A 110,978-nucleotide genomic window follows, 5' to 3' on the forward strand; every position below is an offset into this window, starting at 1 on the left:
AAAATGATTTTTAAAAACAACACACCCTGCAGGTCTCTGTCCTTGCCACTAGGAATATAAAATTTAAACTACGAAAAAAAAACCAAACCCTAAAAAAAGGGGAATGGATTCATATAAATAACGTAATTGGAGAACCTTGAAAGTAGCAAGAATGTGTGAGACTGTGATCCATTTTTATCCTTTTAAAATAAAACATATGCTGAGGGGAGATTATGAGAAGGCGTCTCAGAAAGGCTGGTGCAAAAACATTGAAAGAACTGAAAAACTTGCTTTTCCAGGAGAAGAAGGGAGGATGCAGTCCTACATAACTTGGATGTGGAAATATGTGTGATGAAAATGCCATGTTTTGGCATGATCTGGAACTGTGGACTGGGGAATGAAATGAGTGCATGGCGTGCTCTATATCATTACTCTGAATCTGAAAAAAAGTTTCAGATGACCTCAAAGGAATGATTTTCATATCTTCATGTTTACTTGGGAGATTATCTCCAAGCAGAAGAGCCCTTGTTTAAGTAAAAGTATTACCAGTCCACGGACATGATCCACTCATAAACCCTGCAAGTGTTTGTGTCCTTTTCATATGGCCTGTTCTCCCAGTGGGTCTATAACTCCATACTCTATCTATCCTTGATTTCTGTGGAAAGGAGTGTACAAACATTCATTGTAGAAAAAGAAGATGGGGGTAACTTCAGCCTTATTATTTACAAAAGGATTTTCTTAACACTGGTAGGTCTTTAAAGGAGCAATTGAGTTTCTTCTTTTTTTGTGTGTGTGGGTTGTAGCCTCAGTCAAAATCAGTCCCATATTAATTTTATAAGTCTTTGTACTTATTCAGCTGATTACCAGTTCATTTAAGATCATCACTAGATTAATTTAACAGCACTGTTTCTGTAGGTGCAGTTACTTCCTAAAAAGCAAGTAGCTGCAGTGGGATTGTACAACAGCAGTCTTTGGCAAGTCACAAGACAACATCTTTCAGGTTTTAGTGGTTTCATTCACAATGCCCTTGTGGGGTTAGTATCATCCTTATTTTAATGATGTGGCAATGGATACGTAAAAGCAATAAGATTTTACACACAATCACTCAGCCAGTCCCATCCTTTCTCACTTGACTGATGATGCCACATAAATTTGGTGATACACACTAGCAAACTGACTCTAATGTCCACCATCAATGATAACCAAGAGTAAAGTGTGAAGTAAAGCAAGAAATGATGAACAGAAAGCCTCATTAGAAATCAGGAAAAATTTCTTCATGGAAAGCGTTATCAGACACTGGAACAGGCTGCCCAGGGAAGTGGTTGAGTCACAATCCCTGGGGGTATTTAAAAGCTGAGTAGATGCGGCACTCAGGCATTTGATTTAGCAGGGGACAAGTACAGTTGGACTTGATGACCTCAAAAGCCTTTTCCAACCAAGCCATTCTATGATCCTATGATCGCTGTAAAGAAGGGACTTCCTCACAGGTGCACACCTGATTTGTCCCTCCCAGTTTTCACCATCAAATGCGCTTGCTCAAGTGCAGTGGGGAGTCCCAGTTGTGTGCCAGGCAGGGAGATCAAGATCTGGCTCCACAGTGAAGTTTTGCACTGTCCTATAAGCATAACTCAATCCTATGAGTGGATAAAAACCAATGCATTGAAAATAATGCAGTCTTGAGTTTCTGGCTCCTCTGACTCCATCTCTGTTTTGGACAAACTTCCTCTCATCTCCAAGGAGTAAGTTGAGTACAGATCTCAGTATTCTCCTCCCTGGGGCTTATTATGAATTTATTAAAAAAAAATCCAATGCCTTCAGCTATGAAAATTACCCTCATTTATCTATAAATAGGCTTAACCTCTTAAACTGTGTCAGGTGCTGCTGATTCACCAATCTGATCTAGATCTTGGGATAGTCCCTGCTCCTACAGCTCCAGGGCAAATGACTCATGCTGTTTTCAAGTGCCATATCCCTCTGAGCCTGGCAGTACCTCGATTCTACCAGCACCGTGTCTGCAGATTTCTACTAAAACCTGGGCAGAGATTTTCTCCTGATTAAGCTGAGTTCACCAACATCCCGCAGCCACAAAGCAATGTGTCCATGTATTTGCATGGGTCCAGCCACGAAATGTGTTCTATAATCAAATATGATGAAGGCAAAACCCTACTGATCCATGTAATCATTTTCCTAGCTGCATTTCCCTTTCCTAGGAAGGTCAGTCTGCACTTCTTATCACTGTGTCTTTGAAATTGCTTTAGAAATATGAAAGAAAAATGCCAAAGTATTTTCAGTCAACCTAAATGGGTTTTATAGTTTGTTCCTGGAAATCAGAGAGCCCTGAGCTGTCTGAATGTTCTCTCCTCACTCTATAAAACATTTGTTTTTAAAAGCAGAAGGGATCCACTTTGCCAGTAGTGTGCCGCTTCCTAGAATTGTCCCAAACCTTCTGCTGCTTTTCCTGGGGAAGGGGAAAATCTAGCTGTTGAAAACCAGGGGAAAACACCTCTTCTCCTAGGTATGTTTTAGGGTAATATTACTGTTCTGGCTATGGGGCTCCTGGAGACAGAAGAGATTGGTGTTAGGCAGCTAATGCCCATACACCATTTGTTGCCTGCATTTCCAGGAGGCTCTGGGCCTAGGGACTTGTTTGATTGCATTTATGTGCTGATCTGTGGGATGGGCTGTGGACCAATGAGCCAAAGTTATCCAGGTTATAGCATAACATGTTGCTTTTGCCTAACAAATGAACTGGATGCTTTGAAACTTTGGATGGTGATGCTCTGAGGGTCATCTGTGTCCTCTGCTTTGAATCTCTTGCAAGCTCTGTGGAGTAGGGATCTCTGTATTTTATGTTGCCATCACAAATAATAGATTCTCAGCTTGAAGACTATGATTGACTGTGCGTGTCACATCTCATGCCATTAAAAACATAAGCTCAGGCTTGGAAGGGTGAACATGCTTTTGGCTTCTCTGCCATTTGTGTTTCAGTTTGCAGGCACCCGTTCTTTCCCTGCGTGTTGCTGTTTTTCTCTTGAGAAAATTTCCCGAGACCCCTATGCCTGGAGAAGAAACAGATTCTACTTACTGACATTTGTTCCAAGTTATAATGAGCAGAAAGACAACTCTTATAGGCTCTAAACAAGGTCTCTCGGCTAGAAGACTTCAGGTCTTCAGCCAGCACCTCCCGAGCCCAAAGGCTACCTTCTTGTAAAAAGGTCTGAATTACCCATTAAATATCACAGTGCCTTGAAAATTGCCCATAGGACCTCTCTGCTTTCCTCTTTGGTCAAGACTTGAGCTGGCACCCAGTTAAGCTGCCAGGAATCGTCTTAGGATTCCATGGCTATGTGTGCGTTGCTTGCACAAGCATGGGTTAGTTTGTGCTGAAGGTAGGAGGAATTTGAGCTCCCATCAATGGCTAATTTAGGTGCAAGCTCCACTGCAAGGGTGTCCCAGGGCTGAAATGTGGCCTGAAGCACAGAGGGGCACCATTGACATTATGTGGGTGATGAGGAGCCTTTCTATGCTTTTGCATAGGATGAACCCCAGCTCAACATCTTGGGGAGGAATTGTCCTCTGCCATTGTCTTCCTATCTGTGAACCTCAGTGCATGGCCAGGGAATCTCCTCTGGTGGCTCATCCCTTTGCATGCCTCAAAGGGATGCCATTCTGCCAGGCGGCAGTGCAGAATAGCTCTTCACACTCTGACCCCCTGGGCTGGCTTCCCATGTCACGCTTAGCAACAGTCCCCATGCCAGAGGCAAAGTTTTCTTGACAGGGGCCATATTCTGCAGTGCTAGGCTGTCTCTAAGATGAAGAGCCCTACCCAGGGAACAGATAAACAGAACAATGTTTGAGCCTCTGGTACTCTTTAATGTCATTTTCAGGGAAGTAGATGTGTCATAACAATATAAAGCAGGCATAGTTCCCTTACTTTCAATCTGCCTGGTGCCAGGGTCTACGTCATTTCAGCATCAAAACAGATCCAGCAAGTTCATGGTGACTTTGCTCTCTTTTGGTCCCCTGGTTTGTACTTGTCTTCCAGCAGCCTTCCTCACCCCGTCAGGGGTTGTCACGTATTGTTATTTCACTGGAAGCCCTTGGGAGCTGGACCCTTATCTCCACATACCATGCACATCAAAATGGTTTAATCAACCCTATTAATTCCATGGCTTGCTGCTGATCTGGATAAAACACTGCGCTTTCCCAGCACTGAAGCTTTGTAGCTGAGTGTCATGTAGCAGCACCATCCATGCAGTCTGCTCTCTGCTCCTCAGGGCCGGACACATTCCAATGCAGTCCCTCAGCTCTCACAGAGAGGTGTCAGGCTCTGGTTTGAGGCTCAGAATGGATTTGGCTGATTTACCAGACCAGGAGCATCCCATGAGCTTGAAAATCTGGACTTGAGAGTACTTGGTGTCATTTCCCAGTGCTCTGGGCAGTCATTGCCAGCTCCAAACACGGGTGCAGGGCACCTGCAGAGCACATTTGCCCAGTTGCTCAGCTTGAGAAGGTGTCCAGAGCAGGCAGAAACCTCAGCGGCATGCCAAGACCAGGGCAAAACTCAGGGGATGTCATTACAGCTGTGGCACTGGGGTACTGAGGAAGGGGACTTGCCTTTGCTCTTGTCCCAGCATGCCTGCTTTCTGAAGGGGTGGTGGAGCACAGTTTATTCATCAGAAGATACAGCCTGATTGAGAAACAAACTTCAGAGGACCAGATATGGGAGGATTAGATATAGGAGAGTGGTTCATAGACATCTTTCTGACTAGGACGACCAGACCAGGTTCTGCCACCTTTTCCCAGCTCCAGCTGTATTTTGGCTCACCCCTAGCCTAAAGCCAAATCTCTCCAACAGCTGCAGAGACGCCTCCTGTTTGAAGCAGCCACAAGTCATCCGTCTGACCACTTGGAGCTGCATGAGACGTGCTGCTCCTTGCTTTTCTCAGAAAGAGTTCTTGCAACATGAAAGAAATGCAGGCAAACAAAGAGCCCAGGGGAGAGAAGTGACAAGCGGCAGCTGGAGTCAGCGGGTGGCTTACCGAGTGACAGAGCAGTTGGGCTCCTCGCTACTCTGCTACTATTTTGGAAACTTCAATAAACACAAGAGGCCGGATCAATCTCTCAGTGCTCCAGCACAAGCCCCGAGGAGCCCCCTTAACTTTGGTGGCAATAGCAACCTCCATATGCACTGTGCTTCATTTGGACCCTGGGCACATGCATCAGAAACAGCTGCTGAGAGCATTATTAGCACTCTACTAATTAGCAGGTCTTAACACTTTTGCTCATGCAAGCTTGCACCAAGGAATTCATGCTCATTTGTGCCATGGAGAATATGACTGTTCAACATTTGTGTGGGAGCACTCAAGGCACTGGAAAAAAAGTATGGATGTTTATATTTTTAAAAAGGGATTGTTTTTGCCGCTGTCAATTATTAATGGCTCTCAGGTCAGGCTAAGGAACAATGCCAGGGATAAATTACGCTGTACAGTATTCATATATGCTCTCCCCAGTTGTTTCCTTCTCAGCTAGAGGATTCACCTCACAGTGAACTCATTTGCTTTTGGAAAAAAAAGACCGATGAAGCGATGAACTCGGAGTGCCCATTTATTTATGCATCAACATCTTTCCTAGTTTGTCAGGTGTGTTTAATCAAAAAGAAGCAGGAAATGCATTATAATTATAAACATATTACTGCACAAGAAAAAAGGCTGTTCTTGGAAAGGATCGTATTGTTTGATAAATGCTTACGTTTTAAAAACATAGGCTTAACCTACGAAGCTCTTTGCCAAGATCAAAGCAAAGCTGCCTGCCACCACAGGCTGCCTGTGCAGCAGGATTCAGCTCTGAGTTTGCAGCAAGGGAAGTGGAAGAAAGTTAAAAAGAAAATGAAATCCTCTCCTTCCCTTTTTTTTTTTGCCTCAAACTTTTCCCCTAGGATAAAAAATGACTCAAACATTAAATATTTACTGCTAAAATTAATAGAATTAGAAATGAACCCAGCTGAAAACACAATAATTAGGGACTGGTCCAAAGCCCCTTGCTGAAGCCCCTGGAGAGACTCATTGTTTTCAATGGGATCTGGCTCAGGACACTGGTGAGCAAAGCAAAGATGGAGTTATGGCATAACCCTGGGAGATCCTGGATCTCCTGCAGTCTTTCCATGTGACCTTGCCCAAACTTGCAAGCATTCCTTAATCCCAAGCACAGATGAACCCGAGCCTATAATCTGCTGCTGCTGCAAAAAGTAAAATCATTCTGGGCTACAAGACTGGGAATGCTATAGGTAAGACACAGCAGGGTTTTATTGCCCTTCTCAGCCCTGAGGCTGAGCCATGGCCCTGCACTTAAATAAACAAAAATTACAGACAAACTGGAAATCGTCCAGAGGAAAGCAACAAAAATGATCAGTGGTCTAGAAAACATGACTTATGAGGAAAGATTGAAAGGGCTGGGTTTGTTTAGTCTACAGAATTGGAAACATCCTAATGAACTTTATAGATGTAAAAAAATATGTGATATCAAAAAGGGTAATCGATTGCCCTTTATCTCTGTGAGGACAGCAGAAGGTACAGCAAAGGAGATTTAGGATAGACAGTATTAAAAGCTGTGAGGTTAATAACACACTCAGGGAACTAGGGAGGGAACAGAATGTCTCTCACGGGAAATTTTCAATGTGTTGGAGAAGCACCTGCCATGAGGGACTGAGTAACTCGATGTCCCATGGAGCAGGCTGCTTTCAGCCATGTGGTCCTATGGTTTCCATGACTTAGTGACTGTCTCAGAACACCCAAGAAAGAGACCTTGGAGGTGATGGGCCTTCACACTCCATGATTTGAAAAAAAGCAACAGGTGCTCAGCTCTTATAAAAGTTGACCCCCATATCACTGACCCTTTCCTAAACCCCTCTTTTCCTTGGCTTTCATAGTTATTAAATGAAAAGCAACAAATTCCCACCACTTCATGGGGTCATCATTGTATTTGTGAAGTACCTTACTATTCTCCCATGCAGGACTCCCATCTAACCAAGTGCTCCAATGCTCAAATATTAGGATGATGAGACCTCTGGAAAAGCGTGTGGTGACTCAGAAGTGTTCCAAGTAGTGGTGGCCTTGGAGATCCTTCTTGGGAAAGTTTCCTCACCTCCCTGAGAAATGGGTACCTTGGTTAACCTTTGCTTTTGCCCATAGCACCACTTGACATGACTACTGCAAAGCACCTAGGACAGTACTGGCTATTGCTTTAGACAGGCCAGGTGGTGGCCAGCACCAGATTAGAAAGGTAGCATCCCTTTTCTCCATAGGATCTGCCCTGGGCTGGAGATCCACTGCCCAGAAGCTGCATGTGCTGCTGCCTCCATGTGAGTGACAGATTCTGCCAGATCTTGTCTGCCTTGGGAAGGCCCAACACTGTTCTCTGCTTTCAGCCCTTTTTGCAAAGGCCCCTAGAAGCTCTTGCCAGAGTTGGCCTCAAAGCCAATAAGACATAAGACGGAGGACTATTAGAAACCAGGCTTTGTATTTACTGCTCAGAAAACCCAAATTCCTTGAATTATGGGCATGAAGCGGTGAGTTTGTGAAGGGAAGGAGCACAGGGCTGTAGCCTGAGCAGAACTGGCCACAGTCCTTGGCATCTCCAGGGACTTGGGGGTGATGTGAGGGCTCCCCGAGGGCCAGGGCAAAGATGCTGTGCTCAGTACTGCTGTGACTATCCCTTTCCTTTACACTTCCCATTTCCTGCTCAGCTACAGCTATGCAAGATACTATTTGGTCCCTGCATGAATGCTAAGAAAATCACTAGTTACATGATACAGGAATTAAAAAAAATCTGTTTGCTTCCAAGCATAAACCAATAACTGTTGTGATGGTTTGCAAACAAGGGGTTGTGGACCCAAGTCAACTTTTTTTCCCTGGTTCTGGGCACAGTCAGAAGCCTGGCAGGAATCCTGGTCAGCTCAAATGCATGGCAGCAACTGGCATCTCCTGGAGTTTTGGAGCTGAGTGGGGTCACAACAGGAAGAACTTTGGGAAGGCAGCACTTCAGGGTTGGAATAAACATCTCCCTGGGGCAGAGTTTCCATAATTGGCCATGACAAGGCTTCTTTCTACAGAGATCTGGAGCTGGCCTACGAGGAAGCAGAATGAATCACTGCTCCAGTCCAATTTGGCAAGTCGTGTGATTTAGCCGTGCTTTGTGAAGGGAGAAGATGATGATATAGACTGAAAGAGAGAGGAGAAACACAGCCAAAGGCTTCTGAGCTGGGAGTTGAGTTTGGGTTCCCACTCATTTTTTGCAGGTTTACTCAGATCCTTAGAAGGAAGCCCTGGCAAAAACCACTGGTAGAAGAACAATTCCCTTTATCAACAATGCAGAGGAAACAATGGGGAATCCAGGACACAGAACTCATACAAACAATAATAACCAATTTATTTCACATTGTTAAAATAGCAGTTGCTATGCAATTCTTCCTTCCAGCCCCCCACTTTGTTAACTATTTCTGTCTCCTTTCTGCTCCCAGATACATATTTATGGGAGGGGATCTTTGTGGTTGGCGTTGGTGTCCTGCAGCATGGTGGTGACCACATGGCCATGCAGCCTTCTGTGAAAAGGAGGGTTGAGTTTCCTCGTGCCACTCTGTACCCTTGGAAGAGTCCCACTTTCCTTCAAATAAGAGAAAAAAGCATGTTGTTTCTGTCATCCTTTCTCTGGATGTTGGTCATCAGAGCTAGCTTTAAAACTTCTTGCTATCTCAGCAATCTTACCAAGCCTGGTGACCTGACAGCAGTTCACAGCCTGTTCAGTATCTGATGATTAATCCCCTCCCTTTCAAAATATGCACTTAGTGGCAGAACCCCACAGAAATATTGTGGAGCCAAAGCTGCTTTGCCAAGTGGCAAACTTAGACTTGCTCTTCTTGGAAAGCTGGTTTCCTGTCATTGGCTTTCTGTTGTTGCTCTTTTCCAGTGGTTTAGAGAGAGGAGAAAGAGAAAAAAAATGTTCCTTCCAAATATCTCTTCTCTTTTACATCCCATGTAAAAGACATCTCCATGTATCCTCTGTTATTCCAGATTTCAGGAGTTCTATCAGCCAGGGCTTTCTAACTAACCCTACTGCTAAAGATGCAATCTACCCAGGTGCAAAAGGAGAAGCAAGCTCCCTGCAAAACAAGATCCCTTGGAAAAGAAGATGCAGACAATTCTCCTTTCTATCCCACCTTCTCCCACTCCTTTGGAGAGCAGTCAGAAGGAACAAAAATCTTCTCTATGAAAGAGGAAAAAGTCAAATCTGCATCTTGTTGCAATGTGACAGTTCAAATCAAAGTATCAGCTTTTTTGTAATTTCTATTTTGCTGTTAGGAACATTAAAACTTTATTTCTTATGAGATGACTACCATAGCTAATGCAGGCAGATGCTGCTGGGCTGGCTACAAGAGTAGAGCTTGGGGCTTTCTATTCTAAATGCTCCCACCACCCCAAATAGAAATCTTGGTCAGCACTGAGCAGCAGAGGGCCACGGCATGCAACTGAGTTTGAACGCTAACAAATGCAGCTTACCTAGATCCTACTTTCCCTGGAGATACCACCATTCCTATTCACCTTAATTTTAAAGTCAGTAGTACAAGGCCAAATCCTGTGCCAGGTTCCTACACAGTATCTTTTTCCTATTTTCTGCTGAGACTCTGTGTAAGGCCAGGCAGGACTCAGCAGCACCACATGCAATACTGGTCAGGTGAACATGGCATGAGCACAAAACTCGTGACCTTTCTGGCACAGCTTTCAGGGAATGACAATGCCACTGGTGCCTTTATTTGTGGGAATTTCTGGGACCCCATAAGGATTCCTCTTCCCTTTTGGGAAGGAAATCAGAAGATGTCCTGCAAAGTACCAAAGGTCATTTAGAGAAGGTTAGAACAGGGGACACACTGCAGTGTAAGGCACCCGTGGTCAAAGAGTTTGTGTGGCAGTTTTCCCTTTGACGTCCACGTGTCAGTCTCTGGATCATAGCAGTCCAAGGAATCCAAGTCTTTGATGATGTTGTCCGCAGTGAGACATCGTCCTCCGGTGACATACAGCTTGTTCTTGATGACCGTGGCCCCATGATGCATTCGTCTGTCCTTCATGTCTGCGCATTTAACAAACTTGTTGCCTTTTGTATCATAAGCAATTATTCTCCGAGTGTACCCTAAATGCAAAGCCAGATGTGGAAGAGACAGGTGGCAATTAGAGCTTATGGCCAGCAAAAGGAATGAGAATATATTTCTTGCTAGCCTTCAATAAAACCTAGTACACTGATACATAATTTGACAGAATTAAGATATCTAAGCTGGGAAGTGATGATGTGTCACAAGAATGCCCGTCTGTCTATCTTCCCTTTCTGTTTGCCCTTACTCTGTTTCATAGCACCTTGGTATCCATGACTCAACAAAGAACATAAAGCCCATCAGATGAGGCAAGCAAACTGCCAAACACAAGATGGAGCTTGCAGTTTTCTGTATGTGTCTTTAAATGTTCTGAAGTATTTGTTTTTACCCAACAGAATCCTAGAGCTTCAAGTGGAAATACAGAAACCAATGACTTATGAGAACAAAGCAACAGTGCTTTGTTGAGTCATAGCTGTCTACTGAACAGAGCTGGGTAATCAACAGCATGGTGGTACCAGTGTTCACCCCACTTCCAAGGCCCTCGATGCCACATCTATGCTGGTCTGCTGGCCACCACACCACTGACCCAATGGACAGCTCTTCCACTGTGGGGTGGTGCAACCTCGCATCTTCTGAGAGGTCAGGGCTGGTACCAGGCCATTGCCCTGGAACAGTGGAGGTGTGGAAGCTTGGTACTCAGCAATACATTGCTTGTGTATCCCTGTGCATAATCTTGAGCGATAACCTACAGTGTCCATGGCAAACTGCTTTGTGCCATGTTCTGCAGGTCTTAAAGCTACTTTCCTTCTTGAAAATCAAGGCCTATCTTTCTTAGGTAAACCTACTCCCCTTTGTTACAATGTGATCAGTCATGCAAAGAGAACCTGAAATGTGATGAAAGCTTTTTTAAGAGAAACTGTTAGCTTTGTTTTACTGTTGTTGATAAACTAAGAGTGCTCGGCAAATGTTTTGGCATGGAAGCTGGTAAGTAAAACCTGACCATGGTGAATCTCTCTCTGCTTTCAACTGAAATGAAAGATGTTTAAAATTAACATGAATTTCTGTGGCTTTTGTTAGATAAATAAAACATAAATTGAGAACTTAAGCTCATCATCTTCAGACTTGAGTCAACATAGGCCCTTCAGATTAGTGCATTTGAAGATAAGAGACTTGAAAATACTATATTTTGGGCACTGTGGTCTGAGGTCAGGGTAATGTTCCACACAGAAGCCTGATAGTCTCAGGCCTTTTGACTCAGCTCTCCCTTGTTCTCACTGCAAAAGGTAGCAGTGGCCTCTTGCTGAGAGATGACTCCATATTTGAGTTCTAGGTGATCTGGGTTCAATCCTTGTCTCTGCTAAAGCTTCCCTAACACATGCGTCCTCATGCCAGCCTGTGGTCAGGGAAGCTGCACTAAGGACTGTAGGGCACCATATTACCAATGACACATGTTCCATCAAAATGCCATGGACAGAGGCTGATCCTCTGTTTGGAAAAGACATTGAGAAGTTTTCCCTCTCCAAGTGTTTCATGCCCCTCTCAGGACATTTCACAATTACCTGCAGGAGTAAGCTACAGAACTAATCAACACCTCATAGCCCTATAGTCCACCCATCCCAACAAGCCATCCACGGACTTGTGGTAACTGTGCTCTTCATCCTTCCTGGAGGTGTAGTCAAGGAAGGCCAGGCTGTGAGTCAGCAGGGGAGGAGTGGGACCAGCATGTCTTTGGTGTCTTCCTTTCTACTGCAGAGCAGTAACTTGCAGTGAGGTTTCCTCAGTTTCATCCCACCTAGGTCCTGCTACTTGGAGTAAGAAGGTGCCTCATGGAGAAATTATCCCCACTTCCATGGCCATGAGACCCCACAAGAGATGTTTATGGAGGGTGGCACACGCACTCCTCCTTTCCTTCCCAAGCTCCACTTGCTTTTTAAGGGAGTACCCCAAGCAGAAAGGCTGTGAAATCCCACAGGACCTGGGCAATGGAGGTGGGAGGGAGAACAAAACAGAGTTCTTACCACCTACGATGATAATCTGGTCTCCAATTGTGACAGCTGGTGCACAGACGTTCTTTACCACTCTGGTCTCCATCCGAAACCACATATTCCTGGAGACATGGTAAACCTGACAAATAAATAAAGATACACATGCGGCAGTTCATGTTGCATTTTAACTGGCAATAGTCATTACAGAGGAACTTTTTATTTTGTCCTAATGAATACAACCCTCTGGCTCGAACTGCTGGAAAGGTGAGAATTTACCCACTTCTTTTCCCAATATGTCCCCTTGGAAAGCGTTCTAATTCTCCAGACTTATCTGCTCAAGAGATGCTAGCATGTGCACTAAGGCAGAGTCTATCTGCCATATGCAAGATTCTTGACTAAATCTTTGCATGACCATCAAATCACTATATCTCCTGGATACTGCAAGCCATTTCTTTTCATTTTCCAGTTATTCTGTGTATTCCTGCCTCAGTCTTAACAATTTCCTGGGCAAACAAACCTGAACTTCACCTAGCTCTGCTGGCAGACACAGCGTTTGCCCAGCTGCTATTTTTGTGCTAGTGGCTGGTATGTGCTCAGTTTGGCGAAGGGACTTGTTGATGGGACTTAAGAATGGTATCTAAGTCATCAGTTGATGTGAGAAAAAGAGCTGTTGCCAGATGGTGATCATTCAGTCATCTGTATCTGGGCGATGCAATCTTCAATGTCACGTCATCCCCTTCTTAATATAGCAAATATCTCCAGGATAATTCTCCCCACTAACCAAGAGATTAATATCCTTCCCCCTGATAATCAAGTAGTGTTATCACCATAAAGAAGTATTGCTCATCTGCTGGATGCCACCTTAGCCTTTAATGATCTTTCTTAGATAAAACACTCAAACCAGTGAAAAACACTTATAGGGAAAGTAAAATTTCAATGTTGCTAAAGCTTGGAATCAGATAAGAAAGGATTTCTTCTATTTTTTCCTCCTAGTCGAGCGTAACTGCTGAAAGCAGGCAGAGAGCCAGCAACATGTGGCAGGAGCCACATCTTTAAGACAACTGTTGTTGCGAAATAACTGTCAGTTTAAGTTCTGGCACTTTGATAAGCAAGAAGCTAATCGCTCTAATGATCGCAAATCTTTGCTTTTGCTGCAAGCGAGCAGGTGTGCAGCTGAAACCCCAGCTCGGCTGCCAAGTGGAAGGCACTGATTTTAGTGAGATTGGCTACAGTCATGAAGCCAGGTATGGGGGTCAGCTGCTGCCTGCCACAGCATCACCTGCAGCAGCTGTGGCCCCAGTGCCCACCACCAGCAGAGCTGACTGACATCCAAGAAAGTACCTTGGGTCTTCTGCCTGAGAAACAATCAAAGAGGAAAACTGAAGAGTTGTAATGCTCTTTGCAGACAAGCTCTTTCCCTGAAGCCACGTGTCAACTATTCTGCCTCTTGCTGAAACTCACAATAAACCTCCTCAAGAAGGTAATGAACTGCTGAAAACCTTATATGAAAGTACCTACAAGGAGGACTGACCGTTACCTGGATCAGTCGGACAGGGTTTTGCATAATATCTTCTCCCCCAAAGAGGTAGACCCTCTGATCTTTGGCAGCAACAGCAGGGTGAAGAACCGCCACAGGCATGTTTGCCATGCTCTCACAGGTGTTGTAGACACTATCGTATCTTTCCACAGAATTCAAGATTTCCTGGTTTTCGCCAATTCCACCAAATGACAAAATATAATTTTTATATGCCAAGCTTCTCTGGGAGTAACGCGGAACTAACATGTGCTCAACCATCCTCCACTGATTGAGTTTGAGGGAATAAATGTAAATATTATCACTGACTGGACTTTTCTTATTGCTAATAGGCATCCCTCCAAGCACATAAATATTGCTGTGCAAGCTCACTGCAGAGGCTTTGTACAGGCGCACGGGAAGTTTGGCCAGGCTTAGCCATTGGTTTGTCTTGTCATCATAGAGCAGGACATCCCTTGTGGTCTGCTGGCTGTCCTTCCTGCCACCAATGATGATGAGAAACTCTTGGTTGGAGTATCTGCGAGGAACATGCAGCATGGGCTTGATGTCAGGTGCGCTGGTGCTGTGTAAGGAAAACATATGTCTCCGGGCTGACTCAAGGATGCTCCTGCAAGTGGCTGAGGACTGAATGAGGGAGTCATTGGCAATGAAGTGGAAGAGGAAAGTTGGATGGACATACTGAAGACGGACTTTCTTGAACAGCTCTTGGATGTAGTGTTGTCTTGCCTGGAGGTCATGCCGGATCCAGACCATCAGTGTCTCAAAGACCTGCTCCTCCTCCCCGCAAAGCTCATCATCCCCAAGGTAATCGATGAGCTCCAATGGACAAAGGTCCTTCAGGTCCTCCGAATAGGCCACCTCAGGAAAGCATTTCAAAGCCATAGCCTTGGCTTTCTTATTCAGGCTTTGGCAGTTCAAGATTTTTGCTAATCTGATCATGCTCAGACAGTTGTCAGGGGTCAGCTTGTCCTGGAGGTAGGCAGAGCAGGCCTCAAACAGCTTAGTATACTGCAGCATGGAGGCTGTCTCCAACAGGCACAGGACATTCTCAGTGGATATAAGAATCTCCCCTGTGTAAACGTAAAGGATAATCTGATCCAAAGTCTCAGCATCGATGCCGTTCAGGATGACTTTAGCCTGGCGACTCTCTCTGAAGTCATTACAGAACATTGCCTTGAAGTATGGACTGCTGGAAGCCAGAACATTTCGGTGGCAGGGGATTTCGAAGCCCCCAGAGCACAGGGTAACATCAGTCAGCATCCTGCTCTGCCGCAGAGCATTCAGCTGTCTCAGCAGTTCGGAGGAGAAGTCTTGGTCTTTGAAGAGAAGCTTCTCAGTGGATTCTTCCTCCATAGCAAAATAGGAGAGAGATGAATTCTGGACTTGGCAGAAAAAAATTAAGAAATCTTAGCAGCTTTTATTGAAATATCCAGCTCCAAGGGAACAAATCGGGACTTTGATGTTGCTCTAAATATCTATTCACTGTTACATGTAAAAATGGAACATGGGTTAAGCACAGTGGGAAAATAATAAAGAAGCTAAAATGTCACCAATACCCTTTAAAATTTTCATAAAGTTATCAGATAGGCTGCAGCTCTGAGGTCAGCACTGCCTGTGTCCCTGGCAAGAAGCAAAAGCACTGAAATTATCTCACTGATTTGGGATGAAAGCTGGATGGCTGAAGCAGTTGGTTTGTTCATTTTAATCACATTGAAGAAATGCGCTTAGACATTTATACACTGTTATAAAGTATTAGCATTTTAGTAGCTTGCGCCTCTTTCCCCTAGAGTTAGTCACTCCCAAAGAATGTAAATCTGGCAGAGCTGAACTCTGCAGCAGGGCAAACGAAACCCTAGAGACTGGGAATCTGCATTAAAGCAATTATTTATTAACTCTGCTTAGCTGTGGGGTTTTTATGTTAATCAGACACACAATGAGCAAATTAAATGCCAGGCAGAACAATACGATGAGTATCTATAGTCCTGGCTAACTGCTCAACCTGCAGTGAAACGGTAGGGAAGAAACATTTACCTTCTCTTGTCCTTCACTGCATGCACTTACTTTCTGTCGTTTATTCTCTGCTGAGATTTTCCATAGCTAGAGCCTGGATAAAAACCTATAAACCCACAGGACGTTTCTTTCAGTAGGTAAGTGATTCATAGAGGGTGATTTCTGGATGTGTTTATTCTGAAGTCACTTTTGCCGCACTCGGGAGCTGTGCGCAGGAGCGGGGAGGCAGTGGGGCATTGTATACATTCCAGTGCTAAGAATAGGCACACACGGTCTTCTCACTGTTATCACATGTGACGCCGCCGTTGCCTTTTGCAATGACCTGGCCAGTACCGAGCATGCCCAAGTGGTGTTTTTCTGGCAAATGTTTACATATAATAAATAGACACGAAGAGGAAAGTTCATTTATAAAAGTCCTGGCTGTCCATTTGGAAACAGCGGCAGGACCCTGTCCTAAAGTGCCTGGGAACTCTAGAAGCCTGTAAACAGTCTGTGTGCCTTACACTAGGTAATGCACTGTCACTGTAGTTTCATGGAGAAAGAGGGAGAGACAAGGGCTTCCAGGGACCCCAGTGGGACAGGCTGTGTCTCCACCTTATGGATAAACCTGGGGAGCATTGGCCTGCTGCAGCCTGATGGGAGCTGGGAACCCTGCACCCAGGGCTGCCCCAGGGTGGGAAAGGAGAACCCAGCTACTTCTGCCTAGAAGAGAGGACAATTCACTCTTGGAGCAATTTAGGTTTATGACACTGCTTGATATTTCACATAGAAAATATCAGGTTGTGGCCTTTTGTGTAAGGGCCTCAGGTCTCTGAAGCTCATAGCAAAGGACTTGAAGAGGTGGCTTGAGGAAGCTCAGTGTTCTGGGTGGGCTGACCAGAGCTGTTTGCCAAAGTAAGTGCAGGAACCTGGAAACCAAGGTTCCAGGGTGGCAGGTCCTAGGGTGGCACTTAGCTCCCCAGGGCAGACACCTCGATGGGGTCCCTAACCGCAGGTATCTGCACATGAACAAGGCTCCTTGTGCAGCCAGAGAGGTCTAGGCAATACAACCAAGTCTGCCGAGTTATTCAGGTCACCAGTAAGTATCACCTATATTTGGGCAGGTGAACAGTCCTCCAGTCACTGTTAGGTCTCCATGGGTGCTGAGCTGCTTTAGTCATAGAATCAGAGAATAGTTTGGATTGGAAGGAACCTTAAAGATTGTCTAGTTCCAACCCCCCTGCCATGGGCAGGGGCACGTCCCACTAGATCAAGGTGCCCAAGGCCCCATCTGACCTGGCCTTGAACACCTCCAGGGATGGGGCATCCACAACCATCCTGTTCCAGTGCTTCACCACTCTTGTCGTGAAGAAATTCCTCATTATGTCTAGTCACGTGCAGGTATCTGTGATGATGAACCTAAATCCATCCCCAAAGCTAGAATCAGTTGAAAAGCTCGTGCCAGTGAAGGATCCTCCACAACTCCAGCTGATCCCTGGCCTGGGTCTCCAGCAGGTTCAGTGTGATGTACAGCAGCCCCCTGCCAATTTTCTGGCCATTTCAGGAAAAAAATGGCAATGGTTGCCTGTGCCTGGGTAACTGGACTGGACCCCTCATCTGTGGTGGAATTCCTCTCTTTGTTCCAGGGTGGGACTGGATCCAAAATGCAGCTTGTAAGCATTGCTGCTACAGGGAAACACAAGGTTAAAGCAAACCTCCTTCTCTTATTTTCGAAGTCAAAGCTCATGGGTGAGTCATGTCTGTGTCTAGTCACAATGAGGCAGATGATCGAAAATCTTTGGGAACCACAATGCCCTTATGTTGACTCCCATGCCTCGCTGGTGTTTGCAGTTCCTGCAAACGTCCCGGCAGACTGCAGGGTTGGGGGCAGACTGTTCCTCTAAAAACAGCAGCTTTGTATCATGGGTTGTATCATACGTGGCCTTTCCCAGAGACTCTTCAATGCAACATAACAACATGATGAAATGCCTGAAGGCTAGACAAAACCCCAAAGGCACAGCCCTGTGTTAAAGACAGGGTGGAGGTGGGCTGGCACAGCGTTTTGGAGGCTATGGCACCTTTCCTTCCTGCACAATCTGTATGAGTACGTGCACAAGTGTGGATGGCCAAGCAAAGTGATGGTGGGAGAGGGAAGGAGCCATTGGACTTAACTCCTGCAGATGAGTCACTTTGAGGGTAAACATGGCAATATGCAGCCTTTTCCTTCTCCTTAACTAAAGAGACGACCCAGAGGATGATGTTGGAGCGCTGGGGAAAATGTGCCCTCCCCTCCCTTTTCCCCGCCGCCACTGCCTCACCAGCTGGCCATGATCTTGCTATAAATATTTAGAGTGGCATTAAAAACCCAAAGGAGAATTTCTCTTTCCTCGTCCAGAGAACATTAGCTACCCAAACAAAACGCCCTCTCGCTTTCTTTCTTGCTCTGTATGTATATGCTCTCATTGTGGTCTGTTTTGATGATTGATTTAGCTTTACGTCTCTGTTTTGGCTCTAACTCTTAGCTGCCTGTTTAATTCTGCCTTTTCTTGGCAATGACTGTACATTACTTTTTTTAACCCTTAAAGAAACAAATGATGCTATCTGGCTTCACTAATGAGGCTGTTTTATGTGGTCAGTGAAGGGTAGATGGGATGTTCTTCTGCCTTCAATACTGATAAATGTAGCATTAATTTAAAGATGCCAGGATCAAGTGCAAACTCCTGCTAACCCGGAGTACAGGGTGTGCTGTTTAAATAGCTTATTGCTCTCGAGAGGGTTGCTGTTCCCTCCTGAGTCCCCTCATAGGTCTCTGCCAATTTGGGGCCAAGGCTCCAGAGCAGTGAAGCTGCTGCTGCCTGCTTTACAACTCTCTCGTCTTTCTTTCACGGAGATTTTGGTGTCAGACACCTCTCCAACCAAGTGGGCACATCAGCACTGCTTAGTTAGTTCCTTTATAAATAAACTAGAAATCGTTCTTCATGGCATTTCTTAGAACAGTATGTCCTATATGGCCCTTACTGCTGCAGCATGACCCACGGTGAGAAGGACAAGCTGTTTTTTCTATGGGACAGTGTAACTTGTCCAGGAGAGTCTGTCTCTGAGCCAGTGCTTGAGGCTGGTTTCCTAGGCTGGCATGCTATTGACTCAACCAGGCCTGAGCAGTATTTTTGGGGAGGGCAGGATCCTTCATTAACTATAGTAGTGGGGCATGGTGCAAGTATAATGGGCTGGTCTGAACATCTTGTGCAAAGGGGAGAGAGGGCTCCTTCACTGGTTAGGTGACCCAGCAGCACTGCGCGATGTGATGCTGCAGGTTCCCCCTAGCTCTTGAGGGAGGCTAGAGCCATCGAGGCTGTTAGAAAAACAGTACCTGTGCCCTGCAGCTGCTGCTGTACGAACTGCATCAGTGGACAGTTTCTAGAAAATGGAATGTCTGCCAAAGGATGAACTTTCTGCAATGCTGTACACTTAGCCTGATCCTTCTGCTGTCTCTCCTTAGGTATTTGGGATTGCTTAGTTTTGGAATTAGCTTGACTGAACCTTTGATCTGACTCAGAGCAGCTCTTCTTATGTTTTAATGTAACGGGATGATGAAATGTCTATTAGCATGCACTAAGCAACAGAGCAGAAAAAATCTGTGATCTAATCGGCCAGCAGACAGGTGCACAGAGATAATTGGTGATGTCAGACAACTGATCCTATTACAATTCAGGTGAAAATGAACAAACACGGATAACGAAAAAGGCTTGTTCATGGCAAAGACCTCACTGAGCTTCTGTTATGTGTGTTGCCTTGATGACTACCAGTCCCACAGTTATCAAGTAAGAGATCATCCCTTTCCACAAATGTGCAGTCTGAATAGATGCAGGGACAAGAAAAAAAAATTTCCTTGTTATGGTCTCCATAAAACTGGGAGAGGGAAAAAAAATTCCGGGATTAACATTCCTCATTGCAAAAGGAGATAATTACATGGTTCATAATTAATCAGATACTGTGAGTTGGAGAGGATGGGAAGAGGTCCCAAGCAGCAGTGGTGACTGGCTGGGGTGATAACCTTCAGCCCAGGCTGGGAGAGCAGCCAGCACTGCCTGGGATGCTGCATGCAGTGGGCCTTGGCTAGGGTAAGATGGACTCCATTTTGTTTATTATAAGCTGGAGGGTAGAGAATTACGGGAGCAGAAAGGAAGACTAATGGGTTGGGGAATTATTAGATTTGTATTGCATATTTTCACATGCATGTAAACATGTATAAAAAAATATGTGCACTGAAAGAGCAAAGGTATGTCTGTACTAGCAAATTACTATCAAGAGGTAGCAAGGACATGGACCTTTCTACTCAACACGTATGACTGTATCTCCCCCAGCTGATAGCACCACCAGGAGATCTAACTCCATGTGTGATGTCTACGACAGACCTGTGAAGGAACTATTTCCCCACACCGAGCAGCCAGTTTTGGATGGATCCTGACACTCCCTACTGGAGCAGCCTCCCCAAGCCCTGTCTGTGCTCAGCCAGAGCCCAGCATAGATTTACTATTTGATTTGTTGGATTGGGAAAACAGCACTTTGACCCTGTCCTCTAGCTCTGTTGATGTCTCAGGTTCACTGCAGGCAATGAAGCTCCCCAAACTGCGAAGCAGTGCAGAAAACTTTGAAAAGTACGTGGAATCCATTGTGAATATGGGAATTGATGGACAATTTTATGTGGCAATATGATGAAGTCCTTCACATTATGTCAGGCAACAGGAATACAATGACTATTCCACACGACACTGCCAGCGTGGTCTCCTACACACAAGCTACCTGATTCTCCTAGAGTTATGAGAAGGCTGGGGTGGGGAGCCCCTGGGACGTCACCTAGTGCAACCTCCTGCTCACAGCAGGGCTAACCTCAGAGTCAGATCAGGTTGCTCAGTGACTGGTCCAGTTGAATTTTTGAAATCTTGAAAGACAGAGATTTCATAACCTCCCTGGGCAAACTGCTCCAGTCCTGAACCACTATCCTGCTGAAGATTTTTTCCGTATGTCTGATAGGAATTTCCTTTGTTGTAACTTGTGGATGCTGCCTCTTGCCCACAGAGAAATCTGCTAAATTCCTGCTGCTTCTTTTAGTTCTCGACTATCTGGTCTTCCTATTCTTTAGGCCCATATACCCTTATGATCCTTCCCCCTCATTCCTCTGTAGCTACATTTTCTATTTAGCTGCTCACCATCACGATTTTCCTGAGTTCTGTCACCATAGTTGTCATTCACATTTGTATGATTCTTAATTCTGAACTAAGACTTAGTTTAAGACTTGATAAAATCTGCATTTGTTTCTGATTTTGTGGATGAGAGAACAGACTACACCAGTAGCCACCAGTCTTGAAATCTGAACTTGAATTTTGAAACCTTAATCTAAACTTCAGTTATTGAGGCACAGAGACAAGTTTCACTCTTACAGCACTGGAGACACGGGGCAACTTCACAAGTGCTACTGCCATCACTGTATGTATTGGGTACAGATAGAGAGATATGGCATGTAATTCAATAATGACTTTGGCCCAGTATGTGTGGGTGTGAAGATGTGTGGGCTCCTGGCTTGGTTTCAGGCCAATCTCTAATTAAAGACTGAAAGATTAAGATGAAAGCAATTGTACTCTTCCTTCTTTAGTTAGAATGACCTACTAGCGTTAATTAAAACAGTCTTCAGGCAAAAATAAATTTGGCTGCCAAAGTTATGCGCTTCACATTAAATAAGTACATATCTGGGTTTGAAGTGTGCTGAGCTTCTAGAGGTTTCACAGAAACCACTCATATAGCTTTGGTCACTCTTGTTGGAATATTTTAAAACAAATCCTTTGCCCAAATCAGCTTCTTCGTGTGCATTTCAGACATCTGCTGGCTTTTTCTTCAAACTACATAATTTGAGAACAAGTACCTGCCAGCTTGTCTTGGACTGAACATACAGTGTGACCTCTGGAGGATAAAATATCACCAGGAACACTGGGCACCTAAGTAGATTATTCATCTATCCTTTCTATAGTCTCTGGTTACAAGAGCCCCATGGCAACAGCAACAAGAAGATAAGCAGTTGCAGATCCTGCACTGCTCTGCTCTTTCTGGGTCTGGACATTAAAATACCTTTGATAAAGGCAAATCCAGAATCAGGTGGTTCATTTCAGGTTCAGTACCTGCCTCTGGTGTTTTTACATTGCTAGAAACATTGCCAAAGGAGGATTAGGCCTCCGAAATACAGGAACATCCTGTTAGACCTGCATGTATCCTTCTTAAAAGTCCTCCATCCTTCCCGTCTCTCATTTATTTTGCCCCTTCTTTAGAGACGATAATTAGGCATTCAGATGCTAGTGCTGTGACATTGATACAAGCTGGGAGAAACAGCTCCAGTGCTTCAGAAAAACTATTTTCAATGGGAATTACATGCTATCAGCCATTATATCTCAGAGGAACTAGGTCTGAAAGACCCTTCCCCTTGGAGAGCAATACAAAGAAAAGTAGGATTGAGCCAGTCATAGAGAAATGTTCACAAGCCCACCTCCTTGAACCAGACTCCCCTCTCTCTTTTCTTATTTGTCAGGTCCTTTCATGTTATTTTTCATCTCCATCTTTTGTCATATGATTATAAGATCTTAGAGTAGTTCAGAGAGGAAGGAACCTCTGGCGTCCTCTAGTTCAACTATCTGCTCCAAGCAGCATGAGCCATGAGATCAGACCGGGTTGTGCAGGGTTTTATGAGCTGGGTCTTGGAAATCTCTAAGGCTGGAGACCATGCAGTTATCCTGAGGCCCACATCTGCCTCTGTGGGAACAGCATTTCCCTGCCTGACAGATCCATCTCATGAAGTTCTTTCTCTTTCCCAGCTTTGCTCCTGCACCATATTCCAAGAGATAGTGCCGATGGGGACTGCAAGTCCTTAAATCCTTTGTGGAATAACTTAGGAGGTGTCTATGCTGAGAAGGCAACTCACAGACTCACTGGGAAATCACTCCAACCTACTCTGCTGATAGTGGGGTTTTAAGCAGGGCCTGACTTAAATCATTAATTCGCAGTCCTCAGGTTGTTTAAAGAGCTGTGATAAGGAGCTGAGAGGAAATTACTATCCATTTTCTCTTAGTAGGACTGTAACAGCATGACATGGCACCCATCAAATTGGGGAAAGAACAGGAATAATCATCAGAACAAGAGAAAGACAGAAAATCTACCTGGAAGAAATAATGACAGAAGATTCCTCTGCATATGCAAACACAAAGAGGTCAATTTAGATTTAGGTTTTTTTAACATGATTTTATTGCTTAAGGACATTTGGCGAGATAGCCATAACATAAACCACACGTCCAGTACTACTTGGCAACACATTTCCCATCTGGAAAGAAAATAAACTGGATTTTTTTCTTTGTGCTAATGCCACATTTTTTGGATGCTATTTTGGAAACCAATCAAGAGGTGGCTGCTCAGCATGCCTTTTCGTTCTTGATGCTTTTTAGTGCAAAATAGCCAGCAGCAGCTTTCTGAAGTCCCCAGAGGTATCAGATCGGACAGCTTCAGCTAACGACTTCTTGTACATTTGCTGGAACTTCTCCTTTATTGCTGGCAGGTCACTCTGAGGAGACACCAAGAGCCTCTTTAGAAGAGTGGGATATGCTTTGACTAATATGCCCTGCTCCTACCAGGACTCCTGGGGTCTGATCCAAGGTCCACCGCACCCAGTGGGAGGAGGAAAGGAGAAAGTAGGAGGTCTAATTATTTTTGAGGACTTTCAGCTTAATATACAGATTTGAGGTAAGTCCATGTCAGATGTTGTGGTGAGGGAACACTGACTGTGAAGAGGGGTATGGACTTGTGTGGAGAGCTGTGCCAAGGCAGCCACTGGCATCTCTGATCAGTGCCCAGTAGTGCCATATGGGCACAGACTTGGTACCAGACAAACTCACACAGGTTGCTGTGAGCTCCTGAGGCCGCTCCATGGTGGCAAGCAGAGACAGAGGCACTTCTAGGAGTATGGCTAAAAAAGAATTTTTTTCCACCCACAAAAGTAATTTTCTGGTTGCTGCGTGGGGGAGAATTAAATGCCTTGTCTCAAGCTTTCTTGTGAAAAGGCATCCTAGCATGGTTCTGACCTTTATCACTGGGATCTGAAACATTATCATAATTGGACTGTGTCTTAACAGCAAGACTATCCTGGAGACTAGTTTCTCACACTGCTAATCATTGAGAAATATGCTCTCCTTTTCCCTGTGAATGACTTCTCCTCTATGTCAAGACTGAAACAGCCCTGTGGTTACAACCTACACAGCTTACAAGGAAGGAAGACTTAAAGACTGTGTTTAAGATATCAAATGTCTTGTGCAGTTCTGTGCTTTTTAAAATGACAATTATCTCTTTTGGCTCATTCTTTTTTCCTCCCTCCTCCCCATCTGTTTTTCCCAGTTGGAACCAGAGGGAATTGGCAACATATGTTTATAAGCAATTCTCAACTGGGGAACTGCTGCTTCATCATTACTTAACCAGGAATTTGCTTTTAACATCCTATTGGAGCCAGACCTCCTCATGGGCTTGTTTTAACCAGGTACAGTTGACTCCACTTGAAATTGCCTGCATGCTGTCTGGTTTAGTTCTTTGGCAAACAGAAATAAATGCAATATCAAAATTAGAGCTGCCTGGGTACAAAAGCAGAGTGTGACCACTGATGTAATCGGGCTGAAATAGGTTGACTGAGCACATGACTTACACAGGACTCACTCTATAACCTCTACATTTGTATTTCTCCCAGAGCTGATGTAAGGCACTACAAGTTGCAGAGTACACTACCTCAGCCCTGGTCACAAGGATGCGAATCAAGGTCTCCTCATCAGTCCCAGCTCCTTTCATTGACTTGTGCAGAAGTGTAGCGAAGTAACCTGGGCAGTCTTTGGCACAGCTGACTAGAGAAAAGAGTATGAGGCCTCGTTATACTTTCAATATTTACATTTTGTGATACATCTTCAATAAGAAGGAAATAAATAAAGAAGAAATAAAGGAAACTGTCTTGGGTTTGTACTCAGGTGAGCTGGCAGGGTTTTCATCCTGTGACTGGTCACCTATCAGTATGCGAGGGGAAGTCTTGGAGTCTGAATGAGAGAGATTTCTCCACAGAGAAATCATGTTGCACTATGAAATGATCAGCACTGAGAACTCTGCCATACCATAGTGAAAATGAAATGAATGAGAACAAGCATTTCCCCCTCTGGAGTTCTCTTGCCCATCTGTTCTTGGAGTAGCTGCTCACTTCACAGATCACAGGGGCAAGATTTGGGAAAGCCCAGATCCAGATGGATAACAGCAATACCAGTAAGCTAACCGGAGCCAGGGCACAGGCTTAGATACTGGTCAGAGTAATTTCCAGTGCTAAATTGCTGTCAAAGACCTTGTACATTTTTGTAGCAGCTGGCTAATACACTTCTGATGATGCCTGGGCATTCGCTGGAAGTTATCAACAGCCATGGCCTCAGGGGCACCTTGGAGGTGGACGCCCGGTGTTAGAAGGCAAATAACCTGGCTTCATGGAGAGGAGCTGTGTCTAGCAAGTTTTATTTCTAAAACCAAGGGGTCCAAATCACTATTGAAAACTGGCTTTTCTTTTCCTGCCAGATACATCTATGGCCTCAAGCTCCGCCAGGGGAGGTTTAGGCTAGACGTTAGGAAAAAATTCTTTAGAGAAAGGGTCGTTGGGCACTGGAACAGGCTGCCCAGGGAGGTGGTTGAGTCACCTTCCCTGGAGGTGTTTAAGGCACGGGTGGACGAGGTGCTGAGGGATATGGTTTAGTGTTTGGTAGGAACGGTTGGACTCGGTGATCCGGTGGGTCTCTTCCAACCTGGTTATTCTGTGATTCTGTGATTCTGTGATCTGCTCAGTTTAGAGCTATCTCGATGTCTGTCACCAGGCTGCGCACAGGCCCCCCAAAACCAATGTCAGATCATGGCAAGAATTAGAAAAGAAAGCTCTTGACACTTTTATTTTTTTACCAAGAGTGAGATAAGCCTTCTCCAAATCTCCAGATGTTTCGCTTTTAATGGATTCTTCTATCTCCTTCCCACACACCTACAAGGACAACAAAAAGAAGCCATCAGAGTGGTTGTCTGTACATGTCATCCTACTGCCATAAAACCAGCCTCAGATTTAGGATTCAATGGCAAAAGGCCAATTCAGATCCTTTAGAGCCTTTCCAAAGGACTAGTTCAAGGGCAAATGAAGTTCTCCTCTGGTGCAACTCCTCACAGATTTCACAGCACCAAGAGAAGAAGGTTATGTGGCCAGGTACAGCACAACAATTAAGAAATGGCCAGCATTAATCAAGCAGTGGCAGGTATCTGAGGGCTTCTAGGACAAAGAAACTGCAGTTTCTTCTTGAGTGATGCCTAGTCAGGAGAAATAGTTTGAGCTTCTTCTAACCCCTCTATCAAAGACTCTGGATAAGATAAATTTTGGAGCTTTACCAACTCTGTGATGTTTTGTCACTTATTTTCTTTGGCTTCCCAGGGAAAGTTTACAAGGACTGCAGTTGTTCCCTATTTTTTTTTAATTATTCTGGAGGATAGAAGGAAACCAGACTGCCACTTCAAAACAGAGTTTAACCTGAAATTCATGAATGGATTGGTTTGGGCACCCTGATCTGCTTGGCTTTAGGAATAAAAAAGCTAAGGTAGCTTGGCTATTGGAACATTTAACTGAACCCCCAGGGTTTAGGCCACTTTGAGGGAAGAGACTATCAGTTAGGGACGGGTTTTGTCCAAACCTTGGATTAGGCTGGATTAGCCTAATCCAAACCTTGGATTAGGCTGCAAACATTTTTCCAACTATGGGTTCCTTATTGTGCTGACACTGAAATACAGCCTTCATTGGAGTTTTTTAATCTTTAATACCTACTGTTACAGTTTTCTGATGAACTCCAAGTCACCTGAGGGAAAAACAGGACTATGAGCCAGAGGTGAAGGGGCCCCTTCTCCTGAGAATAAATGTCTCTGCTGAGCTTCCACCTTGCTGCCAGGAGAAGGGCCTTGGATCTCCCATTGTTTTGACTTTCACAGGTCATTTGGTCATTTCCAGGTGAGAGGTCTCAGCAGAGGTTGGTTCAGTTTCAGGCTTATGTCAAATGTCCCTCGTGGGTGACACAGGGAGAAGTGACAGACGACCAGGATCCTACTAACTAATTTGTCTTATGCTTGGAGATAGAGGAAGGCAAAGCAAAGTATCTGTACAGGCTATCTGCTCAGCGTGGAGAGAGAGGAAGATGCTGGAGATGTGTATCTGCCCAGCCAAAATGAGCGTGTGAAGCAGAGGGATTAGGATGAGAGACTGTCAGGCTCTGCTTTGGAAAAGGAGAGGAAAAGACCAGAAAAGCAAAACACAGCTGCACAGCAGGAGTTTGTGAACCTGTCCCTTTGCTGGTCCTCCTGCAGGAGGGGAGACACTCACGGCTGTGCAGCTGCAGGAGGGAAATGACATCACAACATTTGTTTGACTGGATGTGGTGTAGGTTGTGAAGGAGAATAGGTGCTTCAGCAGTGTAAGATACAGGCCTTAATCCCTATTTCTATAAGATTGGGATCCAGCTGTATAAAAACGTTTTCCAAGATTCTTAAAGCATTTAAGAAGTTTTAAAATGGTAAAGAAAGGACCGTAAGCTCTACATGTCGTTGTAGAGCCTGTAAACTATGCAACCCACATTGCAGAAGCAAATAACTCACCTTTTCATAGGCTTGAAAAGTAGCTCTCAGCTGACTGTAGCTTCGCTTTGCTAAGACCACATTGAAAGCCAGCTCATCTGTTCCCCAGCGGCCTTCTCCTGCCTTAAAGATTGCATGTTAGTTTTTTGAAGCGCTCATTTATTCACAGGAGAGACAAAAAGTCAGCGAGAGCCCTTGCTCTACCCAGCTGCAGCCTGTGCCCCGTTTGTTTCATCTCCTTATGCTGCCATCACCTAAGTGCTGCGTGTATTTAGTCCCTCCCAAGGCAGCCCTTGCTGCACTGCATGGGGCAAATGCAGATTTTTCCACGTTTGCACTTACTTTGTACAGATCTGTGGCATCTTGCTCAGCGAGCTCTTCATTGACCTGTTGGGTCTCATCGCGAGTTGCCTGCAGGAGAGTAAATGACAGTAAAAAACCCCTAGACCAGATGCTGGTGACATTTCATAGTGAAGGGAAGTGTCACCTCCAGGCCCTCACAAATATTTTGGTTATAGTTTTGCTGCCATCTGCTGACAATGCCTTATAATGGGGGTTGGTGGAACTTTGTGGAACAGTTTTGAACGGTCTGTTGACGTTTACCACAGCCTCTGGTTTTGCTGGCTAGGTAGCGTTTATCTCCCAGTCCAGCCTCTGGCCTGGACAAGCGCACACTCTCCTGGGTGGAACACTGGATGGCCAGGCCCAGAGAGTGGTGGGAAATGGCGTAAAATCCAGCTGGAGGCCAGTGACAAGTGGGGTTCCCCAGGGCTCAGTGCTGGGTCCAGCCCTGTTCAATGTCTTTATCAATGACCTGGATGAAGGCATCGAGTGCACCCTTAGCAAGTTTGCAGATGACACTAAGCTGGGTGGAAGTGTTGATCTGCTGGAGGGTAGGGAGGCTCTGCAAAGGGATCTGAACAGGCTGGACCGCTGGGCTGAGTTCAATGGGATGAAGTTTAACAAGACCAAGTGCTGGGTCCTGCACTTGGGGCACAACAACCCTGTGCAGTGCTACAGACTAGGAGAAGTCTGTCTAGAAAGCTGCCTGGAGGAGAGGGACCTGGGGGTGTTGGTTGACAGCCGACTGAACATGAGCCAGCAGTGTGCCCAGGTGGCCAAGAAGGCCAATGGCATCTTGGCTTGGATCAGAAACGTCGTGACCAGCAGGTCCAGGGAGGTTATCCTCCCCCTGTACTTGGCACTGGTGAGACCGCTCCTTGAATCCTGTGTTCAGTTCTGGGCCCCTCACCACAAGAAGGATGTTGAGGCTCTGGAGTGAGTCCAGAGAAGAGCAACAAAGCTGGCGAAGGGGCTGGAGAACAGGTCTTATGAGGAGCGGCTGAGAGAGCTGGGGTTGTTTAGCCTGGAGAAGAGGAGGCTGAGGGGAGACCTCATTGCTCTCTACAGCTACCTGAAAGGCCTCTTCTCCCAAGTGACAGGGGACAGGACAAGAGGCAATGGCCTCAAGCTCCACCAGGGGAGGTTTAGGCTGGACATTAGGAAAAAAATTTTCACAGAAAGCGTCATTGGGCACTGGAACAGGCTGCCCAGGGAGGTGGTTGATTGACCTTCCCTGGAGGTGTTTAAAGGATGGGTGGATGAGGTGCTAAGGGGCATGGTTTAGTGTTTGATAGGAATGGTCAGACTCGATGATCCAGTGGGTCTCTTCCAACCTGGTTATTCTATGATTCTATGATTCTATGATTCTATGATTCTGTGTTGGTGGTTTAAACTAAAGTGTGTTCTGATGGAAAATATGCTTTTTTTTCTGAATGGAAAATTAACATTGCAGCAATCTTTCTTTTTTGTTCTCTATCTATCTGAACAGTAAATTCCTCAGCTGAGGTGGAAATCATATTTTGCTGGCTTTGGGCAGAGTTCAGCATAATGTAGACATGACCTTGAGAGGGTATTCTAGCTATTACCCTGGTATAACTAATAATAAAACAATGCCATTGTCTCAAAGTATTTGCATTTATAAAATTACTCCTGATTTTATATGAGCCCTTTAGTTACATTAAGAAGCTATAGTTATAGAAGGCTCTTACCCTGAAGAATGCCTTTTACTTATTATATAATAATTATCTCATTATCACTTTACATATCATAATTGCATTATTATAAATATCAGCTAATACTTATTATGATTACCCAGGGTAGACAGGATAGTGAAAAGGGAATATCTCTATCAAAGAGATGTATGAAATGAAAATGCCCAGCCTTACCTCTAGCAGAGTGACTAATATCTTCCGTAGGGAGCCACTGGTGTCACTTTTAACATCAGACTCTAGATCCCTATCAAAGACTGTGGGGAAGAAAAATCTGTGAGTGTTCACTCAGGGATGAGGCTTTAAAAGAAGGTGTTTGAAAGACAACACTACTTACGCCGTTTGTATGCCTCCTTTATGTCTACAATTTCCTAAGGAAATAAATCAAACAAACAATAAGGAAATTAATAAATCCATAAGGATTTTTAAAAAAGAAATTAATTATTTAATACATGAAGAAGCAAACAGCCCCCCAGCAAGTCAGTACCACGCCCATGTTGCTTGAGATGTGGCAGACACGGAGGTAAGAGAAGCTGAATCCCCACTCCATACTCATGCTGGGATTCACCGTCACGCAGAGACATAGCTCAAATCCTGGTTCAGGAAGCATTTCAAGGGATGCCTGACTCATGCAGGCATCCATCTGGTTTCATTTGCAGTTTGGCATGAGCTGAAGGGCTTTTTGAAGAGGATCATGTTCCCGTGCCTGGCGGGAACCACCTTGGAGTGGTCAGAACAGTGCCAAAGCTGCCTTTAACAGGCACCTGAGGATTCCTCTGTTATCAGTGCTGCCTCTGTGCCACTTGTGGGAGATATGCATAGGACCAAGGAAGGAATTTGAGTAACATCGCTCTTAACCCCTGTTTCAGCCATGGTATGGCAACCTTACAGCTGCAACCGCTGACAACAGGCATTTCAGCTGAAGAAACTGTTGCCTCCTCCTCCTTCCAGTGGCATGGTCTTGGCAAGCTCTTTGCCCTGCTACCTAGGGGAGGTCACACACGGTGTCCCAACCTTATTGCTTCGTGTGCAGAGAATCTCAATCAGCAGGGCCTCATCTGTCCCAGTGCCCTTCATCGCCTTCCGAAGCTCTCGGGCCTCATACTCGCAGGGCAGGTCCAACAGAGCCAGTACAGCCTTTTCGAAATTCCCGCTAAGGTCTCCCTTCAGGACCTCTTCCATATCCTGTGGGGATACTTGGTAGAGTTAGTTCAAAGCTGAGGTGGAATTAGAGGGTTTTTTTAATTTATTTCAGGAAATGTCATTATTTCCAAGCTTCTTCTGTACCAAAACCAGACAAAATCATTAAAAAGGCTATACATATATGGGCTTTTTTTTTTTTTCCCCAAAATAAATTCCCTAAAAAAATTGTGTCAGATTGAATGAAATGTTTATCCCACCTTCAAATATCAGATGATACCAGTCACAGAATGGTTTGGGATGAAAAGGACTTTAAAGATCACCTGGTTTCAACCCCCACTGCCATGGGCAGGGTCACCTTCCACTGGATCAGGTCGCCCAAAGCCTCATCCAACCTGGCCTTTAACACTTTCAGGGATGGGACATCCACAACTTCTCTGGACAAGCTGTTCCTGTGCCTCACCACCCTTGCAGTAAAACGTTTCTTCCAAACATCTAATCTAGATCTATCCTCTTTCAGCTTAAATCCAGTTTTGACTCTTACTTGTTTAAATAAATGCAAACTAGAGTTTTTAAAAGCTTAACAGGTGACTTCACTCTGAAGCATAATGAAGAAACTTCCTGCTTTGAAAGAGCTGCAATGGAAGGGATCAAACTTACCAAATTTCTCTTCTAGTTTTGGTTAAAATTGACTTACTGGAAGAAGCAACAGATTTCTACAAAGTGTTTTGGTGCTATGCAGTCAGCATTTTTTTCCACCAAAAAAAGAAATCAACCTTATGTGATATGATTTACTTAACTCAAAATTTAATAAGACCCCAGTGAAGAGCTACATAGCGTATGTACACTGAGAAGGATGCCTGCTGATGATTTATTTGAAGCCCTATCTGCAGTTAATGTTTCCTGTAGTGTGGGAAGTACTTGACAAGTTCGGAACAAAGACCCAGAAGCCCAGCTCTAGATCTATTGTTCTTAAATACCCTCTTACACAATCACAAGTAACACTCAATCCATTCAAGCCAGAAGCTGACATCGGTGTTGGAGCAGTTTCAACACACACACCATAAACCTTGCTTCCCCGAGCAGCAGGAGAGCAAAATGATGCAACTTGAGGAACTTGAAGCTCCTTCATGAGAGATTTGAGCTGCCCAGGCAAGAAAGGTTGCTACATGCTGATGTACTTGTGATGTCTCATACCATTTTCTCATTTCTAATGCATATTTTTATTAATCTTCATTCATAGAACTAAATATATAGTATTTATGTAACTGAAATTGTATCATGCTTGCTCTAAGTCTTACATATAGAATGCTTTCAGGTTCAATGCTGCCTGTCCTATTAACATTCATCAATGACTAATGAGCAAGTAGATCTGAAGAAAACACCAATTTAATAATAAGCTCTGCAGGATTCAGCTGTTTAGCTAAATAATATGTTGGAAGTTTTATTTTTCTTACATGCAAAATCATTAAGGCAATCTACATTTCCTCCTCCAGCAATCAAGTGCCCAATGAGACTTCTTCATTTTACAATATGTATTCTACATTATCACTGGAAGATATTAACACTGTATATATTAAACTCAATAAAAATATAAGGGTGCAAGATCAAATAGTTCCCCCTGAATTTGCATCAGGTCTGAGAGAGGTTCTGACTTAAAATTTCCCTTTTGCTTTAATTCCTTCTTCTGAATGTGCTGAAAATGAACACAAGCTGAAATATTTTTATTTCAGTTACCAATTATTTTCTAACTTTGATTAAAATGCTCTGATCTGGTTGAGAATGACTTCAAGAAGACTCTGAGGCCTAGGATCAGAAATATAATTGGTGTTTTAGTAGATAAAATAAAATGCTGAATTTCAAACTAAGTAGTATCCTCCTAAATCCACTACAACCTTGGCATTTTCAAAAGCAGAGGCCTGTAGGCTATATTTTTCTGCGAATGGCATGCGGTTAGAAACAGAAAGGCCACTTATTTGGAAATACCTTGTTGTACAGAGCCTTGTACTTCTGTTTTATTTGTTGTCTCTGTGCCAATGTTCGACTTGACAAGACTTCGATAATTTTCTTTTCATCAGTTCCTGAAAAAGAAGTTGTACATAGGAGATATTTTTAATCAAGAATCTAATGCAGAAGAAAGAAAACATGATCTCTAAAGAGAAAAAAACCTGCTATACATATATCCCCACTGGTGCCAACTTTAGGATTTATAGCATCTAACAGTCTTTTGAGGACATATTTAGCTGTAGTCAGCTGTTATACAATGCTTAGACTATAAAATAAAAGTTAACCATCTCATCCAGGTCACATTTTATCAAGGAAACTGAGTCTTCTGTTTAAGAAGGTCAGACACTGCTCCTGAAGACATGGTTATGCCAGTGCCCATAGGCTGACATACACATTTTTGGTCGCAATACTTGTTTGAGCTGCTCTGAGGTATCAACCACCAGATCCAGTTCATAAAGTGTGCAAATCGTTGTGCTGACACAACAGAACAAAAGGCATGGGGTGAGAAGCCAGGATAAGTAAGGATGTTTAAACCAGCTTCATTAACCCACAGCCTGAATATACAGCCAGAAGAAAATGAGTTGTCCTTTGCACTAAATGGGTCTAGAAGAGGAGTAGGAACCAGCCTTCCTGGTCTGAGTCTCTTCTGATACTGTTTGATACTGTTTTGCTTGGCAAGTGAGAGAGAAGTGGGGGCATGAGGTGACCCAGTGATGGGCACCACAGCAGCTGCTTCTCCCAGAAACCTGTAGGCGAAATGAACACCCAGCACCCCTCCAGGAGAAAGCCCTTGGGCAGCTTTGAGCTGTAACTTATACAGCGAGGGGAAGCAACTTACTAAAGGCAATGACCTTGTTCTTGTACTTTTGCCCTCAGCTATATAAACAGATGTTTGCACTAAACAAAGCTGCTGGAAGGCATTCATTATGTTTGTGCCTAAAGGCACAGGAGTGCAGCAACGTTACTTTCGTGCTCAAAGGCCACGAAAGAGTAGCTATTGCATTAACACAGGTGCCCTGGTGCACTTCCTGGTGCCAGCAGCTTACCTCAGGCATTATTTCTTCAAGACAAGTACAGAAATGGAGAATGAGTATCAGGAGAGTCCTATGACCCTAGATGTGATGGACATTGCCAAAATGCCCATAGCATATAAAGGGGTTTCATGGCAGTTCAAAGGCATCAAGCCGTATGTCAGATCTGCTGATGATTCCATGTCATGCTGGTGGACACTGCCCCATAGTCTCCTTGTGCTCTTCCATCTGTGGCAACCACCCACTGGGCTTTGTGCCAAGCTTCATCTCAGGCTCTCGGGAGCACAGACCAACAAGGGTTTCTGAGAAGCTACCAATCCGAAGGATAAAAGTACAAATTATATTTGCATTCGGTAGCAGCTGGTGTGTTTTCATCCCTGCATATATCACCAACAGGTACATACAGGACAGGTTTAGGGCATTTTGTCTAGTTTTTTTCTGCTTAGAACCAAGGCAGAAGGCATGGTGCAGTTTTAGAAGGGAAAAGCACTTCTATCTGACTCTCAGTAGGAGAGTCCTCTGGGGACCTGTTTTGTGGGGCCTCACTTGATACAACAGGAACAATTCCTAAAATTCATCACTTAACTAGCTGAATGTGGAATATACCAGGATTATACACTTAAATACATGTTTACAGTGCAAATGCCTGAGTGAATGAATAATTTATTGTTCTCTGTGCTGCCTGGCTGTTCTTCCTCTGCTGGACATTGGCACCTCCATGGACATGAGGATCCCATGAACACTGTGCATTCCTCATTCACATCAGGGCACAGTCAGCCAGCTTACTTCAAACTACTTTAGGAGATGGGGAGGAGCCAGTATTTTTGGTTAAAAATCACTCATGGAGCTGCAGTGGGCTCTGATGAATATACGGAGGTGGTTTTTTACTGGTCCTTGAAGGACTGGGAGAGGACAGATAATCGTGACTTTAATCCAACCTGACTAACTGGACTCCATGACTGTAACATCAGTCTTGACAGCTTGATGTTTTTATTGCAGAAAGCAAATACCATGTCTATCCCAATTCCTTGGAGCAAAAAAATTAACAAACTAGATCCTACCAGTCTTTGAGGAACAAGCTGCTTTCTCTTCCTATTTATCTTAATTATATAAAACTTATTGGGTACGCATATTCTTTGAGTCAGCAAGTGACAAAAAGCGTAAAGATTACCTGAAACTAATTGGCACAGTTGTTTTGCCCTAAGTTTATGCATATGTTCTTTATAATATTGAATTGCCTCTAGTATAAAAAATAAAAGCTTTCTTACCTGCTCCTTTGCAGGCATTATGTATTTTCTTGGCATCTCGGTCTGCATCAAACCCATGATGATGGTGTTTATTGGTTGACTAGGAAAAAAGAGACACAACAGACACACAGGAAACAATTTTGCATTAGTTTTTCTGTATGAGAACAGTTTGGGCCGGGCTCTTGCTTGATCTTTGTTCATATAATCTAAACAATGAAGTTCATGCTGGGCTTTGCCAAAGTACTTTATCTGTCACTAGGGCTTCTAGAATCAGTACACAAATAGCTGTCACCACATGACTCATGGTGCTGATCCTGTATAATTTAGTTCTGCCAGTTCAGACTTATTCAAATAATTTAAAGGTAATAACTCCATACGAGTCACCTTCATGCCAATATAATGGGGCATCAGTGAAGGACGTCACTAGAAAACTTCCTTCCTTGGTGAAAGCTACAGATTATTACCCTCTGCTAGTATTTGGAATTGGCAACGATGACACACAGTGCAGGAAGCTGAGAGCAATTAAGAGGGACTTCAGGGCTCTGGGGAAAACGATGGAGGGCTCTGGGGCACAAGTAGCATTTAGCTCCATTCCAACACTAAGGAATGAAGAGCAAGAGATCAAAAAGAATCAGCTGATCAATACCTGGGTCCGAACCTGGTGTGAGGAGCAAAACTTTGGGTTTTTTGATCATGGCCTGGCCCCCAGGCTTCCTTACTTGGGATGGGGCACACTTGTCTCCTAGGGGTACTAGAGTCCTCACTAAAAATCTAGAAGGGCTCATAAATAGAGCTTTAAACTAGATGTGAAGGGGAAGGGGGACGAAGCCTTCCCTGGAGGTGTTTAAGATGGGTGGATGAGGTGCTGAGGGGCATGGTTTAGTGATTGGTAGGAATGGTTGGATTCGATGATGCTGTGGGTCTTTTCCAACCTAGTGATGCTGTGATTTTGTGATTCTGTGATTATCTGTTGGTACCACATTAACAATAGGCCAATATAAATGACTTACTCCATGCATGCAGAACCATGCGCCGCATCTGCAGCATGTTTTTAAGTACTAGGAGTTCATAATCCTAATCAGATGAATATAAACCAGTCCTGCAAACCCGTCTTGTGTTGATGCATTCATGCAAACAAGTAATTGGAGATGAATAACTTGATAAAGGTGGTGGTTTGGCATTTTTGGGGGGAGGGGGCAAAATATTACATCTGGTTACCTTGAGCTAAATTTATCCAGGATAATAACTCAAAGTCCACACCCGCAGCAGCAGTTTACAGCCTGACATATCAATGTAAACAGAAACCCACCCTCTGCCTACTAAGCTGACAAGCTGTGAATTACAAGGGCTGAAATGCTGGTACAGTCTCTATTCTTCTATTCTGCTGTTTCTCAGACAAGGGTGGAAGTATCTGAGATCAGGTCAGCGATGTTTTAACCCTGTAATATTGTGAATCAGATCTTTTACATGCCTAAACTCTAAAATAATACTGGCAGATAGGTCCTAGGCTCCTAAATCAATTAGAACTATATGCACACCATATTCTCAGGGGGATGGTGGGGATCTAAGTGGGCATTGCAAGCACTTTGACATTTCAATTCAAACAGCAACATGTGGATCAGGCTACTTGTTTTGCAGGACTGCCAGGCACTGGCACCACTACTGTTAATTAGCAGTTATGATATTCTAGGGCATGGCACTCTCCTCTCCACTGAATTAAGGGTTATGGCATCCCAGGGCATGGCAGTCTGCTTTGAAGCCGTTCTGAAAATACCGCCATCCTACTGAAGAGCAGGAGAGGCTAAATGGGTGATTAGCCTCCTTTATCTTTTGGGACAGTACAGGGCAGAGACAATTCCTGAAAGAAATTAGGCACAAGATCATTCTGACTCTGGGATGAAAAGAAATTAGCCATGTGGCTGTGGGCCATGTTTTGCCATGTACCCACCTGGCTAGGGAACAAACTGATTTATTTATAAGTACAGATATAGCCTGAAAGTCTATTAGTTGGTATTTTTCAAAAGTTTCATGCTGTGATCTACCAGATCTGATGCTAGAGCTACAGCCCTGGATAAAGAAGTCCTTTGTCAAATGACAAAGAGTCTTTTCTCAAGGAGAAACCCCAAATCTAGTCCCTATACTGCTTTGCCAATGTACTACTGTGATAGACTAAAGACATCTGGGTACCTGATTTTTTTAAGGCAATTAGCAGCTAGGATGGTGGCTGCTCAAAGAGTGGTGAAGCACTAGGACAGGCTGCCCAGAGAAGTGGTGGAGTCACTATCCCTGCAGTTGTTCAAAAAGCGTGTACATGTGGCACTTCGGGACATGGTTTAGTTGGCATGGTGCTATTGTGCTGATGGCTGGACTTGATCTTAGAGTTCTTTTCCAATCTTAATGATTCTATGGTTCTATGATAAAAATTAGTGCTGATGGTTGCTGCTGTAGTGCATCCATCTCACTGAAATTGTAAGTAATTTTTACAACAATAGCAATTAGTAAGGTATAATAACGATGCAAAAATTTCTTTTGGTCTTTACAGCATAAGGTAACACTTTCATTGCATTATCACAAGTTTTGCTTGTAAATATGTATCCTACTGTATGCTCTGACACACATGCTTCTATGAAGTTTTCAAAGTGGAAATAGATGTGTGTAAGGAACTAATATGTTTTAGTGGGAGAGTTTATTTAACGATCTTCAAATTTCTCAGGAAAATCACTGTCTTTATCCAGAATGAATGTAACTCACATTTTTCTATTATGATAGGGTGTACATGCTTCTCCTTTGATGGAATCATGTACAAATGATACCCTTTTGCACAATATGCTTGAAATTAAAGCAGTTCTAATTTCTTTCTTCTCTTCTGATTGCTACACTCTCATTTCTGTGAGAATAAAATTCACCTTTGTTCTCTGTAATACAAAACCATAAAAAGACAGCTAACCAGACTCAGCAGGTGATGAAGCTGAGGGAAGAGGATAATGGCATCCCACAATACAGTGAAAGCCTATTCTGGATATAGAGCCCCAGGATGCAAATGCTGCACGTACAAGAGGCCTCTTCACTGGACAGTTGCACAGGCATGGTGTTGAGGCAAGGATTGTGGTGCGGGTGCTCCTCAACATGTGTTGGGTTCATTGAGCACCAAGGCATAGCGTTCAGGAGGATGCTTTTCTGTTTATTCAATTGAGTGCATCCCACACACCACAGTCTATGGTGCAGGTATAATTTCCCCCTCTCCATAATACCAAGTTAAACATGCAAAAGGTTTTCAGCATTTCAGTTCATACTTTAGCATATGATTGTTAGTATTGTTGGTTAATGCACTTCTAGTTACTTCTTGCATCTGTATCATGTATCCAAAGGACACTGAACTGGACAGACAGTATCCCTGCCCCTCCTCTGTGCCATGTGAAAGCAGCTGTTTGTAGAAACAGGGTGCGATGTCTGAAAGGACTAAATGATGGTGACACTAAGCTATCATTAGTTTGGCTCTTCAGTGTTTGCATGCTTTTCAGATGATGTTCATGCCACTCATATGGTTGATCCTACTGTCTGTGTCAGGCAGCCAGTACTGATGTTATTCTAATATTGTTTGCAGAGTATTTATTTGTGACAGTAAGAACCAGGGAAGCAGCTAAAAAATAAAAAAAAAAAAAAAAAGGACAATTCTGGAGTACAAAGTACAAAAAAAAGTGCTAACAGACAAATGCCAAGATTTGACTACTTCGTAGTATCCAAGTGCCATTCTAATTTGAAGACCTCCAAATTCACTCCAGCGATATGAGCTGAGAACTGTTGTTCTCAGCTTTGTCCTGACCTGGGACAGAAGATGAAATGGTGAGAAGTGAGAGAAAAAAGGCTTCATCTGGCATTTGGTCCCACTTTTCAGTCATTCAGCCTGCACAGAAACATCTACCCAAACACCCAAAGGCAGGAACCTGGTTTGTACTTTGCTTAGCTTTACCCACCAGCAGTGCTGGGTGTGGGTATTGCACTTACCAGGCTGATGCTGCTGTCTCCGCAGCTCCCACTGCCCCAACCCTATCACAGATGCACCTGGTCAATGTTATTACACTGGCTCGGGAGAATGATTTGTTCTCTTATGCTTTGGTGGCTGGTCAGTCGTGCTCAGGCTTCAGCGAGTTCCTAACTCATAGGTGCAACAGGTAAGAAAATTGTAACACCAGCAACTGAAATAACATGGTGGGTTTATAAAGACATTAATAAAGAAAAGTATTTCTTTTCAAGGGAAAAATCATGAAGAAGGTAAGGAAGGTCTGTTTCTTAATGATGTTTGAGACATGTTTGTAAAGCTCCAGAGCAACCTGTTGAGTCAGCTCCACTAAAACCTCCGTCTTTAAATAACTTGCTGTAAAACATTAAATGATGTGCCTGGGAGATATCATTCTTGGAGTACTAGCATCAGCTTTACAGATAGGAAATCTGATACTCTGGTAAGTGACTGTCAAGGCCGACTCCTGAGTCATCTGCAAAGCCCTCCTTAAAAATCACTACCTGCTAGGTCCCAGACTTGTTCTTGCCCACTGACACAGCTTTCTCACGCAGGAGAGGGGGAGCTGTTTCACAGGATCATAGAATCATTAAGATTGAAAAAGACCTCTAAGATCATCAAGTCCAATCATCATCCCAACACCACTATGCCTACAAAACAATGTCCCAAAATGCCACATCTACATGTTTTTTTCTAACACCTCCAAGGATTGTGACTCCACCACTGCCCTGGGTAGCCTGTTCTGATATTTGACCACTCTTCCAGCAGAGAAAATTTTCTTTATGTCCTTTATAAAGCTCCCCTGGTGCAACTTTGTGGCTGTTTCCTTTTGTCCTGTCACTTGTTACTTGAACTGTAATGCTTCCTACCCTGTGGATTTTTGAGAGGTGGCTTTTCCTGCAAGGGACAAATAATAAAAGAAATTGATTTTTAATACCATTTGTAACATTTGTAATACGGGCAGAGCCACTTTAATATATTCTTGTTCTAGAGTTAGGATCTTAGATTAGATTTGAGTAGTTAATGACTTACAAGTGTTACAGCAGTTTTGGTGGTAGCATGATGTAGAGTCTGAATTATCAGGTGGAGGGATTGCATACAACCCTTGCAGCTGCACATAGGATATAAGGGAACTGGCTCTCATAAACTTGTCCAGCTCCATCTGCTCTGTTCTTTCATTTTCTTCCACATTTCTCTGCAACACTGTTATATTAATTAATGTAACCAGAATTCTAGAGTTAATAAACCCTCTTTTCACTTCCAGCCTAGCTGTATTCATGGCCTGTTTTTTCTGCCAACAGCGTTCCTTAGCTTAAACAGGTTTTGCCTCACTAAAGCATATTTTAAGGTAACAATCATTTTCCCTTGCAGCTTTAGCTAGAATTGCCACTGATTTACTTCTATTAACTGTAAAAATTGTAACTGATTTAAAACTAACACTTCTACCTTGTTGTAAAGCACACCAAATAGTTTTTCCTGCTGTAACTTACATTTGACTTTAAGGAGATGTTAAGATGAGTTTATAGTTGAAGATGGACTGTAATGCTTAGAAAAGCATCTGGAAACTGTTCTTTGATATTTCAGCATGTGGAGCCCTTATGGTGCCCCAATAAACAGTTTAACAAAAAGGTCAGCAAGGCCAAGAAAGACATGGAGGCAGAATAAGAGCTCTGGTGGATCCAAGGCATCATTAGTTAGAATTGGTGTGATGTTGCAATACATTGCAGACATTTCTGATGACAAAATCTAATATCTTTCTTGAGATAATATATAGTTAATCTTTCAGTAGAAACAAAGTGCTCATCTATCAATAGATGAGAACAGAAGAAACACTACCACGAGCATGCCAGGTAGCTGCTTGCATTGCAAAACATAAACAATGTACCCTACCTGAAAATAGCTGATAATACAGCTGAGCTATTTTTTAATTTCCACCATCTCAAACAGATGCCACAAGCATGCTCAAGAACAGCAGTTTATAGAGGAGTACCATTAAATAACCCTCTGGATGCTCCTGACAGTGCTCACCTGCTGCAGCTCTAACATAGATCGATGCTGATAATGTGCATGAATAAATACAGATGCAAACCCTTACAATCAAAGCACTAGGAAAAGTCAGGAGAAATGTGGCTGCTGACCAAAGCAGCTGAGATGCAGGCTTGGTAGTGATGGGCAGAGCTCTAAAAAGGGCTAGATTAATCTAGAGATATTGAGTGCTTAGTGCAGCCTTCATTTTTACCAGCTTCATTTTATGTGTATGTTTAATTTCAAGTTTCTCTTGGGCTGCTGTTTTCATTTTTCTTTGGCTCAACAGAAATAAAAATAAAATCTCAAAAAGGCAGCACGTAGAAAGGGCAGACAGACCCAACTATGCTTTTTAGACCATTGACTACTGCACACGAGTGAGGTCTGGCATAAAATTTAGAGCAGTATTCAATTGTCTAGATGTAGGTATCTGAAGCCTTAAGAGATGACCCAGGGAAAGCTGCCTGCTGCCTGTCAGAAATGTGTGGTCTCTTGTGAGACCTGCATCTGTCAGCTCAGTGTGGATGTCTCAAGTGCTTGAGGGCATCTCCAGTGGTTATTGGAGGTGAGCAACAGGATCAAGCCCCAGCTATTTCACCAATTTTGTTATTCTTCATACACATTTAATTGTGATCTAATGATGCATTGGAGAAAACCAACATTTTGAAAAATTGTATAAACCAGTTCTGTATGCAACAACCTGAGCTTTCATTTCTACCAAGCAGGTGAGCACCAGAACCCCCTCCACTTGGTTTATAAGAGATTTATCTCTTGCATGGCTGATTTAGGTGCTTCTAGTGCTTGCTGGGGCTGAAGTGACTCCTGTGATGGGCACAGGCATCAGTGTGTGGATTCTCTGGTGTCTAATAACGGTTGAGCTTCTGCCTCAGTCTTTTGTTCAGGAAATATCTAATACTCTTCTCAAGATTTTCAAGAAACAAAAAAAGGCACCTAACAGTTTTGAGACTTAACAACCTACTGCCAAGCCAAGCCAAACCAAGCCCCAAACAATCTATAATGTCCTAAAAGTGAGCACAGGAATGCCAGGAAAAACAAGTTGACAAGTAAAAAATATTGCAAACCTGTCACAAATGAGAAACTGTGGGACCTGTTGAGATTTCTTGGTTCACCCCATGCAGAGTCACCAAATCATCACATGAAAGGCCTTCAGGGAGCCTTGTCTCCAACTAGCAAACCTGGTCTCCTCCAGCTCAACACTGCTAGAGCTGTCAGGTCTGGTTTGGGCAGGGCTGATCTTGCTGTGGGCAATGGATAAGTGAGCTGACACCTCAAGGTGCCTTCCAATTCTATGATTTTCTGTATCCCTCTGTTGTGTGGAGAGCAAAATGTGTTTTGTCTCTCTACCAAGAAATATCCTAAACCATCTAATCACTTCATTAGCATAATAATGACAGGATTGGGTGTTCATCACATTAGTTAAATTGTACCTAATACGTTATGATTGTGGAAGAAAGCTTTTCGGCAAATCAGCATCTACATGATTAATTTTTTATCAACATGTATATACACAAGATTAATTATTTATCCTGGCAGAAACCTTTAATCAGCTATAATGCAGCTGGAATCCAAGGTTAACTAGACTAACAGTAATGAATAGAAAAAAAAAGGTCATGTTGTCTTAGACCTTGTGGTTTTAGTCTTCTAGCATATCATACATCTTGTTCGCAGAATAAACTCCGAGCTCCCTCCCAAAGAGGCAGTCTTAGTGACAAACAGCCCAAATCTCATCACTCATTTTTAAGCATTTCTTTGTGTTAAGAATAAGACTCGAGAACAAACACGGAAGTAGGCTGCTGTATTTTGATTCTGATCTATTATACTTCCAAAGGCAGAGTGAAAACCTGATGATACCTTTGTACTTCAACAATAGTTTGATTTATTAAAACAGAAATTTCTGGTCATAAAAGTTTTTTTCAACATGTTGTAACGCTACCTTAGGGCCCTTTGAACTGGGTCAATTTTTGGATCTTAGTGGAAGGAAGGTATAGGCATAATAAGAATAGTCATAGTTTCCTACCACGATATAAGGTATATTATTCTTATATAATAATGTCACTCTATCTTAAACCTATGTATCCCTAATGTAAAATATATCTTCCTGCTTATGTTAGTTAAAAATGCAGTTGAGAGTGGAATGAACATCAACAAGAGGAGGAAAAGCCATTTCAGCAGTAGCATCCAACCTGCTTAGCAAGTGACATACATCCCTCACCCATGGCAAAGAGCTCGGAGGCATGGATCACACACCTCGGAGCTGCGGGTGTGAGAGCTCTTGGAACCAGAAGGCAGAGGATCGCCCCTCCACCAGGAGCATCTGGCTTTGCTGTGGGATGTATGAGGGCCCTAGGGCAAACTGGCAATGGGGTCCAGCAACCTGACGCTTCTTTCTGCAACGGTGTAGCCCTGGGACACTGTCACAGCCCTAATCCCAAACGTGTCAGCCAGGCTTGCATGAGGCTGCATGTACTTCTGAGGGATAACAAGGTGTCTCACTCAGAAAGCTCTAGACCGTCAATCAGGAAGGTCAGAAAAGCAGATGAAGCCCATTTCATTTCTGTGCATAGGCACTTCCATGAGAAAAGCTTTCAAATATTAGACATCTATGGTGGAGAAGCAAAAGAAGCAAAGATCAATTACTGGTAGGTGAGGTGAGGTCTTATCTAACTGGTAAAGGCTGTTTATGGGTGAGGATATCTGGTTATTAGCAGATGGTGGGTTCATCATCTCCTGTCACCCTTGCATCAAAAAAAGATGTCCTGCAAGCTCTCCTTCACTGAAATTCAAATAATTGGTCTCAATCATTTAGGTAGGAATTTATGAGAAATGTAAAGGCTTTTCGCACACAGGTGACAGTAGATGGGTGCTAACATTTAAAAATAAACAGAAATTAATGGCTGCAGCATGTTGGCAGTGGGACAGCATCAGCAAGCACAAGGGTTTGTGCTTTGGTAATAAAAGGATGGGGTTGATAAACACCTTTTTGACATACGTCAATTGGCAAGAGCTATCTTAATGACTACGTGTGTCCTGTCATTTTTGTTTGTTTGAATAATTTTTTCAGTCAACCACAACATGTAGCTGGAAAATTGCCATCTGCCTCCTTGGCTGTTCAGAAAATGGTACCAGCATCTCCAAATGCCATTTGCCATCTGCCAGGCAGGCCCTCACTCTCCTAAGTCCTTATGGCTATTTTAGGTCTAACAGCTGTACAACAGCAACATGCACTGCCAGGCTAGCTTGTTGCTGACAGTTTATTGCTATCAAGAACAAAATTTCTATATGAAGAACATATGTTAATCATGCAGGTTGAACTTCTTTACTCAACAGACTTTGCAATAATTTATTGACTCTTTACAAACAGGTGCCAAGAATCTTATTTTCTACAGCTGAGTGTAAAACTACAGTGACCAGATCCTAATAGGACGTTGCACCTACTTTTTTCTTATGTTGAACAAGTGGCAACTGTGAAGCAAATTGCTCTGCCAGCTACTTAAACTGCAAAATTAAAATCAACTCTCTCCTGCAACGTCCCTCCCGTTTCTGAGTATCTGTTAATATATCATCTCATAATAGCTTATGGTTAATTTTTCATCCACTCAATTTATTCCTGCTCATCACCATGATATAGAAGTCCACAATGAAGAGAAGAAAGTGTTTGGAGAGATGTCTCATGGCTGAATTTTACCTTATCTGGTTTCAATGTGTCCAAACTCTCTGGTGGCTGGTAGAACTTCTTAATGCAGATTATATTTGCAAGATGCATAATTATATTATATTGCATTATATATGCAAGATGCATAATGTACACACCATTTATATTTTCATGCACACATAGAATGGCTGTTACTGTACAGACACTGCATGTTTACTGTCTGACAAACTAACTGTGTCCACTGAATTTGGAGGTTTCTCTGTGTAACTCCTTTCCACCTCATAGGGTGAAGGAAATCTCAAGATACTCTCAGTGCCTCCAAGTCGCTCAGAGCAGAAATCATCAGTCCATTGATTCAGTCAGTAGCCATAGTTAAAAATAAAGGCAGAGTCATTCTTTCTAGATAGTAACAAGAGATCTTAGTAGAATATACAAAAATGTTGTATACATAGAACATCAGAGTCTAGATATATTGGAATTTTTAATGTTTTTGTAAAACATACTTGCTTGACCTGTTTACCTTATATAAAATGTAAATCTAATGACCCTTTGATATTTCATATGGGTTTGGTTTTTATTTTGGTTTTTTTTTCATGGCAGATGCTTCTTAACACCTACCACAGCTGCACCCACAGGACAGCCTCAGCCTCTCAAAAGGAGTAGCAAATATCCTGGATAAAAGGGGACCATGGAAACCAAAAGAAACTGCCACAGCTCTTCCCCATTGCTGGGTGGCTGAACAAGAAGATATTTCTGCCTTCTGCTGATCATAGGCTTATGGCCAGGGACTGAACAAGAATTGACTGTCACTGAATATTGGTCTGCCAGGGGAAGAAACAAATAGCAATTGTTGAGCTTTGTGATGAAGCAATAAAATCACACTGTGGTAACACTTGTACCAAGGAAACATTTCTACGAAGACAGAAATGTCCATAGGCAACAAAGAGGCCCTTGTGATGTTTGTGAGCTCCAAGAGGAGTCCTAAGGCAGGTATGTTCTCCAGGTTATACTTACTTCTTCACCTTCAGGTTCTCAAAGCATCTAGCCCATGATAACTTGCCTTCTCTTACATTATAGAGTCCTCATTGGCAGAAGGTTTGGGCTGCTTTACAATGAGAAGATGAAACTCAAGGGCATCACAGAGTATCTCAAAAAGTGGTTTAAATTAGAACTAAAGAATTTGCCCACTGCCCAGATTAATTCAAGTCACAAATGGCACAGAGAACAACAGAATGATGTATGAAGAGTCTTCTTGGATTCTTGAGAGACAGAAGGTCAAAAACCAAGTACACAATTTCACAACAGACAAAATCCATTAAGCTTTTCAAACCATCATATCATCAAAACCATTCCTGCTATTCCCAAAACGTACCCAAAGCACCTTGCTTACAGCAGAGCAACTACCCAGATACTCAGGTAGATTGATTGTATTTATGGTAATTTTGAAAACAGCAGAAGCGTAGGTAAGCTTGATGCAAGACTGCAAACAGACAAAATAAAGACTTTGAGGACGTACATTCAAAAACTTTGATTGTAGAAGAAGGGACCAGATCAAGTTCAGAGAGCAAACGGCATGTGGAAATATGCAGATTTGGATCTGTAATGTTGCATCAGATGCAACTCTTAATCAAGCTCAGTTTCCAAGAGAAAGATACACTTTAGAGCTGGTTAGAATTTTTTTGTTGAAAGCATTTTTTCCATTAAAATTTTTTAGTTTTGCTTAAATTAACGTGTTCAGGAAGAAATCAATTTTAATTATAGTTTTAAAATGAGACATTTTGATAGAGCTGAAAAGTTCCATTTAACATCCATGTAACAGAACCTTTTCTTTGAAGAATGTTTAGCTCTCAGTGAAAACTTCATTTAATAATGACATTTTTGAAAAAAAATTAAAATCTAAATCCGTTTCACCAAATCAAAGACCTAATTTGTCACATTAGTAATTTGATATTTCTACCAGCAGAATTTGGGCTATTTATAATAATTTCACTTCTGAAATTTCAAAGCAGACAAAATTTTGGAAAGATGCAGTATTCAACAGAATAAAACAATCCAGTTTTACCCAGCTTTCTAGTGTCAATGTTGACCACGAAAGAGGAATTGCCTTTGCGCACTGCAGTGCCTCCCAAAGCCACCATAAACCACAGCAATGTGTGCTGCAACACCACTTTGCCCCTTTCATCCTTCATTAAAAAAGCGCTTACTGGCTCATCTGCTGACAAACTGGTAGTCCCTACCGTTGATTTCCGTATGTCTTCTGCGAGTCTGTAAGACTTGCTCTGGAGGTTTAAAAAACACAATACATGAGACAGCGATGAACCCATGGCCACAAAACACGTGAATAGGAGAAAGAACAAACTGCAGCTGAAAAGCTCTGTTAAGAATATTTTCAGGCTGTTCCAGAAGCGGTCTTCTGACAAAGATGCAGGCATTTTTCCAAGCTTACCTGTCGTTTCCTAGGGACAAACACAGAATGATGCAATTCCCAGGTGAGTAATGGGTTGCCTCATGGAATTCCATTCCAAGACAGGCTCACATCTCTTTGTGCTGAAGCCTACAATACAAATCCGGTGCACTGCACCTACATCCAGGCTGCCTAGTACAGCATTGATCTAGTACAACTGTTACACCTGCCTGAAGTGCAGTGCTGTTATCTTTCTTGCCATAGACAGACCTCAACTGCTAAGTTTAAGCCTTCATTGAATATGAGTGTTCTACACTGCTTTCAGCGCACTGTCCACTGAAAGGCTCTCCAGGGTTAGGACTCTCAGGAGATGCCTGCAAACAACCCTATGATACGTGCAGGAGCCTTGTTGGACTTCTTTCCTGTGCAAAGACAGGTTGCTAAACTGCTCATTTCTTCCCCCTTCCTCAAGCAGCCAGGCCACAAAAGGATGGGGTGGAGATAGGACCATCCAGCCTTTCACAGGGAGACAAAAACCTCCTCTGCTTAGCAGCTGGATCTTTGCGTGAAAGGTACAGGCTCTCTGGCTCGGTCTGGCCAAGAAAATGTCCTGGAGAGATGGTTCAAAAGCAGCAAACACTCAGCATCTCAGCCTTGCTGAATTTGAATGAAAAAAATAGTCATGTACTGTAAGAATATAAATCTCAGAGAAAATAATGTAACATTAGCCTGTATCAGAACATAGGTTGTCTAATATTGATACATTTTGTAAAACTGAAGGTTTTCAGCATTCAAGGAGAAAATGTGCTGCTGAATTAATATTGTCTTTTATCCATTAATTTTAAAATCGGAGCTAAAACCCCACAACTTCTTCAGCACAAGCTACTTAACTCTCAGAAGTACTGATCACAGATACCACACAAACTTCTAACAATCAGATTGTTTTGAAGTTAAATATCTTTATGCAGATTCAGCTATTGATTATTAAAGACCCAAATGTTAGCCACAATTGTTTCAGTCAAAACTCAGATGGTAATCTGATGAAGTAAATCCTGACATCTGAATTTTAATCAGATCTTTCTATGAGCACCAGACTTTGAGATTACTCCTATCCCTACAATTCAGTGACAAATGCAGCCAAATTTTGAAAGCGTTGGCCTTTGGGACAGCAGCATTTTCTTACATCTTTAGGGAATCATTTCACAGAATCACAGAATCACTAGGTTGGAAAAGACCCACAGGATCATCGAGTCCAACCATTCCTATCAAATACTAAACCATGCCCCTCAGCACCTCATCCACCCGTCCTTTAAACATCTCCAGGGAAGGTGACTCAACCACCGCCCTGAGCAGCCTGTTCCAGTGCCAAACGACCCTTTCCATGAAAAATATTTTCCTAATGTCCAGCCTGAACCTCCCCTGGTGAAGCTTAAGGCCATTCCCTCTCGTCCTGTCCCCTGTCACTTGGGAGAAGAGGCCAGCTCCCTCCTCTCCACAACCTCCCTTCAGGTAGTTGTAGAGAGCAATGAGATCTCCCCTCAGCCTCCTCTTCTCCAGGTTAAACAGCCCCAGCTCTCTCAGTCATTCCTCATAAGACCTGTTCTCCAGTCCTCCTCACCAACTTTGTTGCTCTTCTCTGGACTCTCTCCAGAGCCTCAACATCCTTCTTGTGGTGAGGGGCCCAGAACTGAACACAGTGTTCGAGGAGTGGTCTCACCAGTGCTGAGTACAGAGGGAGGATAACCTCCCTGGACCTGCTGGTCACGCCATTTCTGACATAAGCCAAGATGCCATTGGCCTTCTTGGCCACCTGGGCACACTGCTGGCTCATGTTCAGTCGCTGTCAAACAACACCCTCAGGTCCCTCTCCTCCAGGCAGCTTTCTAGACAGACTTCTCCTAGTCTGTAGCACTGCACAGGGTTGTTGTGCCCCAGGTGCAGGACCCGGCATTTGGCCTTGGTAAACCTCATGCCATTGGACTCTGCCCAGCGGTCCAGCCTGTTCAGATCCCTTTGCAGAGCCTCCCTACCCTCCAGCAGATCCACGCTTCCACCCAGCTTAGTATCACCCGCACCCTTGCTAAGGGTGCACTCAATGCCTTCATCCAGGTCATTGATAAAGACATTGAACAGGGCTGGACCCAGCACTGAGCCCTGGGGAACCCCACTTGTAACTGGCCTCCAGCTGGAGTTAACTCCATTTACCACCGCTCTCTGGGCCCGGTGTTCAGAATGTTCCAACACAGATTTGGTAAACTGACTAAATTAGTTTTCCTGTGACAGTCTACACATAATTTCTCTTTCTCAGAATTAAAATGCTGCCTTTTTTAACTTAAGCCATCAGAAGTGTTAAAACACTCAGAATCTGTGTGTTACAATTATAATTTCATTAGTCATGTATTGCACTTAAATGATGTTACCTTTTACATACAAGTTTCTCACCCACACTTAAAGCAGACTTTGAGGTTAAATCTTCATTTGCAACTATAATAACATTATTTAAAGTGAAAATGGGTGAAACTAAAACCAGGAAATTCTTACATTCTTGAAAATCCAAATTAAATAGCTACTTACATGTGAACTGCCCATTTTTGCTTAGCCCAAGTGTGGAAGATGCAACACTTCTGCTCTTCAACAAAACATGCATTCAGATGGAATAGCCAACTTTTCTACAGCAGCGAAACCCTACCCAACCCTGAGTTAATCAATAACTTCTGACATTATTCAAATTCTAGTCATTTCAAGGTGGGGTGCATTCATCACTTGGCTTTATTATCCCTACTATCTAATATCACACATCCTGTTGGGTCATGGAGCTGGCTGGCTTCTCCAAGGAAAATCAGGGCTTCACAATTTAATCTAGAGGTTAAACTAATTATAATAATTTATCTAATTGTTAATACAATGATTTAAAACATACAGCTATGGTAGTCCCCAATATGAGCTTTCCAAACTTGTTAGAAGGAAGGATACCTCCTCTGAAGAGTTTATATCAGATCTTATGGGATTTAGTAGTATTTAATGCATCACTGAGGACACCCAGCTCCTACAAAATATTTCAAACAGAATCTCATTTCTTCTATTGTGTTTATGTGACAAGGTTTTTGTAGCGAGGGTGTTGCAGAGGTGGCCTCAGTGAGATGAGACCAGGGGTTGCTCCCGTGCTGGACAGATCCAGTGCCAGCTGACTCCAAAATAGACCCACCACCGGACAAATCTGAACCCCATCAGTGGTACTGGTGATGCCTCGGTGATAAAATGTTTAAGGAAGGGTGAAAAATACTGCACAGCAGCTGTGAGAGAGGAATGGAAAAAATGTGAGAGAAATACCCCTGCAGAGACCAAGGTCAGTAAAGAAGGCGGCAGGGGGAGGTGCTCCAGGCACCGGAACAGAGATTCTCCTGCAGCCTGTGGTGAGGCCGGCTGCTCACCTGCAGCCCGAGGAGAACCCCACACCGGAGCAGGTGCATGTGCCATGAGAAAAGCTGCAGCCTGTGAAGAGCACACACTGGAGCAGGCTCCTGGGAGGAACAGTGGTCCTGGAGAGATGCTCATGCAGGATCAGGTTTACTGGAAGAACCTGTGGCGCTATGGGGGACCCACGCTGGAGCAGGAGAAGATAAGGAAGAAGAAGCAGTAGAGGCAAAGTATTATGGACTGACTGTAACCCCCATTCCTGGTCCCCTGTGCTGCTTGGGGGAAGGAGGTAGAAAAGTTGTGAATAAAGGAATTAAGTTGAGCCTGGGAAGAAGTTAGGGGAGGAAGGTGTTTTTAGTTTTTTGTTTCTCACTATCCTACTCTATTTTTAATTTGCAATAAAGTAAATTAATTTCCCTAAACTAAGCCTGTTTTGCCCATGACAGTAATTGGTGAACAATCTCCCTTATCTCAACCCACAAGCTGTTTCATCTTATTTTCTCCCCTTGTCCTTTTGAGGTGGACAGTGAAAGAGCAACTTGGTAGGCACCTGATGGCCACACAAGGTCCTGCTGTACACTTTAGGTAGCACACCCAAAGAAAAATAAGAGAAGAAAACAAGCACACTTGAATTTTTAGCAGGTCAGGGGGAAAAAGAATCTATGTGATTATCTAAGCAGTAAGCAAATAAAAATCACTGCGTTACTGAAAATGCACCAATAATGCTAGGTTTTAAATGATTTGATAGACAATACTTTCCTGCAAATACCTTGCTACCCGTCAAACACACTTAAAATAATCATTAAGATTTTATTATGGTGTTTGGATACACACAATAAAAAAAATCAAATGTGAGGATGAATAATTTTATCTAGAATTCAATGTTATGCAGTAAGATATTGTCTCAAAGGCATCTTCAAAGTCTTTACTGAGTTGGGAACTACTCACTTCTTTCATAATATTTTGGAGAATAAAGCCGTCCCAATGGACTTTAAAGGAAATACTAAACCTAGAAAGAAAGCAACTGCAGGGTTTCTCTGGAGCCTGTCAGGTCAGAAGGCACTCATAAACTCAAAGACAGACTAGTAATCCAATTGCTTTTACTGGCTGTGAGTGAAATACAGCAGCCCAGAATGTGCAACTCATTAAGGATTTAAAACAAATAAAAGATTGAATCATACTATATCGTGTTGTGTATGTGAATGGTCTACCTAAGCACACAAATAGTTTATCAGTAGGAAAAGTATGTGCTATGTGCACTGGTCAGTTTGGTTGACTTAGCCTGTGTACTGGGAGTTTTAAAGTTTGTATAATTAACAAAAAATAACAATTTTATGGCACTTCTTGGCTTTGTAAATAATAGGACTGATTCCCTGCAGCAGACCTGAGGACCATATTCCTGTGGGTGACATACCCCAGGCAATGAGATAGGGGCATCTCAAATGGAGTCTGTTTTCATCTATTTCTTCCTTCTTTTGCCAGCAGGATGGAAAACTGAGTCATGGTTATTATGCCACTGCATGATCAAGCAGGCTGGATGCAGAGAAGGCACAAGGGCCAAAAGAGTGCCTCTAAACAGACATTCTCTTCTGAAGGGTGGAGTGGAGAGAACTAAAAAGGTGAAAAGGAGATGAAACATTATATCAGGTAAAAAACACCGCACACTGCAAAGCGCAACTGTAGACTGATACCAATGCTACTCTGGAGATTATTGCTGGCTGCCAGCAAGTGAGGCTTTGCTCTAAAGCTAACCTCAAAATTGATTAAAGCCAATGGGCCTTAAATGAGGCTAAACGGAGGAGGCAATTACAATTTTTAGCCTCATGAAGTAAGTGAAAAAATAAAGGACCAATGTGGTAACAGGTAAAAACTAAGTGAAGCTGAGCTTTGCAGTGAAGATGGCTTGCACATTTTTTCAGAGGATATCTATGGTAGCATCATGGCCACAAGGCTGGTGCTTTGTTTGTATGTGAGAAGAGGCAGAACTTTCCCCTGGGCAGGCAGACACCTGGATTTCTGAGCAACAGAGAAATATTGCTTGTGGATCACACCTGAGTTTACAGAATTAATGCCTTCACCATCCTTGACTGTAACATTGACATAAGCCATGAAACAGCTCTTATAGTGGTAGTGATGGCTACTCTGTTGAACCTTGGTGATCCTGTGCGAGACTGAGAATTTGCAGAAAAGAAAGACAACCACAAGAAATCAGAACAGTATTCAGAGATTTATCCAGACCAGACAGAAAGAGCAGCGGGTTGGGGGACTGGTTGGCCAGGCCCCCACCAGTCCATTAGCTTGTTGAGCACACTGGAACCCACTTCTGTTTCAGGAAAGAGAGGAATTCACTAGAGGAAGCCAAGCTGCTACTTCTGGTTTTAAATAAGGAGGAACTGGTTGAAAATCCAGGAGGCGAAGGTAGTTTGTTTGAAAGTGGTAATGACACATGCAGTGAACTTGTTGCAAGGAAAAATCACAAAAGACTTGGAATATGGAAAAAAAGCAGACTTTTGAAAAGTCAGTGAACCAAAAGGTAATGTCTTTTGAGAAGATGGTATCAGGAATGAAGGATGCTGAGAATAACGGGAAGAGAATATATTAAAACCCAGTTGGCAATTTTTTTTTCCATAGAAAGGAAAGATAGGAAGTGTAGTAAGAAAAAATGTGTACCGATAAGTCTGCAACTTTAAGTTGCTCTTTAAGAAAATGAAACTTGAAAAGACAATAAATGGTAACTGAGGCTGTATGTAGATGCAGAGAACAAGAACATGGTATTAATTTTAGAGAAACCAATGGGAAGAATAAGTTATGAACAGCAAGAGGCATCGAAGGCAAAAAGATGATGATATAAAACTATCTCAGAAGTAAGGAATAAACGAAGGTAAGTGGAAATACACTATGGATCATTGAAGGAGAGCAGTGAATGGATGATGCACAGTAGGCTAAAGTGTTCAATGCTTGTTTTGCCTTTCCTCACAAAGGAAGATTATTCCTCCTAGAAAGGAATGCATTTAAGTAAGCAGACAAGTGTACTAACCAAAATAGAAAAATTAATGAATATTAATTATATGTAGCCAGCAGCACAGGTCTGCTGAGAGCCAAACTGGGGGCAGCAATCTCTGAAACAGGGCTGATCCCCTGTGAGCACTAAGAGAGGCAAGGAAAAGTCATAAAGGACTGGAGAAGGCGACACATAGTGCCCATATTCCAGGATAAATCTGTTCATTGCTGCAACTGCCTGGAGGGTCATATTGAGAAACTGTAAACTGCACAACAGTCCTACACATTCATATTCATCCTGAGGAGTCAAGCTAGGAGGGAGTGGGTGTGGTTTTAATGATACCTTAAGTCTTGGGAAAAAGTCAGTGCTCACTGTATGTAACATACATGATTTAAACCAATGTGATAATAACTTCAGAGTTCAATGATCTCAGTTGAAAGTGTGGGAGTTAGAGTGTTTTTTCCATGACCTTCACTGAGAAAGTGAATTTGAACCTGTTGTCTGCAAATTATCAAACTCATTATAAAACACAGAACAATTTTGTTGTATGGTACCCTTTCTTAATAAATTAAAATCCTTTTAAAAATCAAGTACTTCCTCTATTGGCTTCTCTGAAGACCCACCCAACATCAATAGTTTCTTTCTAATTGTCTTGTTTTTTCTTTCCTTTTGCCGATGCTGTCACTGAAAAGTCTGAGGCAATGGCAGGAATATAATGGAATAAGAATACTGTACACATTTCTGTTATTCTGAACATGTGAATACTTAGCTTCTGTATTCTCATATTTGTGTCTTATTAAAAGTATTATTCAGGTGCTGGTGTCACTACCAAGGTAATTTACCTCAGAACCAGTCAAGAACAAAATTGTCCTGCCCTATCAAGAGGTGTGCCTAATCACTGATAGCAAAAGCAAACAGACAGTACCAGCCAAAGACCTGCACCATCCGGCTTATGTGGCAATAGGCAAGGCAAAAAGGGTTTCTCATTAATGCCTTTTCATAGCTAATTTATAAACCACTGTAGGGTGTGACAGAGAAAAGCTCATGAGAAACCTGACAATTGGGGTTCCAAGAATTAGAGATGAGGCTAGGTTTGCAGGCTGTAGCTGTGTTTCTGGACTGATTCCTGTCAGGGATATGAGCAGAGATGCCATATCTGAGACTCTCGAGATAGTGTGAGATGGTTACCATGTTTTCAGCTGCAGAGATCTGTGTGTGTTAGCCCCATGGTGCACATCTGCTGACCGAGGCTTTGTGCCTCTGCAGTTATACAGAAATGGGATCCTGAAGATACTGGTGAGACCGAAGAAAGAGAACTGGGTCTGCAGTTCTCTGAGGACTTACTCAAAGATAACTGAGAACTGAGTTTCTTTCTATTGCTGATGGTCCCTTTTCACCTCTGTCACCACTACTCCAAGGTCATTACTGAGTATGAAGGATAACAGCCTTAAAATGAAATGGCATAAGTTATTAGAGGATCACTTGCTTCCAGTTCATTCTACTTGAATATCAAGTCATTCATTAAAATGTGTAGTGCTGAAAATATAAAGCCCCTTTTCCCTGTCTGTAATTCCCTGATTCCTTAACAATAAAGAAAGGCTTCTGTGGGTTAAATTGGCACTGATTTTGACACAGGTAAGATTTTAAATGACTCACAAGAACCTAGACAAGGAGTGACACCTGATGCTATTTTATTTGAAGCAAACGTTTATTTGATGAGATTAATAAACTTGCTCAAGACCTTGTACAAATAGGATGAGCTGCTGTTGGTGTTCAGGTCTGCAAGTTTTCAGTCCCCACACTATGCAGACCACATACTGGGGGCACTCCCAGCTGGCACTGCCCAGGGCCACTGCTAAACGAAATGACTGCTTGTTCCTTGTTGTAAAATATGTATTAGTGTTCCTGCAGCTGCCCTTGCTTTGCGCAGTCACTAGCACTTGTCCAGGTGTATCGTGAATTGCGTAAAGAAATGAAGGTCAACACTAACCCAATAGGTAACAGAGGTAATTTAATCTTGGATCCATTACCAACAAGTATCAGCCTGTGGATAGTTGTGCTATTGGATAGGCGAAGCAGCCAAGGTGAGGTATAACTTTCTGAGGCACAAGCACCTGCATCTTAAAGTGCATGAGGAAGTACAGCATGCGTGGAAGTACAGTGTACATGGAAGAACAGCACGTGTGGAAGCACACAGTGCACGGGAAGTACATAGTGTATGGGGAAGTGCAGTGCATGTGGATAGAGAGTGCATGGGGAAGTATGGCATGTGTAGAAGTACAGCATGCAAAGAGAGTACAGCATGTGTGGAAGCACAGCGTGTGTGGAAGTACAGTGCTTCAGGAGCGTGTGTGGGGATGCAGCGTGTGCATGGCAGTGAAGCATGTGTGGAAGTACAGTGTCCAAAGGACATACAGTGTGTGTGGAAGTGCAGCACACGTGGAAGCAACAGTGCGCAAAGCAAGAACAGCATGTGTGGAAGTGCAGAATCCGTAGAGGTGTGATGTGTGTGGAAGTGCAGTATGCATGGAAGCGTAGTGCATGTGGAAGTGTGATGTGTGTGGAGAAGTGTGATGTGTGTGGAAGTGTGAATGGAAGTGAGGTGTCCATGGAAGTGTGGTGTCTGTGGAAGTGTGGTGCATGGGGAATTGCTGTGTCCGTGGAAGCACAGCGTCTGTGGAATTGCAGTGTATGTGGAAGTGTGGAGTCTGTGGAAGCACGGTGTGCGTGGAAGCACAGTCTGTGCAAGGCAGTGCTGCTGCGGGGATGCAGTGATCTGGCTGCAGAGCAGAGCTGTGCCCTGTGCTTGTAGCAACACGTTGAAACAGACCAACAGCACCTGCCACGCTGTGTGGGAAGGCAGTGACACAAAAACTCTTAACAGGCATCATCCTCTCAGTAATGTAAAATGCATCGTTTTGAAAAGGATCATATTTCACGAATAGAAGTATTTAAACAATGTTGGTGTTATTTTGCCTTGCTTGTTATCCAGCAGGAATAAGGGTGATTTGGACATTTGGATGGGAGTCAAAGGTCCTAAAAGAAAAGGAGGGATTTGATAAAAAAAGCATCAAAATACAAAAGCCGAACATTTTGACTTGATCTATTACAAAAAGTGGAATATTTTAATTTAAACTAGAGTTAAGTTCATGCAAGTAACTGTGTTTTTCGAAAGTTAGACAGAATGTCCCTCTGATAGCATGTTTTTTCAAACAGTGTTTTCCAGGGACAGTTACTTCTTGTGTTAAATATCACCTGTTCTGAACAGACATCTTCTGTAATCACCTCTGTTTGAAGTCTTTCTTTTCTTACAGCAACCTGCCAGTACTTGAAGGGGGCCTACAAGAAAGCTGGGGAGGGACTTTTTACAAAGGCATGTAGTGATAGGACTAGGGGCAATGGCTATAAATCAGAGAAGGGAAGACTTAGACTAGACATAAGGAAGAGTTTCTTCACCATGAGAGTGATGAGGCACTGGCACAGGTTGCCCAGGGAAGTTGTGGCTGCCCGACCCCAGGAAATGTTCAAGGCCAGGTCGGATGGGGCCTTGGGCAGCCTGATCTAGCGGGAGGTGTCCCTACCCATGGCTGGGGGGTTGGAATTGGGTGATTTTTAAGGTCCTTTCCAACCCAAACGGAAAGGATATTGTAGAGAGGAGGGAGCTGGCCTCTTCTCCCAAGTGACAGGTGACAAGACAAGGACGAATGACCTCAAGCTCCGCCAGGGGAGGTTCAGATAGGATATCAGGAAAAAGTCTTTCACAGAAAGGGTCATCGGGTGCTGGAACAGGCTGCCCAGGGAGGTAGTGGAGTCACCATCCCTGGAGGTGTTTGGGAGATGGACAGATGAGTTGCATAGGGACATGGTTTAGTGGCAGATAGGAATGGCTGGACTTGGTGATCCAAGAGGTCTTTTCCAAACTGGTCAGTCTATTATTTTACGATTCTATCTCAAGTGCAATGTCAGACAAGAGCTTGAGCCAGCTCCAAATTAGTAAGAGATTTGAGTGTTGTGAAATTCATCACGTCATTAAAATTTGTCCTTGGAAAGTCACAGATTTCAGGGAAAAGGTATATGTATACAAGTAAATGGGAAACACATTCTGTCCCCAGCTCTTGTCTGGCTGCACAGGATCGCCGGAGACCACTCCAACTCGCTGCCCAGCCCTGATAAAGGATGCTCGCCTTCTAAACCTCCCACACGACTCTATTCGCCGTCACTCCCGCAGCCCTCGCTCCGCCAAGCCCCCTGCTCCATCCCCGGAGCGCCCCCGCCCCGCCGGAAGTGACGGGAACGGGCACTTCCGGGTCGGCACCGCGGAAGCAGCGGCGGGCGGGAGCGCCTCCCTGCGGCGGGGCCTCCGTCCTCGCCATGAACATCGACGTGGAGTTCCATATCCGCCACAACTACCCCTGGGGCCGGCTGCCCGCCAGCGTCAAGCAGGTACCGGCGAGCGAGGGTGGGGACTCGGAGCCGGGGGAGGGCGGGCGGGCGGCCCGCGGCGGGGAGGTTGTGGGGCTTTCTGTGGGGAGGGGGGAGGTTGTGCGGCTTTCTGTGGGGACTCTCAGTGGGGAGAGGGGGGATATGGGGTGAGTGTAGCGCATGCAGTGGTGGGGGGGAGTGTGGAGGGCCTGGGGTCTGCATGTGGAGAGGGGTATGGGGGTGCCGACCCTTAGTGGGGAGAGGGGTGTGTTTGAGGGGTGTTTCTGGGGAGAATGGTGTATGGGGGGGGCGAGGTCTGCATGTGAAAAGAGAAGGAGCAGGGAGTGTGGGCCCTCCATATGGAGATGGGGCATACGGGGCAGTGCTGGGCTTGGGATAGAAGGGGGGTATGAGGGGGATGCGGGGTCTGCATGTGAAGAGAGAGAGGTATGGGGGGTTGCAGGCCCTCTGTGGGGAGAGAGAGGGATGTATGAAGGACGTGGGGTGTGCATGTAGAAAAAGGGGGTATGGGGTGTGTGGGCCCGCTGTGAAGGGAGGGTGGATGTTTGAGGGGTGTTTCTGAGGAGAATGAGGTATGGGGGCAGTGTGGGGTCTGCATGTGAACAGAGGGGGGCAGGGAGAAATGTGGGCCTTCTGTGGGAAGAGGAGGGATACAAGAGGATGTAGGGTCTGCATGTGGAATATGAGAGGCGTGGGGGATACAGTCCATCTCTGGGGAGATGGGATGTGTGTAGGGAGTGTCTCTAGGGAGAATGGGGTATGGAGGTGGTGTGGGGTCTGTGTGTGAAGAGAGGGGCATAGGAGGTGCAGGCCCTCTGGGGAGAGGGTGTGTGTGTTTGGAGTTTTTTTGGGGAAGAACGAGGTGCGGGAGTGGTGTTGAGTCTGCATGTGAAGAATGGGGGACGTGAAGGTGTGTAGGTCCTCTGTGGGGAGAGGGGGATGTGTTTGGGGGGTGTCTCTGTGGAGAATGGGGCATAGGGGTGGTGTGCGTCTATATATGAGGTGTGGGGAATACGTGTGTCTGCAGGGGCCTCTGTGAGGAGAGTGGGATGTGAGGGTAGTCTGGGGTCTCTGTGGGCAGAGGGCACTCTCAGCTTGTGCAGGGTCAAGGGTAGCTGAAGCTGGTATCCCTCAGGCAACTCCAAACAGGGTGAGCTGAACCAGGACAGGTGGTGTTGAACAGCACTGTGTTTTGGTAGCCAGGGAATTGTTGCAGTGAGTGGCTCTGGGAAAAAAAAAAAACCTCATGAAATTTTGATTTGCCAGGTTTAATGGGCCTCTGACAGCAGAGGGGAGGTGTTGTGTCAAGTCAAGGGGATGCTCTTGTCTCTAAAGTCTTATGCTGCTTATACTTGAAAGCTGATATTGAAAAACAATTCCTGCTCTTGTGCAAAGGAAGGCTGGAGAGGATGAGTAGTGCCTGCAGGCCCTGAGTAATTGAATTCCTCGAGTTTGAGATTGTCAGTCTGTAAGACAGGCGTGAATGATGTTTTCTCTTTACCTGCTCAGCTGTACTGTTGGCTGCGTGTTTCAGCATAGAAGACATACTAGTATTTAATGCATTATTTACTTTAATTCCTGGAATACTGTTTTGTTTACTTTAGGGTTAGAATGGTCCTTAGTTTTGTATTTGGAGTAAATACTTGTATCCCTCTTTGGATATTTAATCAATTATGTAAAAATCTTCTTTAATATCAGTGAGACAACGAGGAGAGGAAAAAAACAAACCAGGTCACTTGTTGCAAATGTAGAGTAGAAGAGTAATATGAAGAATTTTGAAGGAGTAGTTCTTGAAATAAGGCATTTAAAGCATCAACCAAAGCTATCTTTTTCCTCTTCTTTCATAATAGCCAAATAATGTGCTGTGCTTATGCCTTAATCTTGTGACCTCAGATCACTTGATTGCCTTATGTGAAGCTACAGCTTGAGCTGTTTCATTATTTTTTTGCATGATAAGCTTCTGGAGTGCAGGAGTTGAAGCTTCACATGCTTGGTTTATGCTAGGCTTCTAGGCTAGCTGAATTCTTCAAGGTGGTAAGATGCTGAATGCTTGGTATGTTGTCTAAAAGAAGGTTTAAAACCTTGGATTTGAGAATTAGGTGCTCCTTTTTTATGAGCATGGTACTAGGAAAACAAAATTGAAAGATTATTCCTTAAATCTGCGTTCAATGTATAGAGGCCCTTTTGACTAAAAATTCTTTTGACTTTGTTCAGAGACTGAAGATACTGTCAGTATTGGATGGGGGGAATCCCTGAGTAATGACTACTGCCTGCATATGTTTCCTTGTAAGACACTTTGCAGGGATTTAAGTAAAAGGGGTTTGGTGCATCTCAGGTAAAAAGCCTTTATGTTTTCAAGGGTCTTGGGAACTCTCAGAAGGAATATGAAAGGCAGGTCGTGCTCTATAGCATCCGCAATCAGTTACGGTACCGGAATAACTTAGGTAAGTAAAGAACCAAAGTAACTTCTAGTTGCTACCTAATTCTTCTGTGTGGAAGCCTGCGTTTACTGTAAAACTGCAAGAACCAGCCCTGTTCAAAAGTCCCTTCTTCCCAGAAAATAAATACTTCTAAATGATAAAACATCAAGGAGAGTCTCGGCTTTTGAGTCTTTTTGGCAGCTTTTCTAGCAAAGCACTTCTTAAGGTTATGGAGTTGGTAGGTGGAAATTAATTCCTGATGTAGCTGTGCCACCCTTTTCAAAGAAATTAAGAGATGCTTAGAGAGGATATGACTAGTGAAATAAAGCCTATCACTAGATGAGATGTTGACAGTGGCCCTGACTCTCATGAGCCACTGGCTGTGACTTGTTTGCAGACTTCCGATGTTTTTTGCATTGTCTGCATCTTTTAGTCTTCCCAAAGTAGACAGTAGTTTCACGAATTAAAAGATAGTTTTCTACAGCCCACATCAGTTGAGTTATGAACCACTTCCCGGTAACCCGTAAAAGAAGTCTACTCTGTTCTAAAGTCAGAGTACTCCGAGAGTACTTGTATCATATGTAGAAATCTTTGAATGCTGAATGCCCTGCACCACTCCTTTGTTATTTTTTAGTTTTCTGTCGGTTGTCATTACACTGTTTTTAATCATTTTGTTGTAACTTTTTTTAAAAAATTGAACATCACAGAACAGTGTAATTTCTTTTCTGCCCTTGTAGTTAAGCATGTCAAGAAAGATGAACGTAAATATTATGAGGATCTGTTAAAATACAGTCGAGATCATCTCATGTTGTACCCTTACCATTTGTCTGACATCATGGTAAAAGGTCTGAGGGTAACACCATTTTCCTATTACACGGGCATAATGGAGGTGAGTAAAAACTGGTGAGAATGTCATTTTCTGTCCTAGGAGTGTTGGTGATGGCCCTGTAATGTGTAGGAGGCGGTATCGTGTAGTTTGCTTATTTTTTGGGAAGGGTATGCTGACAAGTAAGGAAGCTTTCTAGAGAACTGCTTGTGCCTGCAGTGTTTTCCGTTCTGCTTCCCATGAGCCTTTCAAGGGCTGGACTTAGTTATATGAAGCCGGGGTGGGACTCACTCTGAGGCCAGTCTTTCTCTTTTGATGTTTGAGATTTGTGACTCTTCACTTCAAACTGTAAAAGAAATACATTATTCTGTTACATTAATAAGCCAGAGAAGATTAACTTTTTACAAACCAGCATACTTGAGTGGATATTCTCTTTTTTTATTCTTTTTCGAAAAGGACACTTAACCATATTAGAAGCTTTTTCAGAAGCTTGATGCAGATCCTTTTCTATGAGAACAAAGATGGTTCTGTCTTCTGTCAGCCCTCTGGCAATTTTCTTTTCTTTACACTGGATACCAGAAGTGCTTTTCCTGTTTGTGTATAGTGATTGCACACATAATGGATTACTTGTTAGCTTATTCTGTTACAACAGTTAGCAATTCCATGTGCTGTTTTTTTGTGAAGACAGATAGCGGATTTTCTTTATTCTTTCAGTCAATGTTTTTCTTGGTAAAGCTTACATTAAACAGAAGTCTTATGTTTTTATGTATTTATTATGTAATGATTGATCCTTTGCAAGTTTGACAAGGTAACTGACTTTTATTACCTAAAAAGTTTGGACCAGGTCATCCTTGAGGTCCCTTCCAACCTGGCAGGCAGAATTTTGGACTTACTTCTCTGAAGCAATGGCTTTCTTGTTGCAACTAAGTTTTCTTGTCTTTTTAAGGATATAATGAACAGCGAAAAAAGCTATGATTCATTACCCAACTTCACTGCTGCTGACTGTAAGTATTATCTAGTTGCATTGCTGCTTGCAGCTCTCAATGAGCTGGAAATAAGAAGCTGCTGAAAACAGATTGGCAGGCATCTCTTTGCTTGAACATTAGTGTGTGAATGAAGGTGTAGAAGCATTTAAATAGGGATTGCGCTGGTTTGAGTACAGGTAGGCACGTGCATACCCTTGTGCAGCTTTGGTCCTGGCTTATTTTGCATTCCTGTTTGCTTGGACTTTCTACTGTCTTACTGGGTACTGTGCATCAACAATCTGAACTGTTGGTTCTTTCCTAGTGTATTATTTGGCAAGTGTTTGGCAGAAAGCCAAAAGAGAATTATGACACTCCTGGATGTGCCAGATGTTTTATCCTGCTTTCTATTATACTGTTGTGGATGTGTAATGGGGAGATTAGGAATGTGAAAATGTTGGACCTAGTAGAAGGGAACAGACTAAGAACAATAGGTGACTGATGAGTTCTCTAGAGCAAAATGCAAGCTGCTGGCATAGGGAAGTGTTAATCAAACCTGCCATGGAAGTTATTTATAGCTAAAGACTTCATTCCTCAGATTTGATATGTATTTAATACAGTTCTCTTTAAGAATAGTGTGTAGTCAGGTGAGGAGTAGCCTGCAGCTTTTGGTAACTGTACTAATTTGACTCTATGTAGTGTTCTTGTTGTCAAAAAAGGTAAGGAAAAACTTTTTTCCTCATTGCTGCATAGCTTGTTGGAAATGATGTTGCTAAGAGTATGCAGAGAGGAAAGGCTTTCCTGTTTTGGATTTTTTGGTAGCAGTTCTGAATGTGGGTTGAAACTAATAAGTAACATTCCAATATCCATTCATTGTTCCTTAATGGTCGAAGGCTAGAGATTATAAAATTCAATTTTGATTTGGCTCAACTGAACTAGATGTTAATCATCTTTCTTAGAGGCTTATGTGGCTGTTTGTACTCCAATTCTTAAGACTTCTAATCCAGTGCATGGTGTGGGATTTATCTGGGGGAAAAAACCTATTAATCAAAATGTGGAATGATTTTATGCTTCAAATTAACAGAACTAGTTATTATCTGTTGATGTGAGTGTAGGAGAGAAAAGTATTAGATTATTCCCTGCTGCTCTAACATGAATGATAATAGATTATTTTTTTCTGTCTCTACAGAGTAAATGAATGGGGATGGATTCTGGTTTTAGATGCACGTGGTTCTCTGTCAAGTTCAGTTAAAACTGAATTTAGCTCCTATATATGACTTTTTATTCTGGGAAGGAGGAGTAGCTAAAAATATTATTACAGAAGTAGGTCTGATTCTTTGAAGAATGTTTTCTATATCTTCAGCTTAAACCTGTCTTAAGAGAAATAAAACATTACTTATTTTTCAGGTCTAAGACTTCTTGGTATAGGAAGAAACCAGTATATAGATCTAATGAACCAATGTAGGTCTTCAAAAGTAAGTTTGTCTTTAGTTTCCCCTCCCTTTCTTTCACCCTTTCCTCATCCCACGTTATTTCATAGGAAAAGAAGAATGGAATCATTTCATGAGCCTGTTTAGTTTGTAGGTGTGGCTAATTGAGTGTGACAAAGTGTATTGCTAATTATATTGTGTTTCCTGAAGTTAATAAAGAGCTTTTTAATTTTAAATCAAAATATACTAAAGAAAAAATCTTCAGTGCTATTTTAAAAAAAAAAAAAATCTTATTTTCAGAGCTATATTTACTCTCTGACACTTGATGTCTCTGAGCCAGTATAAACATGCAAGAACGATACTGGTTCTGGAAGAGTTTATTCTGGGACAACCACCCCATCTAGGTGTCAACTTTTGTAGTATGTGTGTTTTCCTTTGAGATGATGGTTAAGAGTCTGAACAGTCGTCCTTGCACGTGAACAGCATGTGTGGAAAACATAATAACTGTTGATTGAAGTAGGAGCTTTGGTTCCCAATGATTCCTTTCTTTCTTCAGGAAACTCATAAGTGCTCTTGCAGTAGCTTCGTAGTGCGCCCTCAACCAAAAACGTGCTTACCAAGAAATGGAATTGCTAGAATGAACCAACAAGTAATGGCTCTGCAATGGAAGAGAAATTATTTAGGTCTATAAACAAATAGTACGATCCCGTTTCTCTTTCTTGGACTGAAATTCAGCATACCTTTTTAGCGCCATGCTTATTGAGAATGTGGGGTGCTTTGTTGTTTAAAGTAAATGAAATGTCCCTAATTTTTTAAATTAAATAATTAATTAAATATCTAAATAATTTCTTTAAAATCCCTATTTATGTACTTTGTTTGCTGTGCTCTCCTACCTGTTCATATCAGAAAATGTCATGAATAGTTTAAATTTGGTCTTGATATTAATGTGTTGGAATAGTGTGGTTTTTAGTGATACATAGCATAGGGGCTTAGGTGCAGATTTAACAATTGGATGTAATTTTTTTTTCCTCCCCATTTTTATGTGTTTCAAGGGATGAAAGAAGCATTTTTTCTTTCTGAACAAGGATATGCTTTTACTAAATGGCAAGGCTAATAGACTATATACACAAATACTATGAATATAATGTATTTAAAAATGGATCATTATAAAAATCAGCTTATATAAAGGTAAATGTTTGTCTGCACGTGCAAAATGCTCTTGATTACTATCTCAAATGGACTGTACCACTACAGAAATTTTTCAGAAGGAAAACTGCTCATGATCTCTTACCCATGAAACCTGTGGAGATTGCTATAGAAGCATGGTGGGTTGTACAGTCCGGCTACATCACTGAGGATGACATAAAGGTATTTTAGTAGGGATAGCATCTCTAATTTTGGTTTAATATTGATAGTCCCTGAAAACAGCAGCTTCCCTTCTGTGCTATCTATGGTGCTGAGGTGGTTTTGTGTCAACCAATCTATGGTAACTAATGTGTGTGATGATGTACTTTGTAGGGAACAAGCAACAAAATATACTTTCTTAAACTTCATAGTTGAGCCCTGACAGCTCAGTTTTGACTGAATCTTCACCTTCAGAATAATTAGAATCGGTGTCAGTAGACTTTATTTTATATATATTGTCATTGTTTCTGCTCCTTGTATGTTCTTATTCTTCTGCATTGTTTGCATGTGAAAGATTTGTGAGCTGACTTAATTCTACTTCCAATCTCAGTTTCTTCTGGCAGTCACCTAGTCATTTGATCTGGATTTAATTCCTTCTAAGGAAGTTATTTGTTTAGATTATAACATATTTAAAGCAGTGGTGGATTTTGCTTTTTTGGCTATTATTTGGAATACCTTGGGCAGTGGCTGCCTATATTCTGTTGCCACCGACCCAGAGTAGTTATCCTGTCCGTTACAATATCGAAGTAATGGATGTCTTTCTAGAATGGTTCTGCTTGTGAGGTTGAACACTTAGTTTGGAAGTTTTAAAGAGCAAAAATGCTGTGGGCTTCACTTGCCAAATAGCTGTGCAGTTAAGTACCATTCCTAGAGCATGTGTCATTTTGTGCAGGGACAAGAGTAAAAAATTTTAAGACTTTAACAGCAACTGTCTTGAGGCTGGAGTGTTTTTGGTTATTTTTGAGCGATATTAAATAAATTGCATAGGCTCAGTTCTACGAAAGACTAATATGATTTCATTTACCTAGATTTGTACTACGTCGGAGAAGTCTGCTATTGATAAGATAATTGATTCAGGTCCTCAACTTGCTGGTTCATTAGACTTCAATGTAGTTCACAGTAAGTGTTTAATCGGCATTCCTTTTTCTGTTTGTAGATCTTGCTCAGTAAATTCAGAGGCTGGGAATAAAAGGGGATGTAGAGCTGAAGCATAAGAGGAGGTGGAGGAAAATACTGAAGAACTTGTACATACTGCGGTCTAGAACTTGTAAATGGTTTAACTGTGAGCCATTAGCAGCTGTTGCTCTATTATTGTCTGATTCAACAAATTCTTTAATTTAGAAACTGTCAGTCAAGATTGTAGGGTAGGGGATGTAGATACGGACAAGAGAAACTAAGATTAAAAATGTCAGTTAGTATTCCTGGGTGGTAGAACTTCACTCCTTGCTTTTCAAAGAAGAGGTTTTGTAGTTTTGTACTGTTTAAACACCATGAAAATGGGGCTTAGATCTAAGACTGTCTTGTTTCTAAAAAGCTCTGAAGCTGTTACTGAATGGTGTGCACATCTCCCCATTTCAGTGTAACAGGTATTAGATACAGACAAATCATTAGGCAGGGGAGCACAAGTTCACTGAATAACTCTTCATTGAGACGTCTGTGAATCTGTGTACTGTACTTTTGTTGAGAAATTGAGACAGAATTGCACTCCCTGTTACTGAAGCGGAACAATGCAGTAAAGCCAAAAGTGAGGTAGGTGAAATTCAAGCTCTGGAGTGGATATGAAGCAGTATAGAGCTTAAGGAAATTTGAATTAGGAAAACATTTGCTGATCTTTCTCTCTAGGGGGCCTTGTGTTGCTTGTGGAGGGGGTTACGCTGAGTAGGTTTAGAAGGATCTAACATACCTTTCTACCCTAACAAAAAGCAAAACAATGTACAGACAGTTAATACCATTGGGAGTCCAGGGTGGGATTTTATCGGGAAAGAGGTCTGTTCAAACTATGATGCCATCAATACATTTCACATATAGTAAATATGGATGTATCAGCTGTGAGACCCGAACATGAAGGAGAGGAAACATGAGCATGAGGAAAACCTTCTTAGAGTGACAGAGCACTGGAACAGGCTGCCCAGGGAGGTCATGGAGTCTCTTTCTTTGGAGATGTTCAAAACCTATCTGGGTGTGCTCCTGTGCATCCTGTTGTAGGTGAACCCGCTTTAGCAGGAGGTTGGGCGTGAGATCTCCAGAGGTCCCTTCCAACCCCTCCTGTTCAGTGAAAAACAGTGAAAAGCACCCTTAGCCTGTTGATGGCTTGTCATGTCATCCTGATTCATTAAAGGTAGTTAGATATGCATTGGTTTGCTGCTGCCTTGTGCTGAAGTGCCCCAGTATTAATTTTTGAAGTTGTATAAAAAAGACTTTCCATGAAGATTTGTGGGAAGGACACATGAGGACCATAAGAACTGATGTGATTAGGTTTGTAGCCTTGCTATAAAGTATTAGAGTTCCGGTCTGAGTTAGAGAAGAACCAAAATGCAGCCAACATCCTCAGGTGACAAAACTAAGAAAAATCCCCCACTTCCTGTCAGTATAGTGTTGGTGGTGAAAACTAAGTTAACATTTAGACAGGGATACACTCATCTTTGTAAAATGTAGCTGCTTCAGTCTGTGGTCATTCTACTGGGCTTATTTTTCCTGAAAACACTTGTAGAGCTCCAAGCATACTGCCTCAGCCTGCAAGTAAAGAGCTCTGGTTTAGGGTGACACCTATTTAATAGTAGATGTGGTTTATTGATCCATGCATTGCAAAGTAATGTTCTACTGGGGAGACTATTAGGAAAAATTACTTTAAATTCTGAATTGGCTCATGGGGAAGTTTACTTTGTATCATTAGTACTCTGGAAAATGCTTTTTTTCTAAAATGATGTGCTTTTATTTCTAAAGGTTTATATAACAAGGGATTTATTTACCTTGATGTACCAATATCTGATGACAGCTGTATAGCAGGTAAGTAAATATTTAATAGCACTGTACTTGTGTTTTCTTGGTTTCATTTCAACTATCCAGTAGTTCTGTCTTGGAAGCTGCCTGTCTGCATGCATAGGTTTGCTTAAATGAAACATTTGAGCTATGAAATTTCTTCTTGACTGAATGTTTGCAACCCTACAACATTGTTTTTACGTGGGATTTATTTAAACTTGAATTTTTACTGGTTTTTGTATAGATATTTAGATAAGATGAGATTCTTTTTTAAAGAGTCATGGGTTGAATTAGTAAGTTCCCTCCCATAAGCCTGTAATGAAAAGGAAAAACAGCATAGAGAAACATAGTTGCCTTACCAAAAGGACATGGGTATTTGACTCTGATTTTCTACACAAACACAACTTTTTTTATAGATATTGATTCCATCTTTCGTGGACTTGTCACCTCAGTTATAGTCATGTGCTGTGTCTGAAGACTATGCAGGAGCTTAAGCTAGCACAACATGTGGCTCTCCTTTGAACAACTCATTATGCCGTGCTAGGTCTCAGCGGGGGATGGTTCTGAATTCAGTGTAATTTGTAAAGACGTAAATTGTTCAGAACCATAGAGATCGGTTAAGTGAAAGTACTCTAAATACAAGAGACGTACTGCTTAGATAATAGCTTTGGGACTCTCGGCTCTATTTTTTTGTGTGATTTTTGTGTCCCAGTCCAGTCAGAGCCATGATTTAAACTCCATTCACATTACAAAATCATTTTATGGGCTGGATGACTCGAAATTCTCTGTAGTGGATGAGCTGGAGACTGCAAAGCTGTGATGCAAGGCAGAGTGGCTTTAGTTTTTATAAGAAAACACATTGACAACTGTTACTTTTCTTAAGGAGTGGGAGAATTTTAAATGCTCTCTTCAGGCTTTTATTCTTTGTGACTTTGTGGGAAATCCTAGAAGTTACAGGTATCTTGATGACTAAACAAGTGTAAATTTATTTTTCCACTTTTATGCAGTTTCAGTTCTATAAAGTAAGTTACAAACTGTAATTTTGCAAGTAATTCTTCTTTTTAGTGCCGCCGCTTGAAGGTTTTGTGATGAACAGAGTGCAAGGTGACTATTTTGAAACACTTCTGTACAAGATATTTGTTTCAATAGATGAACACACTAATGTGGCAGAGGTGAGTAAAACTTACCCTGTGTCAGGGAGATGGCAAAAATTGAAAGAGGCCCAAAGCTTAATGGGATTTTTATTTAGAGGCATTGCCAGACTTAAGATCCAACTTGTTTCTTTTATCTTGAATATAACTTTTACAGTCCTTCAGGCTTGGAGGAATGCCTTCAATTCAGTGAAACAACTCCATTGGCTGGAATAAGTTTATACAGGGGTGACTAATGTAGACTGTTTTATATGAGCTAGAACTGGAACAGTCTGTATTGCTAGTGTGAATTAATCGTATTTTAATTTTTTTCTTTGGCAGTGAAAATGTGCAACTTGTTGGCTTAAAGCAGGAATGTAATTTTTGAATAAGTATTTGTAATTTTAATATGAGAAATATGTTGTCATAATGTCATTCTCAAAACTTGGTGATTAAGCATCTGAAAAATACTCATTAAATATATCCAGGATTTATTTTGTTCTCTGCATGTCTTCTGATATATGTGATTAACCTAAAAATTACACAGTGGAGGGTAATCTCGTATTTCTTTTGCACGCTTTCAAGTGGGACAATTCTGAGACTTCACCCTCTTTTATCATCACTTTTGACAAAGAAAAAATTGCTTGTGCCAGTACAGGCTGGGTTTAAAAATAAAGAAAAACAACAAAAAGATGCTGAAGCCTGCAGTTGGTGAATTATCCTGCATTGTTAATAATGTGCTGTTTCTTTTTTTTTTTTCAGCTTGCAAATGTCCTAGAGATAGACTTATCTTTAGTAAAGGTATGTGTCTATGATACATCTGTTGAACTTGATGTGGAAATTTCACTGTCTTGCAACCTGGTTTCATATGGCAGTTGCTTATTATGTCTATGTGTTTCTTCAGAATGCTGTGTCCATGTATTGTCGGTTAGGCTTTGCTCATAAAAAAGGCCAAGTAATAAACCTGGATAATCTTCATCCATCGTGGAAGAATGTTCCTTCGGTAAACAGACTGAAGTAAGTGTCTCTGTTCTTTCACAAGGCACATTTTGCTTACTGAGGAGAAAGCTAGAACCAAAATCTGATTGTAGAGCTATTGGTTGCTTTCTTTGAGTTGTGTAACAACAAATGTCCCTTGGCTTTCTAATGTTGATCCTCTTTTTAATCTGAGGATAAGGGGTAGTAATTTAGCCTGTAAGTTCAACGTAATACTTTTGTTGCTGTTACTTAATGCTGGCTTTTTCACCTTTAAATGCCTAGTTTGAAGCACACAAGCGTACAGTTTAAGCTTCTGTGGCCAGAAATAACAGCTGTAACTGTGCTAGTACAGAGACAGTGTCTTTTGCAGTGCTGTCAGGGAATATTTATGTGAAGATAACTTGCTTTTGCTGTCAGCTACCATTGCAGTTCTGTCACTGATGCTCACATATATGAATGTCGCATCCTGGGCAAGCGATGTTAATACTGGTCAACAATGGGTTCTCCAAGGTGGAGTGCTAAGTTGCATTGATTAAGAATTGTCAGGCACTTCTAGTTCACTGTTTATTAAGCCATTTAAAACTACCGATGTGCATGAGTTTTCTTTAATGCTAACCGGTCTGTGAAAACAGAGTTAGATTTTTTTCCGTTGGATTCTTCAACGATGGTGGTTTGATTTCTCAGATCTCTTTAAAAATCTGCTATTTTCAAACCCCCAAATCAACTTCTCTGCTGAAGCTAAAGCAGGACTCTGAGGGATGTCAAGTTTGATTGGCTTAGGGCTTAGAAGTTTTGAAAGGCATGTATTGGGTATGCCTGTGCATGGGCTACTAGCACTGGAAGGCAGAGATAGTTCTCTGGTGCTACAGTGACCGATAGATGTGGATTTTAATTCACATTAATAGGAGTACTTTGGACCCTCAAAAGATGCTGCTTTCATGGGACAGTGGGGAAAACAGAAGTCCTATTCAGGAAGCTGGGTCATCAGCCACAGATACAGATACCAACAGTCAAGATGATCCAGGTTAGCACTAACAGTAAATTTTAATACATTAGGATCGATTACATCTGTGTTTCTAGAGTGCCATAGGCTGTAAAGGTGTCTAGAAACAAGTAAAACACAGATTATGTAGATCCTTTTTCATGTGGAATATACATACAGTGGGGGAGGTGGTATCTACTTCTTGGTTTAAAATTTCTCAGCCAGATAGCTTTTTTTCTGAAGAGGAGGCTGATCTGTATTATGGATATCAGTTGATGAAATGATACCAACCTCTGAGTTTATTCAGTAATGTAGTAGTGATAAGGAATTTCTGTTCTGTTCTATTCTGCATGACAGTAACTAAATAACTGATTGGTAATAGTTTTGACTTAAACTTTGATCTTGTTTTTAAATAAAAAAAAAGTGATCATATATTTTCCTTTTGTTTTCTATTAGCTGAAATAGCCAGTGTGAGCAGCCTGAATCTGTCCAGTGGACACACAAAGCGTATTGCCTTCCTGTTTGATTCTACTCTCACTGCCTTTTTAATGATGGGAAACCTTTCACCAGTATGTCAAAATTGTTCGGTGTATTATGCCAAGAATTAATATGTAGAGTTTTAAAATACTTTGACTTCAATATAATACAGCTATAATTATTTTTAAAAAAAAGTTGGGTTGTTTGTTAAGAATTTTTGTGTTTAATAAAACTTTTACTTGCCTGTTCTGTTATCGAAGAATTAAGACAGTTATGTTTCCTTGTTGCAGAACTTGAAAAGTCATGCAGTCACTATGTTTGAAGTTGGGAAACTGTCAGATGAGAGTCTTGACAGCTTTTTGGTGGAGCTGGAAAAGGTAATCTCTTACATGTTTGGCCAAGTGCTTTTGCAGCACTTGAAGTGTTAAAGAGGCAACCCCCCCCAGTATTATCATTGTGGGAAACTGCTTATTTAGCAATACACTGAAAAGAACAAGCATCATATCATATCAAACCTAAGTGGATCAGTTGCAGTGTTTCTTATTTGCAGCATTTATACCTCTAATGACTTTCAAGAGTGCACTGTGCACGTATATTACTATGGTAAATCTAGTGAGCAATGTTGAGTTCATGAGCTGTCTGCTCACCTACATTAGTGCTTGCTCAATGGAAATATTTTTCCTTTAAGTGAGATGTCTATTTCTGAAAGTCTGCACATCATTTTTGTAGGCAAACTGGACCATTATGTGCTGGAATGTTTAACCTGTCCACCTTTTAAAGATAATTCTTTCTACAGTTGTCCTTCTGGCATTGCCTAAAACAAGTTGTACTTCTGGTTTGTACATGTCCTCTTTGCATACTTTTTGATGTTTGACTACTATGGCTAACACTCACTTTTCATTTAATGGTCTCTGTATATAAGCTGCAGGCTTGTTAACTCAGTTACAAAGTTCTAAATTGCTGATTTGTTGATCTTTCCTTTTATATAACTGATGCTTGTGGAAGCAACCTGCCACTTGTGGGCATTTATTTTATTTCTTATTTAGGTTCAAAGCACAGGTGAAGGAGAAGCACAGCGGTACTTTGATCATGCACTTACGCTGAGAAACACGATACTGTTTTTGCGGCATAATAAAAACCTAGGGGCGCAAGCTGTACAGCCTGATCAACCAAATAATGGTACTGTGAACACTTCTGAGGAAATCCTTCTAAGTTGGTTTACTTCTCTGCTGTGGACTCAGCTTTCTCATTAATCTGCTATTTCAAAAAACAATCTCTATCCTACTTGCTTAAAAATATTTTGAAACCAAAACATCATATTTCATCTTCCTTTGAGCCTTCATTACTGGATCTGTCTGTTGAATGACAGATTTGGTGGTGAAAGCTTGGACTTAACATCTAAAACAACAGATTGAAGCATCATGATGGCAAGACAAGCTGAACTTAAGAGATTGGTTTTGAATCATGTGCTTCTGAGAGCCATAAGAAAGGAGTCATTGTTTGTTCAGAGTTTTTCTGTCAAATAAACATTTTTCAAGGCATGACAGTGAGTGTATTCTTCTAATCACTGTAGATTTATTTTTTTTTAAACTCTCACCTAGCTTCTTCAGGATCTCTGTTTCCTGGGACTGGTAAGTTGGTGAGGAGCAAGCTGTAGTTCTGTGCCCGACAACCTTCTATGACTGGAATTACTCAAATTATGTACAGATTTATTAAAATTCCCACCAATACGTTAAAACTTAGTTGTGGTATTCATGACTTAGCAGGGGAGAGTGAAAATCTGAAATAATATTTTGGGTTGTACACTCCATCTTAATGTATAATTTAAGAATCGTACATTTTCAACATAGGATTTCCCTTGGACCTCTTACGATGTGAGAGTTTGCTTGGCTTGGATCCAGCTACCTGCAGCAGAGTTCTTAACAAAAATTACACTCTACTGGTTTCCATGGCACCGCTCACGAATGAAATTCGACCTATTAGCAGCTGTACACCGCAGGTGAAAAAATACTGGTGTTTTCTCCCCAGTTTCTAGTAGTATAATATCTCGGTAGCTGTGTTTTGGATACATCTGGTAGATGTTCCCTTTAAAGTGACTCAGTTGTTGGCATGTAGAATTGTATTGGAGTTAATCTAAAATAAAAATAGGTTCGTGAGGAAAAATGTGAACACTTAATAAATTAGTTTAATTTATTAACAGTTTATCTGCTCAAGTAGAGTCAATGACAGATTTTGTTCTTGAATTCGTATTCATGGAAAATACTTGACTATCACCTTTCTGTAAAGAGTCTTGCAGTAGTGGATGAAGTACCTACAATGTCATCAGTAGCAGAGTAATGCATTTGAACTGTTGTGGTGCAAAACTATGTTTATATTTGTTTAATATCGTTGATTCTTAGATCATATCTGTACAAATAATAGTTGCAATATTAAGTTCTTTCTAATTTCTTGAATAATTTCTTCAGCATATTGGACCTGCGATACCAGAAGTCAGTTCAGTTTGGTTCAAACTGTATATTTACCATATAACTGGACAAGGACCACCATCTCTGTTACTCTCTAAAGGAACTCGTCTTCGAAAACTTCCAGACATTTTTCAGGTAGTGTATACCTGGGTTTATTCTCCCAAACGTTTCAAAGATATGCTATGCACTATTTAGGGATAAGGTTGAAGTCAGAGTTACAATTCATTAGAGATGCACCTTTTTAGAAGGAAATTTTATGTAGCATCTTGGTTTATTTCCTTTCTAGGTTGTGGAAAAGGAATGCTACTTCTGTCTCTCTTCTTGTCACAATGCGACTCCAGTGTATTTGATCCCACCCCTTTCAACTTCAGTGTAAAATGTGGTACTGCAGTCATTGTGAGTTTAAGTTTGTAAGCCCATCCCTAGAATGTGTTACAAAGACGTGGAAGGGCTATATCGAAACACAGAGACCTGCTGTGCGTTTTCTAGTATCACATAAGAGAAGACCTCTCTATGTATGACTTTGCCTGGTTTAGAAGACAGTTAAGATGATCTGTGATGTCTGTGGTAGAAATTTGTCATGGAGACTGAAGTTCTAGGCAGTAATTCTCCCTGCAGTTTAAATGACAGAATAATTTAATAAAGGTTGTGCTAGGCTGGATGAAAGGTCTCTTGGCCCTGTAGTGTGTTTCTAGCAGTGACTGGAAGTAGAATATGTAATAATTCCTCTTAAGACCTTTCCAGCCCTCCCTGTATTCTGGTCTGAAGCTTCCTGAGCTATATGTGATTTTATATATATAGAGGTTGTCTTGTCTCTGCAGTGATTAGTTGTTCTTCTGAATTCCTTCCAGCCTTCAATTTACCTGACTTCTTAGCATCCATACAGTACTTGGGCAAGGAGTCCCACAAAACAGTACAGGTGATCAACTCGTGCCTGAAAGAGTTAACATGCTGCCTTCTCCCATTCTGTCTCCTAGACGCTGATAAGAATCATAGAATAATTTTGTTGGAAGGGACCTTAAGGATCATCTTGTTCTCCCTCCCCTACTATGGGCCAGGGGTACTTCCCACTAGATCAGGCTGCTCAAGGCCCCATCCAATCTGGCCCTTAATACTTCCAGAGAGGGGGCACCCACCATTTCCCTGGGCAGCCTGTTCCAATGCCTCACCCCCCTCATTGTGAAGAATTTCTTCCTTATGTCTAATCTAAATTTTCCTCCTTCCAATTTAAAGCCATTCGCCCTCGTCCTATCACTACATGTCCTTGTAAAAAGCTCATCCCTGGCTTTCTTGTCGGCTTCCTTCAGGTATTGGAAGGTTGCTATAAAGTCTCCCTGCAGCCTTTTCTTCTCCAGGCTGAACAACCCCAGCTCTGTCATCCTGTCCTCATAGCAGAGGTTCTCCAGTCCTCTGATCATCTTTGCGGCTCTCCTCTGGACCCATTCCAACAGATCCATATGCTTCTTATGTTGAGGGTTCCAGAACCAGACACAGCACTCCAGGTTAGGATAAGGACAAACGTGCCCCAAAGGAACATGTTGTATATTCTTTATACAATGCAAACCTAGGTGGAAGCGGCCATGGCAACTTCTAAACTTGTCCTAGTCAAAAATCATTGTATCTATTGACTTTGATTTGAAGTGCAGCAGACACTTAGCAGCATTTAGGTCTTGCTGCTTACAATAGAATTTGTAAAATAAAGTCGTTCAAATTTATAATTGCAAAGAGGCCTCTGCAGTTTTCATGTCATCATTTGCTGTATATACTTGAGGAGCTAAATACATTCCAATTACATGGAGATTTTCAGAGAGGGATGTGTATTCTTAGGTGTACCTGCACCAGCAGTCATCTCTGGCTCTAGGATTTGCATATCTATTTTCCATTCATCAAACCTCTTTCATGTTTCCCTTCCTTTTCTGATGTAAAAGATTTTGTAGATACTTGTATTTCCAAGACTTACTTTAACATAAGGTTAAATCCGTGCTTCTAGTGCAGAAGGCATTTTCTTAGGCCATTGGTGACGAGCTTGATTCAAACCTTAGTCTGTCATTAGCTTCAGCTACTAGTAACTGTATGATTGTGCACTTCTACTAGTAAAAGGCATTCATTGTTGTAGCCTTGAAAAAATTCAATACTGCTTAAGTCTGTGTGACAGTAGGTCAGGTTTTCTTGTACTAAATGATCTCATGTTCTACACTATCACAAACTTACTGGAGCTTTTATCCACTCTGCATGCGAATGGGAATGCTGCTGCTGCTGTTTGGGAGTGTAATTTTCTTAGGGAACTGTCAAGAAATTTCTAGAATTGTATGAAGATGCAGAGGAAGTCAATCTTGAACTGGGAAAGTAGGAAATTACTTCCTATTCAATATTCTTGTCTTTCTGTCCCCCCCAGCTTTGGATAGGTATTTTGGTGGTTGATATATCTTTTGTTTTTTTCTGTTGATGGTATTAGTTTATCTGGCTTATATTTTGCTTTTAAATTTATGTGGGATTGTATTCATCTATTTACTGGGAGGCTGCTGCAGTGGCCACATGTTTCTACAGAAATTGGTTACAGGCACCTCCTGTTCAAAATAGCATCTTAATTTAGAGGTTGACAAACTTCTGTCTTTACCAGGAATATGAATATGAGTGATCTTTGGTACAAACTATAACACTATAGAGTTTTAGTTACCTGTGGTAACTTCCAACATAATAATAAGCTAATGCCTAACTCTAGTAATTTGCATTGTGCACTTGTATAGTCCATTACCACTCTAAATACTCTTAATTTCTCTTTTCTAGGGTTATGATCGCTTACTAATAACATCTTGGGGTCACGACCCAGGAGTAGTTCCTACTTCAAATGTACTCACAATGTTGAATGATGCTTTAACACATTCTGCTGTTCTAATTCAGGTACAAAGTACTTTTTTTTTTTTTTTAGTTAAGCTTTCACGTGATAGAGGAGATTAATAATGTATGAGAGTCACACTTTTGCCAAGAGCAGAAAAATATGTTTATTTTCTGTACTGAGTGCTGCTATGATCAGCGCTGGTCAAGATGGGTTTATAATTGAATGTATGTTACGTATGCCTTACTGTATTATAAGCAGACATAATAGAGTTCTGCTAGCTAAAAATGAGGTGTGCGTTTATGAGAGTGTTAAGGATATAGGAAACTGGAATGGAAGTGAAGAGCTCACAAACTTTTCAGACAGTGAGGTAGCTGGGAGCATGAACTGTCATTCAAGAAAAGCACTTTTTCAGGGTGCTTGGTATTCAACTCTTACAATAAATTATAGCAAAACATGCTCTTTACTACGAACATCAGAAATGGAATTGATTTGTCTATTTTGGAGAAGTAAAATAGCTCAGTCTTCTGTTTTATCAGTTCAGCTGAACTCTCAGAATTAAACATCTATTTATTTGAAAGGTTAATATTGTAACAAATATAAAATTAAACATACACAAAGGCCCATGTGTGACAGCCTTGAGTGCTCAAAAATATTCTGTACTTAGAGGTGGAAACTTCATTTTGCTCCAGAAGTGCTCAATGATTACAAAACCTACATATAGCAAATAATTGGAGAGAAAAATTGCTCCTTTTTACTGAAGTTTAACTTGTGTTAACTCATGTGCGTGTTAGGGGGGAGGGTAGGATATTTTATTTATTTCATCTAAGCGAGAGCTTTAATTATCTGCTTATTTGTTTCATCAGCTTGACTTGTACTTCTTAAAAGGGAGCATAAGTAGGACTAAGCTAAGCTGAGGAGTATATTTTTCTGTTGCTAATGTAATTTCTCAATGTTCAGGGGCATGGCATGCATGGAATGGGAGAAACAATGCACATACCTTTCCCATTTGATGAAGCTGAGCAGCAGGGAGGTAACTGTCTTCAATGTAATATCTACACCACTATATTTAATTTTCTTGCACGTTACCTTGTGCAGTAAGGTTGCAAGTTGTGCTGACGAGTCAGGTTAGATGAGAAAATTGAAAGAATGTTTAAATGGTTGACAAATCTGTTTTGAGCTCAGATTTCTCAAAGGTCTCTTCCAACCTAATGATTCTATGTGGTCTTCTCCTTGTTATTGTTTCTGCATTAATTGGAATATGTTTTCTGGCCTCTCTTCTCTCCTAAGCACAGATATAAAGAAGTAACTTCCACAAAACCCTCCGAATCTTTCTTTGTGCGCACTTGCTTATTAACTACCATGTTTATTAACTGCATAAATAAATCTTCTGTATATTCTATTCAGAATTCTATTCTGTTCTTAACTGTAAGACAGGCAAAATCAAACCTGAACAAACTTATCTTAACTAGTAGCACTAGGAATTGTTATTGAGTTTTTTTCCCCAGGAAAAGCTTTGCTACTGAAATTTCCTGTTTCTTCAAAGTTTGCCTAGCTCAACTGATTTTGAAAGGCAAGAATTAACATGTTCTGAAATGCTGCCTGATGAGTAGGACAAAGTTTTTGGGTAGTTGAGGCCATAGCCTTCTCAATTTAGTACTGTTATACAAGTATGTATTCTCAGATATGAATCTAAAATTATTTAAGCTACCATTTAGAAGGATCTGGGCAAACTAAAGCTAATTATCCAATTTAGTTTTTTTTTTTAGCTCAAAAGGAGGTACTTTCATATTCACTCTCTGTGGGATGTCTGTCTTCTTCTAACTTGGTACTAGGTGAAAAATATTGAAGGCAGAATCTCTCAAGTTATAGCATGAACAACTCTATGTTGAAAGTCCTTGTTAACTGCTAATACTGTATCCTAATTCTTCAGAATTTCAGATACCTGGAACATGTATCTGGTATTGAGTTTGCTATAAAAGTCTTTGGCACGGAAACAGCTGGGCACCTGATTCCTAGCTGAATATTGCATTCTCTGCTGCCTGTATGTGTCTGTGTGTGTGAGAGCGCCATCTTCTGTTTGTATTTTATTTTTCCATCAGCTCTTTTACCATACTGTAAAATCCCAGTTAGTGCCTGGTGTGGGAAGGCTGTGTTCACTTCTGTATTGTCAGATCTACCAATGTGATCAGTAAGCTGGAGCATTATATGAGAAAAAAATTCAGATAAAAAAACTTAGGCTGACCTAGGTACGAACTATAGGGTTACAGAAGAAGCTTCTTTTAAACTAAGCTTGAATCTGTGTTGTTTTCTACTAGACTTCTCCCGTGTGAACATGGGTATTCATACAGCTTTAAAAATACTGAGAAACAAAGTAGACTTGCAGCATTTTTGTGGCTATGTCACTATGTTGAATCCTTCAAGTCAGCATGCTAACAGGAAGCTGAGTGATGCTTCTGATGGAAGAGGTTAGTTACTACTAATTGTCTGTCTTGGCTGTGTTCCTGTTATTTTGTAGAGTCACTTTAGCAAAGGTGAACAAAGGGTTATGTTTCTTTGATTTGAAGCAGTTCAAAATACTATCCAACACAGATAGTAACCCAATTCTGAATGTAAATCTTTGTGATTCTTCTTTGTGATGAACTCAGAAATAGCAAATACAGACTGAAAAATCACTAGACTAGTGCAATCAACAAGGAGGGGAAAAAGAGGATAATTTCAAAATAATAAATTTTTTGCTTTTTATATGCCAGAACTTAATCTTTCATAAACTTACTGAGGATCCCTGAGAAGCTCTTTAATCCTAAAATGAGTCAGGCCCTATGTTTCTCCGTATTTCTTCCTCCAGTTTTATAGCTACACCATCTTTGGGAAAGCTTATGTTGTGTTCATCACATCAGGCAGTAACTAGACTTTATATTGACTGGCGTGTTCATGTAAGAATTACTTTATCTTTAGGAGAGGCTGATCTGGCATCAGGATCTGATGTAAATGGGAGCACAGAATCATTTGAGATGGTAATAGAGGAAACCCCAATGGATCCTGCAGTCAAGCAAAGCCTTGAAGGTAAAAACGTGATGAATGGCTTGTACTTAACTTTTTCAGTCCAATGAGATATCTTGTTTTTAAGGATCTGAACATGTTGTTCTTTAATTATTGTCTGGGACAGTGAGTGCTACGATAACTGTTGTTCCTCCTTAAAGTTCAGAATCCATTAAGTCTTTGAGTGGTTCAGTAAATGAACTGTCTTAAATGTCTTCTATCCAATGGATCCTGATCTGAGATAAATACTGCTTTGTCTTTTCTTAAAACTTAGTTGACACGTTTTTCTTTCTGTAGTGCCCACAACAGAACAGGAGTGGGTTCCGCTGGAATTATGTTTTGGCATTCCGCTCTTCAGCTCCGAGTTGAATCAGAAAGTCTGCAGAAAAATTGCCACTCATGGATTATGTAGAACAGAAAGGTGAGCTGTAATTTACCAGGTACAGGTTAACAGGTTGTATATTTTGAAGATCTTCTGCAAAAATGATGCCTACAACTTGATGACTATAGAAGCAGAACTGAGCTAAGTTTTATACAGTACCTAATTCTAGTGTGTAAGGTAGTCACTTTTTGGCTCATAGATACCAACTGTAAAGTACAATCTAGTAGTCCTTAGTTGTGGTAAGAGTAAGATTAGACTGTTTTTGTATTTTCTGCAAGGTGAAAATTAATCGTAGCAAACTGTCCATGAATAGATCAGGAAAAAAAGTAAGTTTGGGTGTCTTCCTACTCACTTCCACTTCCTCGCCTGGCAGTCTGTCTTTCCTCCTCCTAATCATCCTACCCCCTGTTCTTGTTCCAGGGGAAGTTTACTGGTAATGCTTTGATGTAAAATGCATTTAGCTCTTATGGAAATTTTCTTTGCTGTTTGTGTCTTATTTACTAAGCTTAGTCATGGCTTATGATCAAGCTATCTTCTGATTTTTAGTATAGCTTTGCTTTATGAAAGATTACTCTTTCAACAATGGGATTTTTGGATTTGTGTTTTTTCTGTGGTTGTTGTTTAGGGTTTGGTTTTTTTTTCCCCCTAGCTATGGTTCTGGAGACCAAAAATAAGCCATGTTTTCAAGCAGCCTTAAGGATTTTATTATAGTAGTTGACCTGCTTTTTAACAGTGTGTCACTAATCTGTGTCTTAGAAGTCATGTTACCAGACTGTCCTTGATAAGAATGAGGCATGATTAAGTCTAAAATATTAATATTTTCGGTAAAATATCATTTTTCAATTGCAATAGTTTCACTTCAGCATTGTAGGAGTGCTAGGGAAAATAGCATGTAGCTGACTAGACTAAAGAGAAGAAGAGCTGAGTCAAGCACTTCTTCAGTCATAATAGTAACAACTTTGTGTGAAAGCTTTTAATGTCACATGATGTTAGATACCACTGGAGTGACTTGTGAGCAAGTTGCTGTGGTGATACTGTACTAGTAAAAATCTCTGCATGCTGGACATTGCTTCTTCTCTTTGTTTTTGACAGCCTTCAAAAACTTTTACATTCCAGTAGAAAGCTGTCTCTTCAGGTCCTTGATTTTGTTCATTCATTCCAGGTAAGGAGCAATAATCCAGATGTAAATAATTCTGTATGATCTGTCATTCCTTTTTTGCCCTTCCACTTGCTATTCTTGGCTGTATAGAAACATGCATGGTTTGTTTTATTTGCTTTTTCTTTAAATGATAACTGTAGTAAGAGCAGTATCAACCTCAAATTCTCCAGATAGCAAGAAGTGAGTACTTCCCTATCTGCTTTCTAGCCTTATCCATACTTGGCTTTTGACTTCTGTGGTTACGTTTTGTGTAATTAATTTCATGTTTTTTGTGGGACTTGCACAGCAAAATTGTTCTTCGCTCCTGCTATGACCCAGCCTATTCTGCAGGTGGCTTGGGTGCTTCCTAGGTATGTTAGGGAGATTTACAGCAAAACATGCATCTGCTCATCTTTTGAGCTTTTATCTGCATCTGTCAACTGTGTTCCTTTGGGAAAAAATAAAACACACTTAAGTATTTCATACTAGTGTACTTTCTGCACTTGTCCTAAGATCCTCTAGAACTTTTTGTTGAATGGGTATGGGTATGTAGAACTGCATACCCTGGGAGGATTTTTAAGAGCACAGACAGAGAATAGGCTTCTTGAGTGACCAGCAAGGAGGAACGCAAGGTCCACAGTCTGCTACAGTTCTGCATGGAGGTATATTCTAGCAAGGTGTGTCCACATGTAATGTGGAAACTGCTTAGCTGCTTTTGCCTTATAATAGTTTTATCTAAGGTTCTATCTTTCCAATAAGGTAGGGAACTTGTAGTATACTTAACCAGGCTGTGTCGTGGGTCCTCTGACCCTGAAACCGCCTCCTTATAAGAATATTGGAGATTACTGGTAGGTTAGCCTTGAAATCATCTATCAGTCTCAAATGACTCCTACCCTCATATTTTAAGTATCTGAGATACATTTTTCTTGATGATGATCTGTATAGAGAGGTGAAAAAGGTCCTGAAATGATTTTTTTTTTCAAGCTCAGAAAACCAAATTTGTGGGAAATAAAACTACTGAAAATACGGTCATCAGTGCCTCAAATGTATGTTAACCTTTCAGCATAATATGGGATAAATAGGAATGTGATAGCCTTCATTTTGCTAGGTATTCCCTTCATTTTGCTAGGTATTCCCTTCATTTTGCTAGGTATTCCCTTCATTTTGCTAGGTATTCCCTTCATTTTGCTAGGTATTCCCTTCATTTTGCTAGGTATTCCCTTCATTTTGCTAGGTATTCCCTTCATTTTGCTAGGTATTCCCTTCATTTTGCTAGGTATTCCCTTCATTTTGCTAGGTATTCCCTTCATTCTTACTACTTAGATTTCCTGAAGGTGTCTTGGAATCCAAGTAATGCATGCACAGATCCATCTGAGGCAACTGTGTGGTCATTTCATGCTTTCCCCTTTGTTTATTCTGTTTTTACTTCCATGATTATTTGGTATTTATGTGATTAAATTAACAGACTTCAGAAACACTAAGACTATTTGCAGATTAGATTAGCCTGTCTCATTCTACCTGTTAAATCCTTCACTGTTTGTCTTGTTTCTAAGATACAATTTTTTTCTTCCTTGTGCTTTCAGGAAGGTATTTCAACACTGGATCAGCTCCATGATGCTGGTTCTTCAGGTTCGCCTTTGCAGCCTATTTCTGCAGATATGGGTGTTCCACTTCCTGCCAAGAATCTCATGTTCAAAGAAGGTGTATTATCTGAATGGAACGGATGGTCCCCTTCCTCGGTTTTTTTCAACCCTGCTTAAGGAACAGGTCAAATAGGGATTGTCATGCATCGATCACTAAATGCCTTTCTTCAGTTATGGTTGATTCTTAGTGCCAACCACTAAGAAGTGTACTGCTGCTGCAGCATAACCCCGTATAAAAGTAGTGTTGCAAAAATGTGTTGTGTTGCAGTATTGGGGAAATGCTTAAACCATCTAGAACTTGTTACTCATTACTGCATATCTTGCTGCAACAGAGAGCTTTTTAGCTGTCAGCACTATTTTTATCTTGAGACAATCTTTCTTTTATAACTAAAACTGGCCTTTCTAGGCTTTCTGATGATTGTTAAATTTCTATGGTGTCACCACAAAATTGCAATAGTAGTTTTCTATGTTAGTTACTCAGACATAAATTCTGTTTAGTTTTGTACTGTATTACTGGAAATCTTTCTGTATAAAGGTAAGAGATTTGTCTCTTCCTCTGAAAGCTCAATGATACCAACTGTTCAAAAAAAAAAAAGTATCATGGTGATACGGGGCATTAAGAATTGTTGAATTCTGTAGTTCACCTTAACACTGAGGCCTTGGCAAATCAGTACAATTGAAAGATTTGATGCTTACGGAAGGCTTAGTTCGCACAGGCTCAAAGGGCTGCTGGTGACTTAAGGCCACTTTGACAATGAGTGGTGCATTTCATCTCTGGCAGAATTTGATGGAGATGCAAAATTGTGGAAGCACTGAAGTGATCGTCTCAGTTCATGGGGTTCCTCACGATAATGGATTCATCTTGCTCTTCATATGAAATCACGAGTGTTTGAGATTTGATTGCACTGGGAGTTAGTCCCTCATTGTTGTTTGAAGCTGGTGAGGATTGCTGTGGGAAAACTCCTGAAGTTGTAAGTTGAGCTGAAGGTAGATAACTATATCTGTCCTGTTGATAAATGTGTGAAAGAACAGAGCTCTTCGGTTTTCATGACAGTCGTCATCAAAGGAAGATAACAGCAGAAGATGTACAGGCAGAGATTTCTCTGGATCTGTTCTCCTTGAACCATTAGCTGCTAATTATGACAAACATTAATAGTGAGCTGTTTAATCTAAAATCATGTTCTGGCTTTACTTGTTGGGGATGATTTTATGTAGTGTAATTTCACTCTGTTTATATTAGGCATTAATAACTTATTGTCTGCTTAAAGAAGTCTGTCCCATTTAGCACACGAGGAGAACAAAAGATGTAATTTGTGAAGACTTTTAACTCAGCTGTCTAAAGTGCTCTGCCAACTCTTATTTGCTGGAACTGCCTTGTTTTAAATAGACATAATTAAAAATGAGACTTAACCATCCTGTCATTAATCGCCTACAATATGTAATAGACCAAGCATCAGTGGCATAGGTAATGCTGAACCATAGCAAGGAGAAAAATGGCAACATTTTGTTTTGTATCCTGTTCTGTATGTCTGTAAGAAAAAAGATAGAAGTTTGAAAAATACAAACATACTGCGATAGGGTAATGCAGTAGTTTCAGTTACAACTGTGAAAATACTATTCCCCCCTTCCCCGCCCCCCATGCTTTATATTACATTCCTGAAGTGTAAGTTTGGGACTTGTGCTCTTAAGAAACTGTAAGTGTGTAATACTTCAGTTTGCTCACTGCTGCCTTTCTACTGATCTGTTTTGATTTTGTAAATTACCAACAGCAGCTGAATTTAGTATTCTGTGTATATTACAGAGCTGAACTATATATATAAAATTGATCATTTACACATTGGTGACTTTTGTACTGGATATATATACTCTCCATAGCATTTTTTTTTAAATTTGCTTAATTTCTGTTGAAAGAAATTACAGAGGAATTGGGGGTCAATCATTTTGAAATGCCAGAGGAAACATTTACTCTGAGAATTTTTATGTGGAGAGTAAGCTGAAATGTAGCACTGTAGAGGATCTAAGCAGTAGATGACGGCTTACACTTTAAGTACTATAGGTATTAAGTGCTACAGTGAGATGTAGTAGATGAACTAGTTTGGTGTCTTGTATTGAATTTTGCCATTCACTGTCCATATGAGTATGTAAAGTGATGATAGCACAAGTTGTATGGAAATTTTGAAAATGGTTGATAATTTCTTGTTCTTGCTGATACTCTTCAGTGTCACTAAATGAAGGATACACTTTGTTATTAGGTTGTCTACAGTAAAGTTTCTGAGTAGCCGTAGTCTGTTCTTAAGAGTTTAATATCCGTAAATCTCTCGGTCAGTGGTGAGAATTACTGACACACTGCATTTTTTATAGAACTCAGGCCACTCTAGTTTAGATTAGTTTAGGAGCTTAAGTGTTCAAGTGTGCATATCTGAAGTTACTGAACAGATTGCAACCAAAGAAGTCCATAAAATACCTGAAACTTGACTACAGCTCCAGTGCTTGCGATGGTCCAGAGGCTTTACTCATAAAGTATGTGACTTTTGTTTTAAATGTGGTGTAAAAATAAGATCTCGAAGATCTTCATGCTGAAAGAATCTATTTTATATAGTATTGCAAATAAAGACAAGTTACATTTCTTTTCTTCAAGTAGTTTTATTGACAGTGGGGAAAATTCGCATGCATTACACTCTATAAACTATCTTAAGTTTTTGTTGTCAGCAAGATTTTTGAGTTGTAGAAGAAAGGTTGACTTTCTGCCCTGGTGCAACTCAAGCAGTAGGTGGATGTACCTGAATATGTTCAGGAGCCAGTGAGAATGCTATACTTTTCTCTCTTTTTTTGGAGCCACGATTACCTCTTCCACAATTCTTTTTTCCTTTCTATGGTTCTTATCAAATTTTCCTTTCTTATTCAGTGTTCCCAACAGTTTGTGTTTTGAAGGTTTTAAAGTGTGACTATAACTGAATACAGTTGCACTCTTTAGTGTGACATTGTTAATAGTATAAATGGAATTATACAGAGTCTGTGTTCAATTAAATTATTGGCACATGTAACAATTGTTTACAAATAAACTGTGGCGTAGGTCAAACCATGTGCAGAAACCTTTGCATGCAGCAGTAGTTTTCTTCTCGGGCACGGCACTAAAATGTTGCTCTGTCACTGTCGTGCTCAAGATTACTAGATGTCATCAAAGTATCTTTTTCCCGGAGGCATACAATTCTGCCGAGATGCCATTTTGTCAATGGAAGCCTCTTATTTTTTTGTAGTCCTATCCACACAATGTGCTTGACGTCTAAGAAGGGAAAGCACCAGGGGATAATGTGTGCTCATTCATTCAGCCACAATCTAAACCTGTAGAGTTTGATATGGGATATTTGAAGACACTTGTGCATGTGATGTCTTATCCATTTCATTGGACTGAACACATTTTTGACTGTAAGCTTGGAAGAAATGAGACCAAAATTGTCATGTTTGTGTCTTTGAAGTAACCCAGGATTCATCTTGGTAGTATAACTGCAGAGAGAATAACTGATAGCAATAGAAAGAAATCATGCAGACCTCGGTGATGACAAAAACCTAGTAACCTCCCCGTGGACCATAGATGAAATGTATCTGTTTTTATTGTTCAGCTCGTAAAGCTAATCTTAATTCCACCCTTCCCCCCCTCCATCCCCTGAAACAAAGCTAAGCATTTTTAGTACTTCTTTAAGAAGGCTTTTGGTGACTTTGATACTGAGATCACTTGATTAGAAACTATTTGGTGCAATATGCCTTTTGGAAATGGGCCTCCTGGTAAGCTGGGACTGGGCAGGCTTCAGGAACTGATCTTGGCTTGAAGACATCAAGTACTTTTGGGGATGCAATGAGGTACTCGGCTCATGGTTCAGTCTTGTATGTGAAGAGCTAAATGGTCTTGCATGGTGTGCTGGGGTCATGCAAACTTGCACTGCTGTTTTCAGTAAAGCAGGCTTTAGGGGTGCAGGTAGCTGCTTGTTTCCTTAGTTCTGATCTAGTTGAAGCTGTCCCTGCATATTGTGGGGAGGGTTGGACTTGACAAACTTTAAAGATCCCTTCCAGCCTAAACTACTCTATAATTCTTTTGCTAGGTGATTCTGCACAGCTTTGCAACAGTGAATCGGAAGTATCACTACACAAATAAGATGGTGGAGGCATTGGTTTATGACATAATTTGTTTAATTGTTGTCTCTTTTCATTATTGATCTATGTCCTGTATCTTAAAGCTTTTACTTCCCTCCAAGCCCCCAGCCATGTTGTAAGTCCAAACAGAACTGTGAGAGAACCTCAAAATAGATGCACAGGTGACCTGTGACTTGTGGGTGCTGGTCGATGAGAAGCTTGACAGGAGCTGGCAATGTGCGGTTGCAGCTCAGAAGGCCAACTCTGTGCTGGACTGCATCAGAAGAAGCGTGGCCAGCAGGCTGAGGGAGATGATTCTGCCCCTCTATTCCTCTCTTGTGAGACCTTATCTGGAGTATTGTGTCCGGTTCTGGAATCCTCAACATAAGAAGGATATGGAGCTGTTGGAACGGGTCCAGAGGAGGGCTGCAAGGATGATCAGAGGGCTGAGCACCTCCTATACGAGGACAGGCTGAGAGAGTTGGGCTTGTTCAGCCTGGAGAAGAGAAGGCTCCAAGGAGACCTTATAGCAGCCTTCCAATACCTGAAGGGGGCCCACAAGAAAGCTGGGGAGGGACTGTTTACAAAGGCTTGAGGTGATAGGACTAGAGGCAATGGGTATAAACTGGAGAGGGGCAGATTTAGACTAGGTTTAAGGAGGAATTCCTTCACTATGTGAGTGATGAGGCCCTGGCACAGGTTGCCCAGGGAAGTTGTGGATGTCCCATCCCTGGACATGTTCAAGGCCAAGTTGGATGGAGCCTTGGGCAGCCTGATCTAGCGGGATGTCCCTGATCATGGCAGGGGGATTGGAACTGGATGGTCTTTAAGGTCCCTTCCAACCCAAGTTATTCTATGATTCTATGAAGGATTTAAGTATAAGGTCTTTTTGCAATTAAGATGGTTAATTACTGGAGCAGACTGCCCGGAGTTGGTGCGCAGCCTCTATCTGTGGAGGTTTTCAAAAGCAGACGGGATAAAGCCCTAAGCAGCTTTGTGATCTCATGGCTGACCTTGCTGTGAGCAGGAGTGTGTATTACAGACCACCTGAGGTCCCTTTCAACCTCCATTAGTGAGTGTTTCTCATTGCAGAAAATCACTTCATGTATTTTATAACTTGTTTTTAAGTAGAGCAGGGTTGAACGCAAGACGAAATTGATATTGTAGGTTTGGAGAACACTATCATAGGAGAACATTCAGTTGTAAAGCTTGCATAGGTTGTTCTGTTGTGTCTTCTGAACTGCTTCTGTGTATTATGAATCAATGATAATGCCACTTGAGAACAATGGTTTCTGTGTTTGTCTTTTTTTTTTTACTTGTCTGCTACTTTCTTTGTAATTGGCAAGCGTTTAATTATTCTATGGTTTCACTGTCACAGGACTTCAACTTGTCATTCATGGCCTGTGGCTTTTGCTTGCTTTCCTTCTATAGAAAGCACATCTGTCATGTCTTCCGTAATGCCCATTTTCTTCTTGGCGTTCTGTTTCTTGTGGGTTTTTGTGCTGCAGCCTCAGCTTTTTACCTGCAGCTAGCCTACACGGCCCTCTTTGTCACCATATGCAGTGCTTGTCACACTCATGCAGAATGTAACCTTGAATCTCTGCTTGTCTTTCCTCTTATTTATAATGTTCATGTAAGTTTTTCCTTTTCTAAAGTCTTTGGCAAGCTGAAAGCTTTCTTTCCTTGCAGTTATTGCTTAAAACCCCACATGGAGGTAGGAAAAATTCTGTCATTCTGTTTTCCATTGCAGTACACGGTATATTCCATTGCTGGCCATGAGTCTGCTTCTTAAGTCTTCTTATTTGAAGGATAGCAATGCATACATTGATAGCTCTAAATTTCTGTGAGTCATCTGGCTCTGCTTTCAAGAAACTGCTGAATTCAGACACGGGTTCAGATCGAATAATTTGGTTTGGCACAACATTTCTTGGTTGTTTCTTCAATTTTAAGTGTGCTTCTTCAAAAGCTGCAGGAAAGTCCCTGGTCCTGGGAAGAGAGGTATTTAGAAACAATGGAAATAATTAAGTCAGTCATCAGGAATGAGATGTTCTGTGTGGCATCAATGCTGAACTTGCAGCAATTTGTAAGCTATTCTGTAATGTATGTAGCCCATGACATGTAGAGCATACAAATTAGCCCTGAGGTTTAGTGAATAGTCTTGGCCTAGAGCTGTTCACTGAAAATAGTTGTTGTGATAGAGTATATTCAGTTGGGGAACGGAAATGGAAGTGATAAGCTAATGATGAGAAGGGAGAAATGTAGAAAAAGTGCTGGGAGAAAAGGCGAAGCATGTGTCTGGCCTGTTATTTCCTAGAGAAATGGAAAGACATCTCTTAATTACAAGTCCCAGAAAACTGGAAAAGAAGTTAAGCACAGCAATGAGAGGTGCCAGGGGTGTGAGCAGGCTGGGAAGAAGGGAGCAGAACTAAAATTCAGCCCTCTGAACTTCCAACAATGAACGTGAATTGGTCTGTATTGTATTTTCAGCTGATGTATAAAAGCAAAACAAGCTTTGAAAATGAGTGAAGTATTATTCCAATATTTTTTAAAATTAAATCAGATCAGTTGCTGTCAGACTGAAATCCTATGCTTGTTTAACTGGACTGCGCGTTGTGAATGACGTATTAGTATTTACCAGACTGAGCCTTTTAGACACACAAATGTCTTGCCCTGTAGGTGTCAGCACTTCCCTTGTTGTGTTGACTTCCAGCAACAGGCAACACCAGGGAAAAATAGTGGATTTGTTTTGGTTGAGTTTTTTTATTTATTATTAAAAGCATCACAAAATAACAGAATGGTTGGGGATGGAAGGGACCTCTGGAGATCTAGTCTAGTCTCCTACCCCTGCTAAAGCAGGCCCACCAGGGACAGGTTGCACAGCAGTGCACCCACACAAGTTACACCTACTTATTTGAGTAGATTTTCTTTGCTAGTGAACGCTACTGAAGTCAAGCACTTTTATATAATTAACAAGAAGAGCTTCCCTTACTGGATAGAGAAGCTTCAGAAAATAGACTTGTTTAAAGGATTACTTGCAGAATATCACATATCTGTTTATAAAACTATCTAAATAATAGGACTAAGCCTTTGGCAAATATTGATGCAATGAATGACATCTGTCAGCTGTAATGAACTTGTTGATTCCAAAAGAGATGCTGTCATATACGGCAATGCTTAGATTAAGCATTAGCTCCAGGTTCACCAAGTTCTGGCTTTTGGAGCAGAGCCAGGAACTTCTGAGAGAGGGATGGAGCGTAGGACTTTGTTACTCCTTATGTGCACCTGCTTCATGTTGATGTTTGTTTGTCTGCTGTAAACCCAGCCAGGCAGATTTATTCTAAGCCAGATTTCCTGGAGGATGGGAGTCTGACTCTGGAAAGGTGGATCTGAGCTGAGTAATTGTGTGGGTCTCAAGTGTCTGAGCACCCTGGGGAATCTGGGTGTGGGACACCTTGGAAACAAAAGGAGAAACATGGTTTTAGCCTAACTCTGTTTATGTAAGATTTCTTTTTATAATCATAGTTGAAAGAGTGAGTTTGAAATGGTTTTTAATGCATAGGTAGAAAATCAGAATGGAGCATCCTTTCTTTTGGACGTGGTACAACCTGAAGTGCCTGGAAAATCTGACAGTGTTACTGCAGCCATTTGATTTAGAAAGAAATTGAGATTAGTACTTGGAAGGCACCTAGAGCTCAGTTTTGCAGCATTCCTTTTAGTTTGGAGAAAAGGAGGATGATGGGGAACCTTATTGCTCTCTGCAGCTATCTGAAAGGAGGTTGTAAGGAGATGGGTTTTGTTCTCTTCTCCCAAGTAACTAGCAATAGGATGATAGGAAATGAACTCAAGTTGTGCTGGGGAGGTTTAGATTGGATATTAAGAAAAAATTCTTCACCAGAATGGTTGTTGAGCACTGGAACAGGCTGCCCGGAGAAGTGGTGGAGTCACCATCCCTGGAGATATTTAAAAGATATGTAGATGTGGTGCTTAGGGACGTGGTTTAGTGTTGAACTTGGCAGTGTTGGGTTTACATTTGGATTTGATGTTCTTGAAGGTCTTTTCCAACCAAACAATTCTGGGATCTGTTCTATGATCTTGCACTTCTTGCTCTACATTGAACCTTGATGGCAATTTGTCTAGGCTGTCTCTCTATTTCTGATCTTGTGAATTGCTAAAGAGCGCGCTTTTCCTTGGCACTCAGTCTGGTAAAATATTATTAGCTGAATGACAGTTTCTAAAATACTAATTTCTTTGGCTAGCAAATCTGATTATGTTGACTCATGTTCTTTATGGGATCAACATTTCTTCTTCTCTTCCTATGAGCAGATTTTATAGATGGGCAGAATATGTCCTGGGGGGACTGAATAGATGTCAGTGATGAAACAGTTTTATCCATGGTAACACACATGCAATAATATTTCGAAGGAGGTAGGAGATCCTGGATTTTCATTTCTACTCTTTGGAGTGGATGCATCTCAAATCCAATATCAAACAGATGGCAGGATCTATAATTGATGAGCTCTTTATATTTGTATTCAGGCTACCTGAACAGGAGGTGAAAGTACCATGGAGCACAATTGAAACAAGATAAAATAAAACAGAGCCATTTCCTCCGGACAAGGGTGTCTGGAGATTGTGTTTTGGCTTGAGTTCATGCAATGAAATAATGATTTTGTCAAGCCTGCAGACTGAGTTGATGGAGCCAGTAGCTCCTGGGGACATTGCTGAGCTTGTTTTAAGTGAGGTGAGATGGGTGAAGGCAGCTGGCACTGTGCGAAGCCAGCACCAGCGGAAAGCTTGGCCTTGGCTACCAAATGTGCCCATGAGGGTGCATAGATATGCAGAACGTGTGAGTCGGCCTCTGCTTATGGAACTGATGGAGGGCAGCGAGTGGCTGATCAGCTTGTGCCACAGGAGGCATCTGTGTGAAGCTGCACACGGACACTTTTTCTGCACTCTAGACCAGCAAAATCGGAACTGATTGGGAACATTTATGAGCCATCCTGGTGCAGAAAGTGCTGATTTGCTGAAGGTAAACTTCATGATTCTGAGATATCTGTGTGTGATGGATCTATTCTGCCTGCAGCAGAGAGTCGTCTGCAAGTGTGTAATCCCTGTTCTGAACCAGGTGTGCCGTTATTCCAAAGCAGTATGCTCTTCTTTGCTGGAACTAGTATAGTTCATATAAATAGCTGCATATTATGGAAAGAAACTCTGTAGGCCACTGTAAGAAAAAAAAAATCAATGTCCTATGTAGATAAACTGTTTATAGTCTTTGCTCGGAGATGTGCAGCTGCTTTGTTTATCAAGGGAAAAATGTAGGTACTGCTTTCTTAGGATGCAGAACACACCATTACTTTTTACATAAACTGTTTTTTAACTCCTAGCGAGTGGTACCACTGTCCTGCTGATACTGAAAAGGTACCAATTGCTGCTTGACAGGTTTTTAAGAGGATGTAAACAGAAAGCAGTGCTTCTTCAATCCAACAGAGAGCAGTCTTGCATTTAAAAAAAGAGACTATTGCAGAAAAGTGCTGTTGTCTACTGCTCCTAGGTTAGGAGTGAGAGCAGCTACCCAGAAGCTCTTGATTTTAGAAAACATTCTTTTGTTTTTCAAAGTAGTCGCTCTCCCCCTCCTATCCCTATTCCTGGCTGCATCTCCATCTGCAGGGAGTGGATGAGCTTGTTGTGAAGATGTTAAGTTTCTGACAGCAGCTTGTACTTGGCTTCTTAATTTTACTTTGTCTTTGCAAGTACTACACTGCAGAAGGGGCTTCTCCCTGTGTGCCAGTGCTGTGCCTGCAGCAGTGGTCCCTGGCTGTCCACTGAGGAGCACGGGGAGGTATCAGTGTGGTGTTCCTGGCAGCCTGCAAGCTGCATCCCCACCTGGCAGATTGCCTTTTCTCTGAAAGGGTGGTTTGTACTGCTCAAATCACCCCACCTGACAGCCTCTGTATGTGCTTGCTTGCAGCCAGTATGCACACATCCACACGGCAAAGATCATCGCTCCCTTTGGGCATAAAAGGGATCCCCCAACCACTTCAGCAGCGTGGCCCAAAAAGACAACCCCAAAAGCAGCTTCGTCCCTGTGTCCTACCCCTTTGGACCATCTCATGCTAGCACAACAAGACAGGATTCTCTGCTCCTTTCTCATTGGGCTGGCTTGTTGCAAACGCAAGCTGGTGGCTTGGTATGATGAATTATCTTAATTGTAGGCAGGTACCCCTTGGGGTCTGGGTTATGCTTTGTTTTTTTCTGGGCTAAGTGTCAGATGGACAGTCAGGCAGAGTTTTGTGGGAGGAGGTAAGGGGAGAGAGGAATAAATGGTTCTTAGCGTGTAGATCTTAGACCTTAAGAAAAAACCACTCTAAGTATTTTTAATGCTCTTAATAGATTTCCATTTGCTTGAGTACAAAGGAGCTCAGGTGGATTTCTTAAAATATTTAGATGATCAGTTTAGTTTGATTATACACAATGTGGTCTACAATGGAAAAATTCTCCCCTTCTGACATCAATTAGTCTGTGCTGAGATCAATTAGCAGCCCTGGTGAGGTGATCCAAGGGAAGAGTCTGATGTCTGGGTACCTTTGAGCTCCTAGCAGGACTGCAGAAGAAGAGTAGAAATAGATGGTATCATAGACGGTATCAGGAAACTGAGAGGGCTCACAAGAATTTTATCGTTATTGCTGCTGCGTTCCCATGCTGGGACTGCTGGGCCAGGATTGCTTTTGCAGATCTCTCCACTCCATTTCGTCTGGCTGCTGTCAAACCCATGGCTTGCTCCGTGTTGCAGTTCTGGCATAGGGCAGTCTTTGGAAAGGGTTTTACCCGTGACAGAACCACACTGTCCATCACCCGTATCTTGCTGTACACCTCCCATTCCCACCCACAGCGTCTTTAACCATGCTGGATGAAAACAGACAAAACACACCTCAAACTGCTCCTGAACATCTCGTATTGCTTCAGAAAGGTCTGTGCAGGGACCTGAGGGTGAATGGGAGCACCTGGGCCACTGAGCAACCACGGCCACTGGGTGTTTTAATAACCAGCAGAGAGGTCTCTAGTAGAGCTGTACTGCCTCTCTAAGAAGAAATGGTGTCTCCTGAAGGTATACGCTGATAACTGAGTCTGAAATGTGACCATTGCATTTGGAAGGATTGCTCTGTGTATGAGAAAAATTAAGAAGCAGAAGCCTTGCAAAGTTTTAGAAGACCTGGAGGGTTACACGTGGAGAAAAAACGCCCCAAGGGTTTTTAATGCTGTGGACTCCTTTTAACTGTTATGTTGTGTTTATGTCACTGAAATAAATCTTTCCAATCATAATTATTATGATTTTCTTTTTTTTCCCTAGAGAAGGGAATTGAATGGTGTCTTTGGCAGAGGGTAATTAACACTTCAAAGCTGAGTCATTGTTCTAGAATGAGAATTGTTTTTAATCTGGGATTAGGTGTCCCCAAAGAGGAGTTACACTGGCATACCTGAACTGCTCAATCACTGCTGGAATATTGTTTGGCCCTTCATCTGTTCTTGTCTGTTTTTAGCGGTTTCACCTGCTTAAAGTTTGCTTTGTCCTACATTATGGTCCCCGAGGTCTAAAAATAGGAGCTAGTTTAATAGGAACCTTCAAACTGCCAAACCAACTAACAAACTTTAACTGTGCATGAAGGCAAAAAGGGCAGAAAACCTTCAAATGCTTTAAAGAAATCATCAGGGGAGTCTGCCTGTCAAATAAAGGATTTTAAATTTCTGTCTTATTTCCAGCACCTCTCAGTGTTACATTCAACCCATAAAAGGGTGCAAACAACTCTTCTACCTGCTAATATATTCTTATTTGTGACTATAGCTACCCTCCTGGGCCAGGCTCAGCTTGAGAAAAAGCTTTTTTGCAGAACTGGGCTCCTACCTCCAAAGTAGTTTTGACTTTTGCGGATAAATTTATTGACAGATGGGAAGCAGCCATCCCCTCCTGCCTCCCACCCCCTGTTCCCTGGTGACTTTCTGCCCCGGGGAGCTTTACACAGGTTGGACCCTCCACAGAGTTTTCCTGCTGTGCAAAGCTGCTCCACAGCAGTCTCTGCAGAGAATGGTCCAGCCTGGCCATTTCAGTGTATTATTTCAGTGGATTATTCAGATTTATTATAGAAGTCTGCTCCAGCTCCTGAGCTCACCTGGATGTAAGTCAAAGCAGTGGTCTGGCTGAAACGGGGCCCAGCTGGGGCTTGGCTGCAGTGGCTTTGTGTGCGATGCTGCCTTAGGTGGCTGCTGTGGTTGAGATGTGCATGGACTGAGTGTGTTTGTGTTCACCTTCTTCTGGTTTTTATAGTCCTTTTATAGTCTTTTCTTTTAAAGTGTTTGAAGGAGGAGGGCATGGTATGGCTATGACACTGGAGTGTCCCTGGATATCACTTCCCATCTGGAAATATTTTATGCAGGGGTCTGGCTTTTTATGGAAGCTCCAGTCCAGCCACTTGGCTTTCTTCACTTTATAAACACCTGATGTGTGTACAGTGGTGGGATGAGAAGATTTCCTCTTGGGTTTAACAGAAATCCTGGCAGAAATTGTAAATGCCCACTATGAGCATTTTGTTTTATATGTGTAAAATGTTTTTTATGAGGATGTATACCTCCCATCTGCTTGCTGTGTTCCTGTTCCAGATACCTAATTGTCCCCTGGCTTCAAAGGCTGGTCCAAGGAAAGTGCTTTCTCAAATTGTCTGGGGCCACAGAGCATTTACAGCCTTGTTTCATTTTACACTGATAAAATGGTCAAAATCTGCAGTTGGGAAGCACTGTGCAATTCTTTTCTGCCCGGTTGTGAATGATTGGCACTGGCATTTTGTACTGGGGATGAATTACATTCATTTGCTGACTTACTGCTTTGCAGAATGATGAAAGAATAGTCCCTGGAGGGGGTTTACATTTTCATGTGGCAGATGCCAGAAGAGCTCTTCTGCTTGATGTCTTTGGACATGTCCTGCTTTGGGGCAACTATGGGAAACAATAAAAAACAAATTTCCTTGCAGCAGAGCAGTTTGAAAAGGCTATGGAAACTGTTGCCTGTTCTTTTCAGGAAGAAAGGTGTTATCACCAAATGTAGTATGAATTTCTTTGTTCTGGTCTTGCTGAAGGAGCTCTGCCAAAGTACATAAGGGTATAAGCAACATGGATGTAAAGAGGAGAGCTCATACATATGACATGAGCTTGGATGGCTTGTATGAGTGTGGAACTTCTCCCCTGTGGCCCTGAGACCTTGTAGTGATTTGTTTTATCTCAGCAGAATCCTTCCCTTGGAAGGACGCTTCTGTTTGTTGTCAAGGGGGTCAAACCTGGCTCCTGAGTGAGAGGCAGAGCTGAGCACTGTGTCTCTGGGCTGGGACCCCAGTGTGCTGAGGGAGAGGTGGTGGCATTCTTCACAGCCCCTCTTTGCTGTGTTTGCAGGTGAAGAAACAAGAGGTTAAATGGGATGCAGGACCTCAACTTTCGCAGTTAGCCCTTTTGCTGTCTCCTGTGGGGCTCTTGCAAGTTGCTTCTCTGCCTCTTTTCTTGTCTACGAGATGCAAATACATCACTGGCCTTGCTGAGATCACCTCTGCAAAGCCTCTCACAGAGGAGACAGGTTGTATAAGAGCATTTCTGTTGCTGCAAATGCAGCAGAGGCAGCCCAGCGGAATTAGCTGCATGCTTGCTCTCTTGGAGACACTTCGGCACGGCCAGTGCTTTCTGGGTCCTTGGGCCAGCTGTGCTGATCAGATTTATCGTGGGTCTTTGATTTCCTCTGTAGGTTCAATTTCCTTCCTTCCTTCAGAGTTCAGTGAGGCAGTGCATGGGGAGGCTGGGCTAGAAGGCTTAGCAGCAAACCTGAGCGCTCTGACCTATTTAATATGCCAGTCTAACACGCTTACATGCAGTTCATCAAGACGAGCTGTGGTTAGGTACGTCAGCCTGAGGTCAACTGGCAGGTGTCTTGCACCGTTGTTCAGCTGCTCTTGCATTGCCTGACTGAGAACAAATCACAGTGTTTTGGAAGTGGCAAACGCTGCCCCTTGTAGGCGCTTTCTCACCCCCCTGCCCCGAGCTGCGCTGCATTTCAGTGTAACCACTCACTCAGTTATGATTGTGGAAGGCTGTGCAGAGGTCTGGATGCTCAAGATATAGCTCATTACCCTAACCTTGCTGCATCTCTGTCACATTAACTGTGAACTACAGGGGGGTGAAAGAAATGAACTGCAGAATGATTGGCTTTGGATATTTAGAAATTGAAAAGGTTTGTGGGCTCTGAAGGGGGCAGGTTTAGTGGCTGTCCCTGGGATGCCCCTGGTCCTGCAAATACAGACCTGCAGGAGAAACCACCTATAGCTGTCTGTGTCTAACCTTGATCTGGATGCTGACATTCCTTTAGTTAGTGGATATAGTCACGGTAGCCTTTTTCTCTCCTACTCCAAACAAATCTAAATTTCCATGTAATGATGAATCTGTCATGCTAATTACAGCTCTGGGGAAAGGTTAGTCCTGTGTGCCAACAACTCTGCTGCATTGCTGAAGCACAGGTCAGAGCCAGGAAGAATTTTTTGCTGCTGCAGATCTGTTTTAATCACAGAAGCAGTTCTAGGTTTTGTTTTTATAACAGCGCAGTCATCCTTTGTTAATTCACATTGTATTGCTGTGCCTGTCACACAAGAGCTTGAGTCTTCAGTGCTCACTGGGGGGTGTGGGGAGTGGGCTCAGGGCAGAGATTGCAGTTTTTGGGGAAGGAAAGAATGCTGATGCCGAATGAAAATGAATGAAGGCCTTCTGAGGTTTGGGACATCTTATTAATACTTAAAAACAGAGCTCCTAGCTCTGAAAATTACAGAATTGTGCCGTGTATCAAGTCATTTTGCTGCAGGCTTATTTCTGCTGTAAGTGGGACAGAAAAGAAAGACTCTGACTGCATTGTGGCATTTTATTAGTGAATAAAAATAGGTAGACTACCAGGGACTTGGCTATAAGAAGTATAATAAAATATTATATAGTAAAATTTTATATAATAATAATGGTAATAATAATAATAATAATAATAATATACTTCATGCCTGAAAGCTGCATTTCTAAGGCATTACAACAAGGTCAGAAAGATCTTGCAGCTGGTACTGTGATGTTTGTATGGTACTTGCAGAAATATAGTGTTGATGCTCTAGAAGTGATGGAGACCTCTTCTCCTCAACTTACGCCTTCCCTTGGTTACTGCTAGCGTTCTTGCCAGTGCTCGAGTCAGCAGAAGGACAAATGTGGGTGAGTGGACAAAGATGCCTCCAGAGATATTCCAGCTTTGTACTGCCTGTGCTGGGCTGTGTCTAAAAGGCACAGAGCCCTGAAGGAATGAATTTGCTGTAGATTTGCAAACTTGTGACTTCAATTGCCCAGAAAGCTACCAGAACGTTGTTCTGCGCCCTGTACAGTAGGGACAACAACATTTCTCTTGTTAAGAGCTCAATGCGAAGTTGCCTCTGCTGAAATCTAGGGGTCTAATAGATAATTTTGTACGAAGCTTGTAGGAAAGCTGTGTGTTTGTAGTGCCACATGTGCTCCTTTCTTCTGTATAGTGTTTTCCCACTCTGAAACATGCTCCCTGTCAAATATTTCTGGAGGAAATGTTCTCAGGCTGGTGAGTCTGTACCTGTGAAATGCTTAAAAGCCTTCTATCTTATTACCCTGTCAGAGACCCTCCCTGGTGGAACCACATCATCCATTTCTGTCAGATACTTTTAAGAGACAGACACTAAATCTATAAATTCATAGCAAAAAAAAAATAAAATCTTTGTTCCATTGGTGAATTGACCAAGACTCCTATATTGAAGTGCTGAACAGCAAAGAAGAAACTAGAAATATTACTGAATAGCTTGGAGCTAATTAACATTTAAATCAGGTAGTCCTATGAAAACAGATCAACTTTCAGTTTTAGGCGCTGCCTCATTTTAAGGCAGATGATTCCAGATTGTTGAGAAATGACTAAAGCTGGGGAAAGTGTTCATTGTTCTATATGCTATCAGAGATGCAGCATTCAGCTGTCCAGCCAGCATGAGCCTTCCCAGGATAAAAAAAGTCACAAAATATAAGAAAATCTTTGATTTTTATTGTAAATTTGCTGGTTTATGCTCAGATCATGGTGCAAGACGATGTTTTCTAAATCATGAATGTGATAATTGAGTGCAGACATACAGCTTCAGGAGGAAACCCTGAAGTTTGTGTTACCTGTGGCACCAATCATACAGTGAGACAACTTTCTGAATCTGTGCCACTTTCAGCAATAACAAATGGTTATTTGTATCACAAGTAACAAAGAATCATTAATCAACTCACAGCCCAGACCCTCCTTTTAACTTTAAAAGACAAAATGCATAAAGCAGGTCTGAAGCATTCATCTGAAGATGGGACTGAGGATGCACGATTTATGAACCATATTTTGTCATTGTAGTTTGTAAGTTTACCGTAGTCTTTGCAAAACCTTCAGCTGAACTTCATGACATTTTGCTGTCATATTTAATATCTGGATTTTTTTTTTTACTGTAACTGTTTATCTTCCCAGTATGTTTTCGTGAACCGGCTACCCTGAACTCAAGTTGGTATTTTTATTAGATGATTCTGACCTGGGAATGAAATGCTAATGAGAATTAAAACCCAAACCAAATATACGGTGAATAGTCCTACTGTAACAATTTATATCTTTAAAGCCTACGAGACTGTTGCAGACAGAGAGATTTAGCATGGTTTGTATGTTGACATTATGCACAGGAATATCGACTGGTATTATCTGCATTAGCAGCTTCTGGGGAGTTGTACTTCTGAGAATGGGAATAGTAAAGCAGCAAGGATGGAAGGTTTACTATGTGCCTGCAAAAAGAGCAATATTGAAGTGACTGTCTTCCCCATGGTGTTTAGTCCCTGCCTCAAACTTGCTGTCTATAAAGCTTTGGCTCTGATGCTGGTTCCATAGTTCTCTACAAAGTATTCAAGAGCTGTACAGGGTGCCGGCACTTCTGAAAATGCGTTTTAGTTATCTGCTTGGAAGAGATTGAAAAGTCACTGAATTAGACTCTGGAGGAGCTGTTGCTAGTGTTGCAGATCACTTAAGCGTGACACTCGCTTTTCCCAAAAAGACTGCTACCGGAGATGAATAGTTTAAGAATAATGCAGTTATTATATTTTGAACAACAACAAATCCAAATAATGCTTTTAAGTTAGACACAAAACTTTTCAACATTTAGAAATTTATTGAGTTGCAATTGCAAATCATGCTGGCAGCTTTCTTGTGTGGTTGAAAGAGATATTCAGGGCCAAAACCCCAGAAATGTGGTTTGGAACCTGAGTTCCAGTTAAAGGCATATTGGCAATAGTGATAGTACTGGGTTTGATTCCACTGAGTGCTGAGATGAGAAAGGCCTTTTTCAGCACAGAGGTTTTCTGAAGTGTATTTGCCTGCCTGAATGTCACATCTTGAGCCATGATGTGGGAAAGAAAAGCTGGCACGACATCTCTGTTAAGCCCTGCTTACCCACTGGGACGTCAGCCCTGGGAAGTGGTAACTAGAACATCCCCGCACAGGGCTGCCTGTTTGAGGTAGAGTGTTTCAGCTCCAGTGTTGTCTGGGCCAGAGAGGAAAGCACACAGACCCGTTTGCATCTGAACTGTCACATGCAGGCAGAGGCGAGGTGTAGGGGCACCCTTAGCAAGTTTGCGGACGACACTAAGCTGGGTGGAAGTGTCGATCTGCTGGAAGGTCGGGAGACTCTGCAAAGGGATCTGAACAGGCTGGACCGCTGGGCTGAGTCCAATGGCATGAGGTTTAACAAGGCCAAATGCCAGGTCCTGCACTTGGGGCACAACAACCCTGTGCAGTGCTACAGACTGGGAGAAGTCTGTCTAGAAAGCTGCCTGGAGGAGAGGGACCTGGGGGTGTTGGTTGACAGTGACTGAACATGAGCCAGCAGTGTGCCCAGGTGGCCAAGAAGGCCAATGGCATCTTGGCTTGTGTCAGAAACGGCGTGACCAGCAGGTCCAGGGAGGTTATTCTCCCTCTGTACTCGGCACTGGTGAGACCGCTCCTCCAATACTGCGTTCAGTTCTGGGCCCCTCACCATAGGAAGGATGTTGAGGCTCTGGAGCGAGTCCAGAGAACAGCGACAAAGTTGGCGAGGGGGCTGGAGAACAGACCTTATGAGGAACGGCTGAGAGAGCTGGGGTTGTTTAGCCTTGAGAAGAGAAGACTGAAGGGAGACCTCATTGCTCTCTGTAACTACCTGAAAGGATGTTGTCGAGAGGAGGGAGCTGGGCTCTTCTCCCAAGTGACAGGGGACAGGACAAGAGGGAATGGCCTCAAGCTCCACCAGGGGAGGTTTAGGCTGAACATTAGGAAAAAATTTTTCACAGAAAGGGTCATTGGGCACTGGAACAGGCTGCCCAAGGAGGTGGTTGAGTCACCTTCCCTGGAGGTGTTTAAGGCACGGGTGGACGAGGTGCTGAGGGGCATGGTTTAGTGTTTGATAGGAATGGTTGGACTCGATGATCCGGTGGGTCTCTTCCAACCTGGTTATTCTATGATTCTATGATTCTATGACAGGGTGTCTGGCAATGGATGGACAGGGCAGCTGGCAGGGTTTCCCGCAGGCATCGGGCTATTTGTATGCTTGTCCAGTACAGGTAGAGGCTGAGATTGCACATCTGTAAGAAATAATATTTTGTGTTTTGTGATCCCCCCGAGGGGAGTGCCACGTGCTGTACCTTGGCTCTTGTTTTGATCTCAATTTCAGGCTGCACATGCCACAGACCACAGGGTAATCGGCAGTGAGCCTGGACTGCTGCCTGCCTTGAATAAAGCCAAGGAGAAATCACTTTCTCTGGTGAGTTTTGGAGCAAAACACACAAATGTTTTACTGGCCAAGAAATGCGTGTTCTCTTGCTGCTCTTATGTGTTAGATGCCCTTTGGATGTTTTCAGTGTCCTCATGTAGGAAAAAAACTACATCACCGCATCACATCTAGTCTGTGTTTTAATGGTGCAAGGAATTTATAATTCCTTGCTATGGAAATTAGGACTGAAAAGGTGTTGTAAGAGAAATGAAGTTGAAACAATTTGTGCCTCAGAGTATCAGATGTTTCATTTCAGGGTGTTGTGAGCCCTTCTTCAGAAACAAGTATCACTTGAAAGTCTTCCTTTGATCATATTTTATTTATTCTGAAATAGGTAGAATTTCTATTCCATAGCCTTTCATCACGAACTCTGAAAACTGGAATAGTTTTTTTCACCTGCATAGCCAGCTACAGAGAATGAGATTCAGCTGCTGTGCCGTGTATCTCTTGCAGATGTGCTCCGCAGGCTCTGCTTTTGTCAGCTCTTCCTTGTGGTGAATGCAGGCAGCAGGAAAATATGAAATGTCTGCTGTGTTCTGCCACTCAGATTTTTCTAGAGATTTCACTCTCACTTGATTAAAAAAATTGCAAACCTATCTGCAGTCCTGTGCAAGGAGTAAGGTGGGAAAAAGATTAATGCCTGCACCAAGATCTAATTTGTTTTTATTTATCAAAGAATACAGATCAGTGATATTTTCTGGAGAAATGGAGTTAATCTTTTTCAACACAAGGCATAAACAAAAATTAAACAGAAAATTGTTAAGGTGATTTCATCCATGGAAGGAAAAAATATTGCTTGCACTAATAGCAAAGTGCTTATTTACAGGGATTTGTTGTGGTTTATGGTCGTCCCTGAAATAATCATCATAATATCTTTAAAAAAATTCAGGCTGAAGCATCACCTCATTTTCTTCCCTATGAAAGACTGCTGAAGCCAGTCAGAGTGTCTAGAGACAAGACACTCTGAATTACATAATTTGGACCAACAGTTTACCTGTTGAAAAAATGCGAATTAAGTAGGCTTTATTTTTCTGGACTATTCTGATTTCATAAATATATTCCATTGTGAGAAATTTTGCCTGCATTTAAATTTGAAAACTAAAAACAAATTAAAACAATACCTTGCTAAAATAGGGATTTAATTCAATCCTGAACTGATCAAGGTTATATTCCTCACTTCATCAGCAGAACTGAACTGGTCTTCTCCTTTTGGTCAGTGATACAACATGCGAGACAGCTGCAAGGCTGCCGTGTGGTCCCCAACATCTGGTGGAGATCAGTGCTGGCTGCTCCTCCATGGAGAGTCCTGACATGTCTGGAGGTACAAGCACATTTATGCATGGATTTATAGAAGCTGTTGCTCTACCTTTATAGGTAGAGGGTTGTCTGGCTGGGACTGCTGCCGTGCCCCATCCCACCGGCAACCTGAGCGTGATGGAGCAGCAGTTGGTCAGGAGCAGCACCTTGATCAGCTGGTGTGAGCTGGTCAGGGAGGCATAGTGTGAAAGTTAGATTGCAACCATCAGTGTCAATTGGTTTTTATATTGGAGAGATATTAAGGGCAAAAAGGTTTTAACTCTAATCATTTTATTTTCTTCGCTTGCTGAGTAGCCGTGTGTCATTTGGCTGACACCTGGAACAATGATACTTTGGAATAAGGAGTAAAAGTCCTGGATGAAAATAGAAGGACAGAAGTGAAGGAATGTCCTAGTTACAGTGGTCCCTACCAATCTGTTAGGATTGACTCATTCATCAGCTTCATCATGATGTTAATTTTATGTATGATGATGTGTTGGTTAAATAATTCCTTTTATTTTTGAGAAGAAGAGCAGAGATCTGTATCATCACACTGATGTGAAGAAGTGTTTTTTTCCTAATTGTGCTGAAGACAATTTGAAATTGGAATTTAAAATTCCAAATTGTGCTGAAAATCTTCAAAGCTAGCACAGTAACCACAATAGTGAGTTCACTAGGAGCAGCACATATGATGTGATCTGTAACAATAAAAGAGGCAAAATGTCTTCTCTTTCAATGAACCAGATTAGTTCCAAAAATAGCTTGTAGATTCCTGTATCTAGTATTTTCAAATACAGCTGTGTTTGCATAGCATGGTTTGAAATGGCTTTTTGGCAGAGAGTAAGTGTATTTCTAAATAGACGCAAAAAATCCACCGTGGCGTGCCTTTCTGGCAAATATTTGGTTGAATGGATGTTGTTGGGACTGTGCCTGCTCTGCTGTTGTTGACACTAACGATTTGGCATTGCAAGTTAGAGGACAAAATGGTTTGAAGTTTCCAATGAGGGAGGGGAAAATCCACAGGTTTCCCTGCTGGTTGCAGGGGAAGTTTATCCCACTGTCAGGGAAAATGGGGGTTTTATTCCTGCTGTATACTTGAATCAGGTTAAAAAGCCATGACTGTTATTTAACTTGCTGCTGCAGTCATTGCAGTATAATGGAACATACAACAGGAATAATAAGAATAGCTTTGGCTGCACTTACCTATGTCTCTAGGGACCCTTTCAGGCCTGAGTTATTCAGGCAGCTGCTGGCAAGATTCAAGGTGGATTTTATCTCAATATCTTAAATCCACTGGAGCTTTTAAAAATAACGAGGAACCGGGTAACACTAGTCTCCAAACAGACGTGTCATCTCTGCTCTGCCGAGGAGACTGCTAACTTTTTTTCTGTTTTTGAAGGTAGAGGTTGCAGTTATTCTGGAAAGAGAGATGTGGGCAAGCAACGGTTCAAGGTTTCCCAAGCCATTTATTAGCTTTACGGGAACAACCAGCAGCTAAATAAATCTGGAGAACTGTGCTGACAAAGGTGCCCTTAAGAACAAGCCTAAGAGAAAATAAAGTGCAACAGGAAAGCTCCAGCATCCTAAGAATTGCCATCAGAAGAAATAAAGATGGTTGTATCTTTCTTGCAGGCAATCTGGTTTTGGAAGTTTCTGCGTTAGAAATAAAACAAAAAACATTAACACCACCTTTCAAAGTCTTCCAGGGTGCGTTTGCTCTGTGTTCAGCACCTGACTGCTGGTTCATGTGCTCTGCAGCCTTCCCCAGCCACCCCAGGTCTTGTCCCAGGGCAGGCCAACGCCTGAGGAGAGTTTGTTGACAGTAAGTTTGTTTTGTGTTTTTATCTATTTGGAAAACATATTTGTCTGCCAGCTCTAAGACACAGCCTCATCTCAGCCCAGCCAAGGGCAGTGCCTGTGACTGCTGCAGCTGCAGGCTTCAAGTTGCACACGCTGGTTCAGGGAGCCCAGCGCTGGCTGCACTATGAATGTACTATTACTCATACAAAGCAGAAGAACAAGTTCAGAAGGGACTGGAAGGGACTTATATTTGCTTTATTTCTTTTTTTATTTCTTTTCCCCTAAATGCATTACTGTCATGATTAAGGCATCCCATGCAGGATGCAGAACACTCACCTCTGGACTTGGTTTCTAGCAGACAACAGCTTGACCTGGCATTTTCCACATTTTTATAGAAATACCTTAGCAGGTGGTGAGTGGTAAGAGTTTATCATGGAAAGCTTCAACTGCAGTACAGACACTTTAGGAAAAATGCTGGGAGTTTTTGGAAATAAACGTCATTTCAGATTAGCAACTGGCTTTACTCAGCCTCTGATAAGTGGATATTTGTCTCCTGGGTATATATATAATGCTCCACTATATGGCATTATTTGCAGCATGTGTTTGGAGCTCTGTGTGTGTTCTGGCTGCTGCAGTTGAGTTAATGTGGTGGAAATGGATCTCCAAGAAATGGGATGAGGGCTCTGCTGCTGCAGCTTTTAGGGGAGAGGGAGAGAGCTAGCAGGCTCTGGGTTTTGCTAGCAAACGGTTCCTTACTCAGAAAAAATCAATTAAGTGACAAAGGATTTTGGTTACCCTTTTCAAAAAAGCACTAAGCTTTCTTTCCCTTGATTTCCATTCTGTGTTTGTGTGAAAACATAATGACAGTTAAATGAGCTTTGTTAAATCTTTCATAAAACATATTAGCTGCGAAGAAGGCAGAGGACTTAAAATAGAGTCAGGCATTTTCCCTGCAGACTTTCTTGCATAGTTTCCTACAAATACTGAGGTCTGTAGATCTATGCTTCCTACATCCAGTTGCTCAGTTTTTCACACAGAAATATCTGTGGGTGGCTGTTGTGAGAGAGATCCTGAATTTTTTTCTTTTCCATCTAAAGCAGTTTTTTTCCTCATTTCTAAGTGGGAGAAAATTTTTGTGTAAATTTGACAGTGTATTTAAATCCACTCTTTTTTTTTTTTATCATGAAGCATCAGCTGATTATTTTAAAAGGACCTCTCTAGAGAAGAGGCGGGCTTTTGGGTACACCTATACATTTCTTAGACCATCCCGTTTTCTGGATATAAGTGGTTTGGTAAACTATCCCAGGATATAAACCACTATGTGAGAGCAATCTAGGTTTGCATTTTACAGAGATTTTGGGAAAAGTAAAGGATATAGGAGCTCAAATGCTGGTGTAAGGAAGTTATATCACAGCTGACTAACAACAGCTTATCAAATTTCAATGATTATCACAGGGCTGCTTGGGTTTGTTTTGCACTAATTTAGTTTTAAACATGCCTCAACTTGTGTTAGTATCATTTTATGATATTAATATCTCAATTAAAATCGAAAAGCATGGCTAGCAGTGTACTCAGTACCTTTTGCAAAACTAATCTAAATGTCTTGAAAAAAGATATTAATTCTCATTTGTTGAGATACCTATTTTATCAGCCTTTCAAGTCCTCAATGCATTGGACTTTGCTGCTTAAAACAAAGCACTTCCTTTGTAGGTGAACAAGTGTGTTTCCACATCGGGAGCTTCTCTAACCTCTGTTGATGCTCTGAGAAGGTGGTTTCTTTCTGTGTTGATCCTGGCAGTGTTGGTGTGTTCAATAAATATGCATCTCCACTGTGGCTCCTGGTAATTCAGAATAGCAAGTATTGTTACCAATTTCACTTTGTGTAGAATAATTGATGTGAAGCAAAGCAGTTTTTTATGCGGCTCCTTGTTTAACAAGGGCTATAATTTGTGCAGCTTGGTTTGATGTGGAAAGACAATTTAATGGAGGCATATTACCTCCCATGTACAAATCAAATCCTCCTAATAAACAATGAGTCAAATCACAGGGAGCCTAGGGAGAAGCTTCGTCTCTTATGTGCTCTTCTCTTTCCTGGATAGTGGGTGCTTTGAGACAGCAGTGACATTTTCCTGTCTCTCTCTGACAGGCCAAACAGAGTTCAATGGACTGTTGGCTTTAATGTCTCACAGAATATTATAAAAGGAGTGTAGATGTGGCTTGTATAAAAAGAATCATCTCTTCTTTTTTTGCCTTTGCCTTTTGCAGCTATTGTATTTTTCGTACATTTTGAGGCAATGATCAGAATGAAGAAATCAAACTCACACTGTGAAACCAGTTTGTCCTGCAACTGGACTGCATATTTGGTGTTTGGAGAGGGATGGATTAGTGTATGCCATATGCTCCTTTCAGCCCTTGGCTTGGATTTAAAACTCTGGATTAAAGCTCTAGGGCTAAAATGTTCTTGTCTATTCTTCAAACTCTCAGTAGGGAAAAGATGCTGCCACAGAGAGAATTAGACCTGCATTTCAGCCAGCTCTGTGCAGGCAGCTAAAGATCTCTGTTACAAAATGAGAGAACAAAATTGTGCAGAGTGAGAATGTATAGGATTCTGATCATTATAATTATCTCTAATGAGGGTCAGGGTGTTGGGGGTTATGGCCCCTTGGGGCAGGGTTTGGGTACTGCAGAGCAAAGGGGCAGTCTCTGTCCCACCTTTGTCCCACCCAGTTTGTGGAGCACAGCCCAGGCTGACTGCCCCTTGCTGACATCTCTGAGGGCTTTGGTGGTGACTTGCCATAGGGGCGTGCTAGTGCTTCTGGTATTTCCATGTGTGATCTTACCAAACTCCTATTTTCTTGAGCTTGTTTTTTTTAGTAAAATAAAGTTTTCTTCCACTTTGTCACTCTGTAGATCAGTTTTATAGGCGAGTGATACAAAAGTGGTATGAAAATAAAAACCTATGAATAGAAGGCCATGTCACAGGGTCTGTTTATAGGTCAGTGCACTTATTGAAGCATACCCTGTTTGCTCAGGCTTTTAAGCTTTTTGGGGTTCCTCTGAATAGACCTGAATGAGACCCAAGATGGTGGCACACAAATTTTGAGTGGGGTCCTCAAGGAGTGGTCACTTGCTAAAACAGAGACAATCACTTAGCTCAGCAGTTCTTGAGGCCATTTTGGGAGATGTAAAATACATGTGTTTGGGGAACAGTGGTGGCTGGCAATCTTCTTCTGAGGAAGAGATTCGAATGATCAGGGAAAAAGGAGTTACCCACTGGTACAAGGCTGGTGAGATCAAAAAAGATGACTCTGCTGGGTTATGTCTGCCAGTTTCACCATCTCCTCTGCAAATTGAGACCATGAGGCCAGAGAAACCATCATCCTGGCTTTGCATATTCCATCTGAAGTTGCATCTGACATTACGGCTGCATAAATACACATTTACCAAAAGCACAAAGAAAATCATCATGGCTGCTGCACTGAAATAACAAGATATTTCCTTAAATTTAGTTCCATGTTGATATTGACTCAAACTGATCTGAACACACAGTGTACAGGCATGTGGATACCACTCTACTCTGCAGAAACTCCATGTTATAGTCTGTTTTTGTATTTGTACCTGGCCTACTATTTGATATGTGATATAAAAGATGCACCATGTAATGGTCTCAACAAGCTGACAGTTAGAAGGAAGCCAAGAACTGAAAAAAAAGCCACTGAAGGGGAAAAAAACTGAGTCCCATTAGCAAAACTGTAGACAGGAGTTTGTATTACACGTCCCTTCCCTTCTCTATACTATGCCCAAAAAAACTGCACTAAGTGTGTCAAATTCTCTGATCTCTTAAGACTGATTTGTATGATGTATGGGAACATTAAAAACTGCAAACTACTCAGGAGTGGAGTGCCCCAGCAGTTAAGACTTCAAGTTACTCCTTGATTTCTCAGCATGTAGGTGGTTTTGCTGCACATGTGGGTGGGTTTTTCTCTCCAGCTAAAGCATGCTAGAAATGAAGGGGAATATTTAAGAAAAGTTTAAGATTCTCAAGAAATGTTATTCTAGCAGCTCAAGCTATTTAAAAAAAACGACATAAAACACACAAAATTAGGTTATGACACTTCGCAGAGCCTCTAATGATAAAATCAAGATAAACCTGGTTATGGAAATATCTGTGATAGATTCCTGGCATTGATCCTGTCCGAGTAATGACTTTGCACCCTGTACACTAGGAAAAATCTCTTCCAACTTGCTGCTTTAATATCAGAAAGAGTGACAGTTTTTCATCAGGTTCTTGAACAGCATGGAGCTTGTACAGCCTGAGTAGTTGCAAAAACTAATGAGAGCTGAGCACCATCTGGGATGTCTAGATTGGAGCCAAGTTATCAGATGTTCAGAAGTGCCAGTGTGGCTGTTGAAATTGTTAGAGATGCTCAAAAGTTAGTGTAATTATTTGGAAAGCTTTGGTTAAGAAATTGTTCCTGAATCAGCTGAATCAAAAGTTGCCAGCTCAGAGGTGGTGGTGGTGGTGTTCTGCAGTCCCAGTCAGCTGCACAGTCACTGCAAGGAGCAGAGAGCTGTTCACAGTGGGTCTGCTTCCCTATAAAATCAAATGAGGGGGAGAGTGTATGGGTAAGTGGGACCATACCTGAGAAGGGTTTATCAATCACACAGGGAGTTATTTTAGTGGCTCTGAATTACAGCGTTTGTGGGACTGGGCATTTTAGGGAGGGTAATACCTGCACTGGAGGCTGAAGAGAGACCATCTACATCTGGCCTTTTGCCGTATTTTGGTTTCTGGAACTGGTCTGCAGTCATGTTAAAGCACCAGGAAGAGAGACTGCTACCTATTGCTGCTGTAACCTCCTGTTTAAGGTCTGCATGCAGCTTTGAAGCAGAGCCATATGAAGCCATCACCATTCTGGTCTCATTCAGTTCTGAAACATCAAGGAAGAAAATTAAATAAGCAGATAATATAAAAACTGTTTTACAAATTATCCCACAGATATTGTGAAAACGAAGCAGCGCAAATGAAATACACGGAGCAATTCCAAATCCATTAGCAATGGATGGGCTCAGAAGCCTGGTGTCTGTTATGGAAATTTGTGAGCAGCTATCCATAAACTGATAAAAATGCATACTGCAAGCACTGCTCATGATGCTGAGGCTGGAACATTGATGGAGGACCTGTGTAAGGCTCTAACACAAAGTATTACCCATAGTTATACACACAGAGAAACAAAGAAAAGACTGGGAAAATCAGAATCTATGGCAATCCAATTTAACAAGGAGACGTGATTGTTTCACAAGTGCTTATAGAATGAATTAGTCTGTTTAAATGTAGAAACAAGGAAAAGGAGGAAAATAATTATTTATAATCAGAGGCTCAGTTCAACTCACAGAAAAATCAAAAGCATTTCAAAGGTATAGCTTTTCAAGTGTATAATATGGAATAAGTTTAAGTGAATGAAGAAGCACATAGTGTTACAGATAAAATGATTACCTGGTTATGCAAAAGGGGAGAGGGTATACCAATAATTCTATAGACCATATAAAATTTAAAGGAGCTTGTTTGTAGAAAAGTAGGTTCAGACCATCAGAGGATAGTAATAAAACAAATTTTGGAGTGAAACGGAATAAAAGATTTCTGTGGGCAATGCTATACAAAGTTTTGAAGCACAAAACGCTCCCTCTTGCGTATGACCAAGCAGCTGAGGCTTGGAAGCCTGCCCTGAGGTGGGATTATATTATGGACACTGCTGAGAAAATTCTGTATAAACTTGTTTCTGTTGAGGTTAAAAAAAAAAAAAAGTAGGCATCTGCTGACATATGAGCATCAAAATGTCACCCACAGGTTTTCAGATTCAACTAAAATTAATAAACTTGTTGTGGATTAAATAAGCCAACACAGCATATCTCTACAGTATACCAAGAAGTGATAACAATTTTCTTTCTCTTTTCTGATGCAATGCAGCTGAGGAAGAAAGCAAATCCGGTCTCTTCATAGTGTAAGTAAAAGTGAGAAAGAGATACTTATGAAGCAGAGACACCTTCAAACTACATGGAAGTGCTTATGTAACAGCATTGGGGGATCCAGATACAAGCGTTTATAAGTTGCATTTGATTTTGTTAAGGATAACTAGGTGAAGGATGTGGTTGAGCCTTTGCCTGCAGAGCAGACAGGTAACGTGTTGGTGATCACACTGCAGGGCAGG

General features: G+C 41.9%; 3 protein-coding genes and 1 long non-coding RNA gene across 9 annotated transcripts; 2 read left to right on the plus strand and 2 right to left on the minus strand.

Moving 5' to 3' along the window:
* Nucleotides 1-8,382: 8,382 nt before the first annotated feature.
* Nucleotides 8,383-15,866, minus strand: KLHL38 (kelch like family member 38). Of its 4 annotated transcripts, none has more exons than XM_069854601.1 (5): nucleotides 15,671-15,866; nucleotides 13,643-15,016; nucleotides 12,139-12,244; nucleotides 9,534-10,161; nucleotides 8,551-8,640 (listed from the first exon to the last, which is right to left on the minus strand). In XM_069854601.1, exons 2-4 carry the CDS (start codon nucleotides 14,990-14,992, stop codon nucleotides 9,875-9,877), a joined length of 1,743 nt encoding a protein of 580 aa, XP_069710702.1. In that variant the 5' UTR covers nucleotides 14,993-15,016; nucleotides 15,671-15,866; the 3' UTR covers nucleotides 8,551-8,640; nucleotides 9,534-9,874. The 4 variants fall into 4 exon arrangements, with proteins under 4 accessions (XP_069710706.1, XP_069710702.1, XP_069710705.1 ...); XM_069854604.1 differs by having other exon boundaries at nucleotides 13,643-15,021; XM_069854603.1 differs by having other exon boundaries at nucleotides 13,643-15,121.
* A 6,488-nt stretch (nucleotides 15,867-22,354) lies between these two features.
* ANXA13 (annexin A13) lies at nucleotides 22,355-50,255 on the minus strand. 2 transcript variants are annotated; one of them, XM_069854606.1, is made up of 11 exons: nucleotides 49,502-50,255; nucleotides 34,829-34,907; nucleotides 32,509-32,603; nucleotides 30,397-30,567; nucleotides 29,720-29,753; nucleotides 29,560-29,639; nucleotides 27,674-27,742; nucleotides 27,353-27,454; nucleotides 25,631-25,706; nucleotides 24,437-24,549; nucleotides 22,355-23,228 (listed from the first exon to the last, which is right to left on the minus strand). In XM_069854606.1, exons 1-11 carry the CDS (start codon nucleotides 49,514-49,516, stop codon nucleotides 23,109-23,111), a joined length of 954 nt encoding a protein of 317 aa, XP_069710707.1. In that variant the 5' UTR covers nucleotides 49,517-50,255; the 3' UTR covers nucleotides 22,355-23,108. The 2 variants fall into 2 exon arrangements, with proteins under 2 accessions (XP_069710707.1, XP_069710708.1); XM_069854607.1 differs by lacking the exon at nucleotides 49,502-50,255 and adding an exon at nucleotides 46,728-47,285.
* On the plus strand, nucleotides 23,120-43,164 carry LOC138719375 (uncharacterized). 2 transcript variants are annotated; one of them, XR_011337206.1, is made up of 4 exons: nucleotides 23,120-23,407; nucleotides 24,056-24,194; nucleotides 24,399-24,561; nucleotides 42,983-43,164. It is a non-coding gene; the product is annotated as an uncharacterized lncRNA (long non-coding RNA). The 2 variants fall into 2 exon arrangements; XR_011337207.1 differs by lacking the exon at nucleotides 24,056-24,194.
* A 7,412-nt stretch (nucleotides 50,256-57,667) lies between the features above and the next one.
* On the plus strand, nucleotides 57,668-85,296 carry FAM91A1 (family with sequence similarity 91 member A1). The gene is made up of 24 exons (XM_069854608.1): nucleotides 57,668-57,788; nucleotides 60,148-60,232; nucleotides 60,946-61,097; nucleotides 61,981-62,038; nucleotides 63,404-63,471; nucleotides 64,681-64,794; nucleotides 65,640-65,730; nucleotides 67,555-67,617; nucleotides 68,656-68,762; nucleotides 69,483-69,521; nucleotides 69,625-69,737; nucleotides 70,604-70,722; nucleotides 71,137-71,249; nucleotides 71,448-71,534; nucleotides 72,204-72,336; nucleotides 73,008-73,156; nucleotides 73,623-73,757; nucleotides 76,410-76,523; nucleotides 77,419-77,491; nucleotides 78,777-78,926; nucleotides 79,417-79,524; nucleotides 79,798-79,921; nucleotides 80,975-81,044; nucleotides 82,604-85,296. The coding sequence occupies exons 1-24, from the start codon at nucleotides 57,717-57,719 to the stop codon at nucleotides 82,778-82,780; spliced, it is 2,514 nt and encodes an 837-aa protein (XP_069710709.1). The 5' UTR covers nucleotides 57,668-57,716; the 3' UTR covers nucleotides 82,781-85,296.
* The last annotated feature ends 25,682 nt before the right edge of the window (nucleotides 85,297-110,978 follow it).

Source organism: Phaenicophaeus curvirostris, chromosome 3 (genome assembly GCF_032191515.1).
Source record: "Phaenicophaeus curvirostris isolate KB17595 chromosome 3, BPBGC_Pcur_1.0, whole genome shotgun sequence".
Taxonomy (NCBI): domain Eukaryota; kingdom Metazoa; phylum Chordata; class Aves; order Cuculiformes; family Cuculidae; genus Phaenicophaeus; species Phaenicophaeus curvirostris.

Bases quoted from the DNA above. Each gene is read 5' to 3' on its own strand.
- KLHL38 (XM_069854601.1), bottom strand. From the start codon at position 14,992: ATGGAGGAAGAATCCACTGAGAAGCTTCTCTTCAAAGACCAAGACTTC. The intron at 12,245-13,642 runs GTAACGGTCAGT...TTTATTTGTCAG, and splicing joins ACCCTGTCCGACTGATCCAG to GTTTACCATGTCTCCAGGAA. The intron at 10,162-12,138 runs GTAAGAACTCTG...CTTTGCATTTAG, and splicing joins CCAGATTATCATCGTAGGTG to GGTACACTCGGAGAATAATT.
- FAM91A1 (XM_069854608.1), top strand. From the start codon at position 57,717: ATGAACATCGACGTGGAGTTCCATATCCGCCACAACTACCCCTGGGGC. The intron at 68,763-69,482 runs GTGAGTAAAACT...TTTTTTTTTCAG, and splicing joins AACACACTAATGTGGCAGAG to CTTGCAAATGTCCTAGAGAT. The intron at 76,524-77,418 runs GTACAAAGTACT...CTCAATGTTCAG, and splicing joins ATTCTGCTGTTCTAATTCAG to GGGCATGGCATGCATGGAAT.
- ANXA13 (XM_069854607.1), bottom strand. From the start codon at position 46,955: ATGCCTGCATCTTTGTCAGAAGACCGCTTCTGGAACAGCCTGAAAATA. The intron at 24,550-25,630 runs GTAAAAAAATAA...TCTTTTCTCTAG, and splicing joins GAAGGCTTATCTCACTCTTG to TCAGCTGTGCCAAAGACTGC. The intron at 23,229-24,436 runs GTAGTGTACTCT...GTGTCTCCTCAG, and splicing joins TCCTTGTGACCAGGGCTGAG to AGTGACCTGCCAGCAATAAA.